The sequence below is a fragment of the Styela clava genome, chromosome 14, assembly GCF_964204865.1.
Source record: "Styela clava chromosome 14, kaStyClav1.hap1.2, whole genome shotgun sequence".
NCBI classification, from domain to species: Eukaryota; Metazoa; Chordata; class Ascidiacea; order Stolidobranchia; family Styelidae; genus Styela; species Styela clava.
Window position 1 is genome coordinate 6,243,319 of NC_135263.1, and position 126,326 is coordinate 6,369,644.

The window sequence follows — 126,326 nt, forward strand, 5'->3', positions numbered from 1 at the left end:
TGTCTTTTCCCATTGCAATATTCCTTTACTGATATTCGATAATATGACGCTCATCTGACATAGTTCTTAAAGTGTGTAGATGGGTATAATCTTTTCCACGCTGTTCAGATGGGAATGCGCGAATATATATAAGAATTGCTAATATTGGTTTGCAATGCGATGAAATCCCATCTTGGCATTTTTGCTTCTCGCAATTGCTGCGTATACTTATCGGGGAAGTTCTGTGGCGTGGTTATCAAATGAGAAAAAAAAACATGGGAGTATTTTTCTACTTCTCTACTACTATCAAACCTTGACATTTTGTGAAACCTTTTTTCCATGCAACCTTTTTTTAAAACATCCCCAACAACCACAATTAATTCTGTTATTAAACTTTCGAAACAAACACATAAAATCATCAACAGATGCAATATCACCAAGTAGATATTGCTGAATTGATCTTTAATTTACCATTTTTCATTTTCATTTTTCAATTCTTTTTGGTAAACCTGTTATCTATCGTAAATACAGCACATTTGACAATGTTGTAGTGTGACTTTTTTGGCCTCACATTTTTGATATTTGTAGTTAGGGCTCTTGGGGCTCTGTCAAACAAAGTTACATACAAAATATTGGTTGTAAATTGCAAAAACATGATCATGTTGTTGGAATAACTTGGCATTTTACCACCCGTATATCATTCATTGTTGAGAATATTAATAAAATTTAAAAATCCGTTTTCATGAAATTTTTGTTGTAGCTGAATTCTAGGGACAGCATGACAACAGGCAAGAGAAGCATGGTCGCCTTTTTTAGCTTATGACAGGGTTTCTTAATAGGGGACCCCGTCCTCCTTGGAGGCCGCTGATCGGTTATCTGGGAGCACGAACAAACAGATGGAAATGCGAATATATAATAACATAATACATAATAATATAATGTTTTTTCATAGAAGAGAAGAAGTAAAAGTGTTGAGAGACTTTGGTAGTTTGAAAAGCATTGGCATGGAACATAAGAATGAACTACATTCTTTCCCAGGGATATACTATAAAATGTAGCAATTTTCTCATTCTTGTTCTTGTGATATCATTATCTTTCACTGCTTCGTCGTGATCATCCCGCTGCATAGCAATTCTCGCTAACAAATAATTGACTGTTCTCCACCGGGTGTATATCCACTTGAACCACTGGCGACTGCATTACCAGGCTTGTATTGTTAATTACAACAAAAACGAGTATTTTGAAATAGTACTCTTTATTTTACGCGTATGTTTCGACAGTATTTTCATATACTGTATATGGGTCTCGACCCAAAGCTGGGCTCAACAAATACCTAAAAGTTATTGATTTTATTTCCTAGTAAATTTGGTGCTTGCGTAGTTTGTGCACCAAGATTGCGCACAACCTGAACATAGTATTGCAACAGGTTATGCTTCAGGTTGTGCGTCATTATGATGCACAGGTTTGACGAAAAACACTGTTACAAATATCGAGCCGTAAAAAAAATTGCTCAAGGCTGCAAACTCCACACCCATGTAGAAATGATGGGCAATGACCCCAAGATGAATAATCACAGATAAAAAAAACTTTATGTCTGAAATCAAACTTGGGCCAAAAAGGTCCCCTTATCTGCCGGACTAATAGTTTGGTGGGGAATTTGAAAGACGCTGTTTTCAGAAAAATTTAATATATATTCAAAATACTATTTTTTATTAAACTCATAAATGTTTGAAAAAATTGATTACGCATTTCATCCATGAAACACCATTTTCCTTTTCTGGATTTCCATAAAAATCATCTTGTGAGGTATATCCGATTTAGACCAATGTTGACGTTCCACGTATTTTTTTCATCTCCTCTGTGATTGGTCTCCTATTGAAGGCCTAGTAAAATTCCTTTTGAAAAACCGTACTCTAATATTTTTAATAAAACCATTACGCACATACCAATAGGAATTTATTTTAAGATCCGTCGGTGTAAAATATTTGTAATATTAGTAAAAAAGTAATCATATATAAACTAGAAGCATATTTCGAGACTGCTGATCCTTGAACGAACACAAATGAACCATCAAATCCAATTCTTTCATCAACCATCTCCCCGACAAAATCAATCAGAACCTCTTCATCCAGAATTAGAAATGTTTTAGGTGTTGGTGGATCGAGACATATCTAAATATAACGAGAGAGCAATGCCCAAATACATGGATACGAATGTCGCACATTATTACTGGTACGGCCAAAGTCGATGAAAAGAACGACGGACAAGCGTGGTGGAATATAGAGCTTTCATAATCCATACAAATGTGTTTATAAATATGAATAAAACATGTTTTAGGATGAAATATCGGATTCCATGGGATTCATAAAATGACTCATTCGCAAAAACCAAAATAACCTTATCAGTCGGCATTGAAATGTATCCACTAGTTGCGAAGAAATGCCATGTTTCAGCAACAACAACCCAAACAAGAGCAAAAACAATTTTGCAGTCAGTACACTGGACTCAATATAAAAAGGCATTTTGGCAGGAAATATTCTATACAGTTGACAATGTAAATACAGTTTGCATATTGTGCCGTTATCGTTTCTTAAAAACAAACTATACAAAAAGAGCTTATTGTTTTGAAGATATATAAAAATCTACTACCGTTTCGTTTTTGCTTCCGTAAAATAACTTGATATTATGTTCCGTGCAATCTATGTTTGATACACCAGTCCAAGGATTTATGACGAGAGAAATCTACAACAAAAGTACGCCGTTATGGTTTCAGTTAATTTTTATTAAATTATTCCTATCAAACCGCTATTTATAAATCAGACATAGGACACTCATTATTTCCTCCTCTCGTTAGAATTGTGGTATGTTTTTAGTATGAATACTCACCATCAGGACATTGGTGAGCTTTTAGATATTTGACAGTACGTCAAGAAGATCTATACGTGTTTTTCTAGTAGTAGGTAGGCCATTTCTATTGGTCAAAACTTCAATTCTAGGTTCTCTTGGACTTGAATTGAGTGACGCAATGATATACCATTTACATAGGGAGGGTTGGTCTACTTAGGGTCGGAACTTTACAAATTAAAATGCCAAAACTCCATCAACAAAAATTTGTTATTTTATGAGACTGAATTTATTATTTTTGATATCTACGTTGGTGTTCTTGAGCACATATGATTAAATTTAGTTTTAAATGAAATTTACCAGAAAATCAAAAATGTTTGAATACTTCGAATATTAATTATAAATTAGTTTGATTCGATTTACTTACAGGGTGGCCATTAGTTCCCATTATTGTCCATTTGCATATCGGCTCTTCGACATTGTCGTCTTTGATTTTACTTCCCGTAAAATTTCCATTTTCATCAACGAAATATAAACTGAAGCACGAAGCTTGTTGAAAAACGTCAAATTCAACAAATGGAACATATTGTTCAAATTCCAGGAAAAATCCTGATCAAAATTTTTTTTGTAATGATTTAAATATTAAATCTGGAATGACTATATAACATTAGATTTCGAAGATCGAGTCGTTATCTCTTCCGAGTTAGTTTTGAGTCAACGTCCATCCAAGACTCAAAGTGGCTCAACTAACCGCCGGTGATTGACTTGACCTAAGTTATTGCGCTTATAGACTTCTACCCAACACTGACAAAATAAACGATGAAAGTGGGATGCAAGATGGAAGAAAAATCGATTTCTTACCAGATTCGTTTCCAACACCGCCGACACTGGTGCTTTCAAATAATATTGTCGCATTTCCAACAATACTGAGAACAATTGGTTCATGCATTGCGCAATAGGGCCCGTACATTTCATCTTCATCGTCTCCAATCTCTGATTTGATCAAAATACTGTCCAAACATGTTCCGTCATCTGAAGCTGCAAGCGACAGTACTCTAAATAGATCGAAAGATAAAAAAGCACATGGGTCGTTCATGATAAACTGTTGTTTTTGCAATTAAGCCAAAATTTACCTTTTTCCCCGAGTAGTGACTCATCAACTTCCAATTTTCAGTAGTTGGAGACTTCAAAATTGCCAGATGGCTATAATTTTTGTTTTGTTCAAATATATATATATAGCTCTATGCCTCTATGGTATCCTATATTTTACCCTGTGCTATTTTAATCTGTGAGACTTTTTATTTTGTAACATCGACCTGAAACCATAATATATATATATATATTTTTTTTATCCTTCTGCTATATATTTGAGCATCTTACTTGAACTCGATAGCTGTGCTCATGTTATGGGTAACAATAGTCCACGAGCATGCCATATATGTAGGATATGGTTCTGGATAGTTTGGATTGAAAAGAACACCACTTTTTTCACTAATAAATGTAGAAGTACCGGAACACGGATCGATTTCTTTGTATCCCACCTTGAAACCTGCGAAGTTAAATAAAAATACACTTTATAATATGAGACATTGCACTTGAAAAATTGTATACTGTACTCCTGATTTTTATACTTCAGCAATGACGGTAATCGCACTGGGACAATGGAAAATAGTTCCATTTGACATAGAATAAGATTTTAAATCTTAAGATTGTTAACACGCAGCCAAAATTTACCATGAACTATCGTCCGGAATGTTATCTTAATGTATATCATATCGTGGTTTAAATGTATTGCGGGCTATTCAATTCCATCTGATTTCCATTCTAATAAGAGAATTTATTTTTAGTTAACTCAATAGTTGCATGGCAAATTCAACCTTCGATATTGCTAATTATCTTGCATAGATGTGGGCTGTGGCAGTTGGAATCCCGTTAGTAAAGACTTGTTTATGTTGCCCCTCACAAATTCATTATGACGCAATAATTGAACAAACGACGTGTATCGCGAATACTCCGGTCGCGGGATTATTCGTCTGAAACGACAGCTTGGTTAAATGTTTTTTATATTCCGTTGAATCAAGTTTTTAGCCTTTCTTCCGACTGGTATATATTTGGATCCGGTTTATTGCTGTTGTATAATAGTAATACCTTCCAATAATGGTGGCAATAAAAATGGAAGCACTAAGGTATACAACTCCAAACCATATGCACATTATGGTTCGCTTCATAATACTGACCGGGATAATAATGTTCCGTTTCGTTGAATATAAAAAATATATCGATCGAGAAAGCTGAAACATCTGGAGGTTTGACGGTTCCACAATATTTCTGAAAATAAAAGACGATAAATGAAGTACAGTGCGTTCATAGTATGGTTTACATTACAAGCATGGGCGCTCCAGAAGTATGTGTACTAATATGGAAGTAACTAATTTTGTTCGCCTACTTTACATCAAGTTGTGTGAAGGGACTGAAACCTATGGGCAGGGGGTATATTCACTTGGCTAACACAGACAATCCCGAACGCGTAATAGAACTAAAATAAGAAAATGGAATAAAATTATGGCATAACTCTAACCTGGTACACATGCTACGGCAGTACCCAAGTATATTTGTTTAAATATAATTTTGGAAACCCAGTTTCATCATCAAAGTGACTAAACAGATGTACTGATTACTTTGAGTCGACGTCAAACTTACTTTTGTGATTTTTGTTGTGTTTGTAGCGGTGTCTATTATTTTCATTGTTATATAATCTTCTCCACATTCACCAATGAGGTTTAGAACGGGCAAATCAAATTCCCTGTCGAAAATTAGAGATGGAAATTTGAGAAATATATCAAAGAATTCAATTTTGTAGTATATTATTCAGTGCTGTTCCTAATATAAGTACCCTAAATTTGTTGGGTAAAATATTACAGATAAATACGGATATTCGTAACCTTTTTTGTATGACTTGATTCATTTTCTTTCGTTTTACTCAAAGTATACCATTACAGGCTGTGAATACTTTAAAAGTAAATTAGATCAACTAAAATTCATATACTTCCATGGAGTAGATAACATATAATTTGTAACTAACTTAAAAGTTATTTCCATAACAGCAGCGGAGTGAGATGCTTGAATCGACCAAGTACAGTTGATGAATTCAGAGCCAATATTTGAATGACTAAGACTTGTGAATGTTCCTTCACCGCCATTTATAAGTTTAAAATCTTCACAAATTGGAGCTGGAGCTGTGGTCACAGGCTGAGCTGTTGTAATCGGCTGCGCAGTTGTAGTCGTACTAAAAAGTACATATGACGTCATAATCATGAAAAATAACAGTAAATAGTATCCAAAGCGTATATATAATATAAGCGAGGCAACGCTCAGACAATGGACGCCATCTTGTGCCTATTGTTCTCGGCAATTTAACACGGCGCCTCATGAAAAGTTCCAAGACAATTATTGGAACATACTTATTATTTTCACTAATATTTGAGGTAAAAAAATTTTGAAGGTCGCGTTTTGAAGTAGAATCTTAGCCGTACATGCTTATATCGTTTCATGTTGGCCAAATTACATTTATAGTACATTAAATTGTCTTTGAAGACAAGTATACCGGTTCCGAGTTGCTTCCGAAGTAAATTAGCCAATCTGATCGTCATAATTAACCATTTGACAATGGCGTTCCTTATGACGTCACAGATTAAAAGTTGTATTTATATGCGAAATTACCGGCCGACCCAACTTTGCCTCAATGGCCGTTTCTACTTTCTGGTTAACATTTTTCGTTTGCCAAGCTCCATAATGCCCTACTGCTCAGCTCCAAGCTGCGCTAGAAGAACAAATGACATTGTAGGATTGTTGCGGAGACATTTTACAGCCTCAAATTGGCGTATCACTATAAATTCTTTGAAAAAATGACCAAAAATGGTTCTACGCTGTGTTTGTAGTCAAATTTAACGCATTAGATAGTTTTTTATTCCTGATTGCGTTATATATTTATATAGCATATATCTTAAAGTTCAAAATCCACCCTTCGGTTTCATTCTAGCCCTTATAACAGCGGACTTATTCGATTCGGTACAACAACACGACAAAAATTTCCCATAAGACCCCATTGTTTCGCGTTTCCCAAATATGGCACAAGATGGCGTCCATGAACTTGTTTAACATTAGGCAAGTTGGTTGCCGGCGGTTGATAGTATCTAGAAGTCGCCATAACAGGACGCCTCATGTCCACGAGTGGAAAGAACATGAGTCACTATACTAGAATGAAAATGCGTATGTCTGACATACTTTATCAAAGTACTATGTTATATTGTTTGATAAAAGAAAATCATTCTGCTAGGTCGCCAGGTTGAGATTATTTATCAGCAAAAAGGTTTTACGGTATTCTAGTTTAGGTAAGTATAAAATGATTTATGTTACATATGAAATATCAAGCTTCGCAAGATCTATACGAACTTTAGAAATAAGAGTTATAGTCTTCCAGTGGCTTCAGCAGTCTCTTAATCACTGAATGTTTGAAATCGATTGGTCATTAGTAGGGCTGGGCATTTTCGAATACCTGATGATTTCAGAATCGAATATTTTTTTCGATTCGAATACTTGGAAGATATATAATTGTATGCGATTTTTTATTGTAATTGATCCTTTCAATGAATGAATTACTGAAAACGTAAAATACATCTCTCAGACAGATTGCTGAGCGTTCTCGCACATTAAGAAACACGTTTTATCAATAACTCACTACAGAAAATATTCATATATATATATGGCAGAATTGCATTGAAAAAATATGGCTTCAATAAAAAAAAATTAAGGAATTCACGTCGACCATTGGCGGTAAGAAAAAAAATAAAACAGCAGCGTTTGAAATTTTGCTCTCAACAGATTCGAATAATTTACTATTCGATTTGAAATGCCCAGCCCTATTCATTAGTTACTGAAAAAAACGATTTTTCTCACAGCAACAACGATTCAGCAAAACGATCGATCTATCCATCGTGTATCCAAAAAGCGTTTAAATTTACATGGGCTCCACTGTAGTGGTTCCTACTGTTGTTGGAGCTGGTGTCGTTGGTTCCATGGTCGGTATTGGACCACTGTTGTTGAAGTTCATTCTTGCCTCATTGTTTGTCGAATTTCGGATCCATTCTCCGTATCTGTTTACCTAGGAGAACAAACGGAATTTTTGCAATTTCTATTCAATACTCTGGTTCGTTTTACTCGTTCGCTGTTTATGTGCAAAGCCTTGAAGTTTGAGTCAAAACGTATAAAATGACCAAAAGTTAAAAAAAAACATTTTACTTGGGAATCGGTTTTTAATGTAAGATCTTCATTCGAACGCATTATATTCACTCGAGACTCAATATTATGGACTTACTCTCGTATAAACTCCAGGATAATTAGCTCTTCCGCAACCCCATCCCCATGACGTCACACCGAGTAACACCCAGTTGAATTTTCCAGATTGTCGACACACCAGTGGTCCTCCCGAATCACCCTGACATGCGTCAATGCCGCCCTGTTAAAAAATATTATCAAAATATCAACTTTCAGATAAATGTGAGTATATGAAAAGAGTTTTCGCTAAGTTCTGAAAACTGCAATGTTCCGTAAACGTAAAAGTACAAACATTGTATTATTTGTATCATTTATTCTCATTAAATCGTCCTTCTATAGCATGGAATTGCATTCTTAAATTGGGTTGTTAAGAGCACGCCAATTGTTTATTCGCGCCAATGGTTTTCCCGCAAAATACATAAACATGACATGGAGCAGGCGTTGGCAATTTTGTAAATGGAAAATTGTTAGGAGAGATATCTCGACCTTTGTTTTCTGTACTAAAATGGGGCTTTTATTGTAGCTAATCGTAGCGATTTGACAATTTACGATCATTCTGCAATATCAATTACAACTATACCTCTAAATATCCAGCACAAAACATGTTTTCTGTGAATTCAGTGAAATATATTTCACCGCACTTTTCTCGCGATAAGAGAGGAATTGGTGCTTCACGAAGAGTCGGTGTTACTACATTAGATCCTTCTTGTTGTTTACCCCAACCTGTAAAACTTGATGTTTATATGCATTTCTATTTAATTATATAGGAATATGTGCGCCGTTCAAATATTTTAAAAGCCAGCAACAATAATTATGGACTTCATTTTTATTATTTGTATGTGACAAGTATATTCACTGCAGACAACGCCGAAAACTATACTGAGTACAATTGTTATCGTTTTCCACAATGCTAATGTGACAATTCTCAAAGAGCATTCATTTTCAAATTTTTGAAAATTCAGCCACTTTTAAGTTTCCGTTATCTCTGATGTATAGCAATATAACCGAAATAACGAACAGATGAAATTTGAGAGATTAGATATTTACTCAATTAGAGAACACTCCAAATAAGATTCAGTTGAAGAGACCTGTAACAATTGGTTAGGGGCCTTCTCCCATCTCGACTATACTCTGCTATACATATATTATATAAAACGATTGTGATTATCTTAAAAAGTAATTGATATATATTCACTAAAATTTCTTACCAGTAGCATAGCATTTTGTTCCAACCTCGAACTCAACATCCGGCGTTGGAACACAGGCAGGTCGAACATATTCAGTAAATCGAAATGGACGTTCCAACTCTAGCAACGCAATATCGTTATTCCAAGTTGCCCCAACTTGGTAGTTGTCGTGAACAATTTCTGGCAAACATTTTTACTTCATCAGTTGAAGCCAATATTTGGAATGAAAGACTACAAAGCATAATGAATATTCAGTTTGTCTGCATTATGTTAATATACTGCACAATATAGCTGTGAGTTTTTTGCAAATCGGTCTAATGAGACGGTCAAGTAAAGGTACAGATATTTAAATAATACGTTCTTTTCTTTATATTTTATTTTTCTTTTGTTACAGATTTTTGATTTAATACTGAATTCTTCTATTCTTCCCCACTATTATAGTTTTCTTAGCAAGTTATATTGTTTCACAATCGTCAAAAATGACTTCCATAATTAGGCAGAAAAACTTACTTTTCAAAACTTTTGCAATCTGCATTTTATAGTCTGTCTGTATATATAAGTGATCTCCAGCAAAAGCATAAAGAACTCTAAAAATAATAATGTCATAATTTTAATAAGATTATAACTTAAAAAAAAAAAAATGGAAAAAAAATTATCATACGGATGAGGAGTACAATGTGCAGCTGTTATAATCCACGAATAAGATATCAGAGTCCCTCCACAAACTATCCGGGTAATTGGCTTTCTATTATTTCTCAAGTTCACCTTAAAATTATCAGTATTGAGAGTTAGCATTATAATAAGCAAAGAAATAGAAAGAACACAAAAAATTTGAAGGTCAAAAAGTGCTACTTTTGTACCTGCCACGGCCACGAATTAGGTATTGACTCATTGCCACCGACTATTCGTCCACCTATCGTTAGAAATTTCGGCAATATTTCCTGTTCTCCGCAATACCCAGTGTGATCAGTTAATCCAATATCTATCTGTAATCATTATTTAAAGTGTAACATGCATGATATAAATATAACGAGCAATGGCTACGAAAAATGCTAATATTATCGTCGTACCAATGAGGTCTTATCTTATTCATTTGTTTGATATTTCTGTATCGCATTAAACGTTACAATATTTTTGTCATAACTTACAGCATCGGGGTAGTTCTCAGTTTCATTGGGTGAAATAAATTTCAATTGAGCATGAAATCCTTTCGCAGTCCACCCCATATAGTTCCACACTTTTAATTCCATGACTGCGTGATTACTTGAGGTAATAACTACTTGATTTTTCGGCGGTCGCATCTCATCAAACGCGTGATAATGCTCAGTTGAAGTGTCAGTACCATCATAAATCCTTAACTTAAAAGAAACGAATAATTATTCGATATTAAAATTGATTAAACTGTTTCCTTTAATCTCAAGAAATTTTTCTTTTTTTGGCGCTCCCATAGTATGTGAACCAAGATGACGGACACCTGAACATAGTGTACTAGGTTAGGCCACATTTTTTTTCCAATTTTCTTTATTTTAGTTCTATTACGAGTTCGGGGGCTAGCTAAGTGACTCCCGTGGTATTTGTACATGAAATTATGGCCTAACTTGGTACACACACTAGGTCCCGGTGTCCGTCATCTTGGTTCACATACTACGGGAGTAGCCTTTTTTCTTCTATTATTACATGGTGTATCTTGTTACGTCATAAAACTATCATAATGCTTTAATACGAACCTCATTCTCCCCTACAACGGTCATTCTAAAATTCATGAAGTCGAACAAAATTTTCTTCCCTTCGGGAGCTTCGATTATCCATAGGCAGCTGTCTCCGGGATTCGTTGTAAAAATTGTAGGATAGCCTCGACTGGAAACTACAATTTCAGTTCGAACATCGCGCGGGCTTCCACAACCAGAATCTGCAAACACGACACATTATTTTATTGGCAATTGTGCTTCACGTAGCCCTTTCTTGGTATGAGTATGAGAAGTTATTGTGACAGGAAACAAAAAAGCAATGCTCTAATATATGTGCACAAAGACCAAAACGAAGCAGTATCTAATCTTTGACAGTATCTTATCAAAAAATTTAGACTTCGCTGAACACCATACCGCTGAAATGCGATCACAGCCCGCCACACGGTGCGCAATTTTTAATTTTGATGATGTCATCACACAAATCTTCAAAAAACGAATGCCATACAGGGAACACGAATTTTTAAAATGAATAGAATAGAATGAATAGAATAGAATGAATGGAATAAAATGAATAGAATAGTCGCCTTCCAGCGACAACAACATTTTAAACATTGAAAAGTAATTGGTCCAGTAGTTGAAGAGAAGGGCGCCTTTTCACAACAACGATAACAAGAAGAAAGAGAATGCTACAACAACAATTTAACAAAATTTCGTGTCCAAATATGGGAATTCATAATACAAACTATATATATATTAATTGGTTCAAATACCTTCGATGCTATGGTGAACAGCCAAAAACGACGCCAAAAATCCAAAGTCTGCCTCAACAAAATCTGAGTTGAATTCTACCGTGATTACGTTAGATTCAGATAGAATTGGCATGGGTGGGAAATTTCCGCAAATCTGAAAAAAATAAAGCGAAAGTGTGTGTGCTTACATTATATATATATATATATTGGTAATGTAAACAACTTATACGGGACAGTGACTGAGGAAACACTCGGATGTGTACGGTACCGCTAGTATAATTCAGTAGATTAATAACTACAACTTTGCAGATTTTATTGCAATCACAGGATGTAACGTAATTTTACATGAGGGCAAGAAAAGTTTGTGTTCTTCATGCTTTTGTCGCAAAAACGACTGTAACAATACACTATTTTTTGTTTATTGTTTGTTTATTTTTTGTTTGTGTTACTCGTCATGTTAGATCCGCTGGTGGCAACAAACCTGTGACAACCAAAACAACGTTAAGTAGAAGCAAATACTATATATATTTGAACTACCTGAACTTACTACCATGCTACGCGCAAATCGGTTTGCTTGACCTATTGGACCTATGTATAGTTGTATTTGAGCACTGATCTCTTAATGTCAATAGTGGTCTTATTTCTTTTTTCAAGGTTTAATATATGTGTCATTTTTCCGTTTTCACACGAGAACTCATTGCATTTTAAATAAAAATTATGATAGGAATGAGAAACTATAATTTTGTACGCTGCGCTGAAAGACATCATCAACTAATGATAATAATGAAGTTTAAAACTATCGTGAATTACGTGTGATATCAAATGTTCCTTCGATGCATCTGTGCCATTATAAACCTTCACCCAATCTGCCGCGCAAAGTCCAAACAGTTCGACGTTGAAATCATCGAATTGCAAAAGGATTTTGTGATTTTCAGGAACCTTAAATGAAATGAAAATAATAAAAACAATAGCGGACAATGTTTAAATATATGGAAACGAAAGTCGCAGAAGGGTACCGGTACTGTAAGTCCTTAGAGAGGAAAGTTCGTGGAAATCGTGACGCATGCGGAAAAGCGAGGCGGAGTAAAGAAGCAATCCTCATTCATCAGACATGAAGTAAACTCAATGATTGTTTTGGTAGTCGTTGTTGTCATAGTTGTTGCCGTTCTCTTCTAATACTGGACCAATTGCTTTGCAGTTGTAAGTGGTTAAATATTGTTGTTGCCTCAAAATCATATGGTACACTATGACTTACGAATATCTTCCAAAAGCATTGAGTGCTCAACGGATAAGTAGTGTTTCCTCCGTCATACAAAGGTGAGGAAAATATTCCACTCGTAGATGTAATATTCACCCCTTCTCCAGAGCATGGATCGCCAGATCGAGAGGTTGGTACAAAAGCGTTCCGAGCTGCGAGTAACAAAGATATTTCCCTCTTGTTAATCAAGGCAAATATCATATTTCAATATACGGGATTCCACTTTAGTAACGCATGCTTGCTGAATATATGTTTTGAAACATTTCTGACTGGCTTAATACGTTATTCTACGAGTAAATGCCGCTTCAAACATTTTAAATAATAATTGATTAACTTTATTAATAATTTTGCGTGATGAAAGTAGTAGATAATCTGGAATACATGATTTCCTTATATTAAATGTTCACATCTGTTGGGGTCGACTAACTTTATTTTCATATTTTTTCATGGAGGTGCAACCACTTGATAGACATTTCCTACATTTACGCCTTCTTATTTTTATCTGAAACACCCATTTAAACCCCTGAATCTAAATGTGATTATGAAACCAGAAATATGTTTTTGGCCATAGATAGGCGGATGTAATGTTAGGATCGTTAACGGTATTTGTTGATAAAACAGACTTTCAAAAAATACCATGCCACTCTCAATAAGCTCTGCCTTACTGAATTAGAGCATGGCCCGTTTTAAAAAGCTATGTTTTGTTTAAAAAGACTACTAAACTCTTAGGAAACGATGCTAAACAATGACATATATTGACTGACCTGCCATTAACATTTCATCTTGGTTTATGATTTTCCAAATCCATTCAAATGATTTCAAGACATTTTCATAAAGACTTAATCCTGCGCAGTTGTGTGGTCGGGACAAAATTCCTTGCACATAAAATAGATCGTCGTCTCGTTTGCAATATAAAATTTGTCCGGGTAGATTTTCCTGGGAAAAGTAGCAACAAACGATGTTATTAAAAACTGAGTGTATATTTGGATTGTTTCATAAAATTGTTGAAACCCGCTTTTCTCTCTTACTAATGGATCAATCGATTTAATATTTTCGGCAATTTAATATGGATGAAGTCTCCAGGAAGCTCTTATTTAATATTTATTATCAAATTGTATTGGAGTTGTATGGGGTTCAATATTTGACCAAAATTCGGCTATTTTTGCGCATGTCACGTGGCATTACGTCAGAGTAGTCCGCCATCTTTTATCAAACGCGGTGCTCGGGCATTATCTTAAAGGCACATTTGACGTCACGATCTTCGTGCTCAGGTATTTGAGCATTTCCATCTTGTTTATAATTCAAATCACATGTACATCATCATATTTTTACCTTGCAATCTTCTGTAATATTCACACACACAATGCCATCCAAATTTTGTTCCGGATATTGAGTTTGGCAGTTGGCCTGGTAAGCTTCAGATATCCCAATCTATAAAGTACTAAACTATTATTCTCATAGGAAAATATACACAAGGGACATAAAATATTGGATGAGAAAGGTGCATCAGGGAGAAGCATTTTATGGGGTACCATTGAAAATAGTCACTGTATGGGGTAACTCTGTATTGTACATGATAGAAATACCAACATTGCCATTGGGGTGAGTTCTGGGACCAAATGTAGTTTGTTCGTGATGCATAATGATGTATAGAGAATATACTCAGAACTATTCAATTTAATTATTCTAAAATACTAAAACTATGTTTGCTCAAATGTTTTTTTATTTTTGTACTCTTCGTAAAATGCAACGATTAAAAAAATCTGGTGTCTCGAGAAGTCAGGCGATCTGACCCAAACGTTATTAGATAAAAGAGAATCTTACTTGAGATGTCGATGGCGAGTTCGCTGTTTTCATTGTAAGTAAGCAATTACCACCAATACCTTGTTGCTCGTGCCTACTCACACATATTGGCTGGATTTCCTCATTAAACTCAATATTTTCTGTCAATTCTGTAAATTTGATAGTTCAACAATAAAAGCAAACCGAGGTTTACATATAACTATTCTAATTTCTTTCTTACCTAGGATAACAGCGTCGGAGTTGGCGTTGTGCAATGAACGATTTACTCTGAATACGTGTATTTCATCAGAGCTTCGAATTTCAGTATGCACGTCTGAAAGAGGGTCCCTTCAATCAGAATATTCAATTTAAGATTGAAAGCTGAAAAACTTAGTGATGTCCCTCTGTTAAACACACACGTACATACATGTGCGCGTTCCACACACATGTGCACACACACAAACATTTGCGCACGACGAATCACACAACTAAAAGATTGTCTCTGAAATTAGCATATTTAAGGAAAGATTGAACGTATTTGTTCGCAAATTTTTACACATAAATAGTCCACGTACACACACAAAGGCCTTCACTCATAAATGAATTAAACACCAATTTGTTGATTAAATCCGTTCTTCTGTAGTGTAGACTCTGACGAAAAGAAACCACTAGTAATTTACCTTAATAATTTGTCGCACATGCTTGTTTGTTTGAAGGCTATTTAAGCACATAAAAAACTACATAATCAATTATGTCTCTTGTCACACACAAGTTTTTGGTACTCCCGAAGTATGTGAACCAAGATGACGGACACCGGAACGTATAGTGTGTGTACCAGGTTAGGGTTAGGCCATAATTTTATTCCAATTTTCCTTACTTTAGTCATATTACGGGTTCGGGGACTAGCCGAGTGACTCCCGTATTATTTGTACCAGAAATTATGGCCTAACCTTAACCTGGTACTCATACTACGTTCCGGTGCCCGCCATCTTTGTTCACATACTTCGGGATCACCCTTTTTTGTCGCGCGTGCTTGTTTATTTGTAGACTCCTAACGCACAGCAAAAACTACAGAACCTAATATGTCTCTGACCACATACAAAGTTTTTAGCAAAATATTCATGTTCACAGAGTCAAAGACCAATTTCATCCGACGGAAACCAAGCTTGAGTTTTTACTTCTGTGACGTAACTGTAGTCATAAATGTTCTGTTGTAAACAAAAAACAAATTACCTTATATTAATGCATTGTGATGATGTCAAAATCCATCTTTTTCCAACAACTGAACCATCGCAAATATAATCACTGTTCCATAAAACATAATACAGCATGAAACATTCCCTATCTTAAATCGCAATATTATATCTTTGTATCATATTTTAATATTTGTATCGATAGTATTTATTAAAAGAAAACTACGTAATGAAAGAATTTCATATAATTTCGCTTTTCTCAATTTTTGAACTGCGTTTAGCCAAGTATATTAACCATCGACATTTTTAATTTGCCGAGTTTAATTTTTGTGTTCGACCAACATTATATAATTGGGAATGCGGAAAAATTATACAGATGCAAATTAGTAATATGGACGGCTAAGACTAGTTAAAAGAGTTACATTTGTATCAATATTTGCAAACCTGCTTTTATATACTTCAACGAGCCAAGGAACTTCACCAGTCCGAATCGATGACACTCCAGTCTCTGGTGGCAGGGAATGGAATCCAGGTCGACGACCACAATCAAAAGCAACTGTAAACACATGAAAAAAGACGAATGACGACCAGAGAAGGAAAAATGAGATAAACCTATAAACTACTTTTAATTATGACTTTACCTTTATCTAGTTCAACTTTGTATTACCATGCATTGTTTTCAGTAGTAGAAAGCCGTATCTGATCAGCGTAGCTTGAACTACCATGGAATTACACGATTCTAGCATTATCTTGCCCACAACAATTCCATGGGGGATTTGAAGCAGCCAGTCCACACATGACAATCAACGTTTACATGAAAGCTAATCCAAATTAATTACGTAAACAAGGGCTGGGAAGTCGCGGAAACTCCGGGGAACTGAAATTACAACTCCGGCTTCAGTGAAAACAAGTTAAACTTTGACTTCACAGCCTTGCGCGCCAGAAATAACAAGATACCGCTTGAATTCACTACTCATATATACTTCAACTAATTTTGTGGTAGAAATTACCTGCATGACGTATCCCCTCAAGTAAAATAAGAGCTCGTAATATTTTACATATTTTCCACATCATCAGCTAGAGAGGCACATTCAATTCCAAGCCATAAACCTATTTTACGTTTGAAATTTATTTCAATACACTAAGAAGATGTAAGCGACATATTTATGACGTCACAGTCAGGATTGATATGTGCATTTCATTTAGTCTTTCAACATAACTAATGCTATATACCAGGGATGGCGAACCTTTTTCGATGAATGGGTCGAAAATAATATTTTTATCGCGTAAAAGAAGAGAGTGGGTCACAGATATTTAATCAATGTTTGTATCTATAAAAAAAAATTCTGAAACAAATCTTCTGAGTTTCTATTGGTGTTGGTGTAGTTTTGGGCTTTACTTATGCAGTACTTCTATCAGGGACTTTTTATGGCATTCGATTTTATGAAATAAGAGTTCGAAAACACGGATATGAATTACCAAAAACGTTTATGACGATGCGGCAAACTATTTCACTGTTCCAAACCGTTTGGAAGGAATTCCACTCTGATAGTGTTATATTTTTTGATCAGTTTTCAACCACATTAATGCACTTCTACACTGCCCCGTTGTTATTTCAGATTTCTAGGTTTTTATTTCAAGTCTGAAATTTTTTTTTCTCAACGGCATTGTAGGCGATAAACTAATAAAAAATCAAAGTGGCATCTAGTTCTCGTATTATCTCGACGTTGCGAGAAATAAACAGATCAATTGCATTGTTATGTCATAAACGATATCAGAGCCAATAGCTGAATAACGGTACACGGCGGTGCAGACTTGCGTCTAAGATTAGGGGTTTTGAAAATATCCATACCGGTCCAAAAATTAACAATTTGAGAATAAGCGATCGCGGCCCCGACGGTACATTATAATAGTTTAGTTATTGGTAGATTAATTTATGACCGGTTTTATCAATTTTTATTACTAATATTTTATTTTTATTTCATTCGTGCCTTGGCGGGTCACGAATAAAACGCGGTGGGTCACTTGTGACACGTGGGTCAGTGGTTCGCCATCCCTGCTATATACATTCTCTTTTCTTTCTGGTTTTTCATTAAGCCAGTTTCAAAAAATTAGTGTTCTCTCAAAAGATATCATAATTACCATCCAATTCGGTATAATACGAGTACGCTACTATCCGCAAATCAAACTATTCTGAAAAATACTTTGTATTTAAAATAGTTATTTGTGACTGGTTTACACTACAGCAACTGCGAATGATATCACATTGGTTCGTTTCTATGTAATGTACAAGGTGGGCCAAGCTAAGATTACGAGTAATACTTCGAAGACTCACTAAATCCAAAAAAAAACATAAATCTTATAAAAATACGTAACACTTAATATCCATTTTTAGAGGTACTTGTCATTCGTTGCCCGTCTTATCCCTGCATATATATTCAGCGGTTGACTACCACATAGGATTAAATAATCACTAAATTCAGCATATATATATATTTTATTAATTGATATTTGGTAATAAAACACAATTACTACATAGTATAGCAAAGAAACGTAAACGGCATTACAAAAATGAATAAGAAATATTAACATCACATAAAAATTTAATCATCTTCTATTCTGAAGCGCAGAATTTCGATGAAACTGAACGGGTTAGCGTTTAGCGTAAAATAAACCGACATTTCATTGAAAATCATACTAACTAAATATATTCAATTGTCAATTTAAATAATTCTCCCATATAGAGTGCACAGTATACAGCTTCATTAATTTCACCGCTAAAATGATATACAGTCTCTCTGGTACTCCCCAGTCCGAACCATTCTAAATTTTTTCGTTTGGAATGAAATTTCACAAATAAAATTTGTTTATTGTTGTTGCATACTTCGACAACCAACGGAAAATCATTTTAAAGATGGTTGGATTTGTTACTAAATAGTTTCATCCATTTACTACGAATTTTTCTGGAATTTTACTTTTTTCGTGGAGGTATTTTGTTCCAGTTCAATTTCTTCTAAACTTGTTTCCCTCAGTTTTGTTTCCAAACTATGAATTCTCAATTTTAAATTTGTTTGTGACGAGATGTGTTCAGCCATCAGTCGTGAGAATTGTGTTTGTAATTTTGTGATTGATTTTTCCAATTTATTACACTTCGACATCATGTCTGCTTTACTTAATCCTTCTTCATCCTAAATTCAAAATTTACTTAAAAATTTCAGTCGTGACTAGGGCTAGACGGAAAATCATGACTAATGCAATTTTGTACAGTACAGTTTTTAACAATCACGGAGCCCATATGATCCAGACGTGTGACGATTAGATTAGGATCTGCCAACTTGATTAAGTTTGGTTATCTTGAAAAATTCTTAAATTATTCGACCTAACCTGGGAATTGAAAATAATTGTATTGGTCTTAAATTTTGAATCGTTATATTTACCGAGAACCAATTTGGACAGGAAGTTAAGATCTTTAACTCCACACTGGTTTATTGCATACACCTTACATCGTTACAGAACAGTATCTCACATCTCACTACTAAGCGATGATTAGCCGACAATATTAGCCATGATTAATGCATAGTTTACCTCGTCATTCGGTTTATCAACCAAGCCATCCTTCATTAACATTTGTCGTCCCTTCTCTTCCAATACATTCTTAGCGTCAGGATAATCATCCAATACTTGTAATAAATCGTCTTTCGATAAGCAAAATAAATCAGAATACCTTGGAAAAAAATAAAAACAGTGATTAAATCACAAAACAAGCATAGTAATACAATTTCGTCACAGGTAGCCTATCTAATATTTTACAAATGTGGATTGTGTTCTCTCAAACTCCCGGAATGCTCAAAGTCCTATACTCTAACCCAGCTACTCTGCCAATAAACTTGGTACTTACCCAATACTTCTCACGTTAGCGGTTCTTCTGTTGCCCGTTTTGTTTCCAGAAATATTTAAAATACTGATTTCACCAAAATATGCTCCGTCGCCTAGGACGCAGAATTGTGTTACGCCGTCGTCGGCTACAACAGCTAATTTACCTAAAAATAGTTTTTCACGATCATGTACTTTTCAGTAGACACATAAATATAAAATTTATTAACTATTGTTTCAGAATCGAAATGAAAAAAAAAACACAAATCTGATGTTTTCGGATTTAACAGAAAATTGATTACACAATGAAAATATCTCACTTATCACACTCGTTGACACAGAATAACGTATTATAATGCATCAATTATAAAGTGGCCTGATATATATATTAGATAATATAACAAAGATCATTTTATTTCATTTCATTGGGAAATTGTTATTTGAACTTCATGCAAATGTCGAAACATTTCGTTAAATAAATTCTATGTGAACTGACCTTCTTTTACGATGTACATTTCCTTTCCAACGTCCCCTTTTCTACAAATATAATCGCCGGGACTGAAGACCTGAGGACTCAGTCGCAATACAAGTTCGACCAATAATCCCGGTTCACAATCCTGTTGAAAAAAATAGACACTTCCCAACAATTCAATCAAAGTGAAGTTATTCGCGAAACTTTTGGCCCGATTGATATAGTTACGAAAATATTGTATTGGCTTATTATGCGTTTTAGCAATCACATTAATGTTACAACGAAATCTGGCATCTCTGGATTCAGGTTCAAGGTAAACTTAATGTTGTTTTATTGTCAACTTGGAATGGAATAAATCAATTTGAAACAGTTGTATATATATCGGTTATCAAGTCTTAGGTCGAGCGCATTTTAGAGATATCGTGTATCCTGCTGGTCCGGCTAGCAAACTCCATCAACCACGTGTCCATCAATCGCCAAACATTTTAAAAACGATGAGATTTCCATATTTAATTCATACTTTGTGGTGAATAAGGTGTGAGTGCGATCCGCATAACGTTTATCTTACCCTAAAAAGTGCCACTCTCTTCAGTGTGTCCAGATGGACGTTGATGGCGATTTCTGCTCGAAGTTTATCCGGTAACGTTGATAGAATATGACGTTCGTCAGTAGATTTTTTATTCGTCCATAAATAATCAAACCATTTGATTACTCGCTTTTGCAATGTATTGCTTACTTCTCGAAACTGAAAAATGCGAACGAAAATATATTGTAGCCTAATTGTCTATTTCATATATATGTCATGTAAGTAGACTGACAACAGTCGGATAGTCTACGGGTACGACACTGCGCAGTCCAGCACTGTCTCTGGGAACCGGAGGCAAAAACAAGAGATATGTAGGTATTAGTATTTATTTTTCGATATAACTTATTGCCAGAAGCCCACATGTTAAAAATATTGTAAAATGTACCTGCATGTATTGTTTTACAGCGTCCATCCTACTTTGAAATTCTGTTTTAGCAGCATTCATGTTACTGATCATAGAGCCGACGTTACCAACAATTGTAGCAAAAATCAGCACCCCGATCAAAAAATCAAAAATCTGAATGAACGATGTAGTACATTTTATTAAAATATTCAAGCTGAATATACAATATTCTAATAATTTTTTAAATAAAAACTGAGAAAAAACCACAATATACAAACCTGGAACAAATATTCGATATCTCTATCTGGCATCGGAGTTTCACCAATGGTTGTCAAAGTAAGTGTTGACCAGTACATGCAGTAGATGTATTTTCGAGACAAAGTATTAAATGGATATTCAGTTATGTCAGGATACACCCATCGATCAGTGCCAAACCTTATAATGGAATTTGAAAAAACAAAGTTAGATTTATTAATCAACAGTTATAAGATAGCAGACATACAGACCGAACAGCATAGACTAATTTTGATTGGTGAATGCCAAACCCGTTAAGCATAAAAAGACACGAACGAAAACCATATATTTATGTATATATTATCACAGATAAGAATAGATTGATTTTGATATCGATCAAAGTACTAGTGTGGTATTGGCGATTTGACGAACCATAATGCAATAGGACTCAGATGTCCGGCGAATCCTCGTCAGTATGGAAACTACTACTTTGTTGTTGTAATCACCTCAATGTCGATTATATTGTGTTATAGATACACTCATGTTGCATTTTTCATTCGTACTAAACTATGTAACAAAACATTCTATAAATATCTTACCCGATAGCGTTTGAAATTGCATAATATATGCATGCATTCCAATGAATAATAACAACAATATATAAAACAAGAATTGAAATTCTGAAAAGATTTGGACATGAAGTCCTTGTCTCTGCTCGATCGAAGCATTCGAACACTCGGGATATTCGCAATACTCGATTTAATCTGTAAATGGACAGAATATTATGTTTTATTTATTGACATGTTTCAACATCTTAAAATATATGTAAAAGTAAAATATATTGAAAAAAATGTCAGTATAACTGCTTTTAACTTTAGGTCAAATTTACTTTACACTATAATCTAGCGATCTGCTCAAAATTTGATAATAACAATAGCATTAAAAAACAACATTAAATGGAAAAAGATATGCCCACAAAAAAGAGAAGAAAGAAAATGGAAAATACCTGCAAAATGCAGCATTTAAACCGGCGAAAATGTAAATTATATCTGTAGGAAGCAAAGAAACTAAATCAAATTTAAATTGAGCGCTCTGTCTATAATGCTGTCGCAACTGCTTCGTATCTTCCACTAGCAATCCTTGCTCTAAGAAACCTAAAAACAACAATAAAATGGTTTTGAAATTGAGCACAGCAATGTCCACTGCAACTGTGGAACGAGGTACCGTTCAAGTACCAACTCGCGGGAATCCGCATTGTGGCGCAACGTTTTAATAAACGGAAAACGAACCCCAGACAGCTCAGAGAAAATATATCAACTCGTTTGAATATGTCAAGAAAGGCATGAATACACGGATTGTGTCTTGGTTTTTTTTCTATATATTTTGATTGAATGTCTGAATGCATCTAGCAGGGGGTTTGTTCTCAATGAAGGCATTTTAAAGTTCGACGGGAGGAATTTTCACTTTGTATTTGGGTGTAATATTCCTTACTAAATCAGCGTTAACAAAATATTTATTTATGCACACAATATAATACACGCTATGGAAAAAGTGCGAGTTGTGCGTATATATCACTAACCAGTGATCCAATGAATATTGAACAACAAACGCAAGCGGTCTTAATTCATAGCGATAAGGAATCTAGAATTTGGGGATATAGAAAATAGGGCCGAAAAGGATATTGAAAAAACTTGAGATTGGCGTATAGGCAGGCTTCCGGCTTAATTCCTGGTCTGTGAAGTTTTAATTAATAGCAGTGTACTAGGAACCGGAGTCGATTCCAGCTCCGAATCTGGTGGAAACTGGATCCACAGCCTTGAACTAACCGCCGTAACAACCAAATGGGTTCACGTGGCAAGAAAAAGTATTGGTTTTTATAGTTTCTAAAACAATAGGTGGGCAAAGAGAAGCCTATTTAATTTTATTTTTTTGCCTGGCCTCAACATCTTCAACACGAATTCGGTGAACTTCATCTTTTACCAGCTTAAACGAAACTCCAATTGTGCCAAAGTAAAAAGGATTTTACAGTAGCTTACCTGTTTTCATTCTGACAACGGTGTCAAAAATATAAATGATATCGCACATATAGTCTAATGTAAACCACATAGGAATGAATGCAGTCTGTAGATCCGTGAAACACGATCTCGCGATAGCAAAACATAGGTTGTACATAACTGCAGTTGAAATGACACATAACCACCCGAAATAAAAACTCTCTGATGGATCGATTATCCAAGGCTTCTTTTCGGGTTTTTTAGGTTTGGAGTTCCTGGAAAATAAGTAATTTCTTTTGTATAACTTCATTCATTTAATTACAACCTACGAACGAGATTATCTTTTATCGAGAACTTTTGGGGGTCATTTAAGTATTAAAAAAAATATTGACGAGTGAATTTTTCAAGTGGTTATCCCGGTCTATGGGTATGTGGTACAGTTATGGTTTATCGTTTTATCAGTGTCGCGTTGAGAAGCATTGTTGCAAACTTGTTCCATATGTATCCTAGTGGAACTTGAAAATTTTGCCCCGTAAAGGATTCATCCGCAAAAGCATTACTAAATGATTGCTTTAATTATTTCACAGAAGATAGTAATATACCACCATTTGGGATATTGATTCCAGGATTTTAATCCCCGACTGTATTCTTGTATACTAGGATTAGTTTATTTTACATAAAGGTATTGTAAGGTATAAATTTGAAAATTATTATTAAATAAAAAAAATTGCCAATGTTGTTCAACAAAAACCATGAACCTACTTGTCTTCTTTTTTCTCTGGTGATTTTTCTGAAGAAGGAGCTGGGGCATTATTTTCGGCGGGAGCTTTGTTTGCTACTGTGGGTCCGTTAAGACGTTCAATGAATGAATCTTGTGCTACGTCTCCAACTTTTCCTGATTTCACACCTAACCAGTAGTTAACTCTGGAAATAATCAGAAAATTTGTCAACGCAATGACGTATAAATTATAATCAAAATCGATATAAAATGGCATTGTTTATTATGTCGTCATGTAACACGTAACAGTGAAAATCGCAATAGACTAATCGTATGAGACTCATTTTGTTAGATTTCAAACAGATGGGCAAAGAACAGTAAATCACCAATTTGGCAGAAATAACTTGAAAATACTGAATGGTTTGCAAAATGATAAATAAAACAAATCCATAGAGTGGCGCCCAGTTTGAATCAGCTCTCACATACCTTGTATGTACTCGGATAGCATTTACCAGCCTTGTCAGTCTTCCAGGTTGACCAGGTGTTGGAGACGGGGTGCCTAATTCAGACCCGAGTGGTATAGCAACTGAAGATCTGATGAAAAAAAAAATTCATCTGAATGCCGTTTCGAACAAACCTGTTACAAACATTCGAGGGACTGCTCCCACCCATTGCTGTCCAAAAGATGTCATAGTTATGAAAATTTTAGGTCCTTGTCATATAGAGTTAGCACAGAAAGTCTAACTTTGAGAATCAACTATGAATTTGAGCAGGGTTTTCAAACTGGATCCGTTGACCCACTTGTATTTCTATTGTCAGGTGTGAAGCATGACGCGTGTACTTGACTGATAATATATATAGTTCCTAGGACCGCGAAGATTATTTGTAACAAACGATCACAGATTTCACAGTAAAGTTTCGTATGAAGTGTTTGAAATAATACATATATATATGTGATATCCTGTTTGAGAACCATTTAAAACAGTCAACTATTTACCGCTTAATTTCGTGTCAGTTCGCGAGGGTTTATGTTTAATGACTTTGGGGTACTCGTGTACGCAATGTGAGAAAAATTAAGAATCTTTCCAGTCTTACCCTGCATCTGCAGATGTTATACTGCATTGTGAAGAATCTTTTTGGAAAGATGTATGTCGTGATGCCATTTTGGTCAGCAGTTTCACATATAAATTCTAAATTCAAATCTTCTGTAAAATCCAGTATATCCAATTCCACGATATAAATATTGTTATATAGCTAATTCCACAATGTATAGTTTCATCCCAGCACATTCGTTCCAGTAATGATAATTACGAATCTTTTCATGCTCTCCAATAATCTTGTACTATTGACAGGGGAATGACTTTGAAAAACAGAATCTTTAATAAGCAACTTTGCTTATTTAATTAACTGAAAAAAATCGTTTTGTGAATGATGTAGTCGTTTAGGAAATAAATACTACAACTCAAATAACAAGGAAAATCCGAAGAAGCAATATTTCCTAGTTCATAATATCATGATTTTCAAACAATCCCATTTGAACGAGAAGAAAGAAAAGGAGTACACTTTAATCTGAAACTATGAATTAAACATGCTGAAAACGTCTCTACTGTTCATTACATGTGGTATAAATAAGTGCGAATAAGTTTATAATCTCTCATATATTCAAATTTTCACAACGATTTGAAGCATTGAGAAAAGTTGAATAAAACGATTGTTAAAATGATTAAAAGGAAATAGGCACCGTCCTCTGAGATCAGAGCAGTATATTACCTTGGCAATCCTTGCTCGCATTTTGTACATATAGTTAATGTCTCTGTTGTTTATACTACAAGTCTGTACCAGGGTTCTGGCACCAGAATATTTTAGTAATGATATTTATTTTACTATTTTTATATAATTATTACGAGAACTATCTTCAGTTTACCATATCTAGTTTTTTCTTTGGTATACATTAATTATCGCGCTGACAAAGAAAACTCACATCTTTCACACAATATGCCCTTACGGTGGCTCTACTGAATCTATTTTTAGTTGTTGCGTGCCATTAATTTGAGCGTCGACAACTTTATGTACCTATTTTAAACATAATATACACTTGCTACAATAGTAATAACAAATTAACTAAGTTCTAAATTCTTCTTCAATACTTAAGCAGCGAACCTGGTCTGGCAATATGTTTATATCTTTCACACGACTTCAACTTTGTTACATTTTCATGCATTATATCTGACAAACCTATTGAAAGCTGGCCTGCCACTCATTTCCATCATCGTACGTTATTGTTGGTAACGCTGGTCGATAAAAAATACATCTCAATCAATACTCACTGCATTTATTGTAGTTGTGACATGGAATATCCTATTAAGTATGCGAAACGGTTTAATCCGTTTATAAACGATTTTACACAATTTCAAATGCATTGCGGATTAAGTTACATTCATCAATATAGAGAGGTCAATTTCGCCCGCATAACCTGAACATTCTAAAATAAGGGGGACGTCAAATGGTTATTTAACTCGGTTAGTACTGAGCTACTCAGGAGAAAAGAGAGTGGTGTTGGAAAGAAAGACATCTCGCGACTGTGTCGTTTTTATGGAATGTAGAAACGTGTATTATTCATGATGATTGTGACTCTATCATAGTACTGTATAGTCTTCTATTCATTGAACGGCTTCAACTCAAAAGTGCGAGGAAATCGTATTTTTTCATTTCAAACTTTCGTAACTTTTTATTGAAATACTATGATTAAACTATGATCAGATGCCAGGGAAGCTTTGTTTGTGAATCCAAATTTTGTGAAAATACCTAAATTCGAATATAAATACCCAAATTAAAATATTCGCTCTTTTTTACGCCATCATGTTGTGTCCAATTATGTTTTTTTTCGAGCATTCATAAGTTTTGATAAATATCCTTAATGGAGTATTTGAAGTATATTGCTAATCACGTGTCAAACATGGACTGGAAAACAAGTTATTTTCTTATCTTCGCCATTTTTAATGAGCCACATATCTAGGTTTTGTATTACAAATATAAATACTGTAGTATCAAGTTTTGCCTTTTTCTCGAATTTGCACTAGTAGAAAGAGATGCATTTCGCCATGTTTTTCCAAAATTCATCTTGGGAACTAATTGAGTCATACTAAATATGGACTGTTCGATATAAAAGAAGCCATCCCTATGCAATATTTAAAATAATATTTGCGTATTAAAACTTACAATTGTGTGAAATGGAGATATTTTCATTAAAATGGTGGTCTTTATTTCTTCTGAATAATTGAGAGTAATCATCAATATGCACATAGATAGTTTAAAATTTTAACGGTAATGTCGCAACAAGAATTTTTAAATATAGGGATGAATCGCGGCCTTTAGGAAATTTTCTGACGTCGGAACTGAAGTCATATCAAGTTAAACTTCTTTGAGTCGGGACTCGGGAGACATTAAATGAAGTCATTTATGGTTTGAAACAGATGCAAAACTATATTCATATTTGAAGTTTTCTGATTGCCTTCCTTGGCTAATAAAATTAGAATAGAATTCTCCCAAGTCGATAAAGAGAGTCTCTCTCCCCCTCTTTCCATTTCTTGACATCAGATTCTACTGATTTCACGTTGCATAATGACTCATTTGCTAATAGCATAGGTGAAACGTCAACACTCGCCTGCATCGGAACAAAACATAGGTTAATTGGTTTGTTTCTTTATTAACGTTTTGTTGGAAATAGCACAAACATAATCAAATGCCACACAAGGTTAATTTAACAGTATTGTGCCAGTGTTCTTTATATCAATCTATGAGTAAGACGATTTTATTTTTATCAAATTCAACAATATATTTCTATTAGCATAGGAGTGATTCGGTTTGGTCGTGTGGTAATATAAAGAATCAGTGCTAACGCAATTGCTCAAAACTTAAAATGTTGATGAGGTAACTTCAATTTTCCTGTAAACCATGTCAGTCATGTATGATCATATAATCCTTGAGCTTTCAAATCTAAAGCTAGTCGATTTGGATTTCTTCTTGATTTTTTCAATTTTGCCCGTTTGTTCTGGAACCAAACTGCAAAACATGAATTATTTTAACATGTTGTTAATTCGTTTTTTTTTTTGTACTTTTGCTCTCACATTCAAACTTGTTTATAGGGAGAAAAAAAGGTGAATGATACGTAATTTATAATTTTCAGAATGACTAAATTTTATACAACTATCTCTGTATTCAAAATATGGTATCAGAATTTATCGCTAGGGATTGCGTTTATAGCAGATCTTTCGCTGCAGTGCCGTAACTATTGCGAGGCTCAATGCAAAACGAAGTGTGTGGGTGCTAATTGGGTAGAGATGATAATAGCTGAGAATTCAGGCTTTACATTTGAATATTTTTTGATAAAATACAAATATCACGATTAAAAGTAACTTTACTTTACGAACTTTATGTATATAGTTTGAAACTGCTGTCCAAAACGAGATTATAATTAATATTGGTTAAATTTAATATTTTACACTTAGAATTAGAGTGCGACTCATGGAAGTGCGGGTCCTCCACGGTAGCATTCGCAGTGGCCTATGCGTCAGCATTTCAATGGCGTGCACTTTTACATCCTCAATAAAATATCAAGGAATGCAACATTTTCTCAGGTTCATTTACCTTTAATCTGAGGTATGGTTAATTGGAGATTTTCACTCAAAATCAGTTTTTGATCCTCTGATAAATATTGACATCGAGAAAATTCAGTTTCTAAAACTTGAATCTGATTGTGTGTGAAAATAATTCTCTCTCTTCTGTCTGTGCTCGTTAAACGCGAACATTCATTATCACCAACACTTGAATATTTCTTTTCTCTGCGTTTTCGAGATCTGGGACCTGAAAAGTAATTGAGAATTCTATTACGTTTTTAGTTTTGTACTTTTTTGACGTAAATATGTATAATGTTATATATTATATTTACTCAATATTATCCGTGGCCTAAATATTTGTATTGTAATGTCAAAGCATGAGTTTGATGACATGGGTAATTATTTTGCTTCAATTTGAACGAAATAACTTAAGTCGAAAGCTACTTTTAATTCCATTTTGCAAAATTGCACCTGGTCTTATCTGCAGCACAATTTGCTAATAATGGGCGAATATTGGCCACTCAAAGTACGTTGATGTACTTATTCGGAGATAGGCAATATATCGACCAAGTTTCTAAAATGATATAGAGAAAAGTTCTCTTGGCAGAATGCCGTCGACGACATCTTATTTTTCAGATTCGCGTAACAAGACAAGAAGCCGAACCATTTTGGACCATATTAAATAACGGGTATCTTGGAGCTATTACTATTAGTATTGGTTCGTTACTGTCCTTAGAAACACAGCCCCTAAAAGAGTTGATTTTTATTTGCAAATTTTCATAAATATTACATAATATAGTACATACCTGCACATGGCCTATCGGAGTACCTTGTACAAAACACCCAAGCTGGAAGTTTTTCTTTTTCCTCTACCGACAATTTTTCAAAGTTCGACGAACTTGTACTTAATTTTTTACTTGTTTTCACGGTTACATCTTCAGCTATTGTACATGGGTTTTCATTTTTGCTCGCGATTCCATTCAGCTGAGCCTCGTTAGATACTTCTAGCTTATTTGCGTTTGAGCCCTTGTCATAGTCGTCTTTCCTTAGAATTGTATCTATATAAAAGTCAGGAAATCTCGATTTTTGCATCTTTGCTTTCAGAAGGAATATAGACAAGACACACTGTGAACAGAGCAAATTTTGTTTCGCCGATTTAAAAACTTCTTGATGATGATGTAACGCCACATTTTCTCACTTGTTATACGATTAAAAAAGTTGTTGTTGATTTAATTAATTTGTTGATTTCATGGAAATTTATCACGGTCAAAAATCGACCGCTTAGTTAATAATAGTGTGTAAATTTCACCCGTATTCAACCGTAATTCGTATCGTAACGTTGGTCGTCCGCAGCTGCGTCATTTCCTACGCACCAATACATTCATCTGTCCCGATATCACAATTACTTGAAATTGCAGCGAAAATTCACTGAAAATATCTACAATTCAGGCATGATTAACACGCTATTCTACATTTTTTAGTTATTATTTATTCACGATCTAACATAATTTTAAAAGACGACCACTCCAGGGAATAGACAACAAATTGTAAATCGCTTTGCGCTTCATTTAACTGAAAAGCATTTGTTTTAATCAATCTTGATATTGACAAGACATTTAACATCCGATAATATGGTCAAAGGTTTTGGGAGAGAAAGAATCAACGCCGTCTCCAGTTGCCAATAATTTGCTTTATTTCAGTTAACAATGAAAGAATTCGTAACGGTATAAACGGAGTCTCATTCTTGGAGCTGAACCATTTTTTTATGTTAACGGACTTTAAAGTCGTTATATTAACGACTTTGGTTACTCCTGTAGTGTGTGTGTGTACTAGGTTAGACCATAATCCGATTCCGAATTTTCTTAGTTAGTTCTAATACGAGTTTGGGGACTGTCTGTGTTAGCCAAGTGAATATACCTCCTGTCCACAGGTTTCAGTCCCTATACACAACTTGATGTAAAGTAGGTGAAAAAAATTAGTTACTTCCATATTGGTACACACACTTCTGGAACGCCCGATTTAGTGCAAAAGAAAGGACACCCGGACCAAGGGTTATGGAGCGCTGCTTGGCATGTCCCCCCCAATATGTTTAGCATTCAATCATAACAGGTCGAAGATAGAAAAATCCGTATTCCAAAAAGGCTACCACAAAATTCGTTCTTCAGAATGACGGGTAACAATTTGCCAGTTTCTCATACCAGTCTTTTCATTTTATGACTAGCACATTTGGCGCCACTATTTCCATATCAAAATCATAATATCAGGCTATTCTCGTTCGAACATTTTAATCTCTTTATTATATATTGTCTTTCCATCAAATAAACTTAAATAAAAATAGCACAAATAGAACTTGTTAACGAGATAAATACAGAATATGAGTATAAGCATTACAGTGGTGAAAATTACACCCTTGCGAAAATGATACATAGAAACAATAAACTCAAATATATAGGATATCAATATTTTTAACATTACAAAAAAAAGCAAGCATGAACACAAAAAGTAAGAAAATATGACAATTTTACAGAAGTAAATTTTTTAAGTGATGACAGGGTCCCTCATGAATTCTGAAGTTTTATTTCTTAAGATTAGTTGAAATAACACAACACCAAGCATTGCAATGATTTCATTCCAAATAATATAATTTATATGTTATACAAGTTCATTGAAGAGATTATAGGAGAAGCATCCGATATTTCTCAATCTTTAATATGTCTAATTAATATAATACACCGTGCATATACAACATCACACAATTTATATTGCAGATCTCAAAATTTTCAAAAAAGTGTACACGAAAAAATAAATAAATTTTATATGATAAATTGACTTTCTGAAATAAAAAATAATATGGTTTTACTTGTATTTAATTGTATATCACATACTGCTTATAATTTAGGAGGTATCACAAATTTCTGTACACGCACATATCAATTCATCTTTTACTTTTTTGAGAGATGTGGATACATCAGTGACTTCATACAGTTTCTTATCATTGTACGACAAAATTCCGATATTCAATAAATTACTGATTCCGACACTCATGTCTATAGATCCGACTCCTCTTTCTGGATAATTTTGCTCCATTTTTTTAAACCAAGCATAACATTGACCAATTATTTCCTTGTTTGAAACTCCTTTGCCTGAAAACATGTATGATTTCTTTATTTCTTTATCATATTTAACCTTAACCATATTTCTTTATTCGGTTACTTGCTCATGTAGACAAACAAGCCAACATATGAATGCGCACGGCTTTAACATGTGAAACCTGTTTCGCCTCTACAACCATGATTTTCCAAATAAAGGAACGACTATTTTGTTTATCGCTGACACAATGAAAAATGCACTTACGGTATTTTCTCGGAATTACGCCTATCTCGCGAATAAGCCGACTCCCTAATACCAGCTTCAAAATAGTGAATTTATAAAAATTCGCATATACGCCGTTTCTACAAATCGTAATGAAGACAGCACTTTGCGGATTACTGTCAACATAAAAGGAATTAAATCAGCGCCGACTTGAAGTACCGAATGTATGACATGAGAACATTTTTGATTGAAAATGTTTTACAATCCTTATTTTATATTAAGTAGTCGAGATATCCTGAGCGGCAACGGCAATAAATTTGGTTATTTTTCGCAAGTCTTCTCAAACATGATTTGTGTAAGCTTCATATATGGGCTGATATATTTTATAATGTATGCCAAAGTGTCTGCCGATTATTTAATTGACTTTGTATACCAGCTGTTATTTGTGTTAATCCTTTAAAAACAAAAACGTGGAAAGCACTTCCTGCCCAATATCGGCACTTCAGAAAGAAAACGCTACCACGAGATAACGTAATTGATTTATGACCCTTCCGTTCTGCTGATTCAGGAAAAAAACGGAAAACACAGCTGTTGCCTAACCCATGGACGTACAGCAATATTTATCACACCATATTCATATGTTATTTCAACTTTTCAGTTAAATGGTTGTTCAAAATAATTGAAATTACAGTTTTATTGTTAAGAATTAATGCTGTGACTGTGAGTATTATTCTACCTGATTCTTACTTGTAAATTATGTTAATAACGTCTATATTGCTTTTCAATGCGCGGTGATTTGTATTAATGAAGGGATAAAACAGAAGGGATCAGCATAAAACAATTTCTTTTAAATCGAATGTTGTATTAACACATTCTTATAAATCGCTGATTCGGAAGTTGCTATTAAAAGGATTTTCAAACGTGGTAGAATGAATGTCGTTTTGTGACATATTTACAAGCTCCATTATTTCGATGTTGCTCCGTAATGCGATTTGAATAATTTTATTTATCATTTAATTTTAAATATTGTGTCATCACCTCAACAGCGTAAGCGATGTCATGCATATGTAACGGTAAATATTTCAATTATAACGGAGATAAGAGTCTTTATCAGCGCAACTGAAAAGGATAACATATCGTAAAGGTGATCAAAATGAGGGCGCCGTTACTTGCGTTGTACCGCGATAGTGCACTAAATGATAACGTTTCACCACGAAACGCTGGCCGTAAATCGACGCCAATCAGACTGTACAAGCGTCACGTGTTTAACAACCAATCACAGACTGTACGAGCCATCATCTGTATGATGAGACAATCACACCGGCACAAGCGATTGTGTGTGTGCGTTCTTTATCGTGAGAACTTAGTGCGGTTTGAAGCTTTTGGAATTACCGGCAAGTTAGCTAAATGTCAATCTCGTTGCGTGATCAAAGTCATGCGCGAATGAGTCGATTTTTTTATGCAATCTGAGTTATGCGAGTATAAGCCGCCCCCTTAGTTTGGCAACTTTTTTTTTGTGTTTTAAACTCGGCGTATGTGCGAAAATATACGGTATGTGTTAGAAAGCAACCATGCGAATATCTATTTATTCGCAAATTTGTATTTGGTAAATATATACCCCATATTTTTTGAGAAATTTTTTTCCCCGATCTATGAAAAAACTATAGGTGACTCATTTTTTTCCTAACCAAGAGTGATTAAAATGAAGACTTGCTGCTCAGACTGTAATGACAGCAACAGGTATGCCCAATTCTAGAGCTCAAGCAGCGAATTTTACAAAAAAATACTGTATTTCACTTTACAGGATTATGCAAATACTTTTCTATTAGATGATACTGATTTTATATTAGCTTCAAATTAGTTAACTTGTATGTTCATATCTATAATAAATTCAGCTTCCGTACTAATAACAAATTACCTTTGTTTCGATGAGCTGCTTGTAATGCAGCTACATAGGCAAGAATAGTTTTTTTGAAGTTTTGTCCTCTTGCTCGATTCAATATTTCGAATGCAAGAGCCGAGTTATTTGAAGTGCTTTTATAATAAAGCATTTGTTTCCATTGTATGTTATATCGATTTCTCACATTTCGGTAAATAACATTTGTTCTGTAGAAATGGAGGAATTTTAAGAAAAAGATAGAGAAATCATTTTTATGGTTTATATCTAATTTAATGCTTTTCGAGTTTCTGTCACAAATATAGACTTTGATTATCACATTTAAAGGTTTAAAATTACGGCTCAATATATCCATAAAAATAAGCCAGACTCGGATTTGACAGCCTTGATCTTTTTGGAATCCAGAAATTCGGATGAATTCTGAAATATTCTCTGTGTAAATATCACAAAACTAGCATAAAATAGAAGCCTATCCAATTAAAGTGTTGATAATTACTCAAAATAGCTTACACAAACGTATTCATTCTTACCTATAAAGTATAAATGACAAAACAACTGCCGATACCAACATAAACCCAAATTTATGTTCCGATTGCAACCAAAGTCCAAAATTAAAGAAAAATGTTACTCCACTTGATAAGAGAAAAATATTCCAAAACCATTTTTGTTTCCATGGTATATGAATCCTGTTTGAAATTCGAAGATATTTATGATTGATAAGAAAATGCAATTGTAATTTTCTGTTTTTTTTCAAACATAGTATATCAATCAAATTACATTTTCTATATTTTTGTTAATGAATTGTGTCGGGAACTAGGATCTATCCTGTTTGGCATTGCCTACCCAATTTATTACACCCTGGGTTAGAGCTAAGATCTGAAGCCCGACCCAACCCAAAATTCGGGCCGGGTCGGGCCTGAAATGTCAATCATTACGTTCGAGTCCGGCTTCTCTATCGCTGATTTTTTTTTTTAAATGAGGCGTCGAGGGTCGAGTTTAATTCCCACGGGCCTGAGTCGAGCCGGACTGTAATTTTTGGGCCCGATCTTACCTCCACCCTGGGTGAGGTGGGTGATGGGCATAGGGTTTGAACTTGATATGTGTAATTTGATTCTTATTCAAGTAGTTTGATGATTTAAAATACACAAATCGTGATGGAACAAAATCATGATTCATACAAAAAATTCAAATTGTTCTTACTTTGCCTGCGGAATCAATGCTTCAAAATGTCCGACGGGAACATCCTTGAAACATTTGAAAATCATGTTTGAAGATTTCTTACTTTTAGCAGCAATGACAACCCTTCGATGACAAAGACTAGTTAGCTTCCTGTAAAATATAAAAACAATGAAAAAAAAATTAAAACTTCAAACTTGCAGTTTTATTAATTTAGTACAATAGCCAGTAAATTGGCCTCCCCACATTTAAAGAGCAATATCAGTATACAGGGAGTCCTCGACTTACGACGTTGTTCCGTTCTTGAGACGCGGTGTAACCCGAATTTCAGTGTAAGTCGGAACAACAAAAATGGTGTACACTCACCGTACACTATCACTGAAACTGCGTACCATGTGACTGAAGCTTAGTGATTATTCGTTCATAATCGTAATAGTTCGCAATTGTCATCGTAAATAATAAAACCAATCCAATGTGGCCAAAGCACTGATTTTCTTGATCACAATGATCCAATTTAAGGGCTTAGATATTACAGTACAGTATTATATTTTTATGGAGTGCGTTTGCAACCTCGAAACAGTGTTATGGAGTGTGCGTTCGTAACCTCGAAATAGCGTAAGTCGCGACCGTCGTAACCCTGAGGACTCCCTGTATATTTAAAATACAAAGGTTTAACCTGAACAAAAGAAGTAAATTGAACATGCAGTGAAGTATACGAGTATATATAAGTCATTCGCAATATAAAAAATGCTTCAACTTTTCTAAGTGGGCCAGCCCCTCAAAGAAATAGGAGTGGAAAACAACAGAATTGTTGATAGTTGCTCGACAAATAGTTCGTTATTTGGTGGATATAAAATTTTAAAATAAATTAATATTGGAATCAGAGCAACTAACGGCCAACTCGCTGAGGAATATACAGAGACAAATTCATATTCAATAAATGTAAGGATAAGTAAGGGCTGGCCAACCTTGCTATGGGTTCTAATTAGAAAGAAAAGAATAATAAGTACAGCGCGCCTTTTCATATCAACCTGGATGAAGTTTAAAAAACAATTACGTGCATTGTTCATGTCAGGATAAATATTTGTTCAATATCTGCATTGTAACAACATAATGCATATAACATGGCAAAACATAGCACTTGAGAAATTTTTTTCTGTTTTGAGTGCAGAGTTATGTAGAGGTCCCCAAACCCCAGTTAATGGCCTCAACATACAAAGTCTCAAGTTAAGTTAGTCTATGGAGATGGTTACATATTACTGGCAGTGAGAGATTTCAGTAATTTTATCAAGATGACCTTTGTCACATTGCGTCTCTGACAAATGGTGACTCGATTGGAATCAATGACTCCTCCCCAACACTGCTAAGATGGTTGCTACTCCAAATTTGGGGAATATTTATTGCAAAAAGCAATATATTAGCAAAAAAAAGATCAGAACTATGAATTAGATTTTGAACAACACATACTGATAACTATTTCGTGAGCTGATCTTTTTCCACTGTTTTTCTGTTCTTTTTTTGAAGGAAACATATTTATCTTGATTCGAACCGGAAGTTCCGAAAACCCAAACTTTCAAAAAGTCAAATTCTTCAATCTCAACTTTCAGCTAAAGAAGGAGAAAAAAGAAGCCTTAACAGAAGGAAAAGAAAACACACTGCAAAAGGGTGAGGGATCATTCCTGCATAAATGCAGTGAATCAGGAGACTTCGGAATATTTGCACCTATTACTGCAAAAGTCATTAGTAGAATTTTTGATAAGTATACAAAAGCTTTTTCATTACCCAGATAAATTGAAAATCTAATTTAAAAAATGTACTATTTCTATATACCTCAACATTTTCGTATCGATGGTAAGTTAGGAACAAATTTTCAACATCATTTTGACTGATTTCTGAGTAGCCAGCTTGTTTCAAAAAGGTAGAAATATGACGAAGAAAATCTGTTTCTTTTTTTAAATCAGTTTCCTCGTCCACATCAGTATTTTTATTTTCACTCTCGTCAATCTCCAGTTTTACTCTGTCAGGATCGATTGCTTTAAATTTACTTCCAATCGCGTCCACTTCATCCCATGTTTGAAAGGATACAAGTCTTTCCATTCCAGCTGCAAGGTGCATGAAGTCATGCTGAAGGTTTTTATGTCGCTTTCCTTTTGCATCACCAGCTGATAGTAAGGATATGCGTTTGACTTCTTCGCTGAGAAGTTCAACAAATTGTTTTTTAGGCCATGTTACGTGATTATTTTCACATTTTACTCCAGGAATACTTGGTGGGGCAACAGATGATTTGTAGCGAAATGACGATTGTTTCAAGTTATGATTGATTCGATTTGGATGACGTGTCGTCCAACAGGGTGCCAGCTACTGAAAATAAAACAAATGTGAAATATTCCAATTTATTACTGATATTAACAAGCATAGGCCTTCATGTTATCTAAATTCAGAAATTGGATAGTGCTATTAGACTATAGCTGGTTTCATTTAATTCAGTAATTATTGTAAAAACAAAATTAAATCGCCAAAAAATAAAATGCCAATAACAAAATCGTAGTTTACTATTTTCAAATATTATTATACTCAAATCAGCATATCCCATGGACCTATCCATAAAAAAATTCATGCAGTTTAACTGTGCTATGCCGAACTTAGGATAAGAAAAGTTCTCACCAAGGTAAACCTGACAGAAGAGCAAGCATTTTTGTTAAACACCGCCTGGAAATGATGATGATTGAGGAGCGGCATTCCCACGTTCTGCTATAGACGGAAATTGCGCCTGTTGTAATACGCCTCCATTTTTTCAGATAACATAATTTTTGAAAACAAAAATCTTGAAAAGAAACTTTACTAATACAGCACCCAGCTCGACATAATTCATCCCTAACAACAGGGAGGCGATACCTCTGTGAAGCTAGCAGCAAAACACGAAATTGTGACTGACAGAATCGCAGAAAATACCCACGCGTAAAAATAAATGTTCCCAATGATTTTTAAAAGAAAGTGTATATTTTGATTAGTTTCACAATAGCAATTAAAGCAAAACAATCATTAATTACACTCCTCGTATTGTTAATATATAGGAAACAAGCTAAAGCAACTGTTACAGTGCACAAAATTTTTTTATAATTCTTTGAGAGATGTTTAAAAATGACTGAATTTTCGTCGTGTAACATGGTCGTTTCATGAAAACCTCCAATAAAGGCAGCATTGCAACACCATTGGTGAAAAGTAGAAACCTCAAAGATTCGATTTCAATATGTCAGAACAGTCTCAGCACGTTTTGACTTGACCATATATAATACTAAACATAGCGTATATTCTTCAATTTTTAAAACAATGTATATACAACAAATTTGAAACTGATTTTGTATTTCAACTAAATTTATTGGATAGTTCATCAAAGAAGATATTTTTCTCTTTGTCACACAACAATAATGCACTTCATTAAACTTAGAATAAGTTGAGGAAAGTCTGAAATACCGAAAAAATAATTACGCCCTCTTGTGGATTCTTTGATAAATTTCACAAAATTATCGTTTTTGAAAGGGCGATTTCTCAAAAACCGCCAATAAAGGCAGCACTACGAAACATTCGAAGAAAAGCAGATACCCTATAGATTCGATTTTAATATGTCAGAACAGTAGAAGCACGTTTTAACTTGGCAATACATGATACCAAACATAGCATATAATTTTCAATTTTATTAACTATGTAGATGTAACATATTTAAAAACGGTTTGGTATTTCAACTAAATTTACTGGATAATTCATCAAATACTTTTCTCTCTTGGCCATATATCACAACTGTACGTTCATTAAACTTGGAATAAGTGGCAAATCTAAAAATAACAAAAAACGATTTTACGCCCTCTTGTGGATTTTTTTAGGAACTTCAAAAAAATATCGTTTTTGAAAGGGCGATTTCTCAAAAACCGCCAATAAAGGCAGCACTACGACACATTCGGAGAAAAGCAGATACCTTATAGATTTGATTTCATTATGTCAGAACAGTAGCAGCATGTTTTGACTTGGCCATATATAATACCAAACATAGCGTGTATTCAAAAAGTTATAAACAATGCAGACGTAACATATTCAAAAAACGTTTAGTATTTCAACTAAATTTACTAGATAAATTATCAAACATCTTCTTTTCTTGGACATACATATATACTGTACGTTCATTAAACTTGGAATAAGTTGCGGAAAGTATAAAATACCAAAAAGCATTTTACGTCCTTTTGTGGATTATTTTCAAAATTTCAAAAAATTATCGTTATTGAAATAGCGATTTTTCGAAACCGCCAATAAAGGCAGCATTACGACACATTTGGAGAAAAGCAGATACCTTATGGATTCGATTTTAATATGTCACAACAGTAGCAGCACGTTTTGACTTGGCCATATATAATTCCAAACATAGCGTATATTTTCAATTTTATTAACTATGTATATGTGACATATTTAAAAACGGTTTGGTATTTCAACTAAATTTACTGGAAAATTCATCAAATACTTCCCTCTCTTGGGTATACAACAAAACTGTACGTTCATTAAACTTGGAATTAGTGTGCAAATCTTAAAATGCCAAAAAATGATTTGACGCCCTCTAGTGGATCCTTTTCGGAATTTCGAAAAATTATCGTTTTTGAAAGGGCGATTTCTCAAAAACCTCCAATAAAGGCAGCACTACGACACATTCGGAGAAAAGCAGATACCTTATAGATTTGATTCCATTATGTCAGAACAGTAGCAGCACGTTTTGACTTGGCCATATATAATACCAAACATAGCGTGTATTCAAAAAGTTATAAACAATGCAGACGTAACATATTCAAAAAAACGTTTGGTATTTCAACTAAATTTACTAGATAAATTATCAAACATCTTCTTTTCTTGGACATACATATATACTGTACGTTCATTAAACTTGGAAATTAGTTGCGGAAAGTATAAAATACCAAAAAGCATTTTACGTCCTTTTGTGGATTATTTTCAAAATTTCAAAAAATTATCGTTATTGAAATAGCGATTTCTCGAAACCGCCAATAAAGGCAGCATTACGACACATTTGGAGAAAAGCAGATACCTTATGGATTCGATTTTAATATGTCACAACAGCAGCAGCACGTTTTGACTTGGCCATATATAATTCCAAACATAGCGTATATTTTCAATTTTATTAACTATGTATATGTGACATATTTAAAAACGGTTTGGTATTTCAACTAAATTTACTGGAAAATTCATCAAATACTTCCCTCTCTTGGGTATACAACAAAACTGTACGTTCATTAAACTTGGAATTAGTGTGCAAATCTTAAAATGCCAAAAAATGATTTGACGCCCTCTAGTGGATCCTTTTCGGAATTTCGAAAAATTATCGTTTTTGAAAGGGCGATTTCTCAAAAACCTCCAATAAAGGCAGCACTACGACACATTCGGAGAAAAGCAGATACCTTATAGATTTGATTCCATTATGTCAGAACAGTAGCAGCACGTTTTGACTTGGCCATATATAATACCAAACATAGCGTGTATTCAAAAAGTTATAAACAATGCAGACGTAACATATTCAAAAAAACGTTTGGTATTTTAACTAAATTTACTAGATAAATTATCAAACATCTTCTTTTCTTGGACATACATATATACTGTACGTTCATTAAACTTGGAAATTAGTTGCGGAAAGTATAAAATACCAAAAAGCATTTTACGTCCTTTTATGGATTATTTTCAAAATTTCAAAAAATTATCGTTATTGAAATAGCGATTTCTCGAAAACCGCCAATAGAGGCAGCATTACGACACATTTGGAGAAAAGCAGATACCTTATAGATTCGATTTTAATATGTCACAACAGCAGCAGCACGTTTTGACTTGGCCATATATAATTCCAAACATAGCGTATATTTTCAATTTTATTAACTATGTATATGTGACATATTTAAAAACGGTTTGGTATTTCAACTAAATTTACTGGAAAATTCATCAAATACTTCCCTCTCTTGGGTATACAACAAAACTGTACGTTCATTAAACTTGGAATTAGTGTGCAAATCTTAAAATGCCAAAAAATGATTTGACGCCCTCTTGTGGATCCTTTTCGGAATTTCGAAAAGTTATCGTTTTTGAAAAGGACGATTTCTCAAAAACCGCCAATAAAGGCAGCACTACGACACATTCGGAGTAAAGCAGATACCTTATAGATTTGATTTCATTATGTCAGAACAGTAGCAGCACGTTTTGACTTGGCCTTATATAATACCAAACATAGCGTGTATTCAAACTTTTATAAACAATGCAGACGTAACATATTTAAAAACGGTTTGATATTTCAACTAAATTTCCTAGATAATTTATCAAACATCTTTTTCTCTTAGACATACATATATACTGTACGTCCATTGAACTTGGAATGAGTTGCGGAAAGTATGAAATAACGGAAAATCATGTTTCGCCTTCTTGTTGATTATTTTCAAATTTTCGAAAAATTATCGTTTTTGAAATAGCGATTTCTCAAAAACCGCCAATAAAGGCAGCACTACGACACATTCGGAGAAAAGCAGATACCTTATAGATTCGATTTTATCATGTCAGAACAGTAGCAGCACGTTTTGACTTGGCCATATATAATACCAAACATAGCGTATAATTTTCAATTTTATCAACTATGTAGATGTAACATATTTAAAAACGGTTAGGTATTTCAACTTAATTTACTGGATAATTCATCAAACACTTTTCTCTCTTGGTCATACATCAAAACTGTATGTTCATTAAACTTGGAATAAGACGGCGAATCCTAAAATAACAAAAAATGATTTGACGCTCTCTTGTGGATTTTTTTCGAAGTTTTTAAAAAAATATCGTTTTTGAAAGGGCGATTTCTCAAAAACCGCCAATAAAGGCAGCACTACGACACATTCGGAGTAAAGCAGATACCTTATAGATATGATTTCATTATGTCAGAACTGTAGCAGCACGTTTTGACTTGGCCATATATAATACCAAACATAGCGTGTATTCAAACTTTTATAAACAATGCAGACGTAACATATTTAAAACGGTTTGGTATTTCAAATAAATTTCCTAGATAATTTATTAACATCTTTTTCTCTTGGACATACATATATACTATACGTTCATTAAACTTGGAATAAGTTGCGGAAAGTATAAAATACCAAAAAGCATTTTACGTCCTCTTGTGGATTATTTTCAAAATTTCGAAAAATTATCGTAATTGAAATAGCGATTTCTCAAAAACCGCCAATAAAGGCAGCACTACGACACATTTGGAGAGAAGCAAATACCTTATAGATTCGATTTTAATAAGTCAGAACAGTAGCAGCACGTTTTGAGTTGACCATATATAATACCAAACATAGCGTATAATTTTTAATTTTATCAACTATGTAGATGTAACATATCTAAAAACGGTTAGGTATTTCAACTAAATTTACTGGTAATTCATCAAACACTTTTTTCTCTTGGTCATACATCAATACTGTACGTTAATTAAACTTGGAATAAGTTGTGAATTGTATAAAACCACATAAAATGTCTTACGCCCTATTATATATTTTTTTCAATTTCCTAAATATACCGTTTTTGGAGTGACGAATTCTTGAAAACCGCCAATAAAGGCAGCATTACGACACATTCTGAGAAAAGCATATACCTTATAGATTTAATTATATTATGTCAGAACAGTAGCAGCTCGTTTTGATTTGGCCATATATAATACCAAACATAGTGTATAATTTTCAATTTTATAAACAATGCAGACGTAACATATTTAAAAACGGTTTGGTATTTCAACTAAATTTACTCGATAAATAATCGAATATATTTTTCTCCCGGTCCTAAATCAATACTGTACTTTAATTGAACTTGGAATAAGTTGTGGAAAGTATAAAACAACAAAAAATTATTTTACGCATCCTTGTGGATTCTTTTCATAATTTAAAAAAATATCGTTTTTGAAAGGGCGATTTCTCGAAAACCGCCAATAAAGGCAGCACTACGACACATTCGGAAAAAAACAAATACATTTCGAATTCCATTTCACTGTACTAAAACAGTAGCTGCACGATTGACTCCGCCATACGTAATACCAAACATATCGTAAATTTCCCTTCTTTTTTGCATTTATTTTTACATTCGCTGATACACCTTGTTCTCTTAGATAGACATTCAAGCATGGTTGTGAACATTGCCTTCTTTCGCAATTTCGCAAGTTATTTGTAAGTTTCTCGCCGTGTTTCAAAAAAATAGGTTTGGATGAAGTGTTTTAATCGTTATCATGTCTTCCGATGAGCTTAAGTTTGATTGCAATAAAAAAAGTGCGATCTGGAAAGACAGCGATTGACTAGGGATAGGCTAAAATGATCCATCATTACTTGTAACCGGTTCGTGGTTTTATATTTTTATGAAAATAATGACTTAGAGCTTGTAAATTAGTTTATATTATTCCAACTTATTCCAAGTTTAATGAACGTTCATTATTGATGTACGTCCAAAAAAAAAAAGATGTTTGATGAATTATCTAAGAAATTTATTTGAAATACCAAACCGTTTTTAAATATGTTACGTCTGCATTGTTTATAAAAGTTTGAATTATAAATTTAGTTAAAATACAAAATCTTTTTACAATATGTTACGTGTACATTGTTTATAAAATTGTGAATACACGTTATATTTGGTATTATATATGGCCAAGTAAAATCGTGCTGCTGTTGTTCTGACATAATGAGATGGAATCTATATGGTATTTTCTTTTCTCCGAATGTGTTGTAGTGCTGCCTTTATTGGCGGTTTTTGAGAAATCGCCCTTTTAAAAACGATATTTTTTCAAAACTTCAAAACAAAAAAAAAACACAAGAGGGCGTCAAATCATTTTTTGTTATTTTAGGATTCGCCGTCTTATTCCAAGTTATATGAACATACAGTTTTGATGTATGACCAAGAGAGAAAAGTGTTTGATGAATTATCCAGTAAATTAAGTTGAAATACCTAACCGTTTTTAAATAGGTTACATCTACATAGTTGATAAAATTAAAAATTATACGCTATGTTTGGTATTATATATGGCCAAGTCAAAACGTGCTGCTACTGTTCTGACATATTAAATTCGAATCTTTAAGGTATCTGCATTTCTCCAAATTTGTCGTAGTGCTGCCTTTATTGGTGGTTTTCGAGAAATCGCTATTTCAATTACGATAATTTTTTGAAATTTTGAAAATAATCCACAAGAGGACGTAAAATGCATTTTGGTATTTTATACTTTCCGCAACTTATTCCAAGTTTAATAAACGTATAGTATATATATATGTCCAACAGAAAATGATGTTTGATAAATTATCTAAGAAATTTATTTGAAATACCAAACCGTTTTTAAATATGTTACGTCTGCATTGTTTATAAAAGTTTGAATACACGCTATGTTTGGTATTATATATGGCCAAGTCAAAACGTGCTGCTACTGTTCTGACATAATGAAATCAAATCTATAAGGTATCTGCTTTACTCCGAATGTGTCGTAGTGCTGCCTTTATTGGCGGTTTTTGAGAAATCGCCCTTTCAAAAACGATATTTTTTTAAAAACTTCGAAAAAAATCCACAAGAGGGCGTCAAATCATTTTTTGTTATTTTAGGATTCGCCGTCTTATTCCAAGTTTAATGAACATACAGTTTTGATGTATGACCAAGAGAGAAAAGTGTTTGATGAATTATCCAGTAAATTAAGTTGATATACCTAACCGTTTTTAAATATGTTACATCTACATAGTTGATAAAATTGAAAATTATACGCTATGTTTGGTATTATATATGGCCAACTCAAAACGTGCTGCTACTGTTGTGACATAATAAAATCGAATCTATAAGGTATCTGCTTTTCTCCGAATGTGTCGTAGTGCTGCCTTTATTGGCGGTTTTTGAGAAATCGCTATTTCAAAAACGATAATTTTTCGAAAATTTGAAAATAATCAACAAGAAGGCGAAACATGATTTTCCGTTATTTCATACTTTCCGCAACTCATTCCAAGTTCAATGGACGTACAGTATATATGTATGTCCAAGAGAAAAAGATGTTTGATAAATTATCTAGGAAATTTAGTTGAAATACCAAACCGTTTTTAAATATGTTACGTCTGCATTGTTTATAAAAGTTTGAATACACGCTATGTTTGGTATTATATATGGCCAAGTCAAAACGTGCTGCTACTGTTCTGACATAATGAAATCAAATCTATAAGGTATCTGCTTTACTCCGAATGTGTCGTAGTGCTGCCTTTATTGGCAGTTTTTGAGAAATCGCCCTTTCAAAAACGATAATTTTTCGAAATTCCGAAAAGGATCCACAAGAGGGCGTCAAATCATTTTTTGGCATTTTAAGATTTGCACACTAATTCCAAGTTTAATGAACGTACAGTTTTGTTGCATACCCAAGAGAAGAAAGTATTTGATGAATTTTCCAGTAAATTTAGTTGAAATACCAAACCGTTTTTAAATATGTCACATCTACATTTTTTAATAAAATTGAAAATATACGCTATGTTTGGAATTATATATGGCCAAGTCAAAACGTGCTGCTACTGTTCTGACTTATTAAAATCGAATCTATAAGGTATCTGCTTCTCTCCAAATGTGTCGTAATGCTGCCTTTATTGGCGGTTTTTGAGAAATCGCTATTTCAATAACGATTATTTTTTGAAATTTTGAAAATAATCCACAAAAGGACGTAAAATGCTTTTCGGTATTTTATACTTTCCGCAACTTATTCCAAGTTTAATGACCGTATAGTATATATGTATGTCCAAGAAAAGAAGATGTTTGATAATTTATCTAGTAAATTTAGTTGAAATACCAAACGGTTTTTAATATGTTACGTCTGCATTGTTTATAACATTTTGAATACACACTATGTTTGGTATCATATATGACCAAGTCAAAACGTGCTGCTACTGTTCTGACATAATGGAATCAAATCTATAAGGTATCTGCTTTTCTCCGAATGTGTCGTAGTGCTGCCTTTATTGGAGGTTTTTGAGAAATGGCCCTTTCAAAAACGATAATTTTTCGAAATTCCGAAAAAGATCTACTAGAGGGCGTCAAATCATTTTTTGGCATTTTAAGATTTGCACACTAATTCCAAGTTTATTGAACGTACAGTTTTGATGTATGACCAAGAGAAAAAAGTGTTTGATGAATTATCCAGTAAATTTAGTTGAAATACTTAACCGTTTTTAAATATGTTACATCTACATAGTTGATAAAATTGAAAATTATATGCTATGTTTAGTATTAAATATGGCCAAATCAAAACGTGCTGCTACTGTTCTGGTTTGGTGAAATCGAATCTTCAACGTATCTGCTATTCTCCAAAATTGTCGTATTGCTGCCTTTATTGGCCATTTTCCGAGAAATCGTCACTGCAAAAACGGCATGTTTGGGAAATTGAAAAAATTATATATAGATTGTAAGACATTTTTCACTGTTTTATACAATTTGCATCTTATTCCAAGTTTAATTAACACACAGTATCGGTGTTTGAAAAAGTAAGAAAACGGAATATTACGATATTAGGTGAGTTTATTTGAAATACCAAACCTTTTTGAAATATGTGAACATCTACGCTATTCAAATAATTGAGATATACGCTATGTTTGGTATTATAAATGGCCAAGTCGAAACGTGCTGCTACTGTTATGGTATAGTGAAGTCGAATCTAAAAGGTATTTGCTTTTTTCCGAATGTGTCGTATTGCTGCCTTTATTGGCGGTTTTCGAGAAATCGCCCTTTCAAAAACGATTATTTTTCGGAATTCAGAAAAGAACCCATTATAGAAAGCGTAAAATGTTTTTTTTTATATTTTAAACTTTCCCAATTAATTCTTAGTTTAATAAACGTACAGTATTCATTTGTGACAAGGAGAAAAATATATTTGATCAATTTTCCAGCAGCTTCAGTTGAAATACAAATCCATCTTAAATTTGTTACGTCGACATTGTTTATAAAACTGAGAATACACGCTATTTTGGTATTATATATAGCCAAGTCAAAACATGCTGCCACTGTTTTGTTATAGTGAAATCAAATCTATAGGGTATATACTTTTCTCCGAATGTGTCGTAGTGCTGCCTTTATTGGCGGTTTTCGAGAAATTGCCCTTCCAAAATCGATATTTTTTCGAAATTTTGAAAAGAATCCACGAGAGGGCGTAAAATGTTTTTTTGGTATTTTATACTTTTCTTCTGCAACTCATTCTAAGTTTAATAGACGTACAGTATTAATGTGTGACAAAGAGAAAAATATATATTTTATCAATTGTTCAGCAAATTTAGTTGACATACAATTCCTTTTTAAATTTGTTTCGTCCACATTGTTCATAAAATTGAAAGAGTATACGCTATGTTTGGTATTATATATGGCAAAGTCAAAACGTGCTGCTACCGTTCTGACATAATAAAATTGAATCTATAAGGTATGTGCTTTTCTCTGAATGTGTCGCGATGCTGCCTTTATTGGCGGTTTTTGAGAAATCACCAATCCAAAAACGATAATTTTCGAAATTCTCAAACTAATTTAAGGGGGTGCGCAAAATTTTTTTTATTATTACTTTATACTTTCTGAAACTTATTCTAACTTTAATAGACGTACAGTATTGATGTGCGGCAAAGAGAAAAAAATATTTGATCAATTATCCTGCAACTTTAGTTGAAATACAAACCCTTTTTTAATATGTTACGTACCTTTGTTTTAAAAATCGAGGAATATAGGCTATGTTTGGTAATATATATGGCCAAGTCAAAACGTGCTGCTACTGTTCTGGTATAATAAAATCGAATCTATAATGTATGTGCTTTTATCCGAATATGTCGTAGTGCTGCCTTTATTGGCGGTTTTCGAAAAATCGCCATTTTAAAAACGATAATTTTTTGTAATCCAGGACAGACTCCACTAGGAGTCGCAACTGTTTTTTTGCTGTTTTATACTTCCCGCAACGTATTCCAAGTTTAAAAGATGTACAGTATTAATGTGTGACAAAGAGAAAATGATATTTTATCCATTATCTAGCAAATTTAGTTGAAATACAAAATCAATTTTAAATTTGTTACGTCCATGCCATTATTAAAATTTAGATTACACGATATGTTTGGTAATATGGTGACCGTACATTTGAACCCATGCGTATATCCACGGGTTCAATCTATATGCGGGTGCTAAAACCCATGGGTTAGGGTTAGTATGGGTTTAACTATTCGTGAAACAAAAAAAATTCCATAGATGCAATAGCATACAGGTGCAATTGTCATGGGTTCAAATGTACGTGGGTTCAAATGTAATGGAACCGGTAATATATATGGTCAATCCAAAACGTACTGCTACTGTTCTGTTATAGAAAAATCGAATTTATAGGGTATCTGCTTTTCTCCAAATGTGTCGTGGTGCTGCCTTTATTGGCGGTTTTCGAGGAATCGAGGTTCCGAAAAGGATAATTTTCCGAAACTTTGTATTTGCGGAATACCTGAAAATTCATTTTTCGCTTAGTTAGTCTTTTTTTAAACACTATTTTCTTGTTAAATTTAGTGTAATTATTCAGTTTAAAGATTTTTCATCTATTTTCGTGCCAATATTATATTTTGATCAGCATTTTCAATTTTCATATTTACCTATAAGTGAACACCATATGCGCGTGGAACCTATATTCAATGTGTAAAAATATTCTGGCTGAAAGTGCTGCTAGCTTCACAGTGGTGGAGGCGATCTGCAAAGCATTGAAAAATCGAAAACAAATTAAGCTGATTAAGGATTTATTTTGCAGCTTGTAAGTGACATCATGCGACAGAGGAAATTGTCATCAAAATATTATAAAATAAAACTAATACTCAATTTTTGTTTGTATTATTTGATCTTTATTTTTTCAAATGCAGAAAGCGTATTTTGTAAATACTAAAACAAAAAATTAAACGTATATATCGACATTTCAACAAATGACCCTAGTTCTTTAACGAGGTCATCGTCCTGGAAACAGCAGTGAAGCGAAACCGCACAAAAACATTTGCTTCATTCTTGTTGCAACTCGAAGTTGTAAAAAAGTTCTGAAGTTTTCTTGTTGTTCTATATGATGTAAGTGCGGTAGGTTCAGGACAAAATGGAAAGTAATCAAGAGAAGAAGCAGAGTACGAAGCAAACTTCTCCTCGAATTTCTAGCACTGTACTACTGGACTTTTCTTTCAAGACACTTTTGTGTGTTGGAGGTCAGTGATATTAAAATAACGTTATTTGTATTTCTCAACCTGGCGGTACTGTAATTTACATATTCTAGTATTTCATTCTTGTCGCTTATTGTATTAGACTGACATAAGACAATGAATGTAAATATTCTAACCTAGTGGTTTTTTAACTTTTATGATCTCAAAAGATTCTGGATATTTGTCAGTTTGCGGCAGTCCCAACTTTTGCTCTTAACCTTTTTCTATTAATTATTAATTAACAAACGAAAGTAATGGAAAAGAAGACAAATCACTGTTGATTTATTTTAAATTAATAGTCATCTCGAATGGTACTGACCACCCGCCCTCCTGTCATAAAGTTTCAAAGAGATGGATGTTTTTAGTAAACTAGACAATCACTCGTTCTCAATTTTATAATTCTGGCTGCTGGGTTACAGATATTTTCCTTCAGAAATAGTTAACCAGGTATTTGTTTCAGATGCATGGACTTTCTGATGGAGAATTCATAACTGACCAGCAGTTATATGAACCACTTTATGGCGAGTCCAGCATCTATCTTTCAGTGGAATTCGAACCTGTGAACATTCAGTTTGTGTGGTCTTTGTTGACATAATTTGCAATTATCTTTTATACCAGATATGATTGATGAAGTAAAAAAGGGTGAAATCACTGGTTTAAAACGATCAGAAGAAAGTGGAAAACTTCTTTGCACTGCATTGCGACTTAATAATAACAACATCGGTGATTTGCAAGATTTAGGAGAAACATTGGAAGCATTATTTGATGATCCTGATACAATTGAATGGATTGATCTTTCCTTCAATGATTTGAGTTGTATCACTGGTGTAAGTCAGGAATGCAATATTTTTTTTGATTTTAAAACGATCAAATTGAGTTACTATATTATCCTTGTTGGTTTTTATAAAGTATATAGGTGATAGGATTTTCGAATTTATATGATAGAGAAAAAACGATGAGATGGTTGAATAATATGGTTGATCATGGCCTCTCATTAGGGTATGGGGATGGTTAACCAGTCATTTGTTCCAGATGCATAGGCTTGATAGTGGCAAAAGCCATATCCGACCTGCAGGTAGCTGAACTTTTGAGGGCGCAGGGTTAGGACCAATCTCAAGTTGAGTTTTTCCCATACTTTAGGACAGGAAAAATTATTTTTAAAAAGACTTGTATTACTGGGAAGATTTTATACCACTGTTATATATAGCTTAGAGGTATGAAATAAATAGGATACTAACGTAACAATGTGGCAATAAGATATCATCAGCAATTATTATTCAATAACTTATTTTTATAACCGTTTTGAATAAATTCGAGTTGACTGTCAATTATACTCAATCAAAATAATTTATTATTTCATACCGCTTACTCATGTAATATGGAAGCCAGTTTTTTTCCGGTTCGAATAACTATATATTATTAAGTTGTTGTTAATCTTGTTTCAGCTTCTTGATAAATTAAAGAATTTAAAGCGACTTTATCTTCATGGAAACACTATTGATAAGATTCAAGAAGTCAATAAACTTGCTGTTTTACCTGATTTGAAGAGTTTGACACTTCATGGGAATCCAATAGAATCTGAGAAAGGATACAGGTGAGAATATTTTAATCGAAATATCATGTATTATTCAGGGTATTTCTTCATTTTACTATATACAGTTATACAGAATAGCATCACATGGCTGCCCACAACTACTCTGCCCTCAATGGCTGAAAATATACACTGCTGAATGAAATACTTAACTTAATGAAATGACTTACTTAATTCAACTTCATAAGTTTAAGCAAAGAAGGCGTATTTACCTAAGTTTCGAGTAGCAACAAATTATTCAAATTGGCAAACTGTCAGTCACTGTAAAATATATAACATGTTGATTTTCTTTAATATAAAAATTATTTGTTTTTCAATAGACAATTTGTTCTCTCTACACTGCCAAGCTTGAAGACTCTGGATTTTAGCGGAGTTACGAAGCAAGATCGTTCCACGGCAGAAACTTGGAAAAGAATGTATGGAGGACTGAAACGCAACAGGAGAACGAAATCAATAGCATGAAAACATTCAGTTTTTCCTATTTTTTTGAGAAAGTAATTGTAATTTGTATATAGTAGAATTCTATATTTGATCAAGTGCATCATATGAATAAACACTACATTGAATAATCAGCTTCGTATTCGCTTATACTGTGTTACCTTTTGTCCATTATGCTCGCTTTAAATTGATATCACTTTGTTATTTTTAAACACTACAAAGCTACATATCAATTTTCACACAATACAAGTGCATTGCACTCTTTCTTGCTTTAGTATGTTAAATCATAGCTAGCTTTTTATCGTTCAGTGTATATTATTTTGAAATGTCAAGCTTTTCTCATCCCTCCCTTTTCAGCAAATCACATTACATTTACCCTATGTGAAATTAACCAAATTGCGTTTTAAATCATATTCATCCATAAAATAAAAACATTCAGAATTTCAGCACTTTACATATTTAATATTCTGGTTCAGTAGATATAATTTCTTTATACCTTGGATTTTCATCAAAAACATATGTCTTATGAAACTGAGAAATGGCTGAATTCCTCTTCCAGTCAGTTTTATTTTAGTGAGGTTTTGTGGAATTTTCTTTTGTATATTAGAGCTGCTTTACTTAATTCCATGCTACAGTTGTCTCAGCTTAGAGATTGTTTTTATTATTATGTATCATTTCATAGAATAGTCCATTGTAAGACTTATATCATGAACAGCAGAGTGGTTACTGATGCAGCGTATTAGGCAAATTGATATATATATGAATGTTTTCTATGAAAGGCGCCATGGTATCTATTTTATACTATTCAAAATTTTGAAGTTCAATTGTATTTGAAACAGTCTTAATATCCACCCTATCAGTTTGCTATTAACGCTTTAATTTTTATCTTGCAATATTTAAAAATGATAAAACCGGTATATCTGTTTCTGCATTATCTAACCAATATATTAAACCTGTTACGAGATGAGCTGTGAAACCTACAGACAATTCTTATGCTACCACATAATGCCTAAAATTAGCAATGTATTACTTGCATGTTTTTAACAAAGTGATGCCAAGTGTGGCATTATCAATGCTAAATAAAATCTTACAATATGATTCCAGCAAAGCTGTCGCCAAAACCTTTCACTGCACATAAAACCCAAGGTGTTCTACCTTAATTGAGCTAGCTGTACTTCCATTTGCACTTTATTGTATTCTTTCATTCTTCCACCTCTCATACACACAATATATAGTAAACCTGACAAGATTGTTCGTGTGTTTCTGCATTTCTTATCAGAAGAGTCTTTGAAAGTACCAGTTCATTGTAGATCAGAATTCTGTTTGGAGCTCTGCTAATGTCATTAAATCTATGAAAAGATTGTAAGTGAAGATTGATGAACAGGGGTGTTAAATTGTCACTTTTTTTATTAATATAGGAGTTAGAGCAGAGGTCGTATTCTTGAACTTCTGAGAGTCAGAATTAGTATTTAAAAAAGGAATTGAGATTTCCAAAAGACACTCCAAGCATCAAGTTGAGTATGCATCATCAGCACGAAATTTAAGAAGCATTTTTGTAATTTAAAATTGGTGTTTGGTGTCGAAATTATCTTCAGCGTTAAGTGCGAGTGGAAATTTTTGCTAAAGCACCAGAGTCTTGAAGATGTTTTTTAAATTGCTCGGAGTTCAGAGTCTATAGGTTCAGAATGATTGCTAGGTTGATGGGCAGTAAAGCTTTTTCGTTTGCCTAAGGAAAATCATGTTGAGATAAGAATCACTAAAAAGGTATCAATGTATTCAACACCTGACAATACGTTTCTCAATTTTTTTTCACACATACCCATGTTATGAAATTTATTCAAAAGAATATCACCAATTGTAAAGCTTCATACAAAACAATTTTGTACAGTTTGTGTGCACTGATGCTTATGAACAAAGTAGAAATAAGTTCACTTTTCGAAATTACATCAAATCCAAGTTTCACAAATTAGTCTTATAATTGAATTCTGGACACAATCATAATTCTCTCAAAAAATTTGTTCAACGTGAGGCATATAGCTATTATGCCATGAGTTTAATGATGATTGACCATCAAAGTGTTATGTAAGCAAAATAAAATATGATTGAAAAGGTCAATTCGTCAGGGCGGGATTAATAGTTGTATCAATCGGAGTCAAAATTTTTTACTTTTTACAGAATCTCAAAACGCATGTTTTTACCTCAATCATGTTCCAACTGAGCTGGATATATTTTAGACAAATGTTACTGCCAATGTTATTACAATGAAAGTAGGCAGTTATGTACTTGATAAATTACACAATTTTGCATCTGTCTTTTTTATAGCCAGGTTTGGCACGGAGTTGGCATATTATTATTATTTATATTGTCATATTTTCTAACACCTCAAAATTTTGAATTCTCTGGATTTGCAGTTCAGACTTTTGATTTAACAATTGAAGTTAAAGTATCTGACATGAAATGAAAAAGCATTAAATGAACCATTCATTCTCAAGACAAATTATTACTGCTTGCATACACCAAAGTTTTTGTTATCAAATCTTAGTTTTATTGGAGCTGTGGTTGTTTTTAAATGACTTGGTGAGTTTGGAATCTGGTGTTAATTTTTCTCAACTCTGAAGTCAGTGCCATACAAACATTTCACATTTACATTTGAAGCAGTCGTGATATTCAGACATTTTCAAATAATCAGGAAAAGTTTTTGTTTTACTTAATCCGCAGTTTCATGACGTTAAAGATTGCTATTTTGTAATAGAGAAATTGGAATATGTTGTTGGTAGAATGCAAAAATTCAAGTTGTTTACCAATTTTGATGGCATGATGGTTTAGGTGTTAGACTTAGAGTGGCTGCTTGTACAGAGCCTCACTTGTAGTTAAAGGTGTATAAATCGTTGAATAAAAAATGGAAGAGTAGTTCCAAGCGGTAGAGACATCGTTTGGATGAAGTTGATGAATGTCTTCAAATTTCAACATATTGTTGAATTGCAACATTGCCAAGTGAAAATAGTTATAGAAAGTGAGGAAATGACACCTTCTAAAAACCCATGGTCTCTTTCGATGTCTATATCATAAAAGTATGGGGGCACGTACCCTGTTAAACTCATTCAATAATTCAGCACGAGGTTTGATGTACTAGAAATGTCACAGTTGTAACTACTCGCTAGTCTTCATTGCCTTTTTCAATGCTGCCTTAATATTAGCTGGCAATTTTCCTGCCTTGGTGAGAGTAAAACCAGCAATGATTATATTTCTTTGTGCAATAGGTTCAACCAGTGGTTTCCCTTCGGAATCATCTTGATTCATAGTGGTGATTGGAGTCCATGGTTCATTATAATCGCCCTTGTAATACACTACGTTGATCTCGTTTTCTTTTGCCGTAACAACTTTGCCAATAATTGGCTGATCTCCAGTTTTACGGCCAGGACGCAAGGCAACAAATGTATCTGGTTTTATCTAAAAATGTAAATTGTTTAAAAAATATGGGTGGTGGTTAATTTTGGATTTCAAACAGGGGGTTTGACAATATTTTAGACTGAACTATACAGTGCATTTTGAATATAATTCCATGATGACATATCATTTGTCCGAGTATGAGTTTATCTTGACCCATAACAGACAAATTGTAGGTGCCGTGTGTTAGGGTGGCTGCAGTGCTAGAGTCGAAACCATTGTGATTTCAAACTAGCTCCCTCAGCCCCATTCATCATTTTGGCGGGGGTATTAAAATGACAACGAACAAACAAAAATTATAATATCTTACAGCACCCAGCTTCTTCACCAATCTGCAAAAAAAAAAATCGAAATAATTTTTAATTTGCAAACAAAGAGTTCAAAGTACGAAACTTTAAATATATTCTATACATAGGTCAGGAATTCCTATTGAATTATTCAAATCCAATTAAACTGTCGTTTACTGAAATTGCCGACCAATAATATTCCTGAGACGAAAAGATTTTGAAATATCTTCTGAATTAAACTATCCACTAAGGTGGTGATAATTTCATTTGAAAAAGTTATAAATACGAATACTGGTATTTGCTAATAACAGTTTACTGCTAAGAAAAATGAATTACCCACTTTATATCTGATTATTATTTTATCAAATCTGGTAAAAATGTAATTTTAGTGGTAGTTATTTTGTTGAATATGTTCTAATTTATAACATATTGCATATTCAAAACTTTCAAAAAATACAGCTGTCAGCAAAAATCATTTTATGTTGCACATCTCATGATTTTGGAAATATTTAAAACCAAAATTAGCCCAGAAGTACTAAAAAGCTGACCTCTGAAATAGATAATGTCATTATGTGAGAAAATCCCCCAACATTTTGTTAAGCAAGACATAAACATAATGTTGATGCCCACCACTTCACCCAGGGTGTAACAAATTGGGTAGGCAATGCCGAATTGGAAAGATGCTGGTACTTTTAAAAATAGTAGCCTCACATATTGTTAAATATCAGGACATTGTTTAGAGTGAGCGATAAAAAATATCTTTACTCACTTGACAAGAGCTCGTGGTTTTGGCTCATTAGTCTTCCGAGGTTTTTTCGCTGGTGGAATTTTTTGCGGAGATTTTGTCTTTTCCTCATCATTATTTGATGACGTTGCACTTCTACTTCGTCTTCTTGGTTGATTACGTTCTTTTGTTACTTCATCATTTTCATCAGGCTATATTATTATATTGGGTTATTTTTTTGCATTTCGTGATTAAGGTAAAAATAATTCTGACTTTCTCTGACCAAAACTGTTGAGTTTAAGAAAATTTACAATTGCCAACAAAATAAAACTCGAGACAATAAAAAATTTCTCTTGACTCCCAAGTTGGACAAGCCTTCCTTAATGGGCTGTTTGGGAAAGTTTAGTAAAATGTTGCTTTTTGAATTTTAGTATAAAGTTATTTTGTCATCATTGAAAGTCTGAAATTACAGTCCCAATCAGGATAATTCAGAATTTCAATTCCAACAAATTTGGAATGTTGCAATGGAAATAAGAATGTTTAAAACCATCCTAGACTAGGAAATTCTAAATAATTCAAAGGTCTTGTGTCATGCTTTCACAATCACAAGTATTATGTAAAGTTTCATCTAACCAAAGGCAGACTTCCTCAGACGAGCAGTAAATCAAAAGTTAGAGAAAAAAATTCGTGAAAGCGTGATGTGAAGCCTTCGAATCTCTCAATACAGTCGTTCTGATTCTTTCGACAGTGGCGTTGCGGACAGTATATGGATACACTGATGCATGGGCAGAGAGGAAGAAGGAGCAGTTAGGTACACTCCACTCTAATTAATCATACATTGTACAAGATTAATATTTGATACATTGAATTTTCGATTCTGGCAAATTTTTAGAATTTTAGATTTATGTCATCATACATGATGATACCTAATCCGCATCAAAATACGATTATATACAAGTTTCTTGATAGACATTGTGGATGAGATTTCAAAATAAAAAAACAGGACATTAAATTTAGGTACTAATAATGAATTTTGAAAGAGTTAAAAATAAACGCCAATAAAAGTACCAGAAAAATGCCTGTCAAATAATGGATTTGAGTATTTCATTAAGGTATAAATGGGGAGATTTTGTCAACATTGCTTGCTTGTACGGCGTCCAAATGGGTGCATCATACCGTGAGGAATACCAATAAATTTTCGATCCTAAATGGATGATAAACACAAAATTTGTAAACCTTACCAGACCTCAGACTATAGTTGGGTAGGTGATAGACTTGCCATGGTCTGGTCCATTTTTAATGAATCACCAGTAGTCACTTCGATTAAAGAATTATATATATTCAAAACAGTGCACGGTACAAACCTCATAATCTTCATCTGTATTATAAGAAATTCTTTTCTTTGGTGCAGATTTTCTTGGCCCTGAAATAAAAGGAAAAATTCCGTCAGAACTACATGACAATAAATATATGATGCTTTAAAAATTCATGTTGTTGTCAGTAGTTCGTCACAAAACTGAAGTTTTAGCATCATTTTTTGGCTGGTAGTTACAGTCAGTAAACGGGTGAGAGCTCACAGCCAACAGATTTTAAAAGCCAAAAACATTCTTAAGAGAAACAAGCTCGGAGGTTCAAAAGAATATTAAAAAATCTGATTACTTTTCCGCTCCCCAGTTGCGTTCTCAGAACCACTTTCAGCTTCTGCAGATGCATCATCGTTGAGTTTTTCTGGAGACTTGTTTCTTTTGCCCTTCGCTTGGGGTGGGGTAAGGTTAGGGCGACCTCTTTTTCGTATGATCCACCCATCTTCACTCAATTTTGGCCCATCTTCATCGTCAGTATTAAATTCTGGTTCATATTGCTTAGATTTTCTGAAATAACAGAAAGGAAATTTGGATGGTTATTTCGAAGACAAATAATCAATATTAAATTTATCAAGACCTTGCTTGCCATGATAAGTGTTGATTACAGCATTCAACAAAATCTTAACATTTCAGAAATTTTGTAAAGTTCCAAGAATACGAAAACTACCTAAATGTTAACTCAACCCTAGAACTAGATCGTGTCTGGTGCAATATACATTTCTATCCCATTTATAAATCAATCAATATTAGTGTCTATTACGCAAAAGTATGTCTTGTACACTCAAAGCATAGCCTATAGACAGACTTTCACTTTTTATCAGTCGCTCCAAAAAAATATACCACATTCAATGTTTTTGAAGGTAATTCACACGATCAGATCCCACATGTTTCTTTAGATGTTAATCTAACTTGGGTGGGAATGGAAAAAATGAATGATGCCCAGTTTAACAAGCACAGAATACTCATAAAGTGGCAGTTTCACTCAATTTGCATGGTTACATATTTAGCCATTTATGGAAATAGTTCACTTTGTCAAGGTGGAACAATCAGGCCGATGTCTAGCCCATATGCCCACTACTGAATGCCCATTCAAATGGCAATATGAACCATATGTCCATCCCTAACTGGTAAGTAAGCACAAGCCTTTCATCTGAAACTCAAATAACGACACAGAATAAATTTCAGCCAGTATTCAGGTAGTTTATTTCACACAAAAAAAAGATTACTGCATTTCCAAGAAAAGGCACTTTTTAACGAGTTTGAAAAGAAAAATCAGAAAAGTGAAACATTAATCTCCATACTCAATAATTGCCATAAAACTGAAATTCCTCATCAAATAATATGGTTTGTAAAATAAGAATATACTCTGGGTAAACGATTGAATTTTTCGCTTTGCTTTGCTTGTTGAATTTTTTCTCAAATAACGAATAGGAAGACTATTTTTTCATGAGCAAAGTCACTCACACTCACTCAGAAATACAAGAGATTGATCTCTGAGCGCAGTTAGGAGTTACGAGTCTAGGTGCTTCAAAGAGTGGAACACCAATGACAGACTGTTAAAATTGAATGCGATTTGTCATAACTTATTCAATAATCAAAAATGAGTATAATTTTGCAATTCTCCAATATTGAGGTTATCAGTAACAAAAAAACACATTAAAAACCACTACTTTTTCAAAAAAAAAAGAAAAAAAAAAGGTAACTCGCTGTTTGGCAGTGAAAGGAAAAATAGGAATGAGGTCTGTATTATTATTATTATTAAATTCCATTACGAAAAATACTATATTGCAATAATAGCAATATAGTTATGTGAAAATACAAAAAATCATAGAGGTGTAATGATCAAGTCTTATGTGTATTTGTTGGCCCGGCAAAGATATTGGCACAATTATTGTTGTTATAGAGTTAAAAGTAGAAATAAATATAAAAAATAATAGAAAAGAAATCAAAATTATTGTGGCAAAAAAAATATAGGTATTATCATATTTGATCAAAGTGACATTGTCAGCCAGATATGTTTTTGTTCAAATCCCGCAAAATTTTAAATTTTGGACGAGCATGGTAGAGGAATCAAATCATTTATGGCTTATATTTGGTCGAGGATTGTAAATCTATTATTATAGGGGAAATTGCAATAGGCAATTTTTAGGCCAAATTTTGAATTTAGAGTAATATATCTTTATCTGTGTTTTTGTTTGATAAAGCAGTTAAATTTGTTAATTACACAATAGCCACAAAAGAAAACAGTGTCTAGGTGAAAAGAGGTTTTTTGTTTATGGACTTAGCATTGCAGCACTCGATTTTTAAATTTTTGACTTGAGGTAGCCATGTTGTGTCTTTATAGTGTAACACGAAAATGAAAAGAAAAAAAACAAATTAAAAATCCATTTGAGGTATTGTATTTTGCAATAAGCAGCCTTTATATGGACGTAAGTAAGAGCCTGATGGAGGATATGATATTGATGCGAGCTGATAAATTAAAATTTTAAATACGCATTTTCCCGTTAGAAAAGTGTCTGCGGACAAGTTCTTAGCCTGTTATGAAAAAATATGTCAAAAATACAAACATAAAAAAAGTATTTCTTGGGTTCAAAAGCTAAAAAACTAGACCACAATGCAGTATGCACAACTCAAAATATTTAAATTTGAATTTTTTATTCTAATTAAGGGCTGACCAAATTCTATATATACGAAGACATTCATTTATATTAATAGGGATTGTTATTAGAGTGTCAAATTCCGATTGTAGCAAACACATTCTGACTGAGATATGGCAAAAAAAAATATGAAAAGTAGGTATTATAGGGAAAATATATACAAGTTTGGGAACAATGGAAAGAGCCTAAAAAGCACCTATATATGATTATACAAAAATTAGTACCATTAATTATTAATTCTCAATATGCTACATAAGCAAAACAATGCTAATTTTCGAAAAGGAATTTTACAGTACAATACTGTAAATTTGCCTCAAAGCGAACAATTGTTATGTTCCCCTTGAGAACAAAAAATAATTGGGAACACTTTCCAAAAAGGCACCAAAATCGGATTCGTAAAGCACCAGAAAAATCAAGATTGGCAACATAATGTTCAAAAGGAGCACTTTGGGAATAAACTGAAACATAAAAGGCACATAATATTAATGATAATATATTTATATCGGCAATTAGCAATGTTGGCTTCTGTATGGTGACTAAAGATGATCAATGAAGCCTATACAAGCAATAACAGGATACCTGAGTTTAAAAAAAAATTATAAAGGCAAATATTTACAGCGTAAAATGTTGAGAGGTGACGTGTAATTAACCAAAAAATGAGGTATTCAGTATAAATAAGTCTTTCAAATTAAGCACAAATACAGGTAAATACTCCAACCAGTATTATAGTAAACTATGAAAGTAGACTTCATCTTCCGAGTAGGTATTCTCAATCTACAATGATTGAGTACCAAACATTCTGAGCGCTTGAAATCCAGAGATTCCAGTCGCAGCTTGTGTTTCGTGACGATTGATCGAATACATGTTTTGACGATTTTCTTCAAATTCAGAAGAATCGTCGTGACGAGGTGAGGTAGAAGTCTGACTTTTCGATGAGGATGACGACATTATTGAGGACGAGAATTGATTGATCGAAGTAGCGATGGAATCAGCCTCACTCGAAAAGGTCCTCGAAGGGGTCGCCAACGACGTAGAAGCCGGGAGTGTGAACGAGATTTGAGGAGAGACTGAACTGTCAACTGCAGAAACCATTGGACTGTTGTCATCATTCGTACAACGCACTGGTTGTCCTCCTTTGCGTTTATTTTTCTTCAAAGACGAAGGAGGATCGGGAAATGTATTTTGTCCGCTCTCTTGGTCTTGGTTGTTGTTTCTAGCCGGACTTGGTGTTGCCCTTCTTGGTATTGGACTGATGTGACTTATACTTGTTGCCGGGGGCGATGGGGTTTTCGAAAGTGGTGGATTGTATGACGACAAAGGCGTGACTCCGCCATTTTGAGGCATCTGGTTCGCATAGAACATTTTTTGAAACATCGGAAGACCTTGAAATTGTGTTGCTGCAAGGGCTTTACTAAGTAATGCCGTTTGTGCTGCAGCGAAAGGATTTTGAGACTCGTTAGACAAAGCCAAAGGAATCTGCGGAGTTGCTCCTGGTAGAAGTGACTGTGGTAGCATCCTCAAATTTGCAAAACTATGTGCATGTGCATCTAAAGCACGATTCTGAAGTGAAGCTTGCATGTCGTGAACCATCGAAGGACTGTCGCGAGTCTGAGTCATAAATGGGTTGCCAGGTTGAAAAAGTGAAGGTGAAAATGACTGAGGCAGAATCGTTGGTGGTTGAGGTGGAGATGCATGATGCAACACTGGCTTGGATCTTCCTCTAGTTCTTCCAGATGATAATAGAGAATCTTCCTCTCCATCCTCTTGTTGATTAAACAGATCCTCAAGCGTAAATTGGCGAACTTCCGGTGAGATTTTATCCTTATAATCATTAGATTCATCCTCACTCGTTTCTTCCAAAAGAATCGCTTCCATTACCGCTGCAGGATCCTCGGAAAGTGCTGACATATTCGAATCCCCAGATTCTCGAAGTAAATGACGAGGGACAGATACCTTCAAAGCTCCTGTTCTGAGATCGAAAACTTCTGAAAGATCTTTGCGATAGCGATAACCAGAATCTTGGGCATATCTTGACACCAATGTGTTTTGTCGTAGCAAAAGTTCGTGAGGTATCGAACTGAGATTAACAGTCCAGAAATTTCCTTTTGCTGTTGGCCGATAAGGGTTTTTCAATACCTGTAAATAATTGAGATAAATAATCAGTCAATTTGAAAAAAAAGTTGCAAAAAACTACATACTGTGTATTCATCTATGTAGAATAAAAATAATAAAAGTGTTTATTCATTGTAATAATTGAAAACTAAATTGCTTTTTTATGGTTCTTCAGAGCAAGCTAAATAATTGCATGTATGAAACATATTATGCTCTTAACATGAGAAATTTATTAGAGTAATACATCTGTAACCTTCTGAGATAAGTTTCAGCACTATGCTAAGACCTATGGACACACACAATCTCTAAGTTTTTGGGAGTGTCCAAAAGTTTGAATCCTCAAGGAAATAGGAGGTTCTGAATGAAGAGAATGATTCGCAAAAAAATTTCTGCAAATTCCAATTGAATCTTCATCCTAAAATACTCTCAAGCTAATCACTGACTACTTCGAAGTTTAGAATGATAAATATGAAAAATTATATTCTATTGAACTCACCTTAACAAAGCATTCATTCTGTGAAAGATTGTGTCTAACTGAGTCTCTCCAGCCTTGATAGGACCCATTAAAAAATGGAAACATCTCAGATATCCTTCTCAGAATCTGAGAGAGTCTGAGTTTCTTTTCACGGGAAGAAAGAATGGAGAGAGTGATGAGGGATACGTATGAATAGGGGGGTTTAGCGTAACGCCTATAGCGTTTTCCAGACTGGCTTTGAGTGGAATCGGGAGAAAGAGTAGGGGAAGCTGAGGTTTTGGGACTTCTATTGTTGGAAGATGAAAAATTATTTGGTCGATTTGGAGTGAAGTGGGGATTGGCAGGAGAGTGGCGACTTGGATTCTGAGGAGGTTGAGAGTATGTATTTCCAGTTTGTGTTTGCATAATCCCTGCATGAGAAGATCCAAAATGTTGATAAGGAGAGACACCATTGTCCTAAAAAAGAAATTTTATGTTATGTTTAGTCTCATTTTTTTCAGTTTTTTTTTTTTCGTAAAAAAGTTCAAATCTCACCATTTTTTGTCGCTTTTTGGGAGGATCTGGTTGACTGGCCGCTTGTTGACATTGTCGAAAAAGAGAGATTTGGTTGAGCGCCATTTGTTGCATTTTCTGAGCTGAGACCGCAGCTAATATCCATTGTTGAATTGGTAGCGGGGGTACATTACCCTGGGTCAATTCATTTAACGTCTTGTTACCGGCTACTGCTAAAGCAGCTTGGATCATATGTCCTGGGTTGTCGTGTTTTTGATAAAGGGAAGTGAAAGGCCCATTAGCGGCAGGGATAACGTCATTGGCCAGTCCATTTTGAATGTGGGCCTCAAGAGCAGCTTTTTGTGCAGATTTTGCTTGAGATTGGTTATTTAGGAGGTTTGGGAAATTGCTCTGTATGCTGGCTAGTGAAACTGGATTTTTATTTTTCTTATCTTTATTTGTGTTTCCATGCGACAGCGGCCGATCGTATTTTGAATCCTGTTGTGATACAGACTTAGCAAGCAGCTTCGGTATTGAGTCGTGAGATCTTTTTTTACCCGTCAAAGGCATGGAGAGGTCCAGCGGCATTTCATGAGGGTTTTTACGAGTATCTTCTTTATTATTATTATTATGAGAGGTAGGAGAGTGAGAGAGGTTGCGAGGGGTACCTGAGGCAATACTAGTAGAGGTAGTAGAAGAGGGTTTGTTACCTACAGTGCTTGTATGAGGTTGAAATGGATTTGAGGTAGTTGAGGCAATGGCTGCAATTCCGCTAGAATGGCCAAGTGTAGGTGGTGGGGGGAGTATACTGCCAAAACCAAAGTTTGAGGAATGTTGTTGTTGCATGTTTAGGAGAGATAACATGGTGGCAATGGCTTGTTGGGACAGCAGGGATGCTTGTTGTAATGTAACGTTATTCATGGTGGAAGGTGGCAAGCTGCTGATGTGATTCGTTTGACCATTTTTTGGTGATCTTAACTGTTTGTTGGCAGCTATTGTGGTTAAACTTGGCCATGGCATTTGAGGTTGTTCTTTCGTAGTTGTCGTTTTTGTTGTATGGTCGTCTTCAATTAGTTTTTGAACCACATTTTTTGCTTTTTCTAATATATTTGTTTCTGATAAAACTTCCCCCCCATCAGTTTTTTTGCTCGCGTTTTGATAATCCAGTATTTGGGATTCGTTGTTTAATTTATTGGATTGTTCTTTTTGAAGCATTTGCTGGTATTTTATCATTCCTTTCCAGTACATATCTAACCTTTGTTTTAGCATTTCAGAATCAGTGCTATCATCTTGCAGTTTAAAATGCACGGGCACTTTTTCTTCCGGCGTTGTTTCTTCGAGTTTTATGTTTTTTACCACTGGTGCCGCTGGTTCCGTCATGCTTTGCTGTTCTTCGTCATCAGTTTCTTGCTTTATGAATGTGAGCACAGGGGGTGGGGTGATTGTAGTCGCCATAGGCGGCGATACGCTCGGTGACAACCTATGCACAGACGGTGAATCCATATTTCTTTGCTGCAGTATCGAAAACATTCAGTCGATCTTTGCCGCGGTGTTGGATGCCGCCACGAAACCGGATATTTCTGATAAAGACGAGCAAACGCGATATGATAAACGCGAATGAAATAATTAAGCAATTCTAGATGGCATTATGTGTTTTTATTACAAGCTGAGGTGCATTGAATAAAAAATCATATTTACCGAGTTGGTGTAACTTTTGAGCTTAGAGCTCCGTCTTTCAAAGCTTTTAGTCTCTTTGCACGTTCGTTGCTTGTATCAGCTTCTGTCTCTATAACTGTTCCTTTTCTGAAAAAAATCGCAAATTAGAGATAATTACACTCCTTTATTTTTCTGTGAGAGATATTATGCGCATTTCTTCCAAACAAGGTTCCAGACAAGCAGCCACCGTTATGTGAGGAGCGTCCTTAGTTTAGAAGGACCAAAATCTTCCTGGTAAGACATTGCCTACCCAATTTATTACACCCTGAGTGAGTTGGAGGACATGGGATAGATTTAAACTCACTCGGAATCGAAAACCGATTACTTGAAAATAAAATACTAACATGACTGCTCTTGGATTTTTCTCTTTTGGTTTGTTTATGATATCAAGGACAGACTTCGCTATTTGTGGCCTGATCAGGTCCAGAGATGTGCCGGGTGAGTGTCCAGTGCCACCACCTATAAAATATGAAGTTATATATTGGTTAATGATCAGTTCATGTATGATCTAGCTTGAATATCTAATGATGGCCAAAATAGTTTGGATATACCATAAGACGAAGAACAATAAAAATCATGAATCAACATTAGCCCAAACATGATATAGAGTAAAATAAGTGATGAGTATCAGGCATGACATGAGTATGTATTCTAACCCATTTACAGCTTTTTGTAATTTTTCTATTATTTCAATTTTTTTCTTATTTATGCTTCCGTGTCAGCAGAGTGTATTATATCAACAAGTGTATTATACAGTTCATTACTGCAACGAAACTTAATCCGGATTGGAGAACGTGTTTCTGTGCACGGAGATTTGAAGCTTAAACCGCAGAGTAAACATTTAAGCTGGAATGTACATGAACTGGTTAGTAGTGATGGTTGTTATCGCGTGCAGGTACAGGATAGCCTAAGGGCGGTTGCTGGAAACGAACTTCGAATGGACGGTACATAGCGATAGCGTTATTACGCATAACTAAATTATTTCGATATATAGTGTAGGCTCCCGAAGTATGCGAACCAAGATGGCGGACATCGCAATGTAATATGTGTACTAGGTTAGGGTTAGGCCATTATTTTAGGTATAAATACTACGGGAGGCTCTTGGCTAGTCTTCGAACTGATAATAGGACTACAATAAGGAAAATTGGAAAAAAATTATCACCTAACCCTAACCTGTTACCCATGTTACGTTCCGATGTCCGCCATCTTGGTTCGCATACTTCGGGAGCCCCAAATTTTTATATTCTCAAGGGGAAATGTCTTTTACCATTTAAATTAGTGGCATATGAAAACATTTTATTTTACATTCATGTCAAAAAGTATTGCTTTCATTTTGTTAGACAGCAAATTTGCGACCGTCAAATCGAACTCGATTGACGGCACACTTTTCATCATTCTGAGACACGTCGATATTCAATTTAAAGGCAACACCAGTTGCGCATATTTTTATTGGACGTATTCATATGCCTTTCGCTTGGAACAGGGCTCTGCGCAACCATAGATTTTGCATTGTCCTATACATTTGGGACATTGCATATTTTGTGATAATTTACTTACGCAAAGTGTTGTATTCGCACTTGAGCTGATGATACTTTTCGTGCACGGCGTGAAGTTGTCCTATGTTATCTTCGTCTTGAATCTGGGCGAGAAGCCCGGGTGCTTCACCCAGTCCGCTGGTTTGGGCGGAAGCAGAGTCCCCACTTGCGGGTTGGAACTCTTCGTCGTACAAATATACTTCGTCTGAAAAAGAAAACAGGATATTGTTACGGAATAAGGTTGAGAGACAGGTTGTTGTCAGAAACCACATCTATATGTTCACGAAATTATAAAAACTAGGCTAAACTGGCAATTTTTCGAGTAAGATGGCGACGCGGGCGATTCAAAACATGAGGTCATCACGTCAAAATGCTCGAAATCTTGTGAATCATATTCTGTTTCATTTTACTCATACAGACTATGAAAAAAGCCTTGTAAAAGTAAATTGTGCATTGGTGCGATTCTCTTATTTTTTGACGAAACCAAAACCTCGAATTGAAATGACAGTTTAAAGAAATTTTCTGTTACTAAGAAACGTAAAACTCGTATGACGTATCTTACGTCTCAGCGTTGCGGTAAACAGAATACGACTGGTTTAAGCGACGTAAATATGAAAATGACGGCCTGCGGTGATTAGGTATTATGATTGATAATGATAACGCAAAAATCCGTTTGCCATTGCACAATAGCGAAAAGAAATAGATTTAAACATAATATACTTTCGTAAAATAGGTAACAGATCAACGTTTAAACTAAAAAAAACTATTTAGGAAGACCGGATTGTGGACCATAAATAAAACAACACACCGACATTTAAACCTCAATGGCGCTTACAGGTGAAACTATTTTTGCTGAAAAATATTAGAATCCCTATTACGAAATTCGTCGCCCCCGAGTGAGCAAATCACAGGCGAGCGGGACTTGCTTAGTCATTGTGCACGAAAACAAGCGTCAATTATTTTGCCAATAAAAGTGATAAACAATGATTTAGATATTTTGAGCGATTGGAATAAAGGTGCAATTTCGAAAATGGATCAGGACGCTTAAATAATGTAATAATAAAAAATTGCAAAAAAATGATTTTATAAATTTGAAATTTTTTATATCGCGGAAAAATTGCAAAAAAATTGTATATTAATTTCGCATTGGAATTTTTTGAAATGCTTTCATGGGTTGATACTCTTAAATCGGCCATTTAGTGAGGAATCATAGCATGCCACTGCAAAACGCCGAAATAACTACTCGCGAAATTTCTGTAACCCGATCCAAGTGCAACCATGCCTAAACACCTAACGCAGGTATCAATGGAATGTAGGAACAAGGATTGAAAAATTTGAAAAAGTATTAGTGCTACCGCGAATTTAGCCAGGCACCAAGTAATTAGTAATAATAATGTAGATTTATATTTCTCGAAATGGCCGCATGAAACATTAGGTGAAAAACGAGAATTTTGCAACCGCAAGCAGTGCAACCATTTCAAAATATCAAATTTCTATAGCCAGGTTATGCTGTGGTATACATCTAACATAATTATTAATTCGCTTCAAGGAGAGATATATGTTTATGCGCCATGTAGCGTATCCTCTTCAGTATGACTTTTGCCCGGGGGCGCATGGTATTCGCTGGACATGGAATTTTTACTTGTACTTTGCGCACATAAAAAAAAGAGATATGACAGCATATACAAACTTGTTTTTCGAATATGAATTATCTGACGAATAGGTATTATCGCATCTGATGATCATAACATCGAAAAAACAGAAAAATAAAATTTATGACGCAAACCATTTTGGTATTATCATACACGTTTTCCGTGGTTTATAATCAGCTATAAATCATATTATAAATATACAAAGTAGAATTAAACTTACCAAAAGGACAAATTAATGCAAATAAATGAAGTTATGGTAAACTAAATCTCTATCAGATAATATATTTTTAATTAGGAACAATTACTATGCCCGCTTTCTTCATACGTGTGCGGGAATTATTATAAATTATTCTGTAATGAATAATAACAAAAAAAGAATTAATTAGCTGAACTTAAAACTTCATAAAGGCAGTTTCACTACTCAGAATTTCACTATCTTCACAAAAATTCTAGAATATATACAATGACTTCCAGGTGCGAAAACCACGTTCGAATTTGAAGTCATTTATTTTTATTTCGAAGTTCGAGTATACCACCTAAATCCGATACGAAATACAATAGAGCTTTATAGCGCTAATATTTAACCAATGCGGTCTCTTCTCATTCTCAAAAGTTGGTGGCATATTCGCAAATTGAAATTTAGACCTTGTCCAAAATTAGGGGCCTTTATACGCGGCCGAGTATGGCAAACCGTTGTAGCATTCAACTGAGGCGTTGTTCATCTATGATCCATACACGAGTTTAAGTAAAAACGGCGCTTCCAAAAACCCTTAATTTCCAAATACCAAGCACTAATGACCATTGGGATCAAGTTACATCTGAGTATTCGCGCCTGAGAAACCAGAAAAATTTGTGAATTCCCGAAAGTAGATCTCATTCAATGCCCCAGATATGTCCGATGTTGAGCGCGCTAATACACGCTTCGCATCATCTGAATTCACTTATCGTAACATAGCAGTAACGGTCATTCTTTCGTTTTTAATAAAATATTGAACGTTTTTGACAAAGTCCAGGCGTCAACAAAATATACACTGCCCGTTCCTGTGATTGCGAGAGAGCATACTACTACATTATAAGCTCGATCGCATAACAAAAGCGTGTTTTTAAACTGCACTGTTAGCGCCGAATAATCAAAATGGGCTACCCTGTCATCTTGGTATTTATTGGGGCGTACAGCGTGACCCACCCGCCCTGTTTGGCTATTGTCCTTCGTAGGTTCTCAGCTAACAACCTTGCAATATAATGGATGGTATATATGTATGATAAATATAACCTAACTTTGCGTTTCTAGTGCTATTAGTATAGATAAATACTGTCGACATCAATATGCGGCAACATAACGAAACTTCTGTATAAGTCAGTTATCTTTATAGATCCGGCCAACGTTGGGCCACAATTGGCATAATACTAGATGCCAGAAATATTCACAATAAACATGCCTTTGAAAAACAATATCTGATATTTTACCATATATTTCTATAATTACATAGTATGTCCAGCGATGGTCTCTAGTACCGTAGAGGTAATATACTGATTCCTATACTAATAATGCCTGCCTAAAGAATACCTATACTCAATGCTTTACTCGGGATGCCGTAAACGCGGTCACTGGAACTAGTCCAAATCGCTTTATGCCTAAAACCGCAAAAATTTCTTTAAAAAAAACTGCTGATATAAATTGCGAGCTTTCTTTTTTCTCCAACGTGTATCATATCGCTCTCAAAAAATTCCCTCTCCGTATTCTCTCGAAAATATTTGGCTTAGCGGACAATGCTCGACCAGCGGTCCTCCGCAACCAATGGCCAAATGTAGTGTACTAGGCACAATAATATAGCTTATACCGTAGCGAAGGTGTGTCTTTGCTAAGAAAAAATAAGCGAGATAATAGAAGAGCGAGAGAATGTACGAGCTTGCGTGAGATAGAATACTCGTTTGAATTGTCATTATTACCGACTAAAGTACGGATAGTACGACCGCGAAAAAAGAAACTAAAGCCATGGTTAGAAGGGCAAAAACATAAACAACGGGCGACGGTAATCTTAGCTGAGAAAAAAAAAGAAATTACAATCCACTGACGCGTGGCCAATCGTTCAATCCACTTTAAATGTTAATTGTTGTTTATTAGGCAATTTACATATTACGTAAAATACGATTGGTACGGCAGGTAAAACCAATCCCGAAATAAACAAATATTCCCTGACTGGAATACTATAAGAAAATTATTAACAATACATTGAATACAACACTTAATATGGCACGAACAAATTATAGCGAAGTCGATTTCGCTTGAATACATAAATATAACGTTACATAAAACAACAAAAATTTGCGTTTTCTCATTTACCAGCTACAATATCTGTCTAAAACAACATGCGCTAACAGATTTATTCATTCCAGTTAGACTGTATTGAATAATGTTTTTACCTCATTATACACTCCTAGTACACACCCCATGTAGATACTCTAAAATTACTCTAACTCGACGAACATTCAGATGGTGATACCCATCGCCAATCCTGAAATATTCGGAAAAGTATATTATCCTTCATTTAATTAAGAAGTCCTCACAATCTAGGTGCAAATAACACTATATGTTATGTTTCCTTGCTTTCTTAACCAACCAACCATAAAAGGCAAAGCTATGTAAATGACACAAAAAAACACAAAAACGTATACGCTTTCGTTCCGTGAAGGGGTGGATCCGGTTTTTAATGAGACACGTGAAAATGATTTCATCAGTATAGAGATACGAACATTTCATCGAAAATGAGTAAAATTATCTCTTTGGGTCTGAAGGTCATTCGCAACCCACATTTTCGATTAAATTAAAATAATTAAATACCGTAAATCACAAGTATGGAGAAAATATCTGTCGATCTGAAAATAAAACTACTCGACCATGACCACGAAAATTAGCTTACGATGCATGTGAACGAAAATACCGGTAACGTACCGTGTTTTCAAACCAGATTATTTATTTACATTAAACTGTTTTGAAGGTTTTTGCCATGCATTTACATTTGAATCGTCATCAAATCCTAAAATTTTAAAATTTGACGTATGTTATGGTTTCATACCACAAAGGTCTAATTCCGCGCTGCATGTTACCGACAATTCCAGTAACAAACAGCATTTTCAAATCAGATTATTTACATTCGGAATGTTTTATTTTAAAGGGTTTTCCATGCATTTCCATCTAAATAGTAAAAGCGCAATAGACCAACGATACCATTTTCCAAATAGAATGTAATCCATGGAACTAAACCCCAAAAAATCGAGAAGTGAGTACCGCTTTTACGATTACACAAAAGGCCAGAAAATGAAAACACTATTCTTGACGATTCCTAAATAGTACGGGTGATTAAATAACGACTATCCAATTACAAAACGTGGTCAAAGACGGGAATAAAAAACCCCAAAATACATAGATGGTAGGGTATTCAAAACAAAAAAAATCACATGTCAAGTTACGCGCGTATACTCTGCAGAAGAAGTGTTCGATAAAGAGTATCTTCTATTACGAGTCCGGGGACTGTCTTTGTTAGCCAAGTGAATATACCCCCTGCCCATCGGTTTCATTCCCTTCACACAACTTGATGTAAAGTAGGAGAACAAAACTAGTTTCCTCCATTTTGGTACATACACTTCTGAAGCGCCCGATGAGGTATCTCTTAGTTCCATTAAATATATTCTAATTAACATATACTTCCGCGGAAATTTATTTTTGTAAGCTGACTATAACTTCACACATTAGAGCTTCTAATAGGATCCATAGTTATTATTACTACATAAATAAAATAAAATTGTTTGTCCGTAAACTCAATGTTAGAAGATGTTAAATTAAATTACATTTCAAGCATTATCACTATTGAGAGTCGATTTCTAATCGGAAACTTTTACCTTGCAGCGTTTGTTCAAGTTTAACGTCAAGTTTCAGATAACGATAGCGTGTATCAGAGTTAGAAGGCGACTTATTGTTAGAACGTTTTATTGTATTTTTCATGTCATTATATAACTAGAGTTAGGATATAAACAAAACAAATTTAGATGTCGGTAATTGTTTCTTACTATTTGTGAACTTTGTTTACAATTTGATTTTCAAGTTAGAGGAAAATAAATTTAATATATGGGTAATCAATGGCCAATCATGGCGAATAACGAAAACATATACTAAATGAGAAATCGCATAAAACCGTTTGGCTACCATTTTTATATAGGACCACAGCAAATGCATGCACTACCCATTTCGGATGAATACATTAATGATTAATTAACTAAATTGACTGTGTTTCATTTTCTATTTATTCTTACGCTTTCTATGTTTTATTATTATCAAACGTCGGGTATGAAATAAGCCATTATTTGGAATGGAAAATATTTTTATTTATCATTGAAGAAACAATTACTAAGAGTCTTTGGATAAACAATACTACACAAGGTCATTAATCAGAATTTATTTAAGTTTTGCGTAAATCTTTGTCACTAGTTACAACAAATATATCGTGTAAAATGCAATAATATAATATGAGAGATCGTAATTAGACATTAGAATCCCTTCGAAACAAAATTAAAAACACGCGTATACACGTTTACGTTGTACCTTTGCTATAATCGCTTTATATTTCATGTTTATAGCATAATTGCAGTCGTGTACATCGCTATACCCTACGACAATAATAAATACTATGGTAAGTATTATACTGTTAAAAATATAATAGAATATGACATGGATTTTGCAGTTCAGTCATCTGTAGCAAACTAGCAACATCGGTGTATAACGACGAGACATTTATGAGAAACCGTGCCATTAGTAACCGCTTCCTAAATAGCTATACAGATCAGAATTGACGTACAATAGGAATAACGCGTTGTACAATACAACTACATTTATAAACCCAATACATTAACATATTCAACGAATCAACATGATGACATATAGTTCCAAGTAAAAATTAACGAATTTTATCGAAGTAATATATCCACCATAACCTGGTATAAAGTTCAACTCAATTTTCCAAATCAAGTCTGACCAAAGATGATTCTTACATAATCCAGCGTATTATATACACAATGAAAAATAACAAAGGTAGTCGGTTAAGTTTAACAGTGAATTAGAAATATTGTCAAGTTCGAGACGTACATTTCTAATGTTAATTTCTGTATAATTGCTACTTTTAATTTACTCTCTATAACGACTTATATATTTATATATAGAATATTATTGCGAAGAGTTTGCATTATATTCTAATTGAACAATAAACACGTACTTTAGGATGTCCGATACATATCGGTATATATGTTCAACCAGCATATAAATACGGAACGCTTTTCATTAGCTCAAACTGAATTTCCATTCGATTTTACAAAAGTTTGACCATTTTTCTGGAACATATGGAGTATTTATATTATTATCAATAGAAAAATGGTCTAGAAAAGGCAAATACTGATCTTCTTCCACTGGGGGCCGTATTGCTGGATCATATGGTAAGACACATGGCACATGTAACATGCAATACCAGCACAGTTAGTCTAACGTATTAATCGCAAGGCAATTATACCATAACCGATGATAATGCTATCACTGCTTTCACTGTATTGGCACTAATTTATCTAATAACGAATAAAGCATACATGCTACAACCGATCGAAGAACAGCGACTCGCGACTATATCTCCACCGAAAGTCTTATATGTTCAATTAACCATTCTTTATATTATAACCTGATTAAGATAAACAAAGGCTATATCGAACACACATTTATAAAGGCGTAAGCGTCAATCCACATTACGTTGATTATTACGTATTACGTTAAACAATAATACGTCTGCGTCAACGTCAATAATTAAAACAAACAAAGAAAACAATAGATAGGCTCAAACCTGATTGCATCCGGGTAATTAAAATCTTTATAATAAAGCAGACGACTATTTTGAGTGATAAACGAATTTAAATTATCAAAGGTTTTCGAGAAAGTGCAATCTGTTAGTTAAATATTGCCAAACCATACCTGACTGATTAATTATCCGAGGAAAGGTTCGACCTATTTCGAATCAGTATTTTTCTCGGTTTGAAATGAAAACTTATCTATATGCCTTTTACGTAACAAAAGTAAGAAGCGCAGGACAAAAAATCGTTTTACATTATTTCTACTCGACCAGAACGTCCAATATGAATCGATGATTCAGATAACTAAATTTTTATATTGAATTCGGTAAACTCTACATACAGTTATGATATACAGAATTGTCATTAAGGCAAATTAAACCTAGCCAACATACTTGATTTGATATAAAAATTCTACAATCTCAAGTATGCAGAAAGGTAAATCCTTTCGTCGTATTATAAGCACACACATACAGCTTGGTGTTTTTCTAGTATATGACCGGCACATACTTAATATACAATTATATTCAATCCACAAAAACGGTGTTCCTATCTGCAATATTTCCTAAAATACGACATTTTCAACGAATTTTATCGACGCTAATTACCAGTACATACTTTTAATTAATATTTCCTCCAATAAACAACGAGTAAAGTCGCAAGTGTACATAAATATGCAAAAAGCTGTCTATGAGAAAGTTAACAAACACTTGACAAATCAAAAAAAAAATGTTATTTTCGAACAGAATAAAACCAACTCTCCACAAATGTTGCTTTGTCAAAATAACTTTCTATTTCCCAGTCCAACAAAGGAAATGCGGGTTCATTTGGGCAAGTTCCGATATATGCATAGAATTTAACGAGAGGAAGTTTTCTAATCAACAATGTAGACGCCCGGGCAGGATATGGATTCGCGTTTAAAATAGAATGGAAGTCCCTTCTTCGCAAATCGAACAAGAAGACAATGATTACAATCTACATATTAAGAAAATAGAATATACACGCTATTTCATGGAGAATTGTCAAACAAATTTTGGAAAGGAAATTGTCACAATGATATTATTATTTATATACAAGACGCTTCCAACTCTACAAAACCAGGCGAAATCAAAAAAAAAAATCATATTGATGCTGAATATATATAAACGAATAACAAAAACTATTCGTTATAAGTATGCACAATCCGAACGTCCATTACTTTGGACAAAGCTTAAACGCTCCGATGAAGCTGAATATATTGTAGGCTGTATTAGATTTTAGAATTTTTCAAAATAAAAAAATAAACAACATACCGACTAAATGTAAAGAATGCCCATACCTCAACGGAATGTATTTTAAAAACTTGCTAGAAAGAACCTAAATTGTCATCAAATTCGTGTTAGTACGTAATTTAACGTATTTGTTAACAGTGTAAGAAAAGAATCTATAGGAATTAGATTCACTTTTGCATGTGTTAAAAATGTGGTTCCAATGCCTTCTTGCTTGCAAAATTTACCCCGCGTAAGGTAGATATCCCCTACTTCAAATTGATCCATCTTGAAGAAAAACAATACATAGAACAATTTTTAAATCCACAACATTTAACAGAAAATTTCACAAGAAACTTAAAATTTGATAACCTAATCTAATTCCTAAATCGCTCTTTTCGAATATCAAAATTTTTGTTTATACTGAATTCTATATAATTCCATCTTGTTAGTAATGAAACTATTGTTTTGTTGAGATTTATAAACAACAATAACCATCAAATGAAGATGATTATATTTCACACCTGCGCATAGAAAAACTCAAATTGTATTTTCGCACTTGAAAGTTTTCAACGGTAATTATAGGATAAATATTTTGCAAAGATTTTCCTCTTCAAAGCCCTAATCGTGGGGTTCGAGTGAATCGTCCAATACAGGTAAATCCACTATTAAATACATATGGGGTTACACCGTCAAAAGAGTAGGGCCGCACCCAGCATTATAAATAATTTTAAAATACAAATACAATATAGGAATCTCAGATAACTGCAAGATTGTCTCTAGTCTAATGCGAGTATGAGCAAAAAAATTGCTTATTTACAATAAAATCCAATGTAATTTTGTCGATTTCTTTTCAGTAAACGAGAGGTTTTAAAAAGTGTTCAGTGTTTAATTGCGACGTTGATTTTAATTTTGATTGTCCATTCGTTATGATCAACATCAAGCCAATTAAGAGGTGGTGTCCACTCCAGGTCGCGTGTGGGGACAATGGTCAGTATAGCATTCTGATGGTACTGGACTAACGTGAAGTGCGAGCGGTCTTTGTACTTGTGTGGACTCGCCACTAGATTAGCCGATAGAGGACCACTCGTGAGGCAGCCAGTGGCAACTACTCTGCCATCCACTCGACAGTTAGTGTAATGCGATCAAAATACACAAACAACTCCATCCCTACGCATGCGATTTATTTAACCCTCTCCCCACCGATGATCACGTTTAAGTAAACATCGATGGATTTAAGGACAGATACGAGTTGACTATATTTGAAAAGTGTGGTATGTTGAAATATACGCTCCCAATTCAATGTCGAATCTTTTATTTTATAGAAAATTTTAATGTAGAAATTTGAAAATGTAGAATTTAAATGTAGTAGTACAAAAAAAATTCATACTATAATAAATAGCATAATTTATCACAGATAAAAGTAGTTTTGTGCACTAAAAACCAATTTTCATTTTATACCTTAGATAAACGCTATTATTTAAATAGTCAAATAACCAAATACAGTACCATATTTTATTCGCGTTGCAGTGAAAATTATTTTTCATCTAATCATATATAACCTTTTTATGAAAAATACAATAAATAAAAAAATAATTACTACGCTACTGGAAACTTGTTCAAGAACATATATCTATGAGATTTAGGCTCCATGACTACCTCATTCAGGACAAAGACTTTCGTGAAAGAGCATCAGAGCTCACGTTTTGGCACTTATACGACACATATTCGCTATATTCCCATATGCAGGAATGCAATGTGTGATTTATCAGAAGCACAAGAAAGAATACAATAAATAAATTTTGGGCTTTTTTCACTAAAATACAGAACTTCAAAATATATTGAATGATGAATAAAGCGTTTATTCCCATATTAATATTCTTATGCAAATTCATTATATGAAGCAAAAAACTTAAATAATTATTGATCAAAATAAAACAAACCCGGTTAAAGAAATATGACTTCATAACAAAATTGAAAAAAAAAAATGAAATAAAGATTTAATATATCATATACAACTATATTAGAGATAATAAAATACCAGAATACTGAAAATAGAATAGTTGAAAAGGATTGTGTTTTTTAGGATATTGATACTTTGTAAGTGATACTGAAGTGGACGGCGGTCAGAGGGCGAATATATGTGCAATCTTTTGAGCAAGTAATAACAAACAGTTAACGGTAGGCTGGTTGCACGCAATATCGCCTCAGCATCAACGTCCAAAAATCAGAAAAAATGGACTTAAAAGACAATAGCCAACCGCCAACGGAACGACGATTTATTCACCCGTTGGTTACAAAGAGAGGAAGTTAAATAGACTTTAAATGCATGGAGCGATCAATAGGTTAATGGTGTCGAAGGGTATCGACTGTTCCAGCTCAGCAAAATCGAGGATGCGTGCAAAGTACTACACAAAAAGAGAGAAATTCCTTTGGTAAAGTGACCGATACACACTCGCGGTTTTTGTGAAATGTACAATCAGAGACAAATGCCGTAATAAAGCTAAAACGTCAGCGGAAACCGTAGAGCCGGTTTTTGTGCTACTACGGCAGCAAGTCTCATTTTTTAAGGGAGGCAGTATTTTGACCAAAATTTAACACTAAATAAATGAAAATAAACATCAAGTTCACTTATTTTTAACCGTAATCATAACGCCTACGTTTCAACAGGTTCCACCAATAGAATAATTTCCAGATTATCTTACAATTACGGGGTAAGACAAGTGTGAGTTCTCTTTTTCTTGATAGTGTAGGGAGGTCAAGCAAAAAAAACGTTTGAATTTACATTCAATCCAACCCTATCTAAACAAGAGTATTGCAATTACATTTCTGTTGACTTTACGAATCAAAATGTCAACCAAGGTCACCGTTATTTGATGACGGAAATAGATTCCACCACGACACATAATGCAAATTAATAATCCAGATTCTACGCAAATGAGAATAAAACAAAACAGGCTAAATAGACGGTGATTGTAGCCACGGCATAACATTAATTAATAAGGCCTGGCATAAACGAAAGCCTTAATCTTTTTAACCTTGGAAGAGTAGGATTTGAACGAGAGGCAAAAATTTGTAAAAGTGTTAAATTTTGCGTGGTCCCGAGGTTTTAGAATCATTTGAAACATCCTTACCGAAAAAAACGATGCACAACCAAAATCGATGTTTTTCTCCTAACTATATATATATATACTACGCCACATTATGTCACAAAATAAAGTATTAATAAAACGCTTTTTGGTAATAGTTTGGTACTGACAGCCAAACCTGACAGTAGACATGAGGCACTAACTAAAACCAAGACTAAAACAGGTCCAACTATGAAACCCATATCTAAAGATGGCTCCTAGTTCATAATGACAGAACATCAAATATGTCTATTTCTGAAAAAATGTGACATCAACTGCTTTGGTTTTACTGCGGCGAATACTACCGCAGAGCTTATTCAATAGACACACAGATGGATGGCGAATCATTCTAGACTAAAAATCTACCAGTACTTCTAAGTAATAGGAGGTCCCCTTAAAAGTACAATTTCTAGGAACCGCTGTCAAAAACATGATTTTACGCGTGAAGTCGAATTGCTCAATTAATATTGCTTATGTTATAAGGAGTATAGACTTCAGTTTCCAAGGAAGTACAAATGAGAATTACCCTTTATCGCAGGAATCGCGGATTTTGGCACTAATGGTTCAATTTAATGCGAAACATTGTGGAATAAGTACTTGAATTGGGCAGTCAATAATCAAATCCGTCAGAATTTAGAGATTGTCTAAAAATCAGGTTTATGCGGAATTGTATTCACAGTTTCCAAAGTTTCATAGATACTAAAATTTGGAATGATGAAATAAAATGATTGATTCTACCGGAATCCTAATATGATTTACAATTACTTAGCTAACTATCGAATTTTGTTTAAAATGCCCGACTGTTAGGCTATTTACACCAAATGGAGATCCCGTAGGACCGAACTTATCAAATTCGGATGATAACCAAAGTTTAATATACAAATTGATAGTAATCATTCGAGCGCTGAACTAAATTATGCAAAATAAAATATATTTGTGGTATTATTCGTTTTCTGCGAAGCCAACTACTTATCTTTCATCAATGGTTTAGCGTCGGTGGTCAGTATGTATATAATAATAAGAATGCTGTACCAACCGTGAAAATATCAACAGTATACTGAATAATTCTTGCCGCACATTAACACGTTAAAGAAATATATTTGTGTTAGTGTGCAGCAAGGCTCTTGAATCACAAAATATAATTGACTCTCAATTCTTAATTTACTACAATATATATAAAATTCAACATTTTATTAAACATACCTAATGTAATAGACTTCAACAAATACTTTAAAATCGAAAATAGCATCCTATTTCATGAGCGCCAATTTTACATGTAGTTTATTGCGGATGGCGCCAGGCAACATTTACCGTCTCCGAAACGGGTATAATTTGGGCCGCTACGCTTATTACACCTTACAAGTATGGCTTTACAATTTAAATATTATTTCAAGGCTTTTTCGTCTACTTTTTAAGATGGTATATATTTATATATAGTATAGACTTGAACCCGACCATTGGGGAATAATTTGAAAATGTAAAAACTTTTCACAGTTTAATCGTGGAGAATAAGTTAGAATAATACAGTACAAATAATTCGAGATTTTTTGCTGAAGATAGCCATTTAATGTGTATATTGTTAATTTATATTCAAAAGTTACGACAAAGCATGGTTCTATGGTCACCTGTTTCGCGATTCATTATATGTCAGAAATGTTGAACAGGTCAAATTCCAATAATTATAAGAAAGAATTCCCAATGAAAACGAACAATAGTGTACATATTGTAATTTGTGAACAGTGCAGTGGCGACATTTTTCTTGGCAAATTTGCAACTGGACGAAATATTCTTAATTGAAATATAAATAGCTGTTTGTTCGTTTCGTTTTTTTCCAATATACACGAATAGCCAAAATAATATATTGACACAATTCGCGCGAGGGTGGTCATTGTAAATACAATTGGGGGAAGTATTCGAACCAAGTACCGCGCAAATAGCAAAACGGCATTTCCAGTTCTACACAGAACGCTGAATAAGAATGTCTGGGTGAAATTTTAAAAGCGAAATGGCAATCGAGTCTCCGGTTCCAACTGGGCTATATTACATCCTATTTCCATCCTCGGCCGTAGATACAACCATTGCACCAAACTGGGCCGTGTGAGAATACAAAAATATATCTTGATGGTGAAGTAAATTTATATGGCAAGTTGGCAACGTTCCACAAATACCTGTAGTGGTTTAATTACAATGATAGCTGCCACAGTTTTGTGCAAGAATGCCAAATGCAATAGTTTCCAACAAAATTCAGCAAATTGAAAAAATTTCCACCTCTACAAACTTTAAAATACACAATTTTGGACGCAAAGCGATAGATAAATCATATTTCTAATAAAGGACTGTTAGGATGGTCTGTTACTCCGAACAGAATATCAAATCCTACTTGCCTTTCAACCAACCAACCATTGAGTTGTAGTCGGAGTCATGTTTCCAACTTGTCCGGAGTAGAAGTCGAAATTGTGAGACGAACTTCAGATATTTCGTAATCACAATCGAAAGTCAAAAAATTTTCTACAGAAATTAATTTGACTAAACGTTCTTAACTGTCTATATATTCAGAAAAACTTGTAAAGAATATTTGATTTCCTCGGAAGTTCGGAGTTTTTTCGAGTCGGAGTCAAAGTCAGATTCGATTGTACCCACGTCTGAACTGCCCTGCTTTCAGCACCATGTTTCGAATCGGTCGCGCATAAGGTTTTCCTGTAGAAGGATTGCTTCCATACGTTCAGCTCAATAATATGGGTTGTCAAAGAATTTAGTTTGAGAATGAAAATAATGCTCTTTATGGATGTTATTTTTAATGATTACGATAACTGAAGTTATTTTTAAAAATAGTTTTAATTTTTCGCGTGGAATCGGGATCTATGTTAATTTAACTTAAGATTTTGCTGTGAAAAAATTTCCGTTCAAATCATTTTAAATTAACTGTAAATCCAGATTCTCCACAAAATCGCTATTGCATAATATAGTGTACTTTACTGACTTAAATAGGACCATCAATAATGAATTCCTTTAAATCCCAAATAAAGATATTTTGGCACAAACTCACGACAAAGGAATTTCGCCCCAAGAACGGAAAATAATTTTACTATGACGGTAAAGAAATTACGTAGGCGGTCACAATTCATTATGCTATTTCGCAGAAGCCTGAGTGTTGATTCAAACGGATCCCTTTCATTGTGTACGCCTAATCCTACTACCAGCATTCGCTCTTTTGTATCCTTAACTAAACTAGGACATTGGAGCACTTTGAACAATAATCAGAAAATGAACTCCAATAACATGGTAATCATAGAAAAACAATTGAAATGAGTTAATACTTTGTCAGACATGAGACAAATATTAAAAAAATTTCATAGCAATTTTAACAAATTAAATGGAATGCGTATTTCACTAAATTTTAAAACTACCCTAAATTGCTATATCATTTTGCGATTTTTCTCTATTTTTAAATGGGCAGTATTAGAGGACCTGTCCACTCGACATATCGCGTGTGTATTCGGTCAACCGCACAAAATATTTCGAGTGGTGATTTATTCAAGAGCTTTGCGGGACGTTGGTTGGGATAAGTTACAACAATAGGCTATAAATTAATAAAGCACTTTTGTATTTGTACGATTTTGAAATTGAAAAGCACTCGAATTGTGTGAATATCCATGCAAAGTGGTGAGAAAAACCGCAAATATCACTCGCAATTGGTGTTGATACGAATCAACGAACGAACATATGCGACGATGTGGCTGTCAATCAAAAATACTACGACCGCATAATTGAGTACAAAATCTCCGTGTTTACTACTCTGTGGCTATTTAAAAGAAGACCGCTAGCATAAATGTGCGCTCCAGAAGTGTGTGTACCAATATGGAGGTAAATAATTTTGTTCGACTATTTTACATCAAGTTATGTAAAGGGACTGAAACCTATACCCAGGGGAATATTCACTTGGCTAACACAGACAGTCCCCGAAGTCGTAATAGAACTAAAATAAAGAAAATCGGAATAAAATTATGTCCTAACCCTGACCTGGTACACATACTTCGGGAGTACCCTTATAAAAGAATATGAAATATATTTTTCGGGTCCCAGCATGGAAGACAAAATAAATCTACAAATACGTCGATGTTCTTTCAGACTTGTTGACCTGTTCAAATTACCCACTAGAAATTAAAAGAAAATTGAAATTATTCTCAAAGAAGAAATCTAAAATACCAAACTAAATTATATACACATACCAAACACAATGTTTGGTTTTAGATTTGACCTTGCAAGAACGTACTGCGTCAAATTCCAAATTAGACAGAAACAATGAACAAAATCCATGCAAACATATTCCCATTATTGGACACGAAATGCACAAATGGATTGTTTTGTTATTGATATCTTGTTATTGTTCTTGTTGGTATTTTTAAATATGTATGACCGAGATAGTAAACTAAATAGCATCTAGATTTGAAGGTGAAAAACGTGACATGTTTCCCGTTGTGGTCGGAATATAGGAATGAAAGCAAATTGCGGAAAAAGAATGTTGAGAACAAGTACCAAAATAAATAATTACTGTATCAAGGCGATGAGAGTGCGATTGTGAAACTGATCTGTGAAAAGCACCTAATAATGACTTTACAGTGACCAAAATAAGGTTACTTGTGTAAAAACGAGACATAATGGTCAAATTTATGAGGTGATAGGCTCGACAATCATGGACGACTGTGACTATAAATCAATATGAAAAAAGCTTAAATGATGAATAGTTTTCTCGTATGCTATATTTAGAGTTTTCGAACTCGAGATATCTTGAGACAAACGCACCAGTGTGTCCTATGGCGACGCCAGAAAGTTTATTGGAGCAAGCTCACATCAAGGCTGTGGACAGAACTAAGATGTATGACAGGAGGACAACAATGAACAATTTCATACATCATGTGAGGTGACAGGCTTGGGTGGACGCTGTATTTAGCAGATCTTTAACCAATGAATACTAACCTTCAATGCGAATAGAGATGATCACTTAGCATTACCGAAAACACCTCATTATTTTACGAGAAAATGAATAAAAATAGGTTCAGGTGATGGATAGTAAATACATCACTCGTGCGTGACTCACCAAAACATGTTTATTGCGAAGTATACCAAACAAAAATCAAGAAGATTGCCATATTTATTCATTTGCTTGCGACGGCTGGCTATTCTAGAATTATTCTGTGATATTTTTAACACACGAATGTGTAGTTCGCTAGTTCTTTTACGTAATACGTAATATTCGTCTAATAACGATATAAAAATACAATTAATTATAGCAATTATAAAAATGATATTATGATATTTGTCACTTGATTTTTGTATAGGAAATACAAATAAAAACAATGGATGTCGGTTTTTTTCTCGTGATTTTCTACAACACAAAAGACCTCTTTCGAAAAGGTGGTAATACTAAGACTAATAATCTATAATACTGGCATCTTACTGTAGCAATGACAATACTATATGCGTATTATAAGAGGTCTAATCGTACGATTTAATAATGTGATTTCAGAATCAAAAAAATTCGTAAAATATTCAAAAAGTAGAAAGAGGTATTTAAAATCGCAAATTTGAGATTTATAGAAAAAAAAATTCATTTTTAAATATGTTCGTTTTACTTGGCACTGATTTGTCAAAGATGTTCGGGTTAAAAGAGCCACGTGCCAATTTTTAAACATGTTCACAAAGGTAAAATCGCCACCATGGAAGATGTTTATGACATATATCCGGAAATCAATGTTATCTTGCGATCATGGTATCTCGTTTACTGCCTTCAGGCAAATTCCTAGAATGTGAATTCGCGGTTGTTTTTCAATAGATTAGAAAAACCTCATTTTCTTTCTCTTTGAAGTAAAAATGTCTCATAATGTGTATCTTATATCATAATGATATTTTGGGCAAAAACACGAGTATGTCATGATGGGCGTTGGAAGATTAGAAATGGGAATGATAATATCTAGAATTTAACATTTCGATTATTTCGAAGGTAATTTGTTAAAAGCTATTTACAGAAAATTTAAATATAAAACATAAAATAACTAGCCAACGCGACATTGACCCATAATCGGACGAGGAACAGTAGTACGCCATAAGAATCATCTCCACCGCGGGATGAATATGAACAGCATTTTATAGCAAAAACGGCAAAATTTTCAGATTTTTTTCCCATGAACTGAATTACCAATTAAAAAATAAAAACAGGAGCTCAAAAATGAGCACGAAAACATGTGTTGTGAAACAATACATTTACTCGATCACATTATACCCGGACAAAAAATCAACTAATAATATATTTTGTACTGCGATTGTACGAGTTGAACTGCAATGGTTAACAAAATAAAGTTTGGTTTCCACCCAAGGTATTCGGCGTACACGTCCGTATACATATGAGAGAAATGACCACTCGTCTTAAAAGTTAACGGACCACCTTGATTACGGTACTTCTTATTTTATGATATTATGTTAATTTTTTCGATTTTTTTTATGAAAACTGATGCCAGCGAGCGATTATGTTATCTCTATCGCGTTGTTTGTTTAAAAACAAGTGAAATCATTGTAACCTAAAGATGCGTTCTCACCGAACATACACCCAAGGCGAATAACCTTAAGACCTCGCCGAAAATCTTCGTCCGGTAGACTAATTTACGTTCCACAACCCGCTATTCACCGTTTATTTATTGTTTGATCAAAATGGTCAGTCAATTGCGGATCACGGTAATATAATCCAAAACATGTATCGTATCGTATTCAGTGTTCCCAAGAAACCCAATTTTTTTTTTTACATATGTACGGGTTTTTCTTTTTGTTTTTTTAAAATCGCGTGGGGAATACAATCACCAAGAGAATATTCATAATCTACCATTCTTTTGCGTATTTAAAAAAATATCGAAAAAATTACATTACTTTTTTTCAAAGGGAACACAACATAATTCCGTGCAGAATGTCCACTGTACAATATAATTTGCTGTTTATAGCGTAATGGCCGAGATCGTTTGGTTTTCTTTGTTTATTTTTGATGTATCGTCGATCGTGTCGCTGCTGTCGCTCGACGAGAACGACCCCTGACCCTCGGTAACTTAAAAATCTCTTTTGATTTGAAGTAAAACGGCATGAAAGGATTGTTATTTCGCCTAAGGGATTTGAAATAACACATAGTCGACGTAAACTTATATTACCTAAGTAAAATTGAAAACGTAAGTAAAAAGACCCTAGTATCAATGGCAATTCTCGGCAATTGTATTGCGGTGTGCAAACCCTGCCATTAAGTGTCCAAATCCAAACTATACATTCGGAAACATGTGAAATATAGTCGATTGTAATCAAATTCATACTTTAACTACATTTGGTATATACATAGCAATGTTTAAAAAATGGGCATTTTGCTTCGAAATGAAAGCTACAGTAATATCTTGATACAGAAGAGCTTATGTCATTGTTGCAACGTACGTACTTTAATGTACGAGTCTGACCAATTTCCACTTACAATTCCCAGAAAATCAAGCAAACAAGCTAAGCTGAGCTTAAGTAGCAGAATTCATTAGAAAGTAACCAAAGAAAGGCGATAGCTTAAATTTTCACATTATAATACCTATGTTCTATATGAGCAGAATTGTAAGTTTGATCACCAAAAATAACATTGATGAGTATCTGTTATATATGCGTGATCACGGTACTTGATTTTACTCAAAAACATGTTTGTTGAATCGATTTGGGCTCAAACTTTATCCTAAACCAAAACACAATGCTTTTCATAACTGTAGATCTGTTGTGACGTGTTTTACCTTGCATTATTCATGGCCGTGGAGTGGAAAAAAATTCACAATCGACCGATTCCGGTTTCGTAAAAAATTGACTCCGACTCGACTCCGATCTAAGAACAACTTTGACTCAGGTGAAAACATGCCAAAATTGCCAAGCAAATAAGAATGAACGAAAATTGACATGTCACCATGGAAAAAATTTCAGCTATCTGAATACGCAAAGATTACAACATTGCATTTTAATATCGTTTTTAATAGTAAATTTCACTAAAATGTTAATAAAACCATTCCCTATTCATTTCGCTCTGAAAGAAAGGCGTCGAAAAGAGGTGTATTATTATCATTTGGTCAGTGTCACGCAATGGCCATCTTAGTGGTGACAAACGAGTTGACTGGAGATCATCATCAACACCTGGCGCGCGCGCTAAGCCAAGAGGTTTAATTTTTTAGAAAAATTATTGTTGAAAAAATTCGCAAAAACTGCTTGAAACGATAAAACTGACGAAATTCACCAAACAACGTATTATCCCAAGATGAGGTTTTTTCCATATATTTTTAAGCCCGAGCAAGGCTCTGAACAAGCAGCCACTTATCTATAGGAAACCACTATTATAGAAAAACTGGAATCTTTGAGGAGCGGCGTTCCCAATTTGAGACAGAGTTTCTTATGGACAGTGGGGGAGGAAAAAAATCCAAAATATTCGAAGAGAGGAAGTTAAGGTTAAGAACCACAATTGCCTGCCACACGATCAAATTATTTTAAAGGTTCTTCAAAAATATTTATATCCGATAAAAAGAAGGATAACGATAGAATTAACAAAATTGAGAAAGAAATCTTATTACGTGCGTACATTCGCATTTCATGGTAAGGTTGTGAATCAGTCAGTACACGCTCAGGTTGCGCGGGGCTTTTCAAAGAGAAGCAGCGGTCAGTCGACAAGTGGCTATTGCTGTTTGGTTAGGTATTAGTGTATCGTAGTCGGTGGTCATTTATGCGCACGGTGGACACACAATCCCTCACTATGGAAATGGCGATCCCCTTTTGTGTGCGGGGTAAATCATTCAACGCCGGTCATACAAATGCGAACTATGGGCAGTAACCACTAATATACAATAAAAGTTGTTATACATACTTCACAAAAGTTAGTTTGCGCGGCTATTCAGGTCAATCCAGCGGAACGGCATCTGTAGACACGTTTGGTGGACGCCGGAAATGGCCGAGCCTGCGGTCTGTCAATTCGAAATACCGCTCGCTTTATTTTGCCTTGTACTATCGAATTGCTGGAGAAAAGTGATGATAGTCCTTCTCAAAGTATTGGCAATGATACGGAATTAAGAATTAGGCTCGGAAAATAAGTCAAATGCATTGGTCTTTTCAATCGTAATTCAAAGTCGCGTTACGTGTCGCCACAAACTGAACTTTGAAAAAAAAACGCGTCTCTACCACAAAATGGTATGTACTGACCAACTGAATACCTAACAAAGGTCCAGAAAGTGTGAAAATAAAGAAGTCTAAGATCAAATATAGTAGAGAAACTTTTATTTCTCATCGGCAAAATTAGTTCACACGGAACCTGAAATCTCACATATTATAATTATTTTCGAAATGTAATCGAAATGTTCTATTTTACCAACAAAATAGTTGCAGAAATGCAGAAAATACCCCATAAAAGCATGGCAAATTTATACTTTGTATATGCTATTTGTTGCATATTAGAGCATAATTTAAATGGGTCACCGATGGACCCACCCATATATATACTCTACGCGTGCGTATTGACAAACTATTAAAATGGGGTATTTAAATTAACGGCATCATCAGCAATACTTTGTCAGCAGTCGCTTACACAAACGAAGCGAGATTATAATTTTAGGATGGGGGGAAAAGCCCTTGATTTTTTGTAGTCCCACTAAAGTATTGCAATCTGAGTTTGAAGACTGGTCATTATATTCCAAATATGTGACATTGTAAGATTCGTAACGGACATGTGTACGAGTCGACGACCCCTAAATGGCCAAAAAAACTTATATGCTGTACAATACAACCAGGATAGTTATCCATAAGCGAATGCACTTATGCGGCTTAAACGAAATATAGTTCACAAGGTTTAAAAAATTAGTTTGTTCTGTCAGACAAAAATGGCTATTATGCAATGCATTCGGAAGCTATTGAAACTGACCAATGCTTTAACGTGATGCCTTTTCTAATCTTTCCATTTAAAAAGTATAAACAAAGTTTTGAAGGATTACGATAAATCATTTATGGCGTGAGTTATTTGGTTGCAATCTAGTTATTTCTGCCAAAACTTCAAAGTGCTGGACAGTGCTTGAAGAAAAACAATTAACATCTCAGATTTCGTTCAATTTGTATTCCAAAACAAATTAACCGAATCACGAACATTGAGAAGGTTAATTTTAAAAAGTGCGTTCAATATAGCAAACATTTTCACAAGGTTTCGAGTTATGAATTTAAGATAGAATTTTGAGTTATTATTTATTGCACGTAATCCTCGCTCACCATTGAGCACGTGCAACATAACGCGACATTGCAAAACAGTCATTGCGACATCACAATTATCCGAATCGAATTTTTTTTTCATGAATCATTATCTGAGCAAAAAGATATATCCGGATATTATATAAAAGTGCAAGAGAATGGCGCTTACATCCATGATCCACACTTGTATTGGATCAATATGGCCTCAAATTCACATGAACTGCTAATAATAATAGCTGTTCTCAAATGTGGATGTCTGTTATCCACTATTCAACATGTCACTTGAATTATTTCGAGTAACTTTCCCTGTCAAGTTTATGAGAATTTTGTCAATCTAATAATAGTTGTGTGTCGCGCCATTAGTGTACCACAGCAAAAAAGGTTGCAATAAATGACTGGTATATATGACTTCACAGTTTTAGTAAATTACGTGCATTCGATTTAAAACACGGATACTATATTGAACAAGTAATGGCAAAAACTCCAAATTTGGCCCAAAAGTTGTGGCAGATTCGGGCTTAATATAAAAATAACTTTGCCGTTTTCTGTATCAATGTTTAATTTTATCAGGTACACTCGATGATTCTAACAAATTTTGCACATAAAGAATCTTGTTTGGCTTTGAGTGAGCTAAACACATAAAAATTCCTGGCTATGATTTCATCATAAATTAGGATGCTGGGCAGTGATGACAAATAGCAGGCATTATGGCGACACAATGATTCCAACTAAACAAGTCTGCATTGATAAATGAAGACCAGAATTAGATGCATAGGTAAAATAATCTTTCTAAATCAAATGATTTTTTAACCGCTAGATCGTACCAAATAAATACCGTTCAACACATTAACTGATTAGACAAAACGAGGCGTGTGTATATTTAAACAATCTTGAAGATTCGACAAATCCAATTTTAAAAATTCAGCAGCAATGCAGCTTCTGTACAGTATTCGATACAGACTATACTAGATGTTCCCTGCAAGCTTTTAAAGAAAGGCATACTATAATTTAGATTTAGAGGGATAGTTCGGTCATCACACAATTTCAAAAATAAGGAAACCGAAAATAAAACGTACAATTCATAATATAACATTGTATGTCACGTATTTGTGGTTGAAATCAGGATATTGAAGATTACATCGAACAAGTGCGTCAGAAATGATAAAAAAGTATCAAAAAATTGAAAAATAGATCGAAAACAACAACTGAGGTCTAGTCATATCCGAAATTATCAGTGATGCGAGGTGGTGCCAAATTACAATGCCGTAGTGATGACCAATGTCCAACAAGTTGGTCATCATCGTAACAAAAAGTAAAGAAATTAACTTTTTCGTGTCGCCGCCGCGTTTGATGACGATATATCGTAAGATTCAACTCTGACCCCTGGCGATTTCAGTTTTCGTCAGAGCAATCAAGGCCAATAAAATTGTTAGCGAAATTGGAACTGGGAAATCGAATACATCTTCAGAAATGTACGAGAAACTAAAAATTGTAACTTTTATAGGTAAATATAATATGGCTGCGAATAGACTGTGATCACCAGGAAACTAATCCAATTTTCATTATATGTTAATTAATCGAAATCAAACGTATTAACAAATGCAAAATTCCCCGGCATTTACTGTCAAAACCAGCGTAAAAAAATACAGAATGACATCAAAAATCAAAACCCAGGTAATTTGGAACGTATTCTAAAGAGAATAACTTAAGTGCAAAATTTTCACAATCCTTTTACCATTGTCTGTTGCGCATTGTTTTCATCACAATCCTTAGATGTTTATGCTGAGTTCATATGACGAATACTTGATGACGTCATGATGACGTGTAAAGAAATGAAAATGGGTTCAAGTGCGGAGAAAATACCGACACTTTATTTTTCTACCAACACGGGAAACAACCGAATTGAATATTTCATGATACACGTAAGGTATTTACTTGAAAGACTCATGAGACCACAAAAATATATTACAGCCCACAGGCGCAAATTCATTATTCTGCGTGTGGTGGTAAACATATGATGCGCTCGGTCATCCGATAATATTATACCTAAACGCTTAAAAAATTAAATAAAACATCCAATTGTCTATTATGCGCTTGTTTTTGTGACTGGAGATGAGGCTTCGCGGTACAATGCCCGCGGGCGCGATCAACGCCACAAAAATACACATTCGTCCAAAACCGCAATTTCTACATGAGCTCGTTTTTCCTTTCTTTTACTTATTATTTCTAGGAACAAAAAGACAACTACACGTACACAGAAATTACCGCGCTTTCGACATGTCAGCTTTTATTCGAAAGAGAGAAAAAGTGTAAAAAAAAAGAGTATTGGATTTAAAAAAGTTGAAGCCAAATTATGAAAAATATATAAAATTCTTGGATACTTCACAGCGGTATATTCATTTACCATAAACAGGGTGTTCGTGAACTGCATTGAACTAGGTTTGCGCCACTAATGGCGGACGTACGCATGCGTATTGAAATAAAAAATAGGATTAAAACAAAACAAATTTAGTTAAGATATATCTAGAACTGACACTATAACAAAATTGTAACAGGACTTCTAAAAAAACTCTTAGTATGAAAATATTTGAAGCAAATTCGAAGAGGAATGCTTGCGTTCGAAAAAAAAACATTCTGAGGATTAAAAACCCAAATTTACGAATCAACCAATCAGATCCATGAAATTGTATACGTCATAATGTTGAAAAATAACAATAGCCGATACTAATATCACCCAAGTTCAATGTAGTAAATAATTCAATTATCACCTCACTCATATTTAACTTAATTTTGTGGTTGAAACAGCATTTAAGATTGAAGCTTAAAATACCATTCAAGAATGCTATTTTTGTCTTTTAACTAAAAACAAAAACGGGGAAAGTGCACAAATAGCCAATTATGAACGTAGTAACCGCAATTTTCCCACTTTATTTAAATTCTGATAACATCGCCTCGCTACCTTTGCACTGATCCATTGATCCATCATATTGTACGGTATACTGGAAGTGGACAGTAGTGAGTGATGAAGAATAACAAAACAAACATTTTGTAACTCCTAAATAAGTATTTTGGAAAAGTTGATAATTATGGATAATGTAGTTCAAAATCCCAAATATAGGATATGGGATCATTGTAAAAACTCAAAAAAGTACTCTTTAAATCGCACAGGGGCAAACTACGCCCGCGGGCCAAATCAGGCCCGTTGGGTAATTCAAGCTGGCCCGCCTGATGCTGCCACAGCCAAACTAAAACCAAAATTCGATGTTAAAGTTAAAAATAATTCAAGGAATTTGTTGAAATTGCGATTAAATTTACTGTAGTTTCGGCACGAGGCTTATTGTTTTCCACTTAGGCCTTTGTAACATTGTAAATATTGTTCATAAAATGGAAATTTTACGTCACACTTACATGGCCCACCGGTCCGCCGGTATTCAATACATCTATCAATTGAAAAATGTGTATAAATATTGAATACAATATTAAAATATACAAGTAACTGGCCCCAAAAGGGGGTGAGAATCGAATAATATTACGAATATTAGTTACAAATAATTTTTAATCCGATGTCTTCCGTGCCACTCAGAGGCGAGGAGATATTGTGGACTGCGGTTACAATTAAATAACAAACAAACAAAGATCAAATTGTATTTCTAGGTTACCAGAGTTCAAAATTTGGTATTTTTGATAGTATCGCAATACCGTTTATGTTTCATATCAGGCAATTCGTGGAAATCGAATAAACTTGTAAAATCAAAAACAGTTTTTGTACTTTGCCGAGCATGGCACATATATACTCGGTCATATATATATAGACGACACTTATTATTTATTTAATAGGAGCCCATCCGACCCCAAGAACATGAACCTTGTGGTCGGATCTACTACGTATTGTATTATTACGTATTATTATTATTCAATATACCAGAATTCTGTTACCGAATAAAGGAAGAAAATTAGCAATAAGCATATGAAGGCTTGCTTGCTATATGGCAATAATAGAGATCGCGCGGCCATTTATATATTTTAAAATTCAACACCTTTACAGAATATTAAATTATAGTCTTGGTCGCGACAAAGCTGATGATCTTCTGATAGCGGGCAAAAGTATAACAAGCTAGGCGGTGTGTTTCAAAAATTAGACTTACATTTACGAGTCTGTATGGCTGGCTATACCAGGGTTCTCAACTGGGCCCGCGGCTACTCTGGGTGGCCAAAGAGCGGTCTGCGGGGCCACTTCACTAAGTACCATTCGCAAGAGAGTTTGAAAAAGGGGCCAATAATGATGATGAAAGTGAGAACCATTGGCCTAGTAGTCAACGCGTTGGATTCTATATGTTGAAATCGCTTCAAATGCTATGTCCAACCACCTCCGCAGCTGCGTAAAAATTTAGGTCGGCGCTCAAAGATTCCGTTGCTTCCAAAAATATTGCATTACATGAGTGGAAGTTTGTGAAGAGCCCTGTTTTTGAGTAATGCATTCAAGATCATTTTTAATCATAGCGCAGACCAAATTGTCGGAAAAGGATATTTGGAACAAGCATTAGACTGCCATGGGTTTTGTCTATTCGTGATACAAATAACTCCGAAATTACGTAATATGAAAAGTTCTAATCTTACATAACAATACATTTTTACTCGAGATAAAATTTGAGTGTAAAGGTAGCAAAGTTTTTCAAAACGTTTAAATGTTCGTTCGTAATCATTAACCACAAAAATTCGATTACTAATTAAACGGTAAAATTCCCAACTTGATCTTATTGTGATAAAAATAAGTGTACTATGAAGTATTTGAGATATATCAGGTGGAATTAATTAGTTTAAAAAATTCCAAAGTGACAATATCTGGTGTTCCCAGCGTTTTTTTATCATTTTGAAAATGTAAAAACAACATAATCTTAGAAAAAAAATATTGAAAAATTAATTGAAAACTAATATTATCTACAATATACCAAAATACAATCTCATGAAAAACCCATAAACACACAAACTAATAGGAAATAAGCGACCCATAGAGAACACTGGATTTTGTCGTATCATTTGGTATTTCGTGGTCGCCTGCGGGCTTACAAAAACCACATAAATACACATATTATATTTCCAAGACCAAAATTAGTGCTAATTCCCAAAAAGATTGATTTACGAAATGTACTGAAAATCTGAAAAAGACAAAGAAATTCATAATTGTATTAAACGATATAATATCACACGCGATCATATCTAAGCAAAAATATTTCTGGGAGAAAACGTACAAAATGTATTATTAGACGACACGTTCGAAGAAACCGCCATACATAGCTTATTGTGTAACAAAACCCGCAAATTACCATGGACCTTGGGTCGTATTTTAATACCGAGTTTCAGTTTAAAAGGATAATTGAAAATGAACTTAGTGGAGTTCATTCGGGGTGTTTCCTGTGTCGTTTCGTAAAATACGATGTCGATTTACGAAAATACCAAAAAGTTAATCCTTTGTGTTGTGTTAATCGCCTTGTAAACAACGTTTTCAAGTTTTCTTGTTTCTATGTTAGGATATTGGTGATGGTATATACGCTTTGTTGCTACTTGGCAACAAACGTGATAATTCCAGATAATACAGGTATGTATAAAACCTCAAAATTTAATATCCGAAGCCAAAAAAATCTCATTTATTTTTATGCGACATATTTCGCTCCGCAGCCATAAGCAGCCACTGCTAGACAAGGATCTGATTCTGGATGGTTCTTCAGAATTCAGATGACTTTTAAAAGTGTGAAATTCAGCGGCCGGTGGCGTTTTACAACCCCCTATCGCTTCGAACAATAGGTGAAAGCAGTCACAGCTAGGTGTGGCTTCAATATAGTATGGAAGGACAAGAATCTCCCCTGCCCAATTTATTACACCTTAGGTGAGATAGTACGTGTCTTGTGGAATTTGAACCTAAGATTTGAATCTGCGATACCCGCCTGCGAATCTGAATGCCAGAAAAAGAGCATAGAAAAAGAAAGAAAAAAACGACCTATATATGTTTTCCTCTATGAGACAATTTTTCGAAATAATGCTCGTTCCTTCGCGTTCTTTTATTCGCCCAGCACCAGTCCCAGGAGGACAGTAAGCCTGGCTACAAGAAAGCAAAAGAGCAATCCTCAAATAAATGGTCAGAAAGGCCAAATGTGAAACAGCGTTTTCATAATTAATAAAAACAGCAGAAATATTTGGCCCCCGAAATTTTTTTTTAAATAAAAGTAGAATTTGAAATCCATTGTCCAAGTATTGCGCATTGTACAAGTGTAACAGCAAAAATAAAAATTGAGTAAAACGATCCATATGTACCATTCGTGCCCAAAACCGAAAGCAAAACGCCCATTCGAACCAAAGACTCCAAAATTAAGTGATTAATCAAAAAATATCCTCGGCGGTTTCCGTAATATTTGGCCAGACAATTTAGAATACGCACGCACCAGTGACCAAGACCAATAAACATCTTACTCACATCATCTGGAAAAACGAAATTCTGCGTCAGGCGGCGCCAATCTACAAGAGTCGGAAAATAAACTAGCATTTCGAAGTTAGCTAACCACAAACTGTACTGTATTAATCTAAGATTAAGGTTTACCTAAGTACATACAATATTGGATTCCTCATCAAACTAATTACGGCAGGAGGCGATTTATGCCGATAGACAATTTCCAGTCTAGGCGGTTTTCAATTCTGACGACGGTTATTCAATCTTGCCTTTCGATCCAAACAAGACCGTGTACAAGCACTTACTGATATATTTACTTTCTGTATTACCGGAACCCCCGTGAAATAGTTTAAACCTTTATTTATAACACGACAATTTCTGCAGGCAGGCAGTTAAGAAATATCTTTAGAAAAATGGGATAATGTTCCTCAACTTAATCAAAATTTTGACATGATATGTAAATTGGCAGTAAATAATTAGTTTTGTGTTCAATTATGAAGATGTATTATGTCCCATATCAAATCCCCAATCGATGGAGTCATAAGACTACAATTCATACCGGACAAGTTTGTATAAAATTATGACGCATGAATATTGTCATCCACTACAGCGGATAAGAAAATTATTACGGATATCGGGTGAGTAACATGTCATTTTAATGAAAACCGACGAATAATCGTTTGAAGTTTATTGTCTGAATATTGGGTTTGGAAATATACACTTGGGAGAATGTCGTTCTCATATGATCGATATGGATAAGGTAGAATATCATCAACACTTTCATCAGATACTATAATTCTCGACGTACCGAAATCCTTCAGGTTCGGCTCCGCCTTTGATACTTCATTTGCAACATGTTCGGTTTTGCTATCTCAATTTTATAATTGATTGTATAAGTTATATTTCATGCCCAGCGATACTATATTGTTAATATGGTTATCCTTCAGACTAGACCTAGAGCATGTTTTGTTTAAATTGGATCCTCTGTCCTCTAAAGCAGGGGTGTGCAAAGTGTGGCCCGCGGCCCGCGAGGGAAAATTGTGCGGCCCGCGGAGAAGTGCCAATTTTGAATGGTGTGCGGCCATCTAAACTAATTTTTAGTTTACCGGTAGTTTGATCTGGTTCCCTTTGCGTTGGAAATATTATATTCGAGTCCAATTTATTATCCTATGCCTATGACGTTACAACGTCCCAACAGCAGAGCGAACAACGCGATTTACAAAGCTGTCACTTGCCAAGCAGCGAATTATTGAAAGGAAAATTGAGAAACAGAAGCTAATGAATTTGTAAGATCGTGCAACTGGAAAGCAGTTTGAAAAAATTTAATATTTTAAGAGATACAAAAGGTAAATGAGTTTTGGTTCCAGCCTATCAGTTGATTAACGCAAAATTTATGCGTTTTCTGCAAGGACGACAATGAGATCAATAACAAAAATACACTACTTTGTGCCTGAAACTAATAGGAAGGCCTATGTTAAATGAAGGTGCGGCCCGCGGTTTTACCCAGTTATTGATATTTGGCCCGCTCGCGAAAAAGGTTGCACACCCCTGCTCTGAAGGGCAACAAAGCTACTCTGGGGGCCACGGACAAAAGCCCTTACTAGACACCACGATTCGCAATAACCACATTCATTTGAATTAAATTGACTGTGCAGTGCATTTATTTTCTTGCTTTCGTATGTTCGCTATTCATTATTAAAACACGGTTATATGCCTATTATAACAAATACAAAACATCCAATGCACAATTGTCAAAACATTACATAAATAACAATGATGTATACCGAGTCACACCCGATTAATAACCTGAAATAAGCATCGAAACCACGATAAGAGATTAAAGATGGAACCACATCCTTTAACAACACATGGTATTAGGATATCAGATTTGAGTCAAATTAAACTTTGTCATTTTCTTACTAAAATAACCAGTAAATACACATTTTTGTTGTAAAAGGCGAATGAGAGAACTATGTTTAAATTTCAAAAATATTTAGAATATACAAAAAATGTTACCTAAAACCGTCGTTGTTAGTGAATTTATATTTCACGTTATTATTTGTTGTGATAGAACCGCAGATATTCCAGATATCAACATTTCGCCTAACATTGCAAAAAAGTATGAATGCATTTTCAAATAAATATATATAGGGTAGAGTAGATTTAATTTCTAGCGTGTGTATATTGATTAAATCACGATAATACAAATTACTGTCAAATGAACCAATACCGAATAATTTTTCAGTATTAGATTTAATGTAGTTATACCGGTTGCATACCAGCCATTCAAAAAATCTATTCGTGACTCTGTATTTCACAGCGCTTACGTAAATAGCTATAAAATCCATGAAGTTCAAGCAAGTTCGTTATTCGGTAAATTCACAAAACACATTCCTAGGAGTCACGCGGAAGGTATTTTGTTGACTAACGAAGCGAACTAAAAATTGGCGCGTTGAGCTTCAATACATAAACTGGACAAAGAATGAAAAGTGGGCGGTTCAAGCTAAAAATGTACCGTAATGCCAGGTTTCTATCATGCGTACATCCGGACTACCAATGCTCGGTCTTGTTTTAGACAAATTTGTTTGAAGCTAGGTTTAAGTCTAAATTCAAAAGCAAAAATGCAAAACACTTTTATGGATGTTTCAGTTAATGAGAACGACAGAGAATTAATGCAGTATTGTAATCGACGGCAAGAACATTGTAACACAGTGGAGATAGCCAAGCCTCTGGAGTCGGGAGGTTTTAACCGGATTTGGAGTCGGAATTTCAGTCTGTCCGAAGTCGCGAGTCTGAGTCGAAATTTAGACTTACCCAGAATCCGGAGACGGAATTTCATACATTCAATGGTGCTTATAGATGTCAAAATTGTTTATAGAAACTCAAGAATATTACTAAAAGTCCTTAACTTGCATATGCCAAAACTGTTGTTATCAGAATTTCATGTTCTCCAAAGTTCGGAGCTGAAGTCGGAGTCCAAACCCGGAGTCGGATTTTTTTCAATCCAGTGTCGGAGTCAACTACCCAGTAGTTTTAACTGATATAAAACGAAAGTGGTGGCATTGGTAAATATTATTTTGTCTTCCGAATAAAGTTTTCTCTAACACGAAGATATAACGCCTATAAACAAAGTCACCGGACAAGTTCGCATGAAAAAATATAAACAAATATTTTCAAAATGGACAACAGCGGGAAGATATGTTCACATCACATACGGTGAGCGTAGATATTACCGTAAATGTAGTACCTTTGATATTAGTCACTGGTCAGCAGGTCACATAATTCGTGAAATACGGTAAATACGAAATCACGGTTATGTAGGTTGACAACGGCGAATTTCAATTTTAATAAACGCCCGCGGTCACCACAATCTCTTGATATGCAGATGTCCGTCATATTATTCACGTAATTTGTGAGCAAACAATGTAAACAAAATTATTGCGAAACCCAGTCATAAAAAACGTGGTTTCGCGAAATAAAAGTAGCTTAATTTTTGTAAACTCTATTGCACTCGGTGTTAGGTGAAAACAAGACATAATTGATTTATTAGAAAATTACTTTGTTGCGTTTCTATAAAATGGAGACGATTTATTTTGGAGCCCGACATGATACAAAATTGGCAAACACACAAATTTCAGGAAAGCTTCAACAACTTCAAATGAGGTTCAAACATGAGTCATAAAAGTACTACATGGACATCGTACCTTGTGATGTATATTTTGTATAATATAAGTGAAACAAAAAACACTGCCAGATGGTAGATACTCTCTAATCGGACTCTGAGCTAGCGAGCATTGTTATAACACACAAATATAAATAGAACTAAAAAAAATGCCATGAAATACGCGTTTTCTCACGGTGATCACAAAATTCGCAATTATTTGATAGTTTGGGAAAATATGATTGGAAATGATGTTCTGCTGTAATCGATATGTTTCAGACAATTCAAGCTTTGTAAGTGAGCCATATACGGACTATAACAATATAGCAAAATAACAAATTAAGGTGCAATTTTCTAGAAATAAAAAATAAAATCCCTGAAATAAATTTTCTAACCTAACAACTTTGAATTAAAATAAAGTTACTACATAAAATGAAAGTATTTCTTAGATCAAATGTGCATTCCGTACTTCACAACAAATAAACGGGGAGGTAGTACTAGCCAGGTAAACGAACCACCTGTACCATACGAGAGCATGTCATTTACTATGCAAAATTGTCATGAAAATATGGCTCCATAACGCCACCTTGTGGATAACTAGTCTCTACTATCACAAAGGCATGCCCATTGATTTACTCTACTAGAGTAAATTTTAATCATTTTTATACATTGAATATATTATTAAAGATCCAATCCTGACTATATAAAACAGTTCTGGGGATAATTACATGCTTCATCGCATGTAACTCTGGTCAGTTACAGCTCCCTTCATCATCAGATCCCTCCGAGGCAAAAAACTGTTTACTATTCCCATGCCCGACATGGACTGGTAACAGAATAAGAGGCCGTGGTTCGCCATAGGATTAAGCCACCTCATCAGTCAGTTTTCCTTCCCCCAGGAAAATATGAAATTTCAATCCTCTCCTATATTATCAACATACCAAGTTAAAAGTCACTTACCAACAGATAACATGGAAGGATAAGCACACAGCATGAAAGCTCTATCGCTGATTAATTTTCGTATGATGTAGACGGCATCGAGATGTTGACAATCGATGACATCTTGCTGAAGTTCACAGAAGTTTGCCCAACATGACAAAGGCATTCGAATTCTTCTTTTTTTGGCAAGTTTTTGTGTGTAATATACAGAATACATTGTATAAACACCGCCAACTCTCACCTGGGAAAGTAATTCAGTACGTACATCAGTGTTCTGAAGGTTAAGGAACATAATATTAAGGCTACAGATTAAATGACAACATTCTATCAGAAAAAATAAAAGATAAACTACTGAAGTCCGACTTTGAATATCGATCTGCACCAGTTTTGGCAAAATTAACAATGGACTACATCGTGAAAGAAATTTCGATTTGAACTTCTGGCTGGGAATAACTCAGACCCTGAGTTATTCAAAAAATGATTCCTGTTTCGACTCGGAGTTGACAAAAACTTCTGACCAAGTCAGATTTTCATAAAATGACAACAGTGTATGCAAGTCTTATTTAATAGTCTGTTGAAAATGATGATCTGTAGGAAATTGCGACTTCACCTATCACAATTGATTGGAATTTTGACCCTGATTATAGGACTTTAAAAAGTTTCGACCTCGGCTCTGACTATGGGAATTGAAAATACAACACTGGTTACAATATTAGTGAAAGCAACCAGACACAGGCTACAACTACATACTAATAAAGAACAAATCAAGACTAAAAAAACCCAAGTTGAAGTAAAATTTGTGGACAGATGGGCGAATTTGTTTGGCTGTAAACTGCCTAATTTTCAGCTTCACAAGAAAATATGTAAAACATCCACTAATAGAATTACAAGATGATTCAATAGTTCACACGAAGAAGAGCCCTCAACTGATATTATCTACAAAGCCATAACCTTTCATCATGACACGCAGACTGGGCCCTGCACAATTCGTTTCCATGAGGTTCGAAAATAGCTACAATCAGCCCTGTGCTAGTATATTACGATGGCAACAATATACCTGTAAGTTATATGGTGGCATTATATATTTCAATAGAACTTTGAATGCCTCTTCCAAAAATTCTCTGTGCTCACGTATCCCGCATCTTCCCAAATATATCAGTGTAAAATTGCTTTCCCTCCATATTCGAGAAAATTCACTGAACCTAAATGACAAAAAATATTAATGCCATAAACTTTATACTTATTTTTAATCAAAAAAATAAATCGAAAATTATCAATGTTTTTAACAATACAACAATACTATCACAATGTATCAAGTATACAACTTGTTGTCAATTTTCATAGTTCACAGTTCAAGCCGCCAACCAGCTAAAAAAAGTTGCTCGCGTAGGAAAATTCTCATCTTGTTTGTGGAATCGCATAAAAAAAACTTTACACAAAATCTACCTGATACTTTCAGTTGCCACAAATTTTTGCAAGAGTCTGATGACATCATTTTGAAATCCACCAGCGGGATAAGTTATTTGAAGAGCTTTGATCTGTTTGTTTTTTGTTCCCTTTTGTCTCATGATTGTGTTTTATGAAAAGCAAAATTGAACCACTATCGCATAGATGCTTTTCTCAATTTGCAATGTACTTGCAAGTAATTTAGAAATATTTGAGTCTATGTAGTTTTTTTTATAAGTTTTTTTTTTTTTTTTAAGTTTTTAGTTGTTGTTATTCATCCAAGTATCATCTGGCGCTGCATTATCATCCATGTCAATCTGGAAAGATAAAAAAATTATTTACATATATATCACTGTTAATTATACTTAGGGGGAATGAAGTCTAAAAAGTGTTCCAAAAAAATTGCAACAATATATATATCACTGTTAATTATACTTAGGGGGAATGAAGTCTAAAAAGTGTTCCAAAAAATTGCAACAATTCAAAAAAATGCTAACTCAAGATTCCTAAAATTTGATAAAAAATTTGAACTATTGTCAAGTCACAACAATAATTTAGAAAAAGAATGCAAAGGTCTTACATGGTATTCTTGAATCTAATGAAAATTTATTTATGGGCTATTCCAAGTGACACTACAGGACAATTCCAGAAATTTTGCAAGTTGTTAGATGCAATATATTTTTACATTTTCAGCTACATGTTTTGTTACATTGTCCAATCAGTTGCTTTATTGAATATGTAAAAAATTGAACAAAAGTTACACCCAAGACTTACTTAGTAGATAAAAAAAAATATAGTAAAATATAGCGTGACACTACAGGACGGCAAATCCAACATGCACTAACAGTACGTTGTGTTGTGCTGTAAATTTTTGCGATGGTACAGTAGGAGCCCATAATATTTTCTGGTGCAGTAGCTGAACTACCTCTTTATGTGTTGCTCAAGTTACTTAATGTAACACTGTAAATCCATGCCAATAAAGTGCATATTGTATGTGACACAACAGGACGTGACACTACAAGACATTTTTCCACTTCGAAATAGCGACCACTATCATTTCTTAAAATTCTGGTAATAAATCGTTAAATGGGTGAAGAAATGTCCTACAGCACTGCAAACATTTAAACTTTATTAACTTAAATCCAGTGCGTCAATTCCATATGAAATAACTGTACCACACAATCAAACACTTTGTGTCAGGAATCATCACAAAATATGTCAATTATACCAAAATTTCTACATTTCAGGCCATTTTTTATAAACCATCAAAAACCTGAGTGAAATTTTAAATTGTTCGATGAAAAGAATGCAGTCCAATAAAATTCCAATGTCTTTTAATATCAGAAATGAAAAAAAATTACTTTCACTACACTTTTTAAAAAATTGATGGAATTCAACTTTTGCTTGGAATGGCCCTTATGTGGAATAAGAATACCAGGAATACCAGAACTGTGAGGTTGGGTTAAATTCATACTATACTCAAAGACTCCAAACTCTCAACCATTTACGAAATAAGTTTAGTTACCACTCCCGGTTGACAAAACATTTGGCTCAGAGTCAGACCCTTGTTCCTGAATTCTATTCAAAGAGAATTTAAACACCAGACAGACATCAAGAAAATCGAATTTTAGCCACAAAAACTTTTGAGAGTGACAATTGTCTGTTGAAAATGCCCAGTTGACTTTATGATTTTAAAGTTTGTCTAAAGTCCGAAATTCTTCAATGAATTTAAAATACAACTCCAGATCCAACCATGATATGATAAAAACATGCCAATTTTAGACTCCTGACACCACAACTCTGAAAAATTCAATATATTATTCTGATGCTTGTTATCTCATCTGACAGAGCTCTTGACATCAGCCACATGCAGACCCAATCCAAGAAATATTAATACACTGTGTTTTACAACACTACACTACAATACACTAACCTCGGGAATAACTTGTTCATCAGGAGAATCAGGAAGTTCATTTAAATCATCTTCTTCCATTTCCTCATTAGATTCATCAGTGTCATCATCAGAATCGTCTTCACCAGGATTTAAACCACAATACTATAACGCAGAAAGAATAACATTAAATTCGATAATAGACCCAATTTCATTCGTGAGTAAGTAGATGAACCTGGGTTTTTCATGCTGGGTCCTAGGTTCTGATAGGGGGCAAAGGATAGATTCTCTGGAGGCCATGACTAAAGGTCTTTATAAGGTACGATGATTACAATTTGAAACTAATTCAACGTAAATTGACTATAATGAATTTATTCTCCTACTTTTATACTCAATAATAATAAAATAAAATGCCTGATGGGAACCCAGTAAAAGCAAAACTAGGTAATTCAGGTGTTTTTATAGAAAAGCAATAGGCCATGAAGTATTGAAATTCTTTGATAAAATAAAACATGAAATTTTGAGAAGCACTTGTTTCATCTATAACGCAGTCACACCACTAAGAAAGAGCAATGCTTCAACTCACCCTGCCAGCAGCTTCTCCAATGTAAGGTGTGTCACTATCCTTCTTTATGACTGATGTTAGCTGGAAAAATATGGAAATTAAAACTTGCCAAAACAAACAATTGATACTTAAAAAACAACATGGGCAGATTGCAAACTCAAATTTACAACCTTGAATCTTCATGAAACAATATTTTCAAATTTAGAATATTTACATACATTCTATAACAGGGCATGTTTGACTGAGAAAATAGGAGAAATCTATAGATACCTGAAGCACAAAATTTTTTCACATTCTCTGCTTTGAGTTTAAGCAAAGATTTTCATATTTATCTTGAGGAATAGAAAGTCAATAAGATGGTTTAATTGATGGCGAACCACGGTCTCTCATCTGGTTACCAGTCCATGTTGGGTATGGGAATAGGTATTTGTTTCGAATGCATAGACTTGATGGTGGAGGAAGCCATAAATGACCAGCGGTTAGGTTAACCACCCTATGGCAGGCGGCAAGGAGTCGAGAAATTCAGTAGAACACATTAATTGTCCACAAGATTCCAGCCTGCATTTCGCCAACCACATGGCGTGGAATACATTGACAGTGCAATTTTGACATGGTATGCTAAATTTCTACAAACTTGAGATATTTGGCTCTACAGATAGCAAACCTTATGAACAAGCAACCATTTACCCAATTCTCGTATTTCTGTTCTTCAGCTTGTAAATCAGCTTCTTCGTTCCTTGGTTTATCAACAGAAAACCACAAGTCACCAGTTGTTTCAGATTCAAATAATGGAAATCTTGTTGACATTTCAAAACATATCGTAATAATTCGTATTTATTTTGAGATATTCTGTCTATAATACTAAAGATAATGACACACAAATGAAACATATAGTCAACTCATAAAGTAATAATTTTATTTAGTGTTGCCAAAATTCAAAAGTTAAAAAATATGTTTATTTTGGAGTAGTTGATAATTGATGAATGCACCAAAAATTAATAACTTCAGAGCAATTGACAACGCTATACAGCATTATTGTTCTGATTAGAATACACACTGAAAGCATTAGAGATGGATAGTAAATAAATAAACACATTTTGAGAAAAATTTGAACTTGTCAAAAAATGTTCCTTGATGAGTGTAAGTTGGTACACTATACACCACAGTATGCCTAATTAATTTCCAAACATTTTCGAATAATGGAAAATAATTATATTCTATAATAAAAGATAACAGTAATAGAAACCCCAGTCACGAAAAACAATTTTATAGCTGTTCATTTTACTCTTGGCAAATAGGTCGACTGTTGTTTGATATTTGGTAAAGTGTGCTTTGACTGAATAGTGAAAGAGTCCCAAAGATGTAAATAACCATGTAGGAGCATAGATTTATCTTCAAATGGCGTGGGTTCAATTCCAAGCTGCTCTAATCCTGGAAGCCCTGTGCGATTATCTGTGACGTGAATCATGTCAAAATAATCTTTTGTTGCCCAACTTTCCAATGGTGTTCCTAATCTTGATATTACGTCAACAGCTCTTGGAAAAAGAAAACGTGGTTCTTCTTGTTTTTCAAAATATCGTGTCACCAATTTCTGCAATTTTTTTTGGACGAAGTTCGCCTTGCTGCTATCCATAGGTCCCAAGGTATCATATAAATAGCAGGGTTTATCCATGATCTTGTAAATGTATTCAACATAATCTTTAAGTACATATCGACGTGGACCATAAAGCTCAAAGGTTTTCCCAGGTGAATCTAAATGCTTTAGAATCCTGGCCAATCCTTCTCCCAAGTCTCCGCTATAGATTGGTTGAATAATTGTTGATTTTCCGCCATCATAAAGCAAGGGCATCCCACCAAACTTACCCAAATCTTCTTGTCTTTCATGAACAAAAAAATTGGTGTATGTAGAATTATATCCAAAAACATTGGAAGACCTTGCAATTATTGCTTCGGGGTAAATCTCCCTAATTCCCACTTCGGCTGCGTAGTCGAGTTGCAGAAGTTTGGAGGTTTTTCTACCAAACTCGTGATTACAATTAAGTTTGGTGATATGCAAAAGACGAGTGCCATCATTTTTTTCGGCAACAATCTTCGCCAATCGTAACGGCCATTCAAGATTTGCTTTCTCCAATGTACAATTTTGATAAGGCTTGTTACTTCCAATAAGATTTACGACACAATTTGAATGTTGAATCAATTCACGAATTCTGTCATCACTATCTTCCATGCAAAAATCCCTCATTAACAGTTGTCCTAAATCAAACATCGGCCTCAAATGTCTCACATATTGATATGGGGATCGATGTGCTACTACCACACTTGCTCCATGTTTTGCCAATCTGTTGAGGCAAATTCGTCCAACAAATCCGCTTCCTCCGAAAACAGTCGCGACAATACCACTGAATGATGATCTTCCACCGGAACCAGAAGGTATATAAGATTCATGGACATTTCTTTTTTGTATTAAAATAAGAGCAGGAGCTGCGATTCCTTCATTTCTAGCTGACAGAGCACGGCTACCACATCCAGCTAAAGCAAGTCGATTAGCAATCATTGTTATCTTACTCTACATTAAATTTGCAATTTCGTAAAATTAAACCATCTGTAATTGAAAATAATAACATATCAAACTGCAACAAGAGCATTAATATTGTACTAATACTGTAATATAAACACTGAAACATCAGATTGGTTCTAACATGACCTTTTTAAAATCGGTACCTACCAAATGATAGCCAAAACCACACTTCCAAACTTCAGATAGAAGTGAGAATATCTTGAGAAAGCCCCCATGGGTTGCAAGTTGCAAATGATGATCATGTTCAAAAAGATTGCAAGAATTTTAAAATGAGAAAACACCACACCATATGCCATAGACTAGGGGTCGGTTACATTTGTTGCTCCCAGGCCAAAAGTAAGGGTTAAAAATCTTGGCGAACCGCACATATTTTTTCAAGAAAGGTAAAAACCGAACGAGTGGCTGATGAATCACATTTTTTACACAGTTCAGAAGTTGAAATATTAGATTTTAAATAGCGAGCGAACACTGCGCAACTCGTGGACTCAAAGCCGGGTCACTATCTGACTATAGGCAAAAAGTTACAAATGACTTTTAATTTGACACTTGTTGCTGCATTACCGTATGCTTGATAGCTTTTCAACATCCTGACATCAGGCAGTCAGGTGATGCACTGGAAGAAGCCAAGATTAAAACATTTTCTAAATCTGTAAATGGGCATCACTAATTCTAGTTCTCTGATTGTTCTTTGCAATGTCCATTTTCGGAAATAGATTAGTTGTTCGCACGTATAGTCTATGTACTTCCAGTCATCGATGTGAATTTTTTCTCATGGTTAGTATGTTAGTCAAATTCGGATAGAGATTTCCTTCAAGAAATGACTTTTTATAAAAATCAAGCAATGATACATTTCTCGAACCGGTGCGGCAGTACGGTACCGGTATGTTTCTACTAAAATGGATACATCTTCACTGAAATAAACGGGTCCACACTAAAATCGTAAGACTCCAATAGAATGGCTACCGGTTACCTACCTGTGTTTTTTTTTTAAACGCCCACAAATGTGTTAAATGTGACAGAGTTATAATCATAGAAATGAATAATACTGTAATAGGAAAAAATTGTTTGTACCTGTATTTCCACTATGCACCACTAAAATTCTGTAATTGCCTGTCCTGTACGTTCATTCAAAAAATCTGAAATGTAAAATGGGGTCAGCAAATTCACCACTGTGAATTCAGCGGAATTTCAGCGGAAAAATATTCTGCAGTTTTCAACCGGTTCCCATGCGGAAAATAATCTCTTATTACAATATTTATAAGAGATAAATGGATCCTATTTGGAAAAATATGTTCCGAAGGAAACAACTCAGACCGAAATATAAGTTTAAGCACATTTAGCTGGTAGTGGTAATTACAACATACATAACTGTATATCACATAAAACAGAAAAACTAAAACGTATTAGAATATATTTGCAGAATGAAAAATAATATAAAATAAAAATAGGCTACATTTGATGGGAACACAAAAATATCGGAAAATATTTTTTTCAATGTTACATGCAAACTCTAAGGTTCGAGACCAGATGCGAATATGATCCGCAAAGTTCCGACACTTCTTAACAGTAATTTTGAATAGTACCAATAGGGATAAGTATTATATATAAAAGTTGAAGTTAACATAGCGGGACTTTATGATTTATGGGGTTTCAAATACAGGCGAAAAACAATATTTTCTGAAATTTGATGCGTACTCGGTATATCGAGGCCGAATTCGAATATGTTGCTTTATATGCCGACAACTTTTGACAACGATTTCGATCACATGTACAAGTCAAGTGTCTAACACCAAAGTATGATTAACAGCGGAACAAAACTTAACAAAATATGCCCCTTCAAAAATTGACAAAAAATCATAATTTGCTATATTTCGTGCGAACTTAATAATTCGATGCCGAATACGAATATGATCCGCAATATGCCGACAACTTTTAACAGTAATTTTGAATAGTAGCAATAGTGAAAAGTATTATAAATAAAAGTTGAAGGGAACAAAGCGGGACTTTATGATTTATAGGGCTTCAAATACAGGTAGGGCTGGGCATTTTCGAATACCTTGTGATTTCAGAATCGAATCGAATAATTTTTTCGAATCGAATCGAATCTCGAATACTTGAAAATATAAAATTGTAAGCGACTTTATCATAGTAATTGGTCCTCTCAACAAATGAATTACTGAAGACATAAAATAAATCACTCAGATAGATTACTGAGCGTTCACACAGAATAACAAACACGTTTTATCAATAACTCACTACAGAAAATAGTCATATGTTAGAATTTCGTTGAAAAAATATGACTTCAATGAAAAAAAATTGGGGAATTCACCTCGACCATTAGCGGAAAGATAAAAACAAGATGGCGGCGATTCGAAATTCCAGTCTGAACCGATTCGAATAATTTACTATTCGATTCGATTCGAATATTCGATTCGAAATGCCCAGCCCTAAACAGGTCAAACACAAGATTTTCTGAAATTTGATGCGTACTCGATATATCGAGGCCGAATTCGAATATGTTGCTTTATATGCCGACAACTTTTAACAACGATTTCAATCACATGTACAAGTCAAGTGTCTAACACCAAAGTATGATGAACAGCGGAACATAACTTAATAAAATATGGCCCTTCAAAAATTGACGAAAAATCAGATTTTGCTGTATTTCGAGCGAACTCAATGATTCGATGCCGAATTCGAATATGATCCGCAAAGTGCCGACAACTTTTAACAGTAATTTTGAATAGTACCAATAGTGAAAAGTATTATATATAAAAGTTGAAGAGAACAAAGCGGGACTTTATGATTTATAGGGCTCCAAATACAGGATAAAAACAAGATTTTCCGAAATTTGATGCGTACTCGATATATCGAGGCAGAATTCGAATATGTTGCTTTATATGCCGACAACTTTTGACAACGATTTAGATCATATGTATAAGTCAAGTGTCTAACACCAAAGTATGATCAACAGCGGAACAAAACTTAAAAAAATATGTACTTTCAAAAATTGACAAAAAATCAGAATTTGCTATATTTCGTGCGAACTTAATAATTCGATGCCGAATTCGAATATGATCCGCAATATGCCGCAATATGTGGAGGAATTATTGACCGAAGCCCTGCCTTGTCAGTTTTAAAAAGACGTGCCCTGGTATCATTTACGTTTTTCATATTTGCTCCATACAGTTGCACAAACAAATTCCTCAGCGTTATTTTTTAATGCCTCGTTAAGCTCAAAAGATCTTCATAGTTTAGAAAAATCTCAATGAAGTCCTCCAATATCAACTTGATGTGCAGTTTCAAGTGCAGAAGAGTTTCAAAATATTTCAATATGAATGCCTCATCTAAGCTGTTTAAAACTGTTATGATTCTCTTATACCTTTACGCTTTTCTTCAAGACTTCTCCTTCGATCCATTTTATTCTACTGGTATAGCGCTGATAGAAGCAGCGATTAGAGCCTGCGTTAGGTTGGATTAGTGAAACATTGCCGATTTCTTTTGTAGTAGGCTATAGTATCTTTGAGGTTATACAGGTTTTAGACGAATAAAAATACCACTAAATACTGACTAATACTTCTCATACATAATGCATTTTATCTGGTGTACTACAGTCATGCAGTGTTTGCATACAAGAATATATCTACACTTATTTCGATAAATCACACAGTCTGAAATGTCCTGTATATTTTAAAACATCAAATGGGACAACACTAAAAGGCTGAAGGAAGAAACGGATGAAGTGGAGGGAAAACGGAAGTTGAAGTGTTCCCAAAGGTGAAAAATTAAAAAACACTAAAAGGCTGAACACTAAAAGGAAGAAGTGGATGAAATTTCTTCCGACGGGTAGTTAGGTGGCTGAAGTCACTAAAAAGCTGAACACTAAAAGGAAGAGGTGGATGAAATATTTTCCGACGAATAATGAGGTGGTTGAAGTCACTAAAAAGCTGAACACTAAAAGGAAGAAGTGGATGAAATTTTTTCCGACGAATAATAAGGTGATTGACGTCACTAAAAAGCTGAACACTAAAAGGAAGAAGTGGATGAAATTTTTTCCGACGAATAATGAGGTGGTCGAAGTCACTAAAAAGCTGAATACTAAAAGGAAGAAGTGGATGAAATTTCTTCCGACGAATAACGAGGTGGTTGAAGTCACTAAAAAGCTGAACACTAAAAGGAAGCAGTGGATGAAATTTCTTCCGACGAATAATGAGGTGGTTGAAGTCACTAAAAAGCTGAACACTAAAAGGAAGAAGTTGATGAAATTTCTTCCGACGAATAATGAGGTGGTTGAAGTCACTAAAAAGCTGAACAGTAAAAGGAAGAAGTTGATGAAATTTCTTCCGGCGAATAATGAGGTGGTTGAAGTCACTAAAAAGCTGAACACTAAAAGGAAGAAGTTGATGAAATTTCTTCTTGCGAATAATGAGGTGGTTGAAGTCACTAAAAAGCTGAACACTAAAAGGAAGCAGAGGATGAAATTTCTTCCGACGAATAATGAGGTGGTTGAAGTCACTAAAAAGCTGAACACTAAAAGGAAGAAGTTGATGATGAAATTTCTTCCGACGAATAATGAGGAGGTTGAAGTCACTAAAAAGCTGAACAGTAAAAGGAAGAAGTTGATGAAATTTCTTCCGGCGAATAATGAGGTGGTTGAAGTCACTAAAAAGCTGAACACTAAAAGGAAGAAATGGATGAAATTTCTTCCGACGGATAATGAGGTGGCGGAGGTCACTGAAAAGCTGAACACTAACAGAAAGAAGTGGATGGAATTTCTTCCGACGGGTGGTGAGGTGGCTGAAGTCACTAAAAATCTAAACACTATAAGGAAGAAGTACGTTAGGGTTAGATGATATTTTGTCTCATCAATTTTGAGGCGGTTGAAGTCACTAAAATACCGAACATTGGGAGAGTTAAATAGCCAAAACATATCCCGACGGAAGTGAGATTGGATGAAGACCCTGAAAGCGGACTGATGAGTAGGCATGCCCCTTTTAGATTTATGAATTGAATCGATTCAAATCGCAATTTTTTTCGAATCTGATTTACGCGATTCGAAAGAAAGAGAGCCATTTAGCGAAGAAAAACAAACACTCCAAATATCACCAATTGCCAGACGGGAATGTAAATGAATTTTTCGTTATTTACTTTTATTGATCTGCCTTCATTCATTTTCATGTTCAGCGCAACACACCCTGATCATCACTCGAGATGCTGACGTGCTGTGTGGGTAATTAATTTCCTCCAATCTGTCAGTTGAGTATTTCACTGAATGACCTAAGTTTCTATCACACGCAAATTTAAATGGATCGTATACTCGAAAGTTCATTGCAATTTTGTTAAAAATATGCAACATCACACCTTCTCTGCGACTAAGTTATGGTACGCCTTGACATGAATTGATAAACGATCAGATACCGACTTCTAGAAAACATTTAATTTTGATTGAAATTTAATTTAAACTTCGTTGAAATTGAAATATTGGTACTACTGAAGTATGCGCACCAAGATGTCGCACAATCTGATCCCTAACCTCGTACACCAGTGATTTTCAACCTTTTTTGTATCGCGGAACACTTTTTTTATTCTAAAATTGTGACGGAACACCAAATGAGATTTTTGGAAATAAACTATATTATGCAATTAACTGACATCGATCATTTCGGAAAAAAATAAATTAACGAGATTAATATTAGCTTGTCAACTTCAGCTTGAAAAGACGTTACACATATTCCGATTCAGAGCTACCGATGAGCTAGGAACAGAAATGGTATTTTAATGTAATATCTGGGCCTGTTTCGATGAGTTTCAATTTTTTATTCTGGCTGGAATTTAATTGAGAGAGACAAACACGCATCTCTTTCTCGACGACTCTCCATTTTTTGTGTTTTTATACTCTTATGGCGGCCAAGAAAAGGGTGGGCAAAATCGAATATTTTTTTCGAATCAAATAATTCGAATATTCTTAACAAATACCGAATATTTTTTATACGCAGCAGGGTCCAGAACGTCGGAGGTAGATTTGGAAATTAATAGAAACATTGAAAATCGGCAACAAAGCGATTTTTACTGGTTAATTTCGTCATATGCGCTGATATTTTGTCCCCCTGAACGTTTTTAAATTCCCGCCATTTGTTCTTTTGCGCAACTATTAATTCCCGTGGGTCGGCGGAGATCGAGATTTCATATTATTGATATAACTATGAGTTCACATCAGCGACAGATTTTAATGACATTAAGGAGTGATTTCAAAGCCAAATTAATTGTATTCTGATATTTATCTTTTGCGCCGACTCTGATCTAACTTATCGCCGTTTGCAAATTAAACGTCCCAGTTTTAAGCAAATAATATTATCATTATCGTCAGCGGGATGCACACATTTAATATTAAGACGACAATTGACTTTATTAGGCTCAGTGTTATTTTCGAAATAAATCAATTTGATACTGTGATTAGATAAATCTGTGAAGCTGTGATTGCGTGAATAAAGAATGTCGATTTAAAATCTGAAATAAAGGCATTTCTACGTTGTCGTTTGGCAGCACTCTTGAACGATATTTTACATACGCGACCTGATACCAAAAAATTGTAAACAATTTTGTGCCCAAGTGCTTTTCGTACCTAGTAGAAGGGAAGACGCTAATTAGAATTAATCACCTCAAGTCACCATTTATTTTACAACAAATCAATACCCCGACCAATATCATAGCTAATATCGTTACCGGGAAATTCATAATTTTATTTACGGAATTTGCAAATTCAACACTCCACTTGACGATTTTGATGATGCCACGCCCTAATTAATACTGCAGGAAAAGCTTCAAAATGCAACAAATGTAGTCAATTCCGATGATCCATGGTCGAGTATAATGTTCACATTTTTGAAACATTATTTGGTCAAGGATGAAATGGATCACTAAAAATACACGCCGAGCTATTAGAAAGTCCATTAAAAGAGAGTATGGCCTGTCATTTCTTATCTGGTTATAAGTTTTTATACCGGCTTTTCAAAACTCTGACTCGCCATTTTCAAATCTATGCTATTTATATGGTACTCCCGTGGTATGTGAACCAAGATGGCGGACACACGAACGTAGTATGTGTACCAAGTTAGGGTCAGGCCATAACTTCAGGTACGAATACTATAGGAGTCACCTGGCTAGTCTCCGAACTCGTAATAGAACTAAAATGAGGAAAATTTGAACAAAATTTTGGCCTAACCTGGTACACATACTACGTTCTGGTGTCCAACGTCTTGGTTCGCATATTACAGGAGTACCAATTATATAACTCGAATTTTCTGACGTCCTAAAATTGCCGTTTTCACCATGTATCGAAAACGTCTTTGTAACTCTTAATTTCCGAAAATGATTTTCTATTCGGGTCAAGCATGCGGAGGCTGGTAACTTTATTTTAGATATCTTATCTGGGTTGACGTTTCTACATTTACGGACTAGTGTCGGCACGCTTTTTGCAAAATAACAGTGGAAGCCGAGGGTGAATTCTCGCGTAATCCAAGCGATCGATTTACCGGCGTGAATTCCGTGCCCAAGCAAAGCGGTACAGATAATGTGGTATTGTACATACGAATAGTAAAATGGCATTCGAATATTTTAATATTGTATTCGCTATTCGAATATTTTGCACAGCCCTAGACCGGTCATGCTTAAAAAACTCATTCCGCAAAGATAGGTAGTAGAAAATAATAGCAAGATTGGAAGCGGTTGTGAACCGCGCTTTGTGAAATTTATATAAATCCATCGGACGGTTAAATATCAATTATGACATCATAATACTGCAAAAAAGCAATTTTCCGCGGAACACCCGGAGGTCTCTCGCCGGTTGAAAATCAATGATCTATAGCAGTGGCCGGCAACCTTTTTTCAGTAACGGACCGGTAAAGCCTGACCAGAATTTTGGCGGACCACCTTTATACAAACGAACTAATCTAATAAATAATATGCGTTAGAAAATGTATGTTGACAATACATTCAAAAACGAAGGTGATACTATTCACGTAACGCATTTCTTACGTTAAAACCACTTCGATCTGTCGTTTTTGTAATTGCCATTTTAAAAACCCAACCTCACATGAAGATAACAATGGCATTGTACGTTTTCATGTCACCTTTCTACGGACCGGTAGTGACCTTTCCGCGGACCGGCGATGGGCCGCGGCCCGGTGGTTGCCGACTACTGATCTATAGTATATGAAGGAATTTGCATACAATAAACACTGGAATAACTGTTATCTACAACATGACTATATTACCATGCATTTCATGTTTGCAGATTACTGCGATATATTTTTATATACCATGAGTTACGTTATCAGAATTAAATTAATACGGCAAGCATTTAAAATAGTGCTATCGGTCATAGATTTGAACATTTTGCGCAACACAAAATCATCCTAGTAAAAGTCCATACTTTTATATACCAACCATTATCCAAATTATTTGCAAAAAGCGGGATAAAGTATAAATTATATTTCTGACTTGCGACAATTTTTTCGTGAGTACGTAAATACGAATGGATTTTTTTTATATTCGGGCACTTCAATGTCCGCATATATATCTTTTATTATTTTATAAATACGAAAATATGTATCAAGAATTAATTATAATCGGGCAGTTTACCACACATTTTAAGTCCATGGATCGCCGTTGTATTTTGTAAATACGAACAAAGGAATCAAAAATTAATAATAATCGCGCAGTTGACCACACATCTATGTACATAGATTGCCGTGATATTGTGCCCGAATATAATTTATTTTTGATTCCGTATTTCATTCCTTTAACTTAATATCTGTTTTTATAAATTTTGCAAGCAGTTCACGCACGAAGACTTTGAATAATGATGTATTAGTCAAATCGAAGTCCTGTTAGACCACTGGTTCTCAACCAATGGGCCATGGGCCACTGGTAAGCCTCAGAGGCATTTTGAGGTGGGCCACAAACATATTATAAATTACAAGGTTTGTTGATCTAGAACAGCTAGATATGAAAATATATATATATTAATTTGTTTGCACATTACATCAAAATTAAAAAGAATATAACGAGAATGTCATGGCCTTCAATTCGCCAGGCTCGAACTGAGCATAACATACAAAAAATTACCAAAAAACGAATCCACGAGGACATTGTCTTATAAATACGAACAGAACAAACATTAAATTACCCAATTCCTAATATATTAAATTTTCAAGTATTCCTCACTATCCGTCGGAAGAAATTTCATCCACTTCTTCCTTTTAGTGTTCAGCTTTTTAGTGACTTCAACCACCTCATTATTCGTCAGAAAAAATTTCATCCACTTCTTCCTTTTAGTGTTCAGCTTTTTAGTGACTTCAACCACCTCATTATTCGTCGGAAGAAATTTCATCCACTGCTTCCTTTTAGTGTTCAGCTTTTTAGTGACTTCAACCACCTCATTATTCGTCGGAAGAAATTTCATCCACTTCTTCCTTTTAGTATTCAGCTTTTTAGTGACTTCAACCAGTGACTTCGACCACCTCATTATTCGTCGGAAAAAATTTCATCCACTTCTTCCTTTTAGTGTTCAGCTTTTTAGTGACTTCAACCACCTCATTATTCGTCGGAAAAAATTTCATCCACTTCTTCTTTTTAGAGTTCAGCTTTTTAGTGACTTCAACCACCTCATTATTTGTCGGAAGAAATTTCATCCACTTCTTCCTTTTAGTGTTCAGCTTTTTAGTGACTTCGACCACCTCATTATTCGTCGGAAAAAATTTCATCCACTTCTTCCTTTTAGTGTTCAGCTTTTTAGTGACTTCAACCACCTCATTATTCATCGAAAAAAATTTCATCCACTTCTTCCTTTTAGTGTTCAGCTTTTTAGTGACTTCGACCACCTCATTATTCGTCGAAAGAAATTTCATCCACTTCTTCCTTTTAGTGTTCAGCTTTTTGGTGACTTCAACCACCTCATTATTCGTCGGAAAAAATTTCATCCACTTCTTCCTTTTAGTGTTCAGCTTTTTAGTGACTTCGACCACCTCCTTATTCGTCGGAAAAAATTTCATCCACTTCTTCCTTTTAGTGTTCAGCTTTTTAGTGACTTCAACCACCTCATTATTCATCGAAAGAAATTTCATCCACTTCTTCCTTTTAGTGTTCAGCTTTTTAGTGACTTCAACCACCTCATTATTCGTCGGAAAAAATTTCATCCACTTCTTCCTTTTAGTGTTCAGCTTTTTAGTGACTTCGACCACCTCATTATTCGTCGGTAAAAATTTCATCCACTTCTTCCTTTTAGTGTTCAGCTTTTTAGTGACTTCAACCACCTCATTATTCGTCGGTAAAAATTTCATCCACTTCTTCCTTTTACTGTTCAGCTTTTTAGTGACTTCAACCACCTCATTATTCGTCGGAAGAAATTTCATCCACTTCTTCCTTTTAGTGTTCAGCTTTTTAGTGACTTCAACCACCTCATTATTCGTCGGAAAAAATTTCATCCACCTCTTCTTTTTAGTGTTCAGCTTTTTAGTGACTTCAGCCACCTAACTACCCGTCGGAAGAAATTTCATCCACTTCTTCCTTTTAGTGTTCAGCCTTTTAGTGTTTTTTAATTTTTCACCTTTGGGAACACTTCAACTTCCGTTTTCCCTCCACTTCATCCGTTTCTTCCTTCAGCCTTTTAGTGTTGTCCCATCAAATGTCAGCCTACAATTTGATGCATAGTTTCCCACCTCTCAGTCGCTTCATTTCGTTCAACTCCTGCATGACTTATAACTGCTGCCCAGGTTCTTGACCACTTCATGAATTTAGACAAACTGACTTCAGTAAAATTAGTTACTTTCCCCTCTTTCTCACAAAGGTGCATTACACAAACGGTCATTATCTTCTAAATCAAATTTGTTGTAGTAGGTAGGTTAAATAGCAGTATAAGTCTGCTGAATACTCAAGAATCGTCAATAAATTAATCATAAACCTTTCATACAAGCATGAAAATACCGTATCGGTGCATGGGAGGAGGGTTGGTAGCATAAAAGTCATATTGGGGATGGCAAAATAGGGATGGCAAAATACGGTCGAAAGGTGGCAGATTAGGGATGGCGAAATAGGGACGAAAAGCCAAATTGGGGATGGCAAAATGCGGTCGAAGCGTGGCAGATTAGGGATGGCGAAATACGGTCGAATGGTGGCAGATTAGGGATGGCAAAATGCGGTCGAAGCGTGGTGGCAGATTAGGGATGGCAAAATGCGGTCGATGGCTGTCACTTTTTGCCAAATCGACTGTCATAATGCGCTGTTTAGTATACAGATAACAATAAACAATTGCCTCAAAATTACAAAGAAATATGGCCAAAGTGTTTAGATTTGGGGCTGATGAAATGGATTAGTACCTGTCAAATTCGGGCTGGGAAAACACTGTCGATGAGTGTCAAAATGGGATGGCGAAATGGGGTCGAAGCGTGGCAGATTACGGATGGCGAAATGCGGTCGAAGCGTGGCAGATTAGGGATGGCAAAATGCGGTCGAAGCGTGGTGGCAGATTAGGGATGGCAAAATGCGGTCGAAGCGTGGTGGCAGATTAGGGATGGCGAAATACGGTCGAAGCGTGGCAGATTAGGGATGGCAAAATGCGGTCGAAGCGTGGTGGCAGATTAGGGATGCCGAAATACGGTCGAAGCGTGGCAGGTTAGGGATGGCAAAATACGGTCGAAGCGTGGCAGATTAGGGATGGCGAAATGCGGACGAAGCGTGTCAAATTGGGGGTGGCGAAATAGGGTCGATTCCTGTCAGGTTAGAGATGATGAAATATGGTCGATGCGTGTCAGATTAAGGAGGGCGAAATAGGGCAGTGGGTTGACGGGTGTCATGTTAAGGATGGCGAAATGCGTGTCAGATTTGGAAACGAACATTGTCAAATTTAAGGAACTAATCTGATCAGTGTTTCACATTTTAAAATTCATTTAAAAGGTATTGTCCGATTTTACATCTTGTCTTTATTTTATGATTAATTTTAATGTTTTACATATTATTACATTTTTCTCATCGAGTCTTGAACATTTTTTTATATTTTTCTGGTTAATAATTTTAATACAATCTTTTAATGTTTGATATATTATTACGTTTCTCTCATCAAGTTTTGGGTACTCCTGAAGTATGCGCACCAAGATGTCGCACAACCTGAACCCTAACCTGGTACACAACCTGAGTTCAGGTTGTGCGCCAGCTTGTTGCGCATATTTCAAGAGGTCTGCATTGGCTGGCATAGCATTGTGGATCGTGCCATTATTTATGAGGTCATATGTTTTATCTCTTTCGTCATGGAAATTTCAATTTTTCCCTGGTATTATTGTCCCTACAATTTTTTACGCCACCCCGAAGCCTGCGATATTTCTATTCCAAATACTGTTATTAAACAATTCTTTTCAATTACAAATATTTTAAATTGCTCAAGTATATATGTAGAAGAATCCTGTTTTGCTTTAAAATATTTTGGCATAATTCACGATCACACTGCATGAAGAGTTCATTCTCCGTGTTTCGTTAATTTTAATTCTCAAAATTTCTTTCGAAGTTAATTGGTTTTATAATTTGAATATAACCTTTTGATGTAAAGATGTGTTCGATATATTATGCTATAAAATGATTTTTATGATATTGGGTGAATTCCTATCTAGAGGAGAGTCTTTGAATAGGAATATACGTTGTAGTATTACTCACTTTTGTATAATATTATTCATGAAAACGCGACAAACTATTTGAACTGCGTAAAAATGAAAATGCGACTTTTGTATAACACTGGCAAAGAATCTACAAAAGGCAAGGTAATTAAACATAGGGATTTTGGTATAAACAGTTCAAAAACCAACTAATAGAAGATTTCAACACAAAATGTTGGAAACCACCAAATTCATCCATTTTATCGTTTTTCAGAAAGAAAATGTCGAAGAATAGTTTGACTTTTTAGGAATCTTCTTGCATGCTTTACTTCTTGAGGAACATAATTACCATTACTTGGTACAGAATCCAACCCATGTCTTACTGGATAGCGAAGGAGCAACTTATAAATTAATGTGTTACGTGTAACGCAAGTCTTGTTCTCTGTTGCAATTGAATTCCAAGGAAAGACGCATTTGCGAGGAATTTTTTGTGCTGTTTGGAATAGGGTGGGTTAGACCTTGATGCTATATATATCCGCATTGTTTAATATTTAATGGTGCTTATAACTGGCGTAGTTTCGTGCACCGTTATTTCGCGTTCAAATGCGTTTGATGAGGTATTAATTTTGAGCTAGTAATACGTTCAATATTCATATCTAATGATTGTAATATTTGTTCTGGTGAGTATAAGATACAAAAAGCCTTTCTAGATTTTCAATTGAAATCAAATGAAATTATACTTTCAAAAACTTATAGGCGAAATGTTTTGAAAACATTCTGCGCTGAGCAGGGTCTCTATAATTGTACGGACATTTAGCGAAATAAAGCCAGTGAAATACTTCCCTGAATATTCGACATTTACACTGGAGTCAAATTACTACTAATCTGCAACTGAAAATTTTCAACCTAATTGTTTTTGAACTTTACAAAACAATCTCAAACATTTGATGGTCAGAAAACGCTAATGTTTCATGTAGTAGTCAGGGAACACGCAATTTGATGGGTTAGTCTAGCAGGAATGGCGAACCTTTTTAAAGAATTGGGTCGAAAATTATTGTTGTATTGTAGAAAAGAAGACTGTGGTTCGTAGACAGGGTTGTCCAAAACGAATCAAATATTCGAATACATTTTCGGCTGATTTTCGAATGATATATAGTCTCTTTTCATCGTAAACACGGTTTTTCATTTTTGCGGGAATCTTCAAACGATTTTACACATTCATTTCCATTACGTCAAGAAATTGAAGATTATTCAATGTCGTAATTGTTATGATACCCAATAAATTGTCGCAAGTCGGAAAACAAGTCGATTTATTAGAGAAAATAATCAATACTTTTTCCCGCTTTATGGCAAATAATTTTGATAATGATATTTGAAAGTTTCGACTTTTTACTGGGATGATTTTCTGTTGTGCAAATTATTCATATCCATGACCGATACCAGCATATAAAATTATTATGCGTTATTAATTTAGTTTTGTTTAACGTAACTTATGGTTGCGACGACAATTTGTGAGCATAAAATGTGTAGTGAACTGCCCGATATTATTCATTTTTGATTCCTATTTTCGGATTTACTGAATAATAAAAGTATTATTACTCTGAAATCTACTGGAATTTGTGGACTTAAAATGTGTGGCAAGGTGCCCGAATATAATTAATTTCTTATTCGTATTCACAAAATAATATTACTCAAAAATACACTACACGGACTTAAAATGTGTGGTAAAGTGCCCGAATATAATTAATTTTTTATTCGTATTTACAAAATAATAAAAACATTATTACTCCAAAATACAACGGCAATTTGTGGGCTTAAAATGTGTGGTAAAGTGCCCGAATATAATTAATTGCTGATTCGTATTTTCGTATTCACAAAATAATAAAAGTATTATTACTCCAAAATACAACGGCAATTTGTGGGCTTAAAATGTGTGGTAAAGTGCCCGAATATAATTAATTGCTGATTCGTATTTTCGTATTCACAAAATATTAAAAGTATTATTACTCCAAAATACAACGGCAATTTGTGGGCTTAAAATGTGTGGTAAAGCGCCTGAATATAATTAATTTTTGATTCGTATTTTCAGACTCTTGGAAGAATTGTCCCAAGTCGGAAAAATAATTTATACTTTATCCCGCTTTTTGACAAATAATTTGAATAATGGTTGGTATTTGAAAGTATGAACTTTTTACCAGGATGATTTTGTGTTGCGCCAAATATTCAAATCCATGACCGATACCACTACTTCAAATGCCTTGCCATATTAATTTAAATCTGTTAACGTAACTAACTCATGATTACGTCGACTTATAAAAGAATAAAAGCGTTACTATCCTAAAATATATATCGCAGTAATCTGTGAATATGAAATGCTTGGTAATATAGCCAGTTATTCCATTGTTTATTGCATGCAAATTCCTTCGCATATTATAGATAGGGGTGGGCAAAATCGAATATTTTTTTCGAATCGAATAGTTCGAATATTTTTAACGAATACCGAATAACGAATATTTTTTTATACACAACAGGAGGTCTACAACGTCGGTCGATACTCCCTTTGAAAATTAATAAAGACATTGAAAAATCGGCTACAAAGCGTTTTTTACTGGTTAATTTCGTCATAATCATGATTGTTTTTGTCACCGTGACCGTTTTTGCGGTGATATATAATCTATAATACCGCCCTTTCTGTTATTTGCAAGTATTAATTCTTTCGCGTCGGCGGACATCGACGTTTATATTTCGGGTTTACCCGTGCGTTCACGTCGGCAACAGCTGTTAAAACCATTAGGGATTGATGTAAAAACCCAAATTAATATTATTCTAATTTTTATCATTTGCGTTAGCTTTCATATTACTTATCAACGTTTGTAAATTTACCGTCACAATATTAGGCGAACGGTGATATTATTATCGATACCGGGATGCAGATATTTATTAAGACAATACCGTAATAAACTTTGCTATGCTTTTCTATGGTGTCTATGTTACTTTACAGATAAACCCCGCAGAGCTGCGATTGCGTCAATCCCGAATGTTGATTTAAAATAGTGACTAAATAATTCGGCAATAAAGGCATTTCTGCGTGGCCATATGACGAGATGACGTTAATAAACAGCGCTTCTTGAATAATAATTTGCATATGCGACCTAATGCTGAAAAAATTGCACTTTTGTACTTTTGTGCCTAATAGATGGTCAGACGCTATTTATAACTACCGGTAACTCTTCCAAGTTCCGACGTTTTCTTTCAGCAAACCGCGCGGTCATTATAGCTAATATCGTTACCGAGTAATTCACAATTTTATTTACGGAATTTGCGAATTCACTTTTACTTCTCTTGACAATTTTGACAATGTCACGCCCTATTTATTAGTGCAAAAATGCTCAAAATATAACGAATGTAATCATTTCCGACGATACAACAATTCGTAAACGAGACAGTGCGCGTTGTTACATCGAAATTCACGATTGATTTTACGCCATACTCCTGTTCACGATTTCTACACTCCACCCGCCATGCATGCCCGAGTGAAATGTTTACACTTTCGAAACATTATTTGGTCAAGAATGAAAGGGATCACCAAAGAATTATTTGAAAGTACATTAAAAGAACTATGTCCTGCCATTTCTTTTCTGGTCATAGCTTGTTCGTGTTATACTATGTATATATGGTTTCACGCAAAAGTTAATTCAACTTTTAATTTTCGTTAAACAAATTCATGTTTGGTTCATTCATGAAACGGCTAATCACGTGCCGCCAATCATACGGAGTTTAAAATCTGGAATATTTATTTTAAATACCTCATCTGATTTGACGTTTCTAAATTTAGGGAACGGTGTCGGTACCTCTTTGTGCAACATAGGGGATTGAAATGAACGATCAAAACGCAAAGAAAACAAATAACACCACAACGCAAAAACGATTTTTCAAATTTGTCTGTTAGCGAGCGAGCTTGTAGGTGAATTCTCGCGCAATTCACGATCGGTTCACAGACGTTCCGTGTCCAAGCGAAGCGACGCAGATCACGTGGTACCCGATATTCGAATAGTAAAATGCCATTCGAATAATTCAATATTCGATTCGCTATTCGAATATTTCGCCCAGCCCTAATTACCTTAGTCCTTCAACTTCAAATGTATTCGAAACAGTGAACTATTCGGTATTGGCCACTCGTAGGTATTTAATTGATGAGAAACCCGCTGCCGCGATTTTTCCGTGAGACTCATAATCTTTGAAGTTGAAGGACTAAGGTAATATCTTGTACTCGATTTTATGTAATTTGTGTAATACTAATTACCGAAATATGTTTCAACGCTACGGTAAATATTCCCGTGGTTTCAAAAGAGCTTTGAAACGGGATTTCACTGTATGAGAATTGCATTTTTAGATTGGCTTTCTGCCATGTTGAAGTCACTACCACTCTAATCACAACCCCCTAACGACTACGTGATTGAAGAGGCGTTAGAAACTCTTCATTTCATTTTCAGTTTTCCACGATAAAAACAGTGAATGAGGAGGCCTCTTTATTTCATTTTATTCAGTTTTCCACGATAAAAACAATCTCAAAACTTTCCAAGACTAGACTAACATTGAAAACATATTGAACGGTATATATGTAGGGATGAATTAAATGTCCCTGAACTAAATGACCAGAGAGTTTGACAAGCCCGTGAATCGATGCACTAAGAACGACCAGAGATCGTAGGTTTTATGGTATTTTCAAATTTGAGGTAATGGCATTGGTTACTTAGGATATGTAAATGGTGAAGGACTCAAAGTAAGGTATAGGGCATTAAAAAGTGGTATAATGGTCTATAATGGTCTAGTTGTTGTCACTAAGTGGGTTTAAAAAAATCATCATCATCAATCATTTCAAAATTGAGCAACATTAAAGTTGGCTCATGTAATATGATATGATTTTGAAAGTTTTATATTATAGAAACGAAAGCGCACTGACATGAGAGTGAGAGTATATTCCTTCAAATGGCCAGAATGAATCATGTATACAGCACCTAATGAAAGTGATGAATTGAATATTCCCGTTTTTGAAGAAATACCGTTCACAAGCAACAAGAAATATATGACATTGGAAGGCATAGAGAGTGAGGGATAAATGCTAATTGGAGTGCTTAGTATCAGCAATAGTGTCAGCATCAGCATTTCTCTGATTACAGGGAATTAATAAAAATAGAAGAAAGAACACCAATGTTAAATTATAAATTACAATAGTTTCAATACAATTTTTCATTCTGCTTTTAAGAAAATTACAAGCAGGACATTCATGAGAAAACATGCAAATGTTAGTGAACCATGCATGTTTATTCATACATGCGCGCAAGAAAGAAGTTGTAAACGGAAATAAAGGGTGACCGTACATTTGAACCCATGTACATTTGAACCCATGCGTATATCCACGGGTTCAATCTACATGCGGGTGCTAAAACCCATGGGTTAGGGTTAGTATGGGTTTAACTATCCGTGAAACAAAAAAAATTCCATAGGTGCAATAGCATACAGGTGCAATTGTCATGGGTTCAAATGTTCGTGGGTTCAAATGTAATGGAACCGAAATAAAGAGATGACATTTGAGATAACATGAAGCACATAATTTGAGATGACATGATGCTATAAAGATATCGGGTATAAATGCAAAATGGGAAATCCTACATCATTTACAGTAAGGTTCAAAATGTGAACACAAAAATTGGGATATCCAACCAATAAAAAATTATTACATTTTGAGAAATTAATTTATAATATTTTATAATAATGAAAGCATATAACACCAGTATATCATATTGATTCGAAATGTTGTCACACAATTACATGTGTTTCCATGCATAGTTTGGCATATTAAAACATGAACTTAACCAAAGGACTTAGTAAATGCTAGGACATTATCTGGGGGAAGACATATTCATATTTTCACTGCAAGCTTTCAAGATTACACACTGAAAACTATTGCTACAGAAAGTAATCAGGAAGTTCATTATAGAATATATATAACAGCATATGCACCCACCCACATAAATAAGTTTATCTTATAACAAGAACAAAATAACACAGTATGGAGTAGTAGCAGAGAAATTGTTATTTTAGGATTGCAGACAATGCATTAGTACAAAGTGGTTATGATTCATGAATGAAAATCACATCTTATTGATTGACTTCAAAACAAACAAGGACTAGACAAAGTATATAATATCGTGTACACAAATGCTACAGTCCCCATAAATAGTGTTTAATAATTGGCAAAAAATACTGAAAGCAAATTAAAACATAATTCTGTATCTTGGAAAAATGTAATCTCAAACAAATACAATTTAGTATGTTGCACGTTATTGGAAGAAAAAAATAAATATTTGGAATTTGTGTACACAAGTTGAAGTCAGTGACATTAATTTGAACAGTAGCACAAATAGAGCTATTAGGTTATTAAACGACGCTTCCGTAGTATGTGCACTGAGATGGCGTAAAACCTGATAACCCTAACCTAGTACACATACTATGTTCAGGCTGTGTGCCATCTTAGTGCACTTGCTGGGACGGGATGCACACACGGGAGCACCTATTAAACATATAAAGGTATTCAATCTCAGCGATTGTGTGATCTCAGTGATTTTAGGTAGGGTTAGGAACTGAATTTTATGAGAATGTCTTCAAGACACGAAAATGGAAATCACAAAAGTAAGTGAGATTGCATACTAGTGGCAAGTCGAAATGATAAAATATTTGTGGAAGTAAAGGATCAGACCAGGAGAATGCACTCTTTCAAATGTTTGTGTAAATAAAATGATAACTATAGGGCTGACTATGTGCTATTAGGTGAAATCTATGAAAAAGTTGATCTGTCATAAAAATGTTTAGATTAGCTGGATGGATAACCTTGGATGCAACAATTGGAATACAGTTTGCATAAAAAACAGTAGCAATAAATAAACTATAAAACAAGATTAACAATGAGAGTGATTTTTATGATTGATCCAAGTTACATTAACAAAAATAGGAAAATTATTTTAATAGAAGCAATTATGGCAAATAAACAACTCTTACTAACATATGGATTAGCAAACATACACTAAAGTTTAATGTTTTATATGCCCTTTACAAATAACAAGTTTAGGTCTGATTTCTCATTTAACATTTGCCTTATAAGCTAAAATGCTGAATAAATATTAAATATTACTAGATTAGAATGGTTCCTTTATGAAATTTGAACATAATCATATTCCAAGAACTTGTGAAATACTACACGAAGCTATTGTGTTAGAAAGTATCTTCAATACATTTTTGTACCAGGGTAAAGTTACTATAACAAAATAGGAACCTCTATCAGCTGAACGATTATTATCTCTTTTTAATGAATTGTCCGAAACAATGATCCGCAATGATACCAAATCTGAACTGAAACGTAAGTTTCAGCACTTCAAATTCATAAACATTCTCAAGTTTCAGAATATTTGCAGATTGAACCAATACACAGTGGAGTATGTGAGCCGGTCATCAACTTCAAAACACAGTTTTGAAGTACAGAGATAGTTTTGGAGATAAAACTATATTAAGTCCCATGTCACAATTCATTTGTGGGCATGTAGTGGACCTATGGATCGTTTTGTTATTATGTTGTTGTTCTTTGACACATATTGAAAA

At 34.4% G+C, this 126,326-nt stretch overlaps 9 protein-coding genes across 12 annotated transcripts; 1 reads left to right on the forward strand and 8 right to left on the reverse strand.

The window, feature by feature from the left end:
- Positions 1–1,918: 1,918 nt before the first annotated feature.
- Positions 1,919–17,145, reverse strand: LOC120340513 (ovochymase-like). Of its 3 annotated transcripts, none has more exons than XM_039408788.2 (27): positions 17,025–17,145; positions 16,459–16,570; positions 16,055–16,126; positions 15,063–15,169; positions 14,864–14,991; positions 14,372–14,470; positions 13,804–13,975; positions 13,037–13,191; positions 12,592–12,720; positions 11,803–11,935; positions 11,072–11,253; positions 10,493–10,702; positions 10,205–10,330; positions 10,006–10,109; positions 9,855–9,931; positions 9,366–9,524; positions 8,738–8,880; positions 8,198–8,338; positions 7,845–7,984; positions 5,906–6,109; positions 5,524–5,626; positions 5,061–5,151; positions 4,204–4,372; positions 3,685–3,878; positions 3,251–3,432; positions 2,629–2,721; positions 1,919–2,150 (listed from the first exon to the last, which is right to left on the reverse strand). In XM_039408788.2, the coding sequence occupies exons 1-27, from the start codon at positions 17,086–17,088 to the stop codon at positions 1,941–1,943; spliced, it is 3,699 nt and encodes a 1,232-aa protein (XP_039264722.2). In that variant the 5' UTR covers positions 17,089–17,145; the 3' UTR covers positions 1,919–1,940. The 3 variants fall into 3 exon arrangements, with proteins under 3 accessions (XP_039264722.2, XP_077975836.1, XP_077975837.1); XM_078119710.1 differs by lacking the exon at positions 17,025–17,145 and adding an exon at positions 16,656–16,880 and having other exon boundaries at positions 15,063–15,155; XM_078119711.1 differs by lacking the exon at positions 17,025–17,145 and adding an exon at positions 16,656–16,674.
- A 1,353-nt stretch (positions 17,146–18,498) lies between these two features.
- On the reverse strand, positions 18,499–25,623 carry LOC120340522 (cyclic nucleotide-gated channel alpha-3-like). Its single transcript, XM_039408797.2, has 13 exons — positions 25,330–25,623; positions 24,721–24,828; positions 24,279–24,440; positions 23,559–23,791; positions 22,529–22,676; positions 22,122–22,286; positions 21,567–21,723; positions 21,331–21,462; positions 20,928–21,104; positions 20,384–20,504; positions 19,913–20,054; positions 19,600–19,738; positions 18,499–19,202 (listed from the first exon to the last, which is right to left on the reverse strand). Exons 1-13 carry the CDS (start codon positions 25,395–25,397, stop codon positions 18,966–18,968), a joined length of 1,989 nt encoding a protein of 662 aa, XP_039264731.2. The 5' UTR covers positions 25,398–25,623; the 3' UTR covers positions 18,499–18,965.
- Positions 25,624–27,425: 1,802 nt separating this feature from the next.
- LOC120340560 (homeobox protein engrailed-1-B-like) lies at positions 27,426–29,977 on the reverse strand. Its single transcript, XM_039408848.2, has 3 exons — positions 29,657–29,977; positions 28,882–29,097; positions 27,426–28,296 (listed from the first exon to the last, which is right to left on the reverse strand). The coding sequence occupies exons 1-3, from the start codon at positions 29,940–29,942 to the stop codon at positions 28,196–28,198; spliced, it is 603 nt and encodes a 200-aa protein (XP_039264782.2). The 5' UTR covers positions 29,943–29,977; the 3' UTR covers positions 27,426–28,195.
- A 1,153-nt stretch (positions 29,978–31,130) lies between these two features.
- LOC120340532 (transmembrane protein 143-like) lies at positions 31,131–38,122 on the reverse strand. 2 transcript variants are annotated; one of them, XM_039408810.2, is made up of 7 exons: positions 37,900–38,122; positions 37,066–37,593; positions 36,703–36,842; positions 35,260–35,388; positions 34,590–34,745; positions 34,081–34,268; positions 31,131–31,993 (listed from the first exon to the last, which is right to left on the reverse strand). In XM_039408810.2, exons 1-7 carry the CDS (start codon positions 37,972–37,974, stop codon positions 31,746–31,748), a joined length of 1,464 nt encoding a protein of 487 aa, XP_039264744.2. In that variant the 5' UTR covers positions 37,975–38,122; the 3' UTR covers positions 31,131–31,745. The 2 variants fall into 2 exon arrangements, with proteins under 2 accessions (XP_039264744.2, XP_077975866.1); XM_078119740.1 differs by having other exon boundaries at positions 37,066–37,596; positions 37,900–38,058.
- On the forward strand, positions 37,990–51,565 carry LOC120340559 (leucine-rich repeat-containing protein 51-like). Its single transcript, XM_039408846.2, has 5 exons — positions 37,990–38,123; positions 48,996–49,493; positions 50,106–50,314; positions 50,933–51,081; positions 51,399–51,565. The coding sequence occupies exons 2-5, from the start codon at positions 49,388–49,390 to the stop codon at positions 51,538–51,540; spliced, it is 606 nt and encodes a 201-aa protein (XP_039264780.2). The 5' UTR covers positions 37,990–38,123; positions 48,996–49,387; the 3' UTR covers positions 51,541–51,565.
- Positions 51,566–53,332: 1,767 nt separating this feature from the next.
- On the reverse strand, positions 53,333–101,260 carry LOC120340527 (uncharacterized). Its single transcript, XM_039408801.2, has 11 exons — positions 100,996–101,260; positions 100,607–100,751; positions 99,571–99,790; positions 66,348–66,530; positions 65,135–65,249; positions 64,773–64,877; positions 57,634–57,845; positions 57,339–57,397; positions 56,020–56,186; positions 55,274–55,295; positions 53,333–54,966 (listed from the first exon to the last, which is right to left on the reverse strand). Exons 1-11 carry the CDS (start codon positions 101,115–101,117, stop codon positions 54,667–54,669), a joined length of 1,650 nt encoding a protein of 549 aa, XP_039264735.2. The 5' UTR covers positions 101,118–101,260; the 3' UTR covers positions 53,333–54,666.
- LOC120340517 (uncharacterized) lies at positions 58,498–64,567 on the reverse strand. The gene is made up of 3 exons (XM_039408792.2): positions 63,117–64,567; positions 62,604–63,038; positions 58,498–62,131 (listed from the first exon to the last, which is right to left on the reverse strand). Exons 1-3 carry the CDS (start codon positions 64,527–64,529, stop codon positions 60,770–60,772), a joined length of 3,210 nt encoding a protein of 1,069 aa, XP_039264726.2. The 5' UTR covers positions 64,530–64,567; the 3' UTR covers positions 58,498–60,769.
- On the reverse strand, positions 101,162–104,274 carry LOC120340565 (anaphase-promoting complex subunit 15-like). The gene is made up of 4 exons (XM_039408853.2): positions 104,139–104,274; positions 103,473–103,532; positions 102,929–103,051; positions 101,162–101,312 (listed from the first exon to the last, which is right to left on the reverse strand). Exons 1-4 carry the CDS (start codon positions 104,256–104,258, stop codon positions 101,256–101,258), a joined length of 360 nt encoding a protein of 119 aa, XP_039264787.1. The 5' UTR covers positions 104,259–104,274; the 3' UTR covers positions 101,162–101,255.
- Positions 104,275–104,312: 38 nt separating this feature from the next.
- LOC120340539 (NADH dehydrogenase [ubiquinone] 1 alpha subcomplex subunit 9, mitochondrial-like) lies at positions 104,313–106,076 on the reverse strand. Its single transcript, XM_039408821.2, has one exon. It carries the CDS (start codon positions 106,003–106,005, stop codon positions 104,728–104,730), a length of 1,278 nt encoding a protein of 425 aa, XP_039264755.2. The 5' UTR covers positions 106,006–106,076; the 3' UTR covers positions 104,313–104,727.
- Between the last annotated feature and the right edge of the window lie 20,250 nt (positions 106,077–126,326).

Excerpts from the sequence above, each read along its gene's own strand:
- LOC120340539 (XM_039408821.2), bottom strand. The coding sequence starts at position 106,005 with ATGATTGCTAATCGACTTGCTTTAGCTGGATGTGGTAGCCGTGCTCTG.
- LOC120340560 (XM_039408848.2), bottom strand. The coding sequence starts at position 29,942 with ATGCAAAAATCGAGATTTCCTGACTTTTATATAGATACAATTCTAAGG. Across the intron at positions 29,098-29,656 it reads CTCCGATAGGCCATGTGCAG|GTCCCAGATCTCGAAAACGC; the intron begins GTATGTACTATA and ends ATTACTTTTCAG. Across the intron at positions 28,297-28,881 it reads AACCATACCTCAGATTAAAG|TTTGGTTCCAGAACAAACGG; the intron begins GTAAATGAACCT and ends CATGTTTTGCAG.
- LOC120340532 (XM_039408810.2), bottom strand. The coding sequence starts at position 37,974 with ATGCCGCTCCTCAATCATCATCATTTCCAGGCGGTGTTTAACAAAAAT. Across the intron at positions 34,269-34,589 it reads TTGTCATTTATACTTTATAG|AACAAATGTTATTTACCGAA; the intron begins GTAAGAATGAAT and ends CCATTTCTACAG. Across the intron at positions 31,994-34,080 it reads AGCAGCTCATCGAAACAAAG|GCAAAGGAGTTTCAAACAAG; the intron begins GTAATTTGTTAT and ends ACATGTTTTCAG.
- LOC120340559 (XM_039408846.2), top strand. The coding sequence starts at position 49,388 with ATGGAAAGTAATCAAGAGAAGAAGCAGAGTACGAAGCAAACTTCTCCT. Across the intron at positions 50,315-50,932 it reads ATTTGAGTTGTATCACTGGT|CTTCTTGATAAATTAAAGAA; the intron begins GTAAGTCAGGAA and ends ATCTTGTTTCAG. Across the intron at positions 51,082-51,398 it reads GAATCTGAGAAAGGATACAG|ACAATTTGTTCTCTCTACAC; the intron begins GTGAGAATATTT and ends GTTTTTCAATAG.
- LOC120340517 (XM_039408792.2), bottom strand. The coding sequence starts at position 64,529 with ATGGCGACTACAATCACCCCACCCCCTGTGCTCACATTCATAAAGCAA. Across the intron at positions 63,039-63,116 it reads CCAAAAAGCGACAAAAAATG|GACAATGGTGTCTCTCCTTA; the intron begins GTGAGATTTGAA and ends TTTCTTTTTTAG. Across the intron at positions 62,132-62,603 it reads AGAATGAATGCTTTGTTAAG|GTATTGAAAAACCCTTATCG; the intron begins GTGAGTTCAATA and ends AATTATTTACAG.
- LOC120340513 (XM_039408788.2), bottom strand. The coding sequence starts at position 17,088 with ATGATGTGGAAAATATGTAAAATATTACGAGCTCTTATTTTACTTGAG. Across the intron at positions 10,331-10,492 it reads CTGAGAACTACCCCGATGCT|ATAGATATTGGATTAACTGA; the intron begins GTAAGTTATGAC and ends TAATGATTACAG. Across the intron at positions 5,152-5,523 it reads ACACAACAAAAATCACAAAA|AAATATTGTGGAACCGTCAA; the intron begins GTAAGTTTGACG and ends TTTTATTTTCAG.
- LOC120340522 (XM_039408797.2), bottom strand. The coding sequence starts at position 25,397 with ATGGCATCACGACATACATCTTTCCAAAAAGATTCTTCACAATGCAGT. Across the intron at positions 24,441-24,720 it reads GCTATCCGAGTACATACAAG|AGTTAACTACTGGTTAGGTG; the intron begins GTATGTGAGAGC and ends GATTATTTCCAG. Across the intron at positions 21,105-21,330 it reads CTGTAAAACAATACATGCAG|TTTCGAGAAGTAAGCAATAC; the intron begins GTACATTTTACA and ends CGCATTTTTCAG.
- LOC120340565 (XM_039408853.2), bottom strand. The coding sequence starts at position 104,258 with ATGTCAACAAGATTTCCATTATTTGAATCTGAAACAACTGGTGACTTG. Across the intron at positions 103,533-104,138 it reads AACAGAAATACGAGAATTGG|CTAACATCAGTCATAAAGAA; the intron begins GTAAATGGTTGC and ends ATATTTTTCCAG. Across the intron at positions 101,313-102,928 it reads ATGAACAAGTTATTCCCGAG|ATTGACATGGATGATAATGC; the intron begins GTTAGTGTATTG and ends TTATCTTTCCAG.
- LOC120340527 (XM_039408801.2), bottom strand. The coding sequence starts at position 101,117 with ATGAGACAAAAGGGAACAAAAAACAAACAGATCAAAGCTCTTCAAATA. Across the intron at positions 56,187-57,338 it reads ATACAGATGAAGATTATGAG|CCTGATGAAAATGATGAAGT; the intron begins GTTTGTACCGTG and ends ATAATAATATAG. Across the intron at positions 54,967-55,273 it reads TGGTGAAGAAGCTGGGTGCT|ATAAAACCAGATACATTTGT; the intron begins GTAAGATATTAT and ends TTACATTTTTAG.